Raw genomic sequence first — 102,070 nt, forward strand, 5'->3', positions numbered from 1 at the left:
TGCGACCATGCTAGAGAAAGCTACCGGTGTTCTCTGCTCCCCGCCTGCCCTCGCGCCTCTCCCTGCTCCTGCCGCTGCCGCTCTCCGCCCCGCGCTGCCGCGGGCTCCGAGGGAGCTGCCGAGATGGCCGCTTTTAAACCTTGCCGCCGTTCTCAGCCACGGCCCCGCCACGCCAGCCTTCCTGTTCCTCGCAGGATTCCCGCTCAGACTCGGGTCTCCTCGCTCTGCTCCGGCTTCGCCGTCTCCGGGAAGCCCGGGCCCTTCTCTAACCCTCAGGAATGAAAGGAGCAGCTCTGACCGCTGCCGCGTGCTCTGAGGGAGTAAGAGAAGTGAAGGACAACATGGAATGGGCCTGCTGCTCCTTGTGCAGGCAGCACAGTGTTAGAGACAGCTAATGGATGAAGTAACTCATAATCACTGAAAATATGGTGTTTATCTTAAAGCATTTCTCCAGGAGAGGAAAGGTATCAATTTTTGTGTAGCAGAGATGAAAAAAACAGATCACCCTTTGAAAATAATGAGAGGGAGGAGTCAAAGAAATTATGTACGGTTGTGACAGTGCATCTGTATTAATAAATAATTTCTTCTGGGATATAAACATTTTTCTCTTTAAAGAATGGCCAGAAAAATTACCTGTGGCAAACTCAAATGGACTCCAAGGCTGGAGAACACAAAGTGAAAAGCATGGTAGAAGTGAGAAATGTTTAATTCAAGGCAGAGAGTTAAGAAGAAGAATACACATCTGAAAGGGCAAAAATTCAAGTAACTCACCTAATAAAAACTTTCTTTCTAACACACATTCCAGTGATCTCACTATCATGTCATGCCTCACTGGGAGGAGGTAAGCCAGCCAGTAACTCCTCTGCCACAGCAGTTATGGACTGCCAGCACAATATAGACTGTACTTTTTGTCTGGAAGCCGCCAGACCATGGCAGAGCCCCTCCTCCAAACCACAGACCCTTCCACCATAGCCTCCTCCTGCCCCCTTCACCTCAATCTTCATGAACAAGGCCAGAACAAGCCACTTCCAGTCTGAAGAACATCCTGCAGGGTTCACATTCCCAGGGCAATTTTTTCTTTTTCTGGCTGGCAGGAGGGTTCAAAGCTGCTTCCCAAGGAACAAAACCTATTTGCCTCAAAGCAGTGGAGAGTGCTCAGTCCTTGCTGAGCTGTCAGCAACAGAGCATGTGAATTACTGAGAGGAACAACCGTGGCAGCACAGCTCTCTCCTGGAGAGAGAAGCTGATGGATCTGAATCATCAGCTGGAACTGCTCGTCTCCCTCCAATGTCTTTGCTTGCTCAAGCATTGCAGTCAAGTACCAGAGCAAATCCAGCCCTAGAGGCTCTTGCTTTTGGTGCAGATGGTCCTCATCTTGACCCTGATGGTAACCCTGAGAAGCAGGGTGACAGAAGGTCTCACCACAGCTAGCTGCAGGCATCCTAGTTCACTCTCTTGGTCTGAGCTAGACAGAGGGCTTGCTTTACTGTCAGCAGAAACAAACAGATCTGAGAGGGTTAGCTGGACATTCAAAAAAAGTCAGCAGAGGAACCATCAGGAGGATGAGGGTGATCTGTCCCTCTGGTGATCAGGGGGATTATATGGAGTGCTCTGGGAGGTGTGGGGTCAACATTCCATTAAGATTTCCATAAGGAATCATGGAGCCACGTGATAGACTTCTATCAAAATGGTGTCTTATCTCCAGACGTTTGTTCTGCCTGACTTGGGAGTGACAAACCATGAAGGTTTATTGTATTTAATGGTGTTTTCCTCCATAAGCAGATAGGAGAAAGAATTTTTACATCTCAAAGATTTGGGGATAGTAGCATTCAAAATATCATTCTTTTGCACATATTCTCAACCCTTAGTGCTGCATCAGAGCTGCACTCCCACAAAACTCTTCCTGATTCACTCTTTTGCCAATGGGGTGTGAATATTTCCTATGCAAATATGTTCCTGCAACAAGCCCATCCCTTGCTCTGACAGAGAAAAAAAGGGATCATCAGCTCAAGTTACATAAGAAACTCTATAGAGTGTCTCAGTCTGAAACCTTCAAGCTATGAACTTGGTAGAGAAGTAAATTAGAAGACTAAAAGGAGACCTGATTAATGCCTACAAATATCTGCAGGGTGGGTGTCAGGAATGGGCCAGTCTCTGCTCAGTGGTGCCTGTGACAGAACAAGGGGAAACGGCACCAAGTGACAACACAGGAAGTTCCACCTCAACATGAGGAGAAACTTCTTTCCTGTGAGGGTGATGGAGCCCTGGGACAGGCTGCCCAGAGAGGCTGTGGAGTCTCCTTTCAAGAGAAAGACTTCATCAGAAGACTTTCAAGATCCATCTGTACACTTTCCTGTGTCATCTGCCCTGGCTGTTCCTGCTGCACCAGGGGGGTTGGATTGAATGATCTTCAGAGGTCCCTTTCAAACCCTATGATTCTATGAAAAGAAGGCATGGCTCTGATTGCTTCCCAAAGCTCTAATTCCATGAAAAAAAAATTATTTCTGGTCATCTGGCAGGTCCAGGTGCTGCAGCATCCTGCATGGTGCAGGCAAGTCAGAGTTAGATGTAACAGGCCTGTGCTGACCAGAAGGAACATCCAAAGCAGGGCCCTGGAGATTATCCCTGCTGCTGATCCACACGTACTTTCCCAGGAGAGGACTATAATTACTTCTTTCCTGTAAAGCCACTTGTACTCCTTTTATTTTGGAATTTCTTTAATAATTATTTAAAAATGTATTTTAATCAGTTAAATAATGGCTTTTAACCAGAAAAATTCTGGTTTTGCCTGAAGTGTGATTCCTGAGCCACAGTGGGGCCTCATTATAATGACCTTGTCCCTTGTCTTGATCAAGAACAACTCTATAAATGCAATCCTGTAGTCCAAGAATAGCCAAAGGCCATATCTGGATCTGGTTAGTGCTGCTGTGTAATGACAAATGAGAGGTGCCGCTCTTGGTGCAAAAGGGGAGGTCACTGCAGCAACGGGAGGAGGACAAAGCAAATGCTGGAGGCAAGAGCTGGTGGTAGGAAGAGCTCTGCCACCCAGCTCAGCCCCCTGGAGACAGCCATGGCTCACATCAGCTCTTTTCCAGAGAAAAACATGTACAGTATTAATAACAGGACAGGCAGTTATGTTTTCCAAAAGTTGTGTCACCATGGTTTTTTTGGGTCATTCCTGGTATTTGCCTCTGTGATAGGACACTATCTTGGACCTTCCTCTCCACAGTCCACTCATTGAAGACAGGGCTCCATGGGGCCCCTGTGTCCCACCAGCTCTGTCTATGTACACACCTCACAGGCCCCCTTCTGCATCCACAGGAAGCCCACCTTGCTGGTACCAGATGCCCTGCTGTGCTAAAATCCCACCCACCTTTCAGCAGGGATTTCCTCCTGTGGGAGAGAGGTAATTTAATCCTGCCTAAATATCTACAAGAGGGATCTTTGCCTCATCCAGACCCACTCTACACTTCCTTTGCCACCAGTGGAAATCTAGTCTCTGGATCTGGAGAATGAGCCCTACAGAAACCAGCAGCTAAGCTGAGAAGTGAATCACAGCAGAATTGTGCATGTTTCTTTCCCTCGCTATGAATGATGCCCAGGGTGGCTGCAAGTGTTCCTGCCATGGTTGTCTGAAGTTAGATAATGTGCCTGTTACCAGCTAAGGACAGGGAGGCAGCAGTGGGACTGGCTGGAATGAGGAACAGGCCACACACATCTAGTCAGTGGGGTCGGGATGTCCTGGAAATTCCTTTTTTAAGCCACCTCTGGCTGAGGTACAAGGGTATCCAAGCACAAAGGTCAAAGGTTAAAAGAGAAACTTTAATTGCTTGCCTTAAATATGGAAAAACTGAAGCATAAGTTGCCTCAAAAATCTCAGCATGAGAGACTTTGGTTGCAAAAGACATCAAGGTGTAGGATTATTATGAACTAAAAGAAAAGATGCCTGGCATTTGTATGACCAGAGACCACTTGGTTACATGCAGGACCCTTTGCTTTAGAGAAATGTGCTCCACCTGACTTGCAGTTTCTCCCTATTCTGAAAGTTCACCCAAAGATGTCGGAGTGGAAAGCTGGGATTTTCACCTTTGCAAAACACAGCTGCAAGTAGAAATGTGCAGCTGGCAGATGTGGAACTGTCCGTGCCTTATCCCAAGAGTTGTTGGTGACTTGGCAGGGAATTTGTGCTGCTTTAATGCAGGGGAATTTTTGCAACATCCAATTCACTGAATATTCCTGAGAACCCATTTATTCTTCCCCTGTAATTTTATGTTCTTCTTTGTACTGTGAAATGGAAAGATGGAGCTGACTGCATCTGTTATATTAAAAACTGACCTTCAGCTTCTAATTAGACAATGACCAATTTACAGATATGTCATATTTTAATCACTCTTCATTATGCCAGAAAAAATGTTTTTTAAAAGTCAGTTCTAACTGCTTTTATTTTTCCTCAGTGTGGAAGTGCAAGCCAACACTTGGTCAAATGTGCTAGACTTCCTAAGAAGGGAGCTGTATTTAGCTACAATGGAGGGTCTGGTTTGAGGACAGGCCCATGCAGGAAGGGCTCTGGCATAAGATAAATGAGAGATGGCAAGAACTACCAGTGGAAAAAACATAAAGCAATGTCCATCACAGCCTTGTATTCCTCTCAGTGCAACAACACCCTGAGACTTCAGTTGAAACCTAAATGACCATTTTGTTATAGTTTTCTTTGTTGCTTGTTTATGAATTGCAGAATTGCAGAATAATATAGGTGGTAAGGGACTTCTGGGGGCCATCTGGTCCAACCAACCTCCCTAAAGCAGGTCCAGCTTTGAAGTTGGATTAATTTTGAAATTCAGCCAGGTGACTGAGGACCTTGCACATTGGATACCTTCAAGAATGGAGCCTCCACAACCACACCAAGCTTCTCTTTTAGTGTTTGATCCCCCCTCAGTGTGGAAACATTTGGTATTTAGAAAACTGGATATAATAATTAATATCCCTCTAATAGCCTAAGCAGGCAAGTTCCAGCCTATTGGCTTTTTTACAGGACAGAAAAGTTTGAAGTAGTTAATGAGATCAAAGCTTCCTGCTCCTTTAAAGCTTGTGAAAAATCCTAATCAAACTAACAGCCAATATTTCTCGTGTTTTGGAGAATTTTTTCAGCACAAAGCAGGTGGCATGCATCCAAATTACTAGAGTGAGTTTTCTTGAGCAGAACATGTTAGCCTGCACTGCTTGGTGTGCTCTCTGAAGATGCCCTGATACAGTCTTGGGTCCATGTGCTCTGAGTCACTCACAGAAGAAGCTGGGGAGCTCTCATAGCTGGCAGATTTGTAAGCTGCTTCACATCTTTAATTTATTCTATCTGCCTGTGAGCATGTTTGCATGCAAGATAAGCCATCTTCAATATGAGGTCTAGCTTTATCTGCTGTGACAGAGAACATCCCAGATGACCAGATAAATCAGGTGCTGGTGTGTTAATCTTAGTGGCACTGAATGGTTTGCGTCCAGTGAGAGAGGCCCAGCAGTACAGGAACTGCAGATGTTCTGTACCTTTGTCAGATCCAGTCACTCTGAGATCAAGTCTGCAGGCTCTGGGGGGTGTAGGCTTGTCCAAGTGTGAGGAATGGAAGCCCAGGGTGGGTCCCACAGATGCTGGTTGACTGAGGTTTCATGGGAATGGAGCAGTGACCTGAGAGTTGAAGCAGGCTCTGCTCCGGGTGTTCCTGGAGCCCCTGGTACCAACCCATCTCTATGGGTAGTAACTTCTTGTGGAGGAGCCACAAGACCATGCCACATCCATCTCGGCCCAGCTGCAGTATTTTTCTGCACAAGATTTAGAGCAATTCCTAGTCCACCAGTTAGGAGGGAGAGATGTGCAGTACCTGACAAGGTTGGCTGAGAGGATGAGGAGGCTGGTGGCAAGTGTGTTGCACGGTCTCCCCAGCATCTCTTCAGGTGTCTCTGTCCATCCCTGCCTGCAGCCTATTGGCTCTGTTCCCTGCCCAGCACTGGGGTCACGATGTGTTTCATTTTACACCTGGACAACACAGCCTCTCTTTCTACTGAACTCTTCACTCAGCATAGCCTTTGGGAGCTGCAAACCTTCCTGTTTCCCTTCAGCACCAGGACTTACTTCTGCAGGCTCTGCCACCATGGATCAGAGATACTGATCAGAAATGAGCGGAATAGTGAGTGTCTTCTTCAGGTCCAGGCGAGGTCAATCCTTAAGACTGACCATCATGGTCTGTGAAGATGAGGCTTCTCCTGCTTGTTCAAAGAAGGACTCATTTACTTCATCTTGATCAGGAGATCTATAGCAGATAGACACTATAACAGCACCCACGCTGGCCCTCTAAACCTTATCCGTAAGCTCTCACTTGGCTCCAGATCCATCCCAAGGCAGAGCTCCCTGCATTCCTGCTGTTCTCTTACCTGAAGAGAAACCCAATCCTTGCCTTTCTGGCCCATCCTTCCTATAGAGCTTGTGTTCCACCCATTGCAGCACGCTGGTTGTGTGAGATATTTCACCCCATCTCCATGAGGTCACAGCCCTGTAGTTGCACACACACTTCTGATTCCCCCCTTCCTGACCCTGTGCTGCAGGCAGGAGAGTGGAGGCATTTCAGAGAGACACCCAAGCATGTTGATTCCCCAGGACAGGCTTGAGGGCTTTACTTATAGACCTTGATGATTTTTTCCAAGTATTCATTTCTTATAGGACTTAGTCATTTTGTTGACATTGATTCTTTCTGGGTCTGACTGAACTAATGATCCTTTTCCCTTTAGAAAGCTCCAGCTTTTTGCACCAAAAAGTTCCCCGTTTGTCTTCTTGTGGCCTTAGGACTTAGTCTGCATTATGAAATGTAATTAATGTTGTATTATATAAAGTATAAAATGTAATGACCCTAATTATAATTTTAAATTATAAACATATTTACTAAATACTATTTTAAACCTTAATTTCATAATCACTCCAGGGCTGATCACTTTTTAAGTTTCAGCCACTCACAGAATTGACCACACTGCCTTTTTTGAAATGCTGATACAGTATAGTCATGCAACTAGGTGGGCTGAAGGATTTCTTTACAGGCTATTTTTAATTTGGATTTGGGGTGCAACCACGGGAGAGGGTGGTGTTGCCTCCACTAGCATTGCTGCCAAATGTAACGCTCCTGGAATGACACCTCTGCAACACTGGGCAGGTGCTTCAGACCTGCAGGATCCAGCAAATGTAACGAGGTGACTGAGGCTTGGAAGAGAAGAGCAGTCTCTACCAAGTGTCCCCATGAAAGGAGCAGAAGGTGTGTTCTCTTTGTGGAGACGTGGAAAATCGTAGAATCATTGAATGGTTTGCACTGACTGCCAGAAGCTTGGAAAGGATATATAGGGTGAGATTACTCTCTCCAGGCCATGTTTCTTAAACTGTTATTCCATTTAAATGGTGCTTGCCTTTGTCAAAGAGCTTGTTAGTTACTGGTTCTTAGTGCCACATCCATCCTCTTGCATGCAGCCTCTTGCTGGTTTAGGCACTAAAATAACTCCTGACTCCTTCCTGGGACTGAAAGAAAGTTTGTCTGGAGGCCAGGCACCTGGCACTGAGTTTGGTGCTTTTGTTCATCCCAGCCAGCAGGGAGGCAGCACCCTTCATATCCAAAAGTTCCTGGTATCCTTAACCTTCTAAGGCTGCTTCTATCCCTCAGTATAAGATGGAGATATGAACTCTTCCCCTTGCAAGGGAATTGCATCATATGATCATAGAATGGTTTGGGTTGGAAGGGACCTTAAAGACCATCTAGATCAAACCCCCCTGCATGGGCAGGGACACCTCCCAGCAGCCCAGGTTGCTCCAAGCCCCATCCAACCTGCCCTTCAACACTGCCAGGGATGGGGCAGCCACAGCTTCCCTGGGCAACCTGGGCCAGGCTCTCACCACCCTCACAAGAAAGAATTTATTCCTAATGTCTAAACTAAGTCTTCCCTCTTCCAGTTTAAAGCCCTTCCCTCTCATCTCATCACACCCTGCCCTTGTTAATAGTCCCTCCCCTTGGAGCATCCTTGTGGCCTCCTCTGGACTCACTCCAACAGCTCCATGTCCTTCTTCTCAGGGCTGCTCTCAATCCATTCTCTGCCCAGCCTGGATTTGTGTTTGGGGTTGCCCTGACCCAGGTGCAGGACCTTGCACTTGGCCTCATCAAACTTCACAAGGTTGGTATGGGTCCACCTGTCAAACCTGTCCAGGTCCCTCTGGCTGGTCTCCCTTCCCTCCAGTGTGTCAACCACACTGCAGAGCTCGGTGTCAGCTGCAAACTTACTGAGGGTGCACTCAATCCTACTGTCCATGTCCATTGTCTACCATTTTTTTCTAGTCTTGAAGCCTGTGAAATACAGAGACCTTGATTAGAGTTCACTCTTGAGTCTCAGTCTCTCAAGGTTTTTTTTTTGAGAAATGCATGATTGATTTTCCATGTCGTGCTGTGCTGCCTAAGGGGAAGCATGAGGTATTGGTGGGAGTCAGAGAAATTTGTGTCATGGTTTGACTCAGGATCAGCAACTGAATCAGTGACAACATTGCTTTGGATCCTCTCCCCCTGCCACCCAGGTGAGAGAGAATAAAGAGAGAGAGACTCTCTGGATTGAAAACTAGGCAGCTTGAATTAAAGACAAGATACAAGAAAATATGAACAATTACATACAAGTGTGTGCAGGAATGTGCAAACCCCTCTTGCCTGCCCCACCCCAGCAGCTCCCCCGGCATCTCCTGAGCTGTGAGCAGCCCCGAAATGTCCCGGAGCTGCTGGAGAGAGGGCAGAGCAGCCAGGAGCTGAGGGGAGAGGGATGAGGGACAGGGATGCACGGGCCTGGGGATCAATGGGGATGGACAGACAGAGTCCTCCCTGGACACCAGCCATGGAAGGGAGAGAAGGGGAGAAGAAGCAGGAAGGGGCTTGACTTCCATGATCCCTGACCTCACACCAAGCTCATGTGGATACATGGAATGGAATACTTGGGTCAATTTGCTGTCCATCTGGTCCGCTCCTCCCTACAGGGGGGCTGCAGTTATAACTCTTCTGCTCCTGTAGCATCTGAGGCTGCAGATTCAACAAGCAGAGCAAAGTGACCTGGCATCTCAGCAGTAACATAAACATTCCAGCATTATCAGTCTACTAGCTGGAAAACTTGCTGGTAGTTCAAAGAGAGCTCACTCAAGGAAAAAAACAGCAGTGAAGAGAAAAGTGGCTTCATCCTGGCTCAAACCAGGACATTCTAGAAGGGTGATTTTTAATAGGGCAGTCTTGCCAAGTCAAGCTGTTCTAAAGACAAACTATCTCATGATCAGCTAGTCATAATGTATTATCTTCTCCCATTCTGGCAGCAGAACAAGTACTTATATTGTACAGAATGAACAGGAAGCATCAGAGAGAGAGCAGTAGAAGCGGATACTGGAGGTTTTTAATTCACCTGACAGCATCACCAACACAGGGTCTTACCTTTTTTTTGTGGACCAAGGCTTTTGGCTGAAACACTGAGCACTTCTTTCTCCTTAAAATCCATCTTGCTGGCAATCAGTAAGCAAACAGGATTCAATAAACTTATATCTGATTCTTCTGCATACAGGAATGGACTAGCCTCTTCCTCCCACAGGAAATGAAAGAGAACATTTTGAGACAGAAAGATGAGGGCCAGACCAGGAGTGAGATTGAAGATGAGATGGAAGCACGAATGTCCTGTGCAGCAGTGCCAGTGGGAAGAACAATGTTGTGCAACTGGGAGACAGCAGCCATTGCTCCTGTGCTTCCAGAGAGCCATCACAACCCTGGGAAAAATGCTGGCCCGATAAGGAAGAGAGCAGCAGCTGGATCATGGTTCTTCTTTTGGGTAAATCAGATGGGTAAGCAGGGGAAGGCCAAGATACGGGCCCAGGGGTGGCTCCTGTAAGAAGCTACTAAAAGCCCCCCCCGCTCAAGTGGCCAAGGCCAGAGCCATTAGAGAGACAAGAGCTGTGCCTCTGCCATTCACATGTGAAAGAACTGATGTAAGACCTGGGAGCAGAGAGAACAAGGGAGAAGAGCTGAGCTGGAGAGAGAAGAGCAGTGCTGGAGTGGAGATGCGAGGGTGGTGGGGAAGGAGGTGCCTGAGTAGAAGTTCCCCTGCAGCCCATGGGAGATGGCAGCTGAACCCCGCGGTGTGGGATGGACGGAGTCCTCCCCGGACACCGGCCATGGGTGGAGGAGAAGGGAAGAAGAAGCAGGAAGGAAGTTGTCTTGTGTGATCTCTGTCCTTCCTCTGAGCTTACGTAGCTCTATGGAATGGAAGATCTCTGGCCAATTCTGCTGTCTGTCTAACTCAGCCTCCTATGGGGGGGGGGGGTCATAGATCTCCCCGTAGTGTCTGAGCCGGCAGAGTGAAGGTGCGACCTTGGAGTCTTGTCAGTAACATAAACATTCCAGCGTTTGTTATCAGTCCAAGCTGGAACATTTACTGCTAGTTAAAAGAAAGTTTAGTGAAAGGAAAAAAAAAAAATCAGTAAAAGGAAAAGTGGCTTCATCCCAGCTCAAGCCAGGTAGGAGACAACTATTTGAAAATGTTCCAATTGTGTTAAAAATACTTGAGAAACTGATAGGCATTTTTTTCTAATAGCCCCACTAAAGCCTTGATTGCTTTTACTGTGGTTCTAGTATATTTAAGCGTTATCCTTTTTACATCTCTAGGTTGATGCAACTCATTTTTAACTGCAGGAAAAACCCCTGATTTACTCCACCTGAGCACACATGCCCAGTAGTGGGCAGCTTCAGCTACACATAGGACCTGCAGATCAAAACATGATCCAAAACTTCCCTTCAAATTCTTGGCTACCTGGGGATCCTGAATCAAATGAAGTGTTATTGCAAGGACTGGAACAAAGCATGAACAGGAGTTTTTTTGCTTACAAAGGCTTTTTTTGTGATGGTGCAGGGGAAGCAAGAACACAAAGATGACCTCCCGACTACAGAAAGTTTCAGGAACTGTCTAGAGAGAAGAAAGTTCATTTGTTCACATTCAAAATACTAGGAATGTCTACTATCTCTGGAGAAAACTTGCTTAGGTGTCTAAATCCAGAAAGAAAAAAAAAGAAAAAAAAAAAAAAGAAAAAAAAAAAGCAGCCTGGAAAAAGAATTAGAAATGGTGTTTTGTAAAGATTTGACTTCTTGACAAAGACACCTGCCATCTGAGCTAACAGAGTTTGGCAACAGTGGGAGTTTCTGTTTCTGCTTTCAGCATCTGAGACAGGCTCTTCACTACGTTTTCTAGTGCGTGGCTGCCTGTTGCCTACCGGTTCTGGAGAAGATGCTGTGCCAGGAGCTGAGGGTGACCCCAGCACAGCCATCCCCTCACCTGCAGGGTGAAGACTCCCAGGTCTGAACTCAGTGGGCAGAGCTGGATACTGGTAACTGGGTCCTTTGTGACAGACATGGCAAGTGGTGGACAATGCCCAAGGTCCATCCCTGGAGTCCAGCCAGGGACAAAGCAAGATGAAGTCAGAAGCAGGTGGAGACAAGACTATACCATGGGCCCACTGTCCATCTGGGAGTTGAATGCTTCAAGTGGGGCTAGCTTGGAAGAAAGAGCAGGTCATTGAGGACCCAGTCAGGTTTTTTAAATCTCCACTGATGGAGACCACCTCTGTAGGCTTCTCCACTTGTGTCTGGCCACTCTGAGTAAAGTCTATTTTCAGTTCAGTCCATTCAGGTTTCCTTTTCTGCAGCTCGTGCCCATCGCCTCTTGGCTGTGACTCAGCTGGAGTAGCCTGTGTGTGCAAACACTCCCTGGCAAGGCAAGGAGCAATGGGAGCCTCCAGTAGCTCAGAGAAGATGAAACCTCCCCAGAGCCACCACTACAGAACTTTTCTGACTGAACTTTCTGGTGCTTCACCAAGATGTGTGATGCGAGAGCCCTTCCAGGAAAAGACTGGAAGAACTTACTGCCAAAAAATAAAATAAAATCCTATATTGCTAGAAATTGTTGTGGAATATATTCAAGCTATAGAAATCTACTTGGAATAAACAGCATTACACAAGGCATCTAGAGCACAGAACATTTCAGAAAAGGATCAGTGTGTAGGATTACAGAAGATATATCCACCTTTAAATGGGAGAAGACAAATGAAGTTGCTGGGGCAGGTAATTGGAATTTTGCAGCAATACTTTGTTGACAGCTCAGATGTGGAAATAGAGCTTGGAAGCTTCAGTATGGATAAGAAAAGCCCTGCAAAACTTGCTTTTCCTGGCTTTCAGTCTTCCTTGCTATCTTTGAACAAAAGAGTTAGGCCAACATGTCAAACTCAGACACCCACAGCAAAGGTTCACAGTAACTGCATGTAAGTTCTTCGATGTGTGACCTGATTTCCTAGAAAGTAGCTCCATTTCCAGAACCTCCAGGGAAACTGAGCTTGCTTGATCCTACTAATAGCTTCTTGGCATCCTGATGGAACTGGCCTTCAATGAAATCTATTAAATACTGAGATCCTGGAACTGTTCCACTCTCTAGAGCTCTTGAATTTCGCGCTGAGGGCCCTAAGACTTCCAGAGCAAAAGGTTCAAAAGAATTTGAATTGTTTTTCCTTCCTCATGGTATTTCATCAGATTCAGGGTGGATTTTTAGTGCTAACTTAGTGCTAAATTACACTTTAGGCTTTAGATGCCCTAAATCAGCACAAATCATTCTAACCACCTACTTGCCCACCACGAGTTGCACATGACAGTGGCCACTCCTTGCAATGATGGAAATGCAACAGTTTTCTGATGGCATCGTCTTGACAGGATCCACAAATGAAACCTTCCTCCTGTCTCTTCTCTGGGACATGATCTGTCAGAATCTGAGTTGAAAAATAAGGACTGCAAACTCCACCACATGTGGCACAGATGTCCCCCCGTTCCTGTGAGCCTACTGTCCCTACAAAGCCTGGCCTGTGCTCTGGGAGCCCAGTGGTTCAGATTCAGGGAAAATAAACACTCTGAAATGCAAGTGGATAAAGCCTGGCATAGGGGAGTTAGGCCCTTTTGGAAGCAACAGCTTGAGCATGAGGCAGAAGGCAGTGGGGACACCAGCACAGCGGTGCTGGCAACATGAGCTGCTAAAACTTCTGACTTCCTATTGACTGCTGAACCTGCCAAGCAGCAGAAGAGCACATACTGATGGTCTCACCATCGTGTGACCAAAGCAGCCACCCTGAGAAGGTCGGGCTGGAAAAATGGGCCCAGGTGAACCTCATGAGGTTCAACAAGGCCAAATGCAGGGTCCTGCAGCTGGGCCTGGGCAACCAGAGACATGAACATGGGCTGGGGGAGGACACACTTGAGAGCAGCCCTGTGGAAATAGACCTGGGGGTACTAGTGGACCAAAAGCTGCAGATGAGCCACCAATGTGCAATTGCAGCCCAGAAGACCAACCACATCCTGGGCTGTATCACCAGAAGTGTGGCCAGCAGATGGAGAGAGGTGATTCTGCCCCTCTGCTCTGCCCTGGTGAGACCTCATATGGAACACTGCATCCAGCTCTGGAGCCCCCAGCCCAAGAAGGACGTGGACCTGTTGGAACATGTCCAGAGAAGGGCCACGAAAGTGATCTGAGGGCTGGAGCAGCTCTGCTCTGGAGACAGGCTAAGAGACTTGGGGTGTTCAGCCTGGGGAAGAGAAGGCTCCAGGGAGACCCTAGAGCAGCTTCCAGTGCCTGAAGGGGCTCCAGGAAAGCTGGGGAGGAGCTTGTTACACGGGCTTGTAGTGAGAGGCCAAGGGGTAATGGTTTTAAACAGGAAGAGAGATTTAGGTTAGAGATCAGAAGGAAATTCTTTGCTGTGAGGGTGGTGAGACCCTGGCCCAGGTTGCCCAGGGAAGCTGTGGCTGTCCCATCCCTGGCAGTGTTGAAGGGCAGGTTGGATGTGGCTTGGAGCAACCTGGGCTGCTGGGAGGTGTCCCTGCCCATGCAGGGGGTTGGAACTAGAGGATCTTTAAGGTCCCTTCCAACTGTAACAAAAAAAACCCAAACAAACAACAACAAAAAAAAAAAACATACCCTCCTCTTTGAGAAGCTGTCATCCAACTCTGCTAAGGTGGGCTGACCCTGTGGTGCTTTAGGAGGTGGATGAGGCTTGGTGTGCCTCATGTAGAGTATCTAGCCACCTGTACCATAGAATCATAGAATCAGAATCATTAAGGTTGGAAGGGACCCTAAAGATCATCAAGTTCCAACCCCCCTGCCATGAGCAGGGAACCCAGCCACTAGATCAGGATGCACCTCATCCAACCTGTCCTTAAAAACCTCCAGGGATGGGGCATCAACAACCTCCCTGGGTAACCCATTCCAGCTGCTCACCACCCTCATAGTGAAGAATTTCTTCCTAATTTCTAACCTCAATCTCCCCTCTTTCAGTTTAAAACCATCACCCCTTGTTCTATCACTGCCCTCTCTGGTGAAAAGCCCCTCCCCAGCTTTCCTGGAGCCCCTTCAGGCACTGGAAGCTGCTCTAAGGTCTCCCTGGAGCCTTCTCTTCTCCAGGCTGAACACCCCAGCTCTCCCAGCCTGTCTCCAGAGCAGAGCTGCTCCAGCCCTTGGATCATCTTCATGGCTCTTCTCTGGCCCCAGCCTGGATCTGTGCCTGGGGTTGTGCTGACCCAGGGGCAGGACCCTGCACTTGGCCTTGTTGAACCTCAGGAGCCTGGCATGGGCCACCTCTCCAGCCTGTCCAGCTCCCTCTGGACGGATCCCTTCCCTCTAGGGTGCCAGCCACCCTGCACAGCCTGGGGTCACCAGCAAACCTGCTGAGGACACACTCAGTCCCACTGTCCATGTCTCCAACAAAGGTGTTGAACAGCCCTGGTCCCAGTACTGACCCCTGAGGGACACCACTCATCACCTGCCTCCATTTGGACATGGAGCCATTGACCACAACTCTGGGTGGGGCCATCCAGCCAATCTCTTATCCACTGAGTGATCCATCTGTCAAATCCATGCCTTGCCAGTTTGCAGACCAGGATGTCATGTGGGACAGTGTCAAACCCCTTGCACCATTCCAGGTAGATGACATCAGCTGCTCTGCCACCATCCACCATCTCTGTAGCCTTGGTGTAGAAGGTCACCAGATGGGTCAGGCATGACTTGCCCTTAGTGAAGCCATGTTGGCTGTCACCAATCACCTCCTTATTTTCCATGTGCCTTAGCAGACTTCCCAGGAGGATCTGCTCCATGACCTTGCCAGGCACAGAGGTGAGACTGACCAGCCTGGAGTTCCCTGGGTCTTCCTTTTTGCCCTTTTTAAAAACAGGGGCTGTGGGACCTTTTTTCCAATCAGCAGGAACCTCACCAGACTGACATGACCACTCAAACATGATCGACAGAAGCTTAGCAATTGTATCCACCAGCTCCCTCAGGACCCATGAGTGAATCCCATCAGGTCCCATATATTTATGCACTTTCAGATTCTTTAGATGGTCACGAACCTGCTCTGCTCCTACAGTGGGGGATAATTCACTCTCCCAGTCCCTGCTTTCACCTGCTGTGGCCTTTGTGTTGAGGCTGGAGCACTTGCCAGAGAAGACTGAAGCAAAGAAGTCATTGAGGACCTCAGCCTTCTCAATATCCTGTGTTGCTACCTCGCCTGTTTCCTTCAGGAGAGGGCTGTATCTCCTGCAACATACTGGTGTCATCCATGGGCACAGGACTTCAGTGTTCTCAGACAAACCTCTGGTTTACAAAGAGGGCTTCCAGCAAAGCTCAGCTGGAATCTGCCAGTACCAAAAAGACAGTCTGCCTCTTCTCAGTGAGAAAGCAGCAGGTTTTCTTATCTCCTTCCCCAGAAAGTACTTGCTGAAATACACTCACAGGAGGATGACCTGCAAGAACACCCTGATTGTAAAAGCCTCTGATCAACAACCTTTGGTAGCTCAGGAAAAATTCTGTTAGCAGAAGAAAAATGGAAAACTACTCTTTGTGTTCAGCTCTGATTTCAATACAGTGATCTAAATTTGTATATTTAAATAATTTGAAACACCAAGCAATATTCCCACCATAGAGTGTGTCCTACATTGTTTCTCCTGGCAATGGAACATTCTCCTCCTCTAGACTTTTAGGACCTCTTTTTAGTTTGCTTTGGGAGTTCCAGTTAGCCTGGCTAGCTTTTAGAGCTGCACTGCTGAAAAATATTGCAAGAAAGGCAGGAAAAGGAACATGGAGCCCTAAAATGGAGCCAAACAGTCTTCCTGCCTGTACAGCTCATTCATTAAATACTAAAACCAGTGTAATGAGCATAAGGAGTCCAAAGTGCTTCACACAGGTGGGCGAGTCTTGTGCTGTGGAGAGAGAGAGCTCATCTCTTGTTCTCCCTGCTGAGAAAAGAGAGAGGCATTTGGAGCTAAATCCTGAGCATGCTGCAGCTCTGCTGGCAGGAGACATCTGAGTCAAGGCTTCCTTCTGGCTCTCTGAGCACCACATGGAGTTATCAGGGATATGGTCTGGGTGGCTCTGGAGATGCCATACATGATGGCTTGTTCTTTCTGCCAAAGACGGCTTGTTCTTCTTGGCCAAGAATCCCCATCCAAAGGGGACTAGCAAGGAGAAAGGGCAGTGGCCCATGACTGTAACCTGTACAGCCACTGTAGTGACCTGTGGCTTTCATCAGTGCTCTCTCCTCTTTTCCTGCATCCTCCTGCCACCTTAGGAGACAATGACGGATCCTCAGGTCTGGGCAGTGAGGTCCTGTCAGCTGGGCTTGGTGTTCAGCTGTCTCTGGAGATTGACTTGAAAAAGGACGACTGTGAGGGGAGACTGATTCTGGAAAGGAATTTCCTCTCCCCTTGTTGTCCCTTCCCGGGGCAGGGCAGCCCTGTGTGTGTTCAGGGCACTGGCACTTTGCAAAAAAAACCCCTCAGCTTGTGGAGGACAAAAGGGGTGAAATATCAGAGGGATTCACAAAAATGTGGTTGTAACTGTGTAATGGAAATGAGAGGGGAACTGGTCCTCTGGCTCTGCTGTCAGAGGGAAGAGTTAAGGGGGCTGGTGAGAAAGAACAGCTAATTGCACCCAGAGGAAAGGAGGGAGAAGAGCACAGGAAAAAGAACTGCATGAGGGATTCGGGCAGGAGGGGATCATAAGGATCAATGTCTCCCCCTTTTAAGATGCAGACAAAGAGCCTCCTCTGTAGGATGCAGAAGAGAGAAAGTGAAGGGGAAAAAATGGATAGAAAGGCCAAGAGTGGATGGAGAGCTCCCCCCTTTCCCTCCCTCTCCCTGAGGCCTTTTGCTGTGCAGCTGAATGAAACCCAGGGAAGTCCCAGCTGTGCTGGGAGGCACGTGAGTGGATCTGCTCCAAGGTGATGACAGGGCAGCAGTGAGTCCTTGGGTCCCACCATATCCTGTTCAGTACAGATCCTGGGATACACTTGAGGCTGTCAGCAGAGTGACCAGAATAACAAGGGTGGTTCCTGCAGTAACAGTCATGAAAATGATGTTGGTGTGTTGGTGCACTGTGGTAGGATCCATCTCCCTCTGGACATGAGTGGTGGACAGTCCCAGCCCCAGAGGAAGTAGGTAGCAGGCAGTGCTGTCCCATCTCCTGTGCTCTCCATTCATGCATTCAATCCTTTGACATGCCCCTCCGAGGCACTTCCCTTCAGAGCCTGCCAGTGGACGGACCACGGAGGGACCCTTCTGGGTAGGACCTGCCCAAGATGGGAATGGGAAGGCTTGGAAAAGGAGGAAACCAAGATCACTAGGAGGGGCCAGCTAGGGGCACTGGTGAGAGCCAGTGAAGGTTCTCAGCAAATTCAGGACTTCGATGGCCTCTGCCTTAGCTATCTACATTTAGCCACTGGATTTCCACAGAGTATTGGAAAATTCTCTTCCTCCTAAGTAGGACTAACTGAAATACAAGCAAAACTCTACCTTGAAGAGTCATTCACTCTACCTTGAAGTAGATCTTGAGTCACACAGGTCTATATAGGACACGTAATGGAAGATGTTCCATGTCATACTGCAGGAAAAGGCTGCAGCCAAGGGGTGCAGCACTACCAGTGAACTGGGTTGCTCCCTCTTCTGTTTCCCTTAGCACATACCTTCTATCCATCTGTTCACACCTTCTCGTGCTGTCCCATTCCCTTGCATACTTTTCCAGCCCATACTCTTTCTGCTTTATAGAGGATGTGCTGCCTCCAGGGAATATTAAATGTCCCTCTCAACCCTCATTTCTTCTAAAGTCAAAGGGACTGCACTATTCAAAACCAGCACTGATGAAGGGTCTTCCTTTTGTCAGAGAGCCTTTGCAAACTGTCTCATCCACCCCAGTTTGGGCACTGGATGCCACCTGGGTAGGTGTCTTGACTAGTTTTTATTAGTCTTGCACTGAGTACATTTCCACAAGGCCCATTTGTAAGCAGAGGAGGTTCACAGGGCTGGGTGAATGGTCATTGCTGCTTCATCTTTGAGTACTGTAATTATATACCTCAGTGAGCTTCTACTCTGTCCCCCAGAGAGTTAAAGGAACAAAGTGTGCATGAAAAATCATGTTATGGCAATTGAGGACTTCTGATCCCTGCCAAACTGAACTATGCTGTGCTCCTTCCTAGGCCTTGTTTTCACTCGTGTCATTATCTCCTGCCATCACGGCAGAATGGAATGGCTGATGCCACATACACCCACATGATTTTTTATTTAATAACCACTCATACACCAGGATTTCCCATGGCATTTGCATCTTGTAACAGAATCACAGAAAGACTTAGGCTGGCAGGGAACTCTGGAAGTCACCTTGTCCAGCTTTCTACTGAAAGCAAAACTACCTTCAAAACTGGAGCAGATGTAGCAGGGTTTTCCACAGCCAAGTTTTTGAAGTCTCCAAGGACAGAGACTCTACCAGCTCTGGCCACCTCCTCCAGTGGCCAATGTCCCCTTGGTTAAGACGTGTGCAATCACAGTTTCCCTACTGCAGCCTGTGTGAGCTGCCTCTTGTCTTTTTGCTGTGCACCTGTGAGATGAGTCCGTCTCCATCTTCATTATGACCCTGCTTTCAGGGACTTGAAGACAGAAGTTTGATTGTCCCTAACACCTCTTCACTGGGCTGAGGAAGGATTCAGTTTCTTCAGTTTCTTCCTCACCGACCTCCATTCCCTGTTGTCCCCATTCCCTGGGGAGCCTCAGGGTGGGCATCAGAGGTGCTGAGCCAAGGGGATGAATCACTTCCCTAGACCTCTGGCTCTTTTCTTGCTAATCAACTCAGGAAGTGCCTGCCCATCTTCACCACACGGATGTACTTCTAACTCCTCTTGAACTTGTTGTCCACCAGGTCTTTTTAGGGAGCTGCTCTTCAAGTGATTGTCCCTCACCTGTCCTGGTTGTGTGGGGTTATTCCATCCTAGATGCAGGAGCAGACATTTGCCTGTGTTGAATTTCTCAAGATTCCTGTTGACTCATTCCCACAGCTTTATTGAGCTGTCTCTAAATGGCAGCTTTCTTTCCCAAGATTGTACCACTTTTCACAGAATCACCAAGGCCTTTAAGATCATCGGGTCCAGCCTATGACCTGACACCCCCACATCTCCAGACCATGGCACCAAGTGCCACCTCCAGCCTTTCCTTGAACACCTCCAGGGATGCTGCCTCCACCACTTCCCTGGGCAGCCCATTCCAATGTCTGATCACCCTCTCCATGAGTAAGTGCTTCCTGATATCCAACCTAAACCTCCCCTGGAGCAGCTTCAGGCCAGGCCCTCTGGTCCTGTCACTAGTCCTGGGAGAAGAGCCCAGAACCCACCTGACTGCAACCTGCTTTCATGGGAGTTGTACAGAGTGAGAAGGTCCCCAAGTGTCCTCTTCTCCAGGCTATGAAACATTCCTGAACTACTGACATGGATTCCCAGATTTAAGTCCATATTAACACGTGAGTTAGAAAGCAGAAAAGTTGGTTTAACGAATCCAGTTCATGCCCAAGTGATGATACAGATGGTCTTCATCTCTAAAAATGGTGAAGGCAGTCTGCTGCTGTGAAGAATGAGGTCATGCCCCTGGAGCGGCTACAAGAATCAATGCAACTGCACAAAATCAGCAGAGCACACTGCAGCAAGGATTTCTTTCTTAGCTGTGTTTTAACAACATGTGACAGTGAAGGATGGGATATTGGCAATATCTTTCTGACCACCCTCTCCCAATGTGACAGCAGATAGAGACAGTCTGCCCTTGAGGCATGTCTGGTGTCATCCCTTGTTTGCTACTGGAAAAATATTGAACAGTGTCCAAGGGGACATGGTCTTCACTGAAAACTCAGGATGGACAAGAAGCTCACAGAGGCAGGGCTGTACTTGCTGGATCAGAGCAAAGGCTGATCTCCCCAGGGTACCTGCCAGTGGAGACACCCCAGTCAGGAAGGTAGGTCTCCCAAAACAAGGTTTGCCTCTTGTGTCTCGTATGTGCTGGACCTGGGAAATCAGAGTAATTGCACTGAATCAATGGTGGCAGTGGGGACAGGATTCTGCAGAAGGTGCTGGGGTTCACATGTGACATTGGAGGGTGCTGTGCTGTACTGGGGTACTAGGTCTCCACAGGTGATCCCCAGGCACCAGGGCCAGGTGGAAGCTGTGAATCAGAATGACACTGCAAGAGATGCCACCTCCATATGCTGCAAGAGGCAGCCACACCACACCAGAGCATGCCATTTGGAGCTGGCCACAGCCACAGCAGGAACCAATACTACAACTTCTCCCTGTCAAGGCTGGCCAGAGAGAATTTGGGATGTGGAGAGGTGCAGAGAGGGTTTGCTTTGATGAAAAATTCAGGGGTGGTGGTGTGGTGACATGCCTGCTATGGGGACAGGATGGTGCCCAACCCAATGTGGAGTGCCAAGTCTGAGCAGAAGGAACACAATTAACATAAGAGCAAAAAACACACTGAAGTCCTGAGTGTCAGGGGAGCTCTCCCTTCTCCCCGCACTCATCTCTGCTGTCCCCATTTCCCCCTGTATAATTATTCTCCCTCCCAGTCTATGAAAAATTAGTACCCCAGAGCACGGTCCTAGCACGAGGCATCCACTTTCCTCCATGAGCATCCAGCCCTTGGCAAGAAGGGAAGAGACATAAGGGAGGACAACTCCCCACTCCCCAAGTCCTGGTTCAGACAAGCCCTTCAGCTTACACCTTGGCTCTGCTGCTTATCACAGACTTAGCTGAGAGTTGTGCAAGAAGGTAAAACTGGACTAACCTGGAGATGAAGCTGGGAAAGCTGGGAGAGGTCCTGTTCAACACTTTGTCCTTCCCTGCTGGGAAGTCACTTCTCTCCATTACAGAGAAGACTTATAGGGCAAAATTAAAACCACCAGCAGCTCAGTGTGGGACCCCTGAAACCTGATTGTGTAGGGTCACATCATCATTAAAAATAATGGGGCTTTAATAGCATCTGGCTGGGCTGGGGGAAACTCAGTGCCCCGTTGCTTGAGTATAAAAAGTGATAAACCTGTACCTTGTGATAGATCTCTCTCCTAATATCATTAAAACTTCACAATCATTAATGAAATGCAGAGGAGAAGAATTAGATTTGTACTCTACTCTGTTTCAGAAGGCGGCCTGAAATTATTAGAAAAATCAATGAATCTAAATTCATTAGAAATTTGTGCCTTGTGTCTGCAAATTAATCACAAAAACACCTTCTCCAGATACTTTTTGTCTAAGTGTTAAGTATAATTAATCAGATCTTGTTTTCAAATAAGGAAATTTTTCTGAAGGCTTGTGCTAGTACTGCCTCTGCATCACTGCTTCCACCCATAGATGCTGAGAAAGCTCTAATGTTGTACAGCCTGACAGCTTTATGGAGCAGGTCCTAAGGGACCCAACTCAGAAGAACACCTTCCTTGATCTCCTGCTTGTCAACAGAGAGGATCTCATGAGTGCAGACTGGAGGTTTTCTTGGCCACAGTGACCGTGAGGTAATTGAGTTCAAAATCTCTGTTGCCAAGAGGAAAACTGCCAGCAGAACCTCCACACTGGACATGAGGAGAAAAGACCTGAGAGCTGCTCAGGGAGCTTCTGAGTCAAGTCCCCTGGGAAAATATTTTTGCAGGTGCTGGGGTTCATGGTGCTGGTCACTCTTTAAACATCCCCTCCCGAGGGCACAGGAGCAATCCCAACGTGTTGGAAGTCAAGCAGAGGAGGCAGAGACCAGCTTGGCTGAACAGGGATCTGCTCTTGCAGATCAGGCAGAAAAGGAAGGTGTGTGCCCAGTGGGAGCTGGGTCAGGGGATGTGGGAAGCACACTGACACTGCTGACCAGTGCAGGGAGGAAATTCGAGCAGCCAAAGCTCAACTGGAGCTGAAACTGGCCAGAACTGTGGGGGGCAATAAAAAGAGCTCCCAGCTCCTCTCTAGTAAGCCTGGTTTCATCCCCATCCCCCTTCAAACCTAGTTTAAAGCTCTTTCAATGAGCTCTGCTCACTCTTGCGCAGGGATCCTTCTCCCCCTTCGGGTCAGACTTCCCCTGCCTGTTGTCAGCAGGCCTGGTGTCCTGTAGATCAACCCATGATCAAAGAAACGCAAGTCCTGCTGGTTACACCAGTCTCAGAGCCAGGACTTAACCTGCTGGCTCTTCCTCATCAATCCCTGCTACTGGTGGGATAGAGAACACCACTTGTGCTCCTGATCCTTTAACCAGCTGTCCCAGGGCCCTGAAGTCTCTCTTCATTGCCCTTGGACTTCTAGTAGCTACCTCATCACTGCCCACCTGGAATATCAGTAATGGGTAGTAATCAGAGGGCTTATCTAGGGTAGGGAGTTTCTTCTGTATATCCTTAACCCTGGCCCCAGGGGGCAGCTGCCCTCCCTAAGAAGTGGTTCTGGCCTGCATATAGGGCCTTCTGCTCCCTTCAGAAGTGAGTCACCTATGACAAGGACCCATCTTTTTTTCTTTACCAAGGTGGAATATTCCAAAAGCATGAAGGACTCTGCCTCTGAATTGGTCAAGTGATGAGGACCAGAGGCCATCCTTAAGATCATTCACAAAAAGACCAAAAAAAGGAGTAAAAAGACTCACAAAATTTCACACCTTTGCCAAATGGTTTATTCTTTGGCTTAGAATAAGTGAATTGAAAAAGGCCCCAGTCTGCCCTCGTAGAAAAAACTGGAAACAGAACCTCTTGCTTTACAATACTTCACAGTATCAGAAGAGGTAAACCTGGCTACCCAAAGGGTCCTGCTGTCAGACTCTCAGGAACTGCTGCTAGTGGCTGTGAATATACAAATCAGAGTGGGGAACTGCTACTGACTTACAGGTTTGGCAACAAACTGAGATCTCACATGAAATTCAAAAGGATGATACATCTCAGGCATATGAAGTCTGGAGATGGTCAGCTCCCTATTTCCCCAACTTCAGCATATGGCTCAAGAAATTGTTGATGACAGTGACTATAATCTCCTTCTGTGTGTCTCCGTGCTCCTGCAGGGCACTTTGGTGCTGTTTGGTGCTCAGTGATCAGCATCACACACTTGCTGTGAGAATGACTTACCTAAAGGACACCTTTAGAAGAGTCCTGAAGGTGGGAACCGTTTGAAAATAACTCGGAAATTTAGAACACTGCGGTTATTTTATGCAAGATGTGTTCTGTGTATATATACACACAAGTCAAAATGGCAGTCAGAGAAGCACACAACTAGCACTGAGCAAGGACACGCTGCAGTAACTAGGTCTTGAAGAAGGCACAGCAGGCCCAGCCTCACCTGCATGACATGCCCGTGGCTGCCCTTAGCTCATCTTTGTCCTTTAAAGCACTTACTTCAGAAATGTATAATGTGCTCCAAACATGAGAAACCCTTCCTCCTCCCCAGGCTCCTGCTGTGACCCCCTGTGGCACCAGGCCTGGGCTGGCCCCTCCAGCCCCACTTGGCCCCAGGGACTGGCAGAGGGGACTTGGCAGCTGCAGCAAACAGCTGAGGGGTTTGGAGCTCTGGGGCTGTCATGATCAAAGAGATTATTTCCCCCCCTCCCCCAAGGAAAAAAAGGTTAGGCTGTTGTAGAGTTGCTGGAGAGTGTCCAGAGGAGCTACCAAGCTGGTGAAGGGTCTGGAGCACGAGTACTGTGAGGAAAGGCTGAGGGAACTGGGGATGTTTAATTTGAAGACAAGGAGGCTGAAGGGGAGACCTCACTGCTCTCTGCAACTGCCTGAAAGGAGGCTGTGGTGAGGCGGGAGTTGGGCTCTTCTCCCAAGTGAGTGATGACAGGACCAGAGGAAATGGCCTGAAGCTGCACCAGGGGAGGGTTAGACTGGAGATTAGAAAGAATTTCTTTACTGAAAGAGGGGTTGGGCAGTGGAACAGGCTGCCCAGGGAGGTGGTGGAGTCACCATCCCTGGAAGTGTTTAAAAGAAATATAGATGTGGTGCTTAGGGACATGATTTAAGCACTGAATGGGTAAACCAGGTAATGGTAGGTGGATTTAGGTTATGGTTGGACTTGATGATCTTCGAGGTCCCTTTCAACCAGGATGATTTTATAAGACTCTAAAACATCCATTTATTTGGCTGAGGAAAGAATTTCAACACAAGACAAAAAGGAAAAAGCACCAGAAATCATGAAGTAGAAACATGAAGTCTAGTTATAGAAACCAATAACTAATTTTTAGAGCACTGGAGTGATCATAAGGCATACATTTAAATCAGGTCACAGCTGATGTGACCATCAACAAGAAAACAATAATTATCATCTGCTTTCCTTTATTTTAACCTTTTTACATCAGTTCCAGGAAGCTCAAGCTCCCCAAGCTATCCATGGCCTTCAACTCTGAACTAGGTTTCCTGCAACGTCATGAGGCCATGGTGCCAGCAACAAGCTCTTTTTTAGTGATCCTGGTAAGATATTGCTTTTGAAGGAAAAAAAAAATCCCAAAAAACCCCAACAACAACCAGGAAAAAAAAAACACACCGCAAAAAACCAAACCAAAAACAACAACAGAAAAACACACCCAAAAAAACCTGAAACAAACAAACACACACCAAACAAACCTCCACAAAAAATCAATGGCAGCAACATTAACAATTATCAGCAATCTGGGCTGTGGCAGCACCAGTTCATATGGCATCTGATCAGTGGAATTAAAAGCAGCACAGATCAGGAGGGAGCATTAGTGTCCGATTTTACACCAAAACATTGTCCAATTCCATTGTGAAGCCCCTCCTAGATGAAGGACAGGCCCCAGAACACAAAATCTCAGAAATTATCAAAGCTGCTACTAGTTTGATCGGGAGCAGTCACTTCTGCAGTCTCCCTGGCACAGGAAGCAGGTCACAGCTCCGACCCATCCCAGTGACAGGAACAGTTCCTGCTACAAACCCTGCAGAACAGGCTGCATGTGCCTGGACAGCTTGCAGCAGAGGGGTTTCCATGCTGTTTTTCACCACTGAATGTGTTGTCCATTTCTTTGGCTTTCCTTCAGAACATTCAAATACTGGCCTTTGTGTGTTTTCTGTTAAAATTTGTAAAGGGAATTATTAGACTTTTGCAATGTTAGTAGTTTAATTCCCACCATAAGGCCATTTAAATATACCATGTTGTTTTCTTGATAAAAAGTACTTTCAGTGTTTGATTTATGCCACTTCAGAGGGCCACAGGCTAAACTAGAGTGACCCAGAGCATGCAGGCAGCAGCACAGACTGGATATGCTCACGTCAGCTGAGCCAGGCTGACCCAGCAACACACACTAAGCTTAAGAAAAGCAAAACTGCCTGACATCTTTCAATACGTACCTTTAATGTTAATGGTACTGTGTTAATTAACTGCTAAAACCCCACATTCACATCCCACACTGCCCTCTGTAAAGGACAATGTTCTCCTTGCAGTCTCAGCAATTCTTATCCTTACAGTGCAGCACCTTTGCTGGACTATTCACTTCACCTTTTCCTTTCTCGAAGTGCAGCAGAAATTGAAGTAACACCAAGATCTGTAACGATGGGAACTGCTCCCAGCCACAGTCAATAGTCACTGCACCAGAGCAGTGTTACTCCTGTTCAGCCAAGAGAAAAACCAGAGGATGTGCACATGGGAATCAGAGAACCATAGGGGTTGGAAGGGACCCCTGAAGATCATCTAGCCCAATCCCCCCAACCAAAGCAGGATCACCTGGAGGAGGCCACACAGGAACACTCCAGATGGGTCTGGCAGGTCTCCAGAGAAGGAGACTCCACAGCCTCTCTGGGCAGCCTGTCCCAGGGCTCTGTCATCCTCACAGGAAAAGTTCTTCCTCATGTTGAGCTGGAACTTCCTATGTTCTAGTTTATACCCACTGCTCCTTGTCCTGTTATTGGGCAACACCGAGCATGTGGAACTTCAGGGCATGCTCTAGTGGCCAAGATCATAGGGGTTTTTGTGGGTGCTATTCGGTGCAGTGTGTGGTGTTTTGTTTGGGGTTTGTTGTGTGGGTTTTGTTTGGGGTTTTTTTGGGTGGTGTGTTGTTTTTGGTTTTGTTTTTTTGGGGGTTGTTTATTTTGTCATGGGCTTTTTTGGAATGATAGTTGATCTCTGTAATCTCAGAGGTTCTTTCCAACCATGACTATTCTGTGAAAAGATACTGGCTCGTTCCTCTTGACACCCATCCCTCAGATTTTTGTAGACAAGAGTAAGATCCCTTCTCAGACTTATCAGTACTAAACAGCCCCAGTTCTCTCAGTCTTTCTTCATAGGAAAGATGTTCAAGTCCCTTAATCATTCTCATAGGTCTCTGATGGACCCTCTCCAGTAGATCCCCATCTCTATTGAAGTGGTGAGCCCAAAACTGGATACAGTGTCAGACGTGGTCTCACCAGGGCAGAATGGAGGGGGAGGAGAACCTCCCTAAACCTGCTGAACACACTTTTCTTAATGCACCCCGGATACCACTGGCCCTTTTGGTCACAAGGGCACATTGCTGTCCCATGGATAACTTACTGCCCACTAGGACTTCCAGGTCTTTATCCATGGAGCTGCTTTCCAGCAGGACGATGACCCCTAATCCGTACTGGTGCCTGGTGTTCTTCCTCCCCAGATGCAGGACTCTACACTTGTCCTTACTGAACTTCATGAGCTTCACCTTTGCCCAGCTCTCCAGCCTGTCCAGGTCTCATGGATGGCAGCACAGCCTTCTGGGGTGTCAGCCACCCCTCCCCAGTTTTGTACCATCAGCAAAAGATGAGGGGACACTCCATCCCCTAACCCAGGTCACTGATGAAGATATTGAACAAAACTGGACCCAGTTCTGATCCCTGGGGAACACCACTGGCCACAGGCCTCCAACTTGACTCTGCCACTGATCACAACCCTCTGAACTCTGCTGTTGAGCCAGTTTTCAATTCACCTCACAGTGCAACCATCTATCCTACATTTCTTGAGTTTTCCTATGAAGATGTTACAGCAGACAGTATCAAAAGCCTTACTGAAGTCAAGGAACATCTCATCAACTGCTGTCAGCCCTCTTCCTTCCCCAGAATACAACTTACACATGACATTTATTTCCAATTCACAGGTCCCTTCACAAAGAGTGGGAATTCACACAAACATATGCTGACAAATTCAAAGGGCTCCTCATCCATAATTACCTATCAATTCCTACAGGCCAGTCCTGGTTGAAAAACGTCCTTCTCATGCCAGGAATCACAGATTCACAGAATGTTCAGGGTTGGAAGAGACCTCTGAAGATCAGAGTCTAACCCCCCTGCCAGAGCAGGACCCAAACTAGGGCAGATCCCTCAGAAAGGCATCCAGACAGGTCTGGAAAGTCTCCAGAGAAGGAGACTCCACCTCTCTGGGCAGCCTGTCCCAGGGCTCTATCACCCTCACAGCAAAGAAGTTCTTCCTCATGTTGAGCTGGAAATTCTGGGCTCCAGTTTGAATCCATTGCCCCTCATCCTGTCACAGGGCACAAGTGACAAGAGGTTGTCCCTGCCTTCATGATGCCCTTGTGTATTTATAGACATTAATTAGATTCCCCCTCAGTCTTCTCCTCTCTAAACTGAACAGCCCCAGGTCTCTCAGCCTTTCCTCATCAGGCAGGTGTTCCAGTGTCTTAACCATCCTTGTAGCCTCTGTTGGACTCTCTCCAGTAGATCCCTCTCCCTCTTGAACTGGGGAGCCCAGAACTGGATACAACACTCCAAGTGAGATCTCACCAGGGCCAAGCAGAAGGAGAGGAGAACCTCCCTTGATCTGCTGGACACACTCCTCTTAATGCACCCCAAGATACCATTGGCCTTCTTGGCCACAAGGGCACATTGTTGTCCCATGAAGAACTTGTTATCCACAGGACTCCAAGGTCCTTCTCCACAGAGCTGCTCTCTAGCAGATCATCTCCTGGCCTGTACTTGTGCATTGTTGTTCCTTCCCGGGTGCAGGACTCTGCATTTGCTCTTGTTGGACCTCATGAGGTTCCTCTTTGCCCAGCTCTCCAGTCTGTCCAAATCTTGCTGAATGGCCGCACAGCCTTCAGGAAAGCAACGTGCTCAGATAATCACAAAATGGTAAAACTACAGGATTTAACCTATTTTAATTTTTTTTTCTGTAATAGGAGACATTCACTGAATTTTGACTGAATGCAACATCACACCATCCCCTTCTCAGGAGGGAGCTGCCTGCTAGCATGCCACACCAGTTATGCACCCAGAGCTGCCTTCAGAGGACTGCACACACAGCACTGTCACCACACATGCCAAATTGAGGTATACAAGAAGGTTCTGTGTTCCTGAAAGGGGTTAGACCTGACCCAAACTTCAGAACTTTGGAATTATTGTTGGGTTTTTTTTCATTTGCCAAACACATCTGTTACAGCATTAACTCTACTCCTGCCTTGTTGGCCAAGTCTTCAAAATATTCTCATGCTAACTCCTGAATCTACAATTCTGTAGCAGTGGTTTTTAGAAACTGCTCATTCCTGCTGTTCAGTAAGACTAGTACAATGATAAAGGTGGGATAAAAGCATCTGAGTGATTCAGGTAATGTCTGCAGAGCTGAAATGAAAAACAAAGCCAACCTGAACTACATGAAAAGCCAGAACACTTCTACAGAAGAAAGGGATTTTTAAGTAAATACACACATGCACACATTCTCACCTCTTGAAAACACATCTATGCTGGCACACAGTCCATCTTCCCCTACTACCTGGAAACAATCAAAGGAAGGAATATTGCACACACAGTGAGGTACTGAACATTAAAACCACTGGATGCATTCTGCTCAGTCCTCCTTTCAAACAAAAGCTAATAAGTGAGGATGAAGCCAAACCCTTGGTGTTCATGTAAGTGAAAGGCAAATCCTGACTTCATGCAGCTTAAATTTCCCACAGGAGTTGGTACTTCACAGGAACCAAATCACAAAATCAAAGCTTCCAATTTCTTTCATCACCATTTTTCAAACATTCAGAATAAATTCTGCGTTATGTGAAGTTCCTTCAAGTTTGCTTACAATAGTTTTCTGTCTGATCTGAAGCATGAGGACACTCCAAGAAAAGACTCAAACCAGAGGAACTGTTAGTAAAGGTCTTGCATTTTGACCTGGTGTCTTAAAATAAAGATCCCACCCAAAGGAGTTTGAGTTTCTCTCCTCCTCTTCCCTGCATGATCCAAAGAGAAAACGTTCCTGAGGACAAGCAACACATGAGGATGCTCAGACCTTGGAAAACAGCCACAAAGCAATTACTTCAATAGAAGTTTATTAGAAAAACTGGACATTACAAGAGGACTGGGAAGGAAACAAATTATACAAGGCACGTACAGTTTCTACCAGGCTGCAGAGAACAAGAGAGACTGGAAATACATGGGACACCCACCTTGAGCGGCGGACACGACAGGTCACTGCTTGGATCACCTGCTACAACAGGCACATGCTGGGTGGGCTCTTCTACAAGACAGCTAATCCATGGGATGCTTCACACTGACTGCAGATGTACAGATTGTATGCACACTTTTAGTGACAGTAAGAGCAAGACTCGTATTCAAGAATTTCTACATCGTTCTTCCAAGCTGAGGCATGATCATACTGTACCTTCTAAAAATGTCTTTATTTAATTCAAGGTTATCTAGATTTAAATTTCTTGTACTACATTTATCTCCATGAATAATAAAACCTTGTTGTATATACATGGTTCTACCCAGCAAACCACAAAGGAAACTACTTGGTTACCTAAGGAAGAAATTCAGACGTAATTCAAAACAAGATTCATAGGCAAGTCCTTTATAACTCGTATCAGACAGTCAAGATATGTATCGGATAATGCTTTTGGGCTTCAGAACAAACATCCTAAAATTGACTGAAAACAGGAATTCCTGTCTTTAAAGCATGGCTGATAGCAACCAGCAGTCCCCCAACATAGAGCAGAAAGTAATACTCAGCTGAACTCACAACAGAGAAATACATAAGCACAAGGAACTCAGTAGTTTCTAGTACCAAGCACTGCACAGAAAAAACCTAACTGAGCATCTGGGTCTGTATCTCAAAGGACAAAAAAACAACTTCAGGAAGGATTAAAAATCAGATTCTCAAATTGGCGTCTCTCCCTTCCCAGTGGTAAAAACATGTCCTGAATCTTGACATTTTGTTACAGCTTCAGCAACTATCTGATCAATCCAACGTTAATCAGAAAGAAAAAAAAAAACCTTCTGAAAAGCTTGGTTATCAACCCACGCTTCTAACAACCCCCAACCTTACCTTCTCTGTTGCAGCATAGCTCTTGAATATGCTATAAAGACAAGCATTGATATCAAAAGTGAGATTAATAAACTGAGAACAGAGGAAACCATGACAAAGAGACACACACAGCAAGGAAGCCTTCCCCAGACACGTCAGACCACCAGGACCAGATACCAGGACCCGCCATCAGTTCATCTTGCAAGTCCACAGTTTAGCATCCATCAGTATCTCTCCTTCATCATCTAAAAACAGAGGAGGGTAGAAATAATTACATTTCAAACAGAAGAAATTTATTATAACAGAGCACACATTCTCTAATCCTAAACCAAGAAGAGGAAGCTGGCAATGAGACAATACAAAAGTAGCACAGAAGATCCCTCTCTATTACAAATACTGAGAATAAAACAGATCACAATATCAGGAAAGGCTCTGCTGCCCTCTTCATTCATGTGGTGAAGAACTTCATCGACATTGCCAGTTAATGATATTACTATGTGAACAGCTAATCAACTGTCACATGCACAGGAAAAGGCAATTAGACCAAGAAGGTGTTCCACTATCCTCTGCCTCTCTAGCAAAGGTAAGTGAAATGCAGCAAGTTATCTGTTATAGGTGCCATCAAACATCCCACATCACTGAGGTATCCTTGGAAGATCCTGATCAGTTTTTCGAAACAAGCTGTAACTCTTTGCATCCGTGCAATTGTCTATAAACCTGACTCTGGAAAGGAGGAAGCAGGCAATAGTCACCTGAGTTACTGCTTCAGCTCACCAAAAGAAATGTGACCACTGTCAGAGTTGATTTAAGCCACTTTTATGCTTTAGTGTTTTAACAGCAGTTTGTCTGAGGCTTCATCCACACATGTAATAAATACCCATGTTCCTTGACTGTAGTGGTAAGGCTTTCTTCTTTTTAACTCTGTTTCTCCTACCTTATGTTGGAAGCTGCTTTTAAGCATGCAGAATAAAAAAGAAATCCCAGCTACTCTGGAACAGATCACTGTTTTTCCCAAACTGCCCATTAAGGAAACAGTCAAAGATGGATAAACCTGAATATCCTGCGAATGAAATAAAATGCAATAGTCACTTCACCAATGTCTACACAGACATTTCATAAAGCTGTGCAGTGGTGACATGAACTGGCATTTACTTACTCTTTAAGACAAATCCATTAGGAACGGGCAAAGATTTTAAATCCTAAATGAGTCTCATGTACTCACACCAATGACAACCAGTTTGCAAGATTTCTTGTTGCCTACCTAAGTGATGATACCTGTCAAGGTACCATCAACAAGGCACTATCACAGGAGGCAGCGCACACACATCACACACCCCCAGGAGCATCTTCCAAGCTTAACGGCCAAAAGCAGTCAGTTTTGGAGAAACTACAAATTTTAAGATTCAAGAGCTACCTGACAGCTGTGACCCCAATATGCTACTTCCCTAAAAAAGGAACTAAACCATATAATACCTCATTTCTCAAACCCTAAAGAGCTTGACAGACATACATAAAAAGCCAGGCTGATGATCCAGCCAAGGCCAGAGACCAAAGGATCTAAGAGAAAAACACCCTCAAATGGACCTGACCAGCAAATTAACTGTTCCAAGAAACAGTAATGGATGATGGGTTTTCTACCTTCAGTGCTTAAGTCTAAAGCTCACACAAACAAAGATCAACCCTGGACCTAATTAAACTCTTGGGCCACAGGAAGTGATTTTGCATAAAAAAGCAGATTACCAAACCTAGGACTAACAACAGAGCAAAACTCAAGAGCCAAAAAACCCTCGATTTCATCCTTTCTGTTACCTCTTGTACTGCTCTGCAAGGACACTCTTGTCAGCTGGCACTCAGCAATGCCCAAATGCAGCACTGAGAGGTGGAAGATCTCAACAGAGCAGGGAAGCATTTTCAGTCACTCCATCAGCATCACTTCAAACGTTACTACTGCTGCCACACCTCAGGTAGTAACCAAGGCTCTAAGTGATGTCAGAAGGCTCTGTCACCATCCATGGACAAAAATCCCCAAAGGTAACAAGATTTTACTTATTGTAAACGTTAAGATGGGTAGGAGGCTGGAAGACAAAGTTCTGAGAAGTCATCATCAAAAGGGAAAAGGGTCCAAGCCCAAAGTGGAAAGGGTCACACACAAAGAGGAAACACAAGGAGACAGACTCCTGCAGCAAAAACTATCAAGAGCTTCCCTCTCATGAGGCTCTTGAGAGCAACTGGAAAGGACGTACGGGTATGAGGCCTGACACATTTGGAAACAAAGCAGAAGCTGCAGGCAGAGGTCAAGCCACCTCAGGTCCAGGCTTCTGCAATCAAGCAGAAGATGGATATGACCACGCTGCTTTCAAAACAACATTCCCCCTGCCGAGAGCTTGGACACCTTTGTGACCCTCCTGACACACTGCTCAGACCCGAAACATGACAATCCATCATAGTCACTTCAGTTCAGGAGCACCCCAACATCTCCATGCAGGTGCCTTCAGGGATCCCTGCCTCCCTATGACACCCAGTAACAGCTTTAATGAAGAAATTCCACTTCAAACTTCTAGGTACTGGTGGATGGTGGGGTTTTGGTTGTTGTTAAGAACAAACTAATACCTTCAATCTGCAATATTAGCAGATCATCAGAAGGAAAAAGAAGCTAAAAAAGCAAAAACTTTTAAATTGCATGGGGCACTAAGGCAGCAAAGAAAAGTTGGATCAGTGTCTTAAAATGATCAAAAAGCAAAATATGAGAACTATACCTTTCAAGCCTCGTTCTCTGAAACCAAATCACATGTTAAACAACCAGGTACTGAACTCAGTTTCTGAGAATACAATACATTTTCACCCTGTACTGTCTTTCTTGTCACACAGTATTAAGTGTCACGTATATTCCATGTGAGCCTTGTAAAGCAGCAGGTATCTCAGAAGGCACTGAGGAGACACAGATGACACCCAAAAAGGGGTTTCAGGGAAATATAACAGGCAGTTACACAACTACTTCTCTATTTCACCTCCACTGAAAGCTAATTACAACCCATCTTCATAAATACTTCAATTTTTAAGTATAGAAATCCAGGAAAAAGTGAGATACTCAGTTCCTTTTTTTCTTTTTTGTTTAAATTTTAAAGGAGAATCCATTCTAAACTGCAAGGGAAATATGAGCCAAGCCTTCTGACAGTGCTGACTGGAGTGCATGAGGAACCATAAAAGGTTGAGTGGGCCAAAGCTCAAGTCCAGACAACCTAGAAAATGAAAAATACTGAAAAAATACAACAATTAATATTGAAAAGAAACTAGAGAGTCCTATAATCTTTTGTCCCACTTCTCTATCTGTCAGTTACTTTTTCTTCTCTCCACCCCCCTCACATAGGTTTCAAAAGGGACATGGAAGCCACCTACTGGAATGCTGGGATTTGTTAAATCAGGGTACAATTGACATTTGTGTGCCAACTGTGAGAAGCAATAATATTTCAAAACAAAGGTTTGCCTGAGTCATTTGAATTCAAAAAGCACTGGGCTAAAATTAAGCTTGACTCAAGTAATGAAGTAAATCTTCATTATTTCAGGCATTATGCTGAGAACATGCTCCCCAGCACAAGAAACAATGATATAATCAGTATTTGGTGTTCTAGTAAAACCTTCCCATTTGCTCTTCTGCAAAATGTCAGCTGACACGATCAGTAAGCAGGTGAGAAGCAGCACTTCCACAGCAGTGCCACAGCAGTGCCACAGGCTGCCATTCACCCATAGCTAACATTTACTTTGCAAGTTTTATAAATTTAAAAGTACATCCAAGATCCAATTCACTTGACAGTTTGCCACAACTGCAGTATATTGCTATGTCCACACAGGCTGTAACACTAGACTGAGCAGAAATGAAGTCTTTTCAGAAAAGCCTACAATCAAACTTCTCCAGAGGCATAAAGACAGACAACTTACCAGACATCTCAATTCACAGTGCATCATGAATATTCTTCAGGGATTTCAAGACACAAGATGAGAATGGAAGCTAAAACATTACTAGTAGATAAAAGCGACCAGGCATTTGCATCCTGAAGATATCAAATAAAAAATATGAGGTTTAACTTATTTGGAGCCTAGTTTCTGATTGCTGTTCAATCAAATCTTATTTCTAAAACATCTCATTTTATTTAGACAACTAGTGGAAAAAAACAAATCATTTTACACAGCCATAGATGCCTGCTTCTCCTTTCATTCTGCCATCAGACATCCCCTTCCAGACAGCAGTAACACACCTGCACTGGTTGAATTGTTATGACAGGTCTGAACCAGGAGTATAACAAGCAAATGTATGTTTAATCACATATTACATCTCAATTTTTTTTCAAGCAATCCCATCTATATAAGTAACTGCAGTAATTCCCAGTCTTTTGGTATTAAAGTCTGATGGTGGGGTTTTTTCTCACCAAAGACTTTGTGGACTCAATTTGGAACTGAGAAGAATTTACTGCTAACACAAGCAGTACATTTTTGTACATCAAAGAGAAGTCTGTGTTTGAGATCAGTGTGGTTTTGCCAGCTCCATGCTTCCTCCTGGAGGTCCTCTGACATATTTATATACTGCAGTCCCTCAGTGCAAAGAAGATTCATAAATTCAGGCACCACCATCTGATCTTCACCTTCCAACACAGCAAATGCCAAGAGAGTCAATGTGAATTACTCCTGTTACATCAAGAGCAAAGCTCACCATGTCTGTTGCCAGATCCCACTCAGTACCTGAGAGATACACATTTTTATTGAGTTATACAAAACATCCCTGGTCTGTCCTGCATTAATTTACTCATTATTGGAAGCGTTTTAAGAAATACACGATGGTTAGAGATGTGAAACACAATTACTTTTCATTTCAAGCTTGCAGAACATCAGCCCGAAACACACACAGCTATAGAAGATAGCACAGACATAATGTTATTACTTGCTACTCCTCTGCTAGTTATGAAGCCTACAATCAACTTATTACTTTTTCAAGTTCAGATTTCACACCCAGAAAAGGCTGTTCCATCACTGTTATTTTTACCATACACTTGTAAAACAGTTCACCCTGTATTCTCACTTACAAAGGTTGCCCTCCTCCTAGTGGATCTAATTGAACAGCAAAAAAAAAAAGATTTTAAAAATGGAAAGATACAGCCCACAACAAGCATTCCCTTGTTAAAAAAAAAAAGGTACCTTCTTAAAAAAAAATTTTAAAAAGCAGCAACTTGTCAGGCTTTCTTCTCCCAGCCCAAATACTGTTGCTACTTTGTCCCGTTACTTTATTTAGAAAAATGTAAGACCTAAGAACACAGAAGACTTAAACTACATTATCTGAACACATCAGACTTCTTCTAATGCAACTTTGATGTTACTGCATGTGGGAAAGTTCTTCTGAAAAGTTTTACTGCAAGCCAGGATTTTCAGAGACTTCATAGGCATTTTTGCTTCAGAAATCTGAGATCACTTTACTTGCCTGACTTACACATCTCAAAAGTGGAAGCACTCTAATAAGGTCTGGTTTTGTGATGGGCACACTGCTGGGAATGCAAGATGACTCATTCCAGGAGCACACAGTCCAAACGTGTTCTTCAGATACATTATTCAGAGATTCAAGTCAAACAGCGAGTTCCTCCGACTACCAGCTGATTTCACAGCACAGAGTTAGACAACACAGTCCTCCCGAAAGATCCTGTAACACACAAAACATGCCACATCCTGACGTCTTTCCAGTCTTTGGGTGGAAATCCCTCACTCACCCACCCAGATCTGTGCTTTACTCCCCATCTTCAGCTGGCAGAGATGGCAGCACTATCTGCTGGGTACACATCCCACTCCATCACTGTTTTTCTAGCCTTGTGCATGAGCACCAAAGAAACTGACAAAAAAAGAACTTGCCAGCTCTGTCCTCAGCTGGGAAACAACACATCATGACCTTCCTGTGCTTGAAGCTGGACACCTAAAATCATTTCAACTATTTTACCATCTTAGCCTTCCTGCTCAATTCCTAGCACCTTCCTTATGGCACCCTTAGCTCAATGACTCCTTCTGGGAAGGGGTGTCTGCCTGCCAAACACAAACAAACACAGAATCATACAATGGTTTGGGTTGTGTCAGGGTTTGACTCAGGATCAGTAATTAAACCAGCAACAATAATAATCTGGATCCCCTCCCACTCCTACCCACATAGAGACGGAGAGAGATAAGGAGAGACACTTCCCGGATCGAAAACTAAACTAGGCATCTTGAATTAAAGACTAATGATACAAGAAAAAAAGCATTAATTACATACAAGTGTGTGCAGGAATGTGCAAACCCCTCTTGCCTCCCCACCCCAGCAGCTCCCCCGGCATCTCCTGAGCTGTGAGCAGCCCCAAAATGTCCCGGAGCTGCTGGAGAGAGGGCAGAGCAGCCAGGAGCTGAGGGGAGAGGGATGAGGGGCAGGGATGCACGGGCCTGGGGATCAATGGGGATGGACAGACAGAGTCCTCCCTGGACACCAGCCATGGAAGGGAGAGAAGGGGAGAAGAAGCAGGAAGGGGCTTATCCCTGACCTCACACTGAGCTCACGTGGATACATGGAATGGAATACTTGGGTCAATTTGCTGTCCATCTGGTCCGCTCCTCCCTACAGGGGGGCTGCAGTTATAACTCTTCTGCTCCTGTAGCATACAAGCAGAGCGAAGTGTCCTGGGTCTCTCAGCTGTAACATAAATATCCCAGCATTATCGGTCCACTGGCCGGAAAACTTGCTGCTGGCTAAAAGAGTTCACTGAAGAGAAAAAAAAAACATATCAGGCCTCTCTGAGCCCTATCCAACCTGACCCTGAAAGTTTCCAAGGATGGGCCAATGTAACACCAAGATGTAACCAATGTACTTCCAGTTCATAAAATCAAACTAAAAAAATCCACTGCTTGGGTGTTGAAACTTCTACTGAAACTCGTTTCCAATTACATCAAGTCTGGATGAACCTCTCCAATCTGACCAGCAGGAAGGAAGGACAGACTTCTTCAACTACAGGGAATGATCCGTAAGTGATACCTTGTACTCAGCACAAGGATATCAGGAGAATATGGTTCTTTCATTCTTTTCAGTAAGCTTGTTTTTGTACTTTACACCTTTTCAGGGAGACTATCTTTCATTTCTTTTCCTGCTACACTGGATACAACAAATGTGCAGTTCTCCAAGCTGTTATAACTTAATACTGGTTATCAACACAAACATAAGGGTTAGAAGGGCAATACATCCATCAACTTGAGAGATTTTACTCCAATCGTTAATGTAACATCTATGATGTGCACCTTAAAAACTAAAATGCAAGCAGGAAGAAATAGGTCTATCCATGTAAGGTAACAGCTGGGTGTGTAAGATCAGTAAACAATGTTGCTAAAGTCCAATCTCTTTGAAAGGAAGAAGGTGATTAAAAAGATGAACAATGTGGTGTTCCAGAAATACTGATGTCAAGTACTGCTCTACTCACTTTTCATACTACTGTTGTGTCTGTATTTTAACAGACATGGATTCTTTAAGACACTGTGTTGCATGGTTCAATGCATTCTGCTTTTATAATGGTCCCTTCCAGTGACAACATAAAAATGAAATGCAAACAAACTTAACATATTTTTTTTATTAACCATATTCCTACCTTGGCCGATTCCCCTTAATTAAGGGTTTATTCAGAAACCAGAAGTTTCTTGATAGTTATTCAGAGTCCACTTCATGCCAGACAGAAGTGCAGAAGGAGGAAGAAAGCACCACAAGGGTGGTAGGATCCCCAAGGGAACTGTCACTGTCCTCCTTCAAGAGCTTGCTGTAGGCACCTTGAGGCTCCCCACAATGCAGAGCTCGAGCCTGAGGACAGTAAGCCAGAAAGGTTGGACACTACTATTGTTATTTTGTATGTTGAAGGATTACTGCCACTTCCTAGGTAATGGGAACTCTCCCACTGTGGTGTGAAATGAGTGAACCCAGTTTTGTTGATTAGAACCACAGAAAGTGCAGGGTTGAAAGGGACCTTTAATGGTCACATAAGTCCAGCCCCCCTGAGTGTGCAGGACCTACTTGCACTCAAACACAAAATACCTGTTCCAACCAGTTACACACCTCTGAGACAAACTACATCCCCCACTGCTAAAAGACCTTCAGAAGGGAAATTAAAGTGCAGTAAAAAAGGAGATGACTAGTTAAAGTGGTCTAATATACAGCTTTCTCTTTACATTGGTTTTTCTCAAGTTTAATCTTTCTGCAGTATTGCGCAGAAAGCTTTCCCAGCTAATCCACCTCAACTCTTCTCTCTCATACAAACAGCACTGAAGGAAGACTAACCCTGTAGGAAAACTTTATGCTCAAAAAAACCAACTTACCATGACACACTTTCCATTTGTACACCTGCCCACTCAAACAAGACAAGCCTAACAAAAAATATTCAATCTTCCTCAGTCTGTCAAAAATCTCTACCTTGCAGAAGAGTCTTCATGAGAAGCTAGGTTATCGTACCTCAATCCCAAACACACTGGAAAACAGAATACACTGAATTAATGTTACAAGTTCAAGCAAATGAGAAAGAGTTGCATTAAAGGAATAAACATTCTAAGTGCTGCCCCTGCGAAGAAGGATGTTGAATCCTGCCTCAGAATTGGACACTAAACTCTCCACGCTAGTCTCTGAACTTTGTACTATAACAGAAGAACAATTATTTTAAATTTATTTCTTAAATTCAATTTTAAAATCCAGGATTACTGTTTCTTGGTTGAGGGAGTGGTGGAGCTAGTCACAGCAACTAAGAGCTGGACAACTGCACTCTTCTTCCACGCATATGAACACTCTGCCACTCCCACACAACACAGATCTTGTATTATACTAAAAAAATCACTGAGCTACTCCAGCACTTGCACGTTTATCTCATTTCAGTAACTTATACTGATACAGCCAGACATTTGGTGCTCTTTAGCTGCTTCTAATTTAAACCTCAGCTCCATTGCTAAAAGGGTTTTTTAAGCTATTTCCAATCAAAGAGAAGACCACCTACATTTGTGGAACTGCCTCTCACACCTGAACAGCCTCCAGCAGGGTGGAAGACAGTCTTGCTGCACATATCCTCCTTTGGTCCAGTGAAACAGGTTTGTGACCTTTAGATGACACATGCTGCACTGCACACCCTTCTGAACACTCTCGTAAGGCACAGAGCTGAGACATCATTTGGCAGGAGAGAAAAGGCTAAAAACTGTCCAACCAAGAGCCACTCCAGCAATGAATAATTCCACAGAAGGTAACATTTTGGGAAATATTTAATGTTTACAAGCAACATTAAAGAAAATGTTTTAATGATTTGCAGACATGAGGAGTAATTAATATTTACTTGCCTAAAGTGAGCAAAAAATTTTCAAAATTAGCTAGTAAGTGCATGTCTCCCGTTCAATGTATCATCTAGAAATTCTGACAAAATTACTAACTCAAGTTGTCATGCCTTTAAGATAATAATAACCATGAAATTCAGAGAAAATAATCCTGGACCATTCTGGCCTTTATATACCCAAAACCTCATGAGGAAATAACAAGGGCCATTCATATCCACCTCAAACCTTACAACTGTAGCTTCCTGGCTCTACACACCCAAAATGCTGCAGGTATCTTCCTTCCTTTCTGCAAACACCGAGAAGCAGAGATGCACATCTGATCCAAGAAGAGACAGCAAAGCATAGAAGAGAGAAGCTACAAACACTACAATCGAAGCTTTATGTGTCCTCATTTCTCAGGAACCTTAAACTCAATGTCCCTTCTAGTACCCATTGATTTGCAGAGTCTCAGAGCAAGCAGCGACTATATTTCATTTTCACAAGGGGTAAGAGAACTGATGGTCAAATACCACTTCCAACTTGAATCAGAAGTTGCCAAGAGATTCTGCTCGCAAGCGGGTTCACTGTAAAACACTGCTAAGGATTTCCCTCTTCAACCTGCAACTATTTTTGTTTCTTCTGACCTGTGTATTCAACTCTGCAAAAAAGCCTACAGACCGCTTTCTTAGCTGCAAAATATTCTCATGCTATCCATATAAGAATCCACAAACTTAACGTCTGACTAGAGCCATCATCCATGCCAATAACTATTCATTGAAATATGATCAGCTGGATGGTCTTGAACAGCAGCACCAGTGGACAAGCCTGAGCAGTGAACACCCACCTGCAGGACCACTACTGCAAACCGCTCTGCTCTCCGCAGATACAAAAGGTAAAGATGCCCACGATGAAGTGTGCTGTGGCACGGCCACCTGGGCTTTCCTTCTTTGGTGCTTTGGTTTTTTTCAGGGTTTTTTTGGCTGGTTTTGAGGGGGTTTTAAGATGATCTGCAAAGCACTGTTAACTAACTGGGAAAATAATCCACTGGCTTTTCAATCTGATGCCATCAAAGGATCACTTCACAGACTTTCAACCGAGACAAGGTTATTACAGCTTTTTGCAAACTGCTACATTTTGAAACTGGAAAAGCCCTGAAAAAGGGTTAGAAGCAGCCTTTTACATACTATCCAGAACTGTTAACCATTAGGGTCTGATTCTTCCCCACAGTCTGCTCTCTTTCTCTCTCATCTCAAGTAAGACATCCAGGATCCTTTTTTACAAGCTGTCAGAACTTCTGTTCACCCAGTTGTCCACTGAAAGTACTGAAATTCCAGTAGCCAGTTTTGGATAATGATCACACAACTGGAAAACTGTATTTGTGCATAGAAACTGTACAAATCAAGTAAACTAGGTTATATTCTTTTAGGTTTTAATACAAGTACTTAATGCTTATTTGGAGCAGAAAGTTTTTTGCCTGACCCATGTAATTTTTTATAACAGTATTTTTAAAGACACCATTCTTAGAGCTCTGCCAACAAACTTAAGCAACTGGTTCTCCAATGTTTCAAGGAAACAATTACTATAACCAAGAATATAAATAATAATTTAAAGGGTTCTAAAACCATAGCTAATTAAATTTGCCTCCTGCCTATCTGGAGATCCCTCCCAGCTAGTTTAACATAACTTTTCTAGGCAGCTTCCTGGTATCACAAACTTCTGTAGAGCCCAGCATACCAAGCCATTGCTCTCTTTTGCTCCCACACTTTCAGAAGTATTCCTTATGAAAGTTCAGAAGATTTTCAGAAGTTGATAGAAAAGAACTAATCATATCTCTATCATGCACGTAGAATGCAACTAGCAGCCAAAGAACAGGGTAACTCATCAGTGTGCAAGATACTAGTGCACAGCTTTGATGTCCTCAACACAGCACTCACAACAAAGGTAAGCTGCAAACAAGTGCAGCAGGATAGAATCTCATTTCAAGACTAAAAATTAGGACTACTTTAGTTCAAGGCAATTCACCAGACATGGTACTAGTCAGAACACATCCACCCTTTAAAGAAATCAGAGCTGAAGAGTCTGTGCAGTAACACCTGAGTGTAGCCAAAAATAATTTTGTCCAAGACTCCACAAGAGACTTTCTTACACTTTCAAAGGAAAAACTAAACTTTGTTGAGGCCTGGCATGCAAAAGCTAAGCCACACATTTATCTGTGCATTAGAGTATTACAAAGATGTTAAAGCCTCTTGTGTGCAACTGATCCACTAACATGGAGCACTTAAATCAATTAGGTTCACCTTTGGAAGGAAAAGGGTGTGCAATTGCATAGAAGGCTCAGCTGGCTCGCAGATATCTCACCAGACTGTTCCTATCCAATGCACAATGCCTACAACCTGCCTAAAGACATTCACAGGAAGTTTGTTCTGCATTTAACAGTGTAATTGTACTTATTTAATTTCACAAAGTAATTTATTTCTTCACACTGAAAAAAAACCCTCTCTTAAGTACATACCAGCCCTCAGAAAGGCAGTTTCCAGTACACCTCCCACTCAGTGCAAGCTCACAGAAGAGCTCTGCAACAAAGACTGGTGAGAAGTACCAGATCAGCACAAGCTCTTCAATATGAACTTTATCTGAAAAAAAAGGCTAAAAAGAGGAATTTTTTCTTCTAAGTAAAAGCAGAACCCCTCACAGCTGCTGATAACAGGGTGCAGCTTAGACTTTGTCAGCTGTTTTTTCTACCTCTCCTTTTCCCAATACCTTCACAAGGAAAAAAAAAAAAAAAAGCACGACATATTTGCTCCTACCCCTCCATCTGGAAGCAACCTGAAAACCTGAGCACACAATACCAGCCAGCAAACAAGCTTGAACCAGGGAAACAGGAATCTTGGGGAGGATCGGAATGCATATTTCGTACACAGTTACTACTGCTGGTTGTTCAATCCAACCATTAACCCTATTCTACCATGTCCATCCATGAGTGATATCCCAGGGATGGTGTCTCAACCACCTCCCTAGGCAGCCTGTTCCAATGTCTGACAACCCTTTCAGTGAAAAATTCTTCCCAATGTCTAGTCTAAACCTCCCCTGGTGCAGCTTGAAGCCATTGCCTCTGGTTCCATCACCAGTTACTTGTGAGAAGAGACCAGCACCTGCCCCCGACCTCAGCCAGAACCTCTGGGAAAATTGTATTAACTGAGATGGCTGGGATGTTGAGATCAGGAACATTTCCACACATTAAGTTCTTGCAGGTAAGTTGCAAACTGGCTCCAGTACTCTCACGTTACAGAGCAGAAGTCCCTCAGTAAAGACTGGCATGAAAACACAGCTCACTGCAATGGTTCTTCCAAGCTGCTACAAGCTCATGGATGCACAGTCCTGAGAGCAGGAAGAACACCTCTTCCTGTCATCTCAGTGTTGCTACTGCCAGCGCTGAGCAGACTGAAGAGCAAAGAGTTCCCCAGAACAGGGATAAAAATCTGTAATTGCAATTGATTTTGACTGAAGATGCACAAGGATGAGTTTGACATCTCTGGTCTTGATAAAACAGCCATGAAAGTTTAAAACAAGGTGTTCTGATCTTTTTTGGTGTTTGTTCTATAGGTACTACCAGCAAAAAGCTACATTAATTCTCCACCTCACTGGTTCAACAAACTGAATTTGTTTCTCACCTTAGCATCTTTTCTGTAGAAGTTCAAGCAGCACAGCAGAGAACTTAAAAAGAGGACAGTCCTAAGACAGCTGAATGCTCTCCAGAATTAGATTTCCTTTCCTATCACAAAACTGATGCTTACACCACATTCCCTCTTACATTCCAACTGGATATACATTTTCTGCACACCAAATTCCAAAGGTCTGACGGTACATCAGAATAATGTCAGCGTAAACAGGCACAGATACACAACCTTTAAAATAAAGTGGAAATACAACCACCTCTCACAGAAGCTGCTGTGAAGATTCAAAAGGAGAAAGAAGTAATTGTGTACCCACTCCTTTACACAAGCTCTGCAAAAAGTTCAACAGGAAAATTAACATGACTAAATGCTCACTGGTGCTAAGGAAGAAAAACAGTGAAGCTGCACTTGAAACAAGGAGGGCAGAACTAAAGCCTGGTCTGCTTTTCCTTCTTTTTTTTTGCATTTAATACAATTTAGCAGAAATACATTTCAGAGCTGTGTTTTACATTCATAAACCTCACCAGTAGAATGATGTTTCTATTTTATGAAAGGAGAAAGAAAGACCCACTGCATTCCTTCAGTCATCTCCAAATTCCGTATGTGCAAAACCCAATATACTTGAGTTTTTTGTTCCAATGTAACAACCTTGACATCTGCTTCAAATCCAAGAGACAGGTCACCTGAGCATGTTCAACAAGTCCTACTACACTTCTTACCATCAGTAACTCCATGTGACCATGCAGATTGGAGAATCCAGAACTAGAGATCCCCTTATTTCTGCTTAAGATCTTTCAAGTGAAACCACACCGATGGCTCTGTGTGATCAGAACTGCTCTCAGATCAAGGTGTACCAAGCAAAGTTTATCTGGAACTAAAAAAAAATCATTCCTATCTGAAAAAGTTACAAAGTATCTATACTCACCAGTTCAATTTCTTCTGTAGTTGGTGTCAGAATTGTGAAGCTATTCAGTTCCACACTAAAGAATGACTGAACCTGGAATGCTCCTATAGCCTAGTAAGCTCTTCCTGACTTCTCTGCTCCCTGCCAAGTACTGCATAAACAGTGTCAGGAAAAGAAAGGTCTTGATGTGCAGGATGAGCAGATGCCACGAAGGATTCAACATTTCCAAGTATTTCAGCCTTGCTTTGCAAATCTGTTCTGCAGCTTTTGCTATTCGTCTCACACCAACATACCATGCCTTCCACAAAGATGACTGAAACCAGTGGTTTTCTAATGGCATTGGCTACAACTGTGTTTCATTTAACAGCAGTTCTCTCTCAATTAATGCCTTCTGAGCATTATTGCGTTCAATAACTAAATGCTCCAAACTCACAAGATGCTGGTTTTGTTGTCATTTTCAAGATAAAATTTTACTATTTTACAAGAGATCGACCTGGACACATTTCTTAACAGTATGCTTCTTCTTTGAAGAAGTGTGGTCTAAATTCTTTACTTGTTCATGGTGGGGGCAAAAAAAGCCCAACCCATACCTAGATTTACTTACAAATTAAAAAGTTCAAAATCTTTTATGCTTCCAGCATCCCTAACATAGCATCCAGTTTTCAAGTGCAGGTCATCTTTATTTTCAAATCTATTTCAGTTATAAGAACCTATGCCATGCTCCTCTTGGACAAACTTAATTTCATCCTTTACCTTCAGTGCTTGGAATCTCTCCATGTAATGGCAGATTTTCAACAACATTCCAGTGATTTGGTCTGTGGAGCTCACATCCTCCCTCCTCCCACCCCAGCCCTTTACTCTTACTGAAGGAAATGAGAAAGAAAGTTGTCTTACCGATAACTCCAAGGTTTATGTCCCTTGCGAACCCCACCTAGCAAGTCGACATCATGACATGTCAGGTCAGCCTCAACCACGCTTCCCTGATAGTCAGGTAAAAGGAAGGAGTTAAAATACAAAATTGACACTTGCAGATTTCTGGACATCAGAAAACATGATGCAAGGTATTCTGAATTGTCTTTCAGAGCTTCTGGTAACCTCCAAGTTGTTACAACATTTCTTCAGAGGGATTGTCCTGTTCTAAAATTTCAAGAGTTCCTGATCAATAACCAAATATTGCAGATCCACCTCAACCATTTTGTTTCAATGAGAACAAAACCTTAAGATTTCCTGTTAATACAAATTATTTCCCCCCCTACTCTACACATTTTATCAACTAATATATGCTCAACTTAGCCACTCTGGGTTTCAAAAGACATTTTAAGCCAATAGACTACAACAGCTTAATTGAAATTCTAAGTTAACAGAAGCTCTAACTTTTAATTTAGATAAAAACAGGAAACACAACTTGGTACACTCTTTCTATAAGGCTCTGAACTACTTAAGTAGTTCATGTGAATGACAATTCAACCTGGCAAACCTTCCTTGTACAAGCAATCTGTAATCACACAAGTATCCCAACTCAAGTCATGCACAAAGATTATTCATTACAGATTTGTAGGACAGGGTCCTGGATTTTCTAGGTATGGGCCACCATCATTTTTGGTTAACAGTCAAGTCTTGCTGAAAATACATATATCTGCATTAGTGTCCTAGACGTCTAGGTGCCAAACACGTTTTACTAAGAGGTTTAAGCCTTTTTGCTCAAAACTTCACATTTATTTTTCTGCTAGCCTTATAATAAGAGTGCCTTCTGTATTTTTTTCTGTGTAGTTCAAAATACAGAAATGGGCTTCATGTCCAAACGCAGAGAACAAAAAGTGCTCAGGTTTTTATAAAGAGTCACCAAAATCATGTGGTGATCTTATTTTGAAATGGTTTAAATTGATGCAGTTGTCATTAGTTTCTGTAGCCTAATAACTAAGTCCTGAAAACCAACAATTGCTACGAAAAATCAAACCTTTAACACTTTGAAAAATGCAGACTATGTTAATGAATTAGTAAAATTAAAAGCCAAATTTTATTAAATTGATTTTGTTAATAATGTGAAAGTCTATAATAACACAATAGCTACAAAAATCTTGTGCTCAAGTTTTGGAATTGCTAGGAATCTAGCAACCTACTTATTTTTAAGTCCAACACCTTATCAATACAGACATTTAAGCAACTGCTATAAATGAGTGATCAAATGACTATCAAAATCCCATTTCATGGCTCCTCCTCCAGCGCCAGCAGGATGCTCATAGAAGTTTAATATTGGCTTGCAAGTTGAAATCCGTTTTCAACATGTAAGAAGATTTTTGCTAAAATATACTGAAGAAATGATCAAAACAGATGCACAGAATAAATTTAAATTTATTTTATGTTTTGACTATGTATCAAAACAGTGCTGAGAAGACAGCGCAAAATTCTTCCCTCGAGTATCTGTCATCAGGCATGGTAGATTTTTTTTTCCACTGTGCTACAGTATCTTTGTGCAATAATTTTTTCAGTAATTTTGTAAAGTTCTTCAAGTTCAGTATCCACCACTACATGAGGAAGCTGTAGTACATGTTATCTTAAGGATTCAGTAAAGCACTGCTGCAAATTTAAATGGTGAATCTGAGTATCCGTAAGTCATGTAAATGGAAGAATCTTGTAATAAACTTCTACTGAGTTTAATTTTCAATTATAAAAAAAGTTATTTCACTTCTCACATTGAATAAAAATATCAGGATAAATGGTTATTTGGGCAGAAATAAACACAAGATGCAGATTTACAGTTCTCAAGGAAGACAATTTTAACATTTTTGTTCCTTATTCGTTTTGTAAACATTCTAATTGAAGTAATTCCCTTCCTCCCCACACCCCCCATGAGCATGCACTGCCACTTCACCTCTCCTGGGCTAACACTTGGAGACCTGCAGTATGTAAACACTGTCTTTCTTCCAGGATAGAGAGTAAGTTAAATCTTATTCCAATTAAGCTCCCTTGTACCAGACCCCTTTTACAATGACTACTGAAAAGGTGTAATTATTGGGACTACAGGGTCTGCTCAACACCACAAAAGCTACAGAATTACTACAAAATCATAATGATAGGACAGCAAATCTTTGTATTAAAACAAAATTACAAGCCAGATCCTTACCACAAGCAAAAGTCTGAAATGTATACCCAGGCAATACCCCTCTGACTTCACTGCTCAAGAGAGGACAGAATTTGGCCCCACTAACTTTAGGAAGAAGAAAAAAAAACAAAAAACAAAAAAACAAAAAGGGCTTTAAGATACTAAATACTAATTTTGAAAAGCACTTTTAAATTTATTTATGACCAATTCTATTAATTTGAAAGGAACATCCTGACACTGGGGTAAACCCATTTCTGGGAACCAGATATATATCCTCACTTCAATTCAGGTCACAACTCAAACCATGCAAACATAGCCCAGACCCACGCCAGCAAAGTATGGGAAGGCTCAGCTTTCTCTTTACATTCTGACATAATACACTTGAAAGACACCAGACAGGAGTAGAAGACAAAGGGAGGAGTATGACCACTGAAGTTTAACTTCCTCAATAGTCTGTGTTTGGAATGCTGTAAAGCAAGTAGGAGCAAGGTATTTTGATTTGGATATTTAGAGGTCCGGCAATAGTTTTCTTTAGAGAAAGTTTAAATCCGTTTGTTTCTCTCTTTTCTTGAGAAGCAAATGTTCTTCATTGGGGTACTGAATGGCTCAGATGCAACAGAAGAGTAATGTCATGACTTGCCAGTTAAAATTGACATCTGGGAATAATTCAAGACAAGGGTCAAAGCAACACATAAAATACCCCAATAATGTCGCCAGTAATGCCCCCAAAAGATATGTATCTTGTTAAACAGCCTTTATTACAAGGCATGAGAATTCTAAGGCATATTGTTCATCATGGCAGAACATCAAATTAAAATGTCAAGACAGAAATAAGCAGAACATGAAGAGTATGGTTGTGCTATCTGTAGCAGGAAGTTACTGTGCCACAGCACCTCATCTTTCATTCTCATTCCTATTCAAATATCTTAAGTTAGACTAAGATGCTTGAAATGGAAACCATTTCCCTATGTGTTTGTATGCTGAATGATACAACACTGTTGGATCCTAGCAGAATAGCCTCCAGAGGAACTCCACAGTACATAATAAAAAGGAACAAAATTAACACCATTGTAGGCTCTGCTTCCTTCTCCACATTACATTAGAAGATTCTATTTAAATTAGATCTCTGAGTATGTTTGGATACATTTCAACACTTTTTTTAAAAGAAAAAAAAAGTTTCAAAATTCAATGCTGGTAAGCTACTGAACAGCAATTAAAAAAGAGTGCCCTTTGGGCTGTCTGTAATTTCTCCTAGTTTTCAGTCTGATGTCCACAGTGCTACATGTTGGAAAGCACAAGAAATTTTGCATTAATTTGATCACTCACATAGGCAGTTATACTTTGAAAACAATGTTTTTCACAAGAATTACCAATGAAATAATGTTTTAGGACACAATTGAATTTGAAATAGGTAATGTTTTGAATAGATTTTTGAGTTTTATTGAAATCTTACATGAACAAGAAATTGGAAATACAATCACATCAAGGAACAAATTGCCACGGCTTTGACGTTTTAAGCCAAACAAATTTTGTAGGGCAGATTTTCAAAAAGGTGTGAAGTTATAACAATTTAAAAACACAGTTAACCTACTTCTAGGAATGCAAAACATACAATCATGTTATTTTCAATACAAGAAAACTTAATTTGTTGTAATTTCTTAAAACTACTAAGACAAAGCACTAGCTTTTACTTTTATGTACAGCATACTCCTATGTAGTTTATCCCAAATCCAAAAAAAAAAAGTAAACTGTCCAAAACCAGAGGTTCTGCAAAATCATGATTGAACAGTGTGCCATTCCTGCTTTTAAACTGCTAAAATGAAGCCTAAAATGATAAAAGCATTGAAACCCCATATGGAGTTCAGGAATTCTGCAAGCCCAGTAATGTCCAAGTGCGTTTATGAAAAAAGAAAACTAAGAGACTCGAGTATATACACAATAGAGTGATTCTTCAGCCCAATACAAATGGCAGCCAATCGCTACTGAAGGATGAAACATTAAGCCAATTTTGTTTTGAAGGATGTAGAGCTATAGCCAATTCTATGTTTCCAATATTCTCAATCCCTCCTCACTTGTCTACTTCCACTGTTGCCCATAAGTATCCTGATAAAATTCCTGGTTGTCATTATTGTAACCATAGTTACCGGCATAGTCACCACCTTGCTGGAGCGGCTGTTGAGCGATGGGTTGGGAGCCCCAGTTCTGCTGGTTGTTGGTCTGACGGCGCTTGGAATCAGGTTGGCTGTACCCATCTGCCTTTCTCTTGCCTCCTACGTTGCCCCCACGGTTGCCCCGGGCTCCGCGAGCACCGCGTCCTCTCTGCTGCTGTGCAGGACCCCCTCTCCCACCCCTGGCTCCTCTCGGCGGTCCCATGGGTGCCCCCCTCTGCGAATAACCAGCTCTACCTCTTGGTGGTGGTGCGCCCCGCCCCCTAGGTGGTGGAGGGGCACCTCTCCCACCCCTTCCTCCTCCTCCTCTTCCTCTTATAGCATAGCCATCATCATAGCCGTAATAGGGATCTTCATAGCCACCACGGTAGTCATGATAGTCATAACCATAATAATCATCGTAATAATCTTCATAGCCATAGTAATCTGGGGGATAACCATATCCACCTCTCCCTCCACGGCCTCTGCCTCTAATAGGAGGTGGCATGCGAGGTGGAGGGTAGTAATAATAGTCTTCATACCTATTAAGAAAAAGAAACATGCAGTTATTTATCTTCAAAGGTCTCCCAAAATAAAAGTATACATTTCCCCTTGTTGATCAACACATGGAGAAAAGTCATTCAGGTTCTTCTAAACTAGCTGAGGTTTCAGAGCAGAAGTGCATGCAGTGTGGCAGTAATGCAAGAAGGGACACTCACGCAGTGCTTCTGGAGGCCTGTCTGGCAGCCTGACGCTCTTTCCTTTTCTTATCCGGTGGTTTTGCTAACACTATTTCAATTTCTTCCCCTTCTATCTCTTTCCCATTCATTTCATTCATAGCCTGTACAGAAATTAGAAGAGAAACATCTAAAAATTTGTTTTGAATCAAAAAGCAACTAACTTACTGAACGAAACCAAGAGGCTGGGCTGCTCCAGACTGAACTATGCCAAGTGCTTCATTTCTGTGCTACTTAAACAGAATGTTACAGATTATTCTTTCAAATTCTACTTTATTCAAGAGTTACAGTGAAACAGCATTTTAAAAATTATTCTCTTCAAATCATAAGGTAAAAGAAGGGCATTAAAACATACTGTGCATTATGTAAAACAAAACAAAGGCATAACACCATCACATTTTATGTTCCTATACCCCTAAAAATGGTTCAGAAATTCACTGACAAAAGTTCTCACTACTCACACCAACTCCACTATACTTCTAAGCCAGGTAACAGCACACACACAAAAGAACGGCTATTTTTATATTTGGCCTTCCTAGCTAGCTGACTGTGCTACATGAGGGCCTCTAAGGAAATCAAGTATTTCTGAGGACACATACTTAAGGGGAAAAAAAAAAAAATACTGAAACCTGGTGATCTCATGAAGTGAGACAAGAATCCTCCAGAAAATAAATGTGTAATTTTTAATTGTCAAATGCAGGCACCAAGGGAACTTAATACACACAGAAAAGAAGATTAGGGCTACATCCCAGCTCTTCACCTGGAGTTATCTGCTTTGCATTTAACATTTCTGGGTATTAATATCTGCATTAAGACTACACATCTGTACAGCTACATACCTAAAATACATTAGAGATCATAGCAATTTATTTCAAAAAATGTATGAATACAAACAGACCCTGGAATCAATGAGCAATTCCATGCATTGACACCGTCATGGTTTCATTAAAAAAATAATGAACATGCCCATACACAAAAATACCTCACAAAATTCATAAACCAATTGAGTGGCCAAGCATCAGGCCCATCGGGCAGATGATGTAGCTTGTTTAAGAGATCCTCTGCTGTACTGCATTTCATAGATCTTTTCTCATCCCCTACAAGTTTCAGTTGCTCAAATTTAACACAGCATTTAGAAGTAAGGTCTACTGGAAAGGAACTGGAGACTGTTAAAGACATACTACAATAAAACAGGTGTTGCTGACTCACCCTTTCTGTCAAAAATCTCTCACCTTCTCTTGGACATGGTCTAAACCTATCCAAACTGACTTCAACTTCATTAAATATGAGTAACAAAAGCCAAAGTCAGGAGTATTCTAAACCCTCTTTCAGTGGGAAGGAAAATTATACGTGATTAAGTGGTTATAAAATCATTAATAAGCTTAAGTAAAGAGCCTTTGAACCGTCTTTGTAGCCACATACACGACACCCAATACACTTGCCAGGTGCTAAACACTTCCTCCCTACCTTCTTCCCCCATAAACTATGGCTTTTTAAAAAAATTTATACCATTTCTATAGAATTCAATCCACTGAAGTACAAACAGCAGATATTAAAGTCCCTCTTAACTGTTCTTACGTACAAAGGAAGACACCTCTGAAGCTTCCAAGAATGATCTGTAATGTTTAAGTCATTTCGAAGAAGCCTTCCAGAGAGAAAATTATTAGTATTAAGATTCTCACAAAAGGAAACGTATTAAATGGGCTCTACAAATTGTCTTATCTACGTATTTACTGTAAAAAAAAAAATCTCAGAACACCATTTGTGCAAAAACTACTCCCACCAATTTAGCTAGGAAAAAATAACCAACCTACCTTCACTGCTGCACCTCTGTCCTCAAAATGAACAAATGCGTAATCCTTCAGCTTCTTTACTCTTTCCAGCTTTCCAAATTCAGAGAAGGATTTCTCAAGAATTTCTTCTGTCACAGTAGTGGCCAAGTTTCTCACAAATAACACTTTCACCTGGTGAAAACACGAAAAAGGGAGCTGTAATCTTTACAAGCCAAACCTCGAAGGAAACTAATAAACTAGTAAGATGTTTCTTACTTCTCTGCATTAAGAAATTTTGGGTTTCCTTAAAAATTCTGCAGTTGTTTCGTTGTTTTTTTGTTTTTGTTTTTTTTTTTTTGTTTAAAAAAGAAAAAAAAAAAGGCCTTGTATTTACCTGTATGAAGTTTCTACAACTTCTTTCCTTCCACAGTTCCCTTTCATGACCAGAAGAATATCCAACTTTGATTTTCTGATTCTGGGATGCTACAAATCCCAGTAAAATTTTAGTAATAAACCTCAACAGCAGCATTTTTCCCAAAACACAGGGAAAAAGAGCGTGTCATTCCCTATGCTCAACTTTATCTCACTCCAGAAAATACAAGATACCCAACCTGGTAATCAGCAGAAGCAAAAAATGGACAGTCCAGCAGTATAACTCTACACCCTTAGTTCAAATGTGAACTGTAGGTTACAACAGCACATTCCTCATGTCTCACAACCTCAGCTCACCTGCAGTGCTCAGACCATGCCAACTCCTGTGAAAACGTCCCTTAACTGCTTTTTGTGCCTCAAACCTAGACTTGCTCAGCTGCAAAAAATCTTTGTCATTATGGCACAAAGAAATTCCTCCCAAAGCACAGAAGCATCCAAGTTTCTGGACTTACTTTTGCCATCACTTCTGGATCAGGTTCCTCTACTGGATCAGCCCATTCCACTGTCACAACATTTCCCCAGACTTTTACTTTCCCACTCATGAGGCGGCGACGAGCTTGCGCTGCTGACTTGTGATCCTCATATTCCAAGAAGCAGAAGCCTCGATTCTTCTTTTTATCATCAGGTTGATGATACAAGATTACATCCACCAAACCCTCTGAAAAACAGGTCTTTAGTATACCAAGCTTCAAAAGGAATTAAAAAAAAATAAATTAGAGTCTACTTTAAATACCTTGTTTTTTGTAATACACAGCCTTTGAATTTAACACCTGAAAGGGGGAGGGAGCACAAGAAAAGCAGAACACGAGATATCCATCAAATTTACCCAGAAACAGGACACCCATCAAGTTAAATTCTCCATAACAAACTTACCTCACAATCAGGCCCTGCAAAACACTCCACCATAAAAGGTATTTGATATATAAAATTTCTACCAGCAACAAATCTGGATTACAACTTGGAAACAGTTTCAATGACAGCTGAACGCACCTGTCAAATAACTAGACCTACAAACAGAAAGACTGAGGGGTATTTTGGGATCAGTGTGAAAAGCTCTTTAAGAAGGTCTTACCTGTAACTTTACTGAATTCTTCCAGTATATTTTCCTTAGTCTTGTTCTTTGGAATTGACCCAACAAATAACCTGTTGTTTGCCACAGAGATGCACACTCCAAGGTGCTTCCCAGGACGGATTTCATAGTTGTCACACTGAGAAAATAAAAACTCATTCATTTACTCATATTATTGTGGACAAAACAAAAAGATCCTCAAAATCATTTAAAAAAACCTGTTTTCTTAATGATCTACTACTAATTTTATACCTGCATACTGAATGAACTTTTTGCAAGAGAATTACTAGATCTGCAGTATTTGAGTCAGCATTCACTTGGAGGAACATTGTCAAGCTTAGGTTTTCCACAGAAACTTTAGAAGTTCTGCTGAATGGAAAGCTGCAAAGAAACCAAGGTACAACACCTAACAGAGACAAACTGCATGGAGTAAATTCATTCACCTACTGTTTGTCTCAGACTTCAAAGATCTTCGTAGACAACTGCTCTTCCTATGCTGAGACTTAATGTCAGCCAGAGCTTGAGGTCTTCCACTTCGTTTTGACAGCTTTTAAACACTGAGCATTATCTGCTATGAGATACTCTGAAGTCTAAATTAGTGTGTGACCTTGTTTCCCTCACCCCCACAGCAGGGATTTTTGGAAATGCTAGGACTCTGAATTTTACCATTAAAGTTTTACTTTAAAAATTTATGTAAGAATTCAAGATGGACATAGTATTTGTTTTAGACAGGATTTTCAAACAGAACTTAGGAGAATGGATGTTTGATCACTTGCCATCTTCTGAAAAATATCACTCAATTCTTTAAAAGCAAGTTTTCAGCCATTTTTACCCTAGCTGAGGCATAACCATACAGATGACAGAGCAATTAATTCAGTGACTTTCTTCATATTCAAGAAGAACTAGAACAATATTAAGGTACCACAGGCTATCAAACATCACTTTAAGGAAGACAAAAACATTTCAGAATTTTGCTTTACATATAACACTGAAACCCAGAAACAATCAATTGCAAAAAATATTTTCTGCATCTCATTCAGGAAACATCCAAGTAGATTCTAAAAAGGAAAAAACAGCCTAAACAGGGAGAAGCATTCCCTAATCCTGGAAGACTCCTAACTGCAACTATTTCTAACTACAGGAAAATATTTGAGGGAACAAACACTGGAACATCTAGAGACAATTACTCCTTCTGAAGCAAGAGAAACACTTCTTTAGTTTCTTAAATTTTCCTCTCAGGCAGAAGCTAGGCCAAAGGAACCAGGGCCCAGTCAGACTGCTGTCTATGATTTGAACTCCCTAGGGAATTGCTCTGTGTCCTCTGCCAAACCATCTAGATGCAGGTAAGTCAGGTTTCTGTGCAGTGAGTTGACTGAATGACTGCCAAAACAAAGAACTAAAGGCCACTGTGAACCATAAAGAGCACCAAGTCAGAGACCTCATCCACAGCAGCTAAACAAAGCATCTCTAATTAGTTCTTCAGAGTAGAAAGGATGATAAAGGATGATAAAACTTAAACACAGCAGATCTTAAAATATATTTTCCAGTTGTAATCACATTAGCTCTTACTATAACCACCTGTCTTCTAACAGACTGCAGTAGGCTGTAGCAGTCAATGCTCTACTTTGAGGACCACAGTTTGTATTTACTTAAATCAAATTAGGAGGTACATTTTAAGAAAGTAAAATTTTGAGTCTGTCAATAGATGTTTTAACACAACACTTCAACCACTTCATTATTTAAGAGATTAGCAACATGCTTGATGTTCACACTATTTTGTCCAGTCTGGAAATAAGTTACTCACCAGTTTGACTGCTTCCTGTGCTGCATCTTTACTACAAAAGGTAATGAAAGCGTAACCTCTGTTTTGACCAGAAAGAGGATCCATCATGAGGCGCAGATCCCAAATTGGACCAGCTTTCTCGAAGAGTGGTACCAATTCATCTTCATACAAGTCTCGAGGAATCTTACCAACAAAAACCTAAAAAAGGAAGAGAACACTTAAAGCTCTCTCAGAAAGTCAACCTTACTTTTAATACTTGAAAGTTCCTGGGAAAGGAAATACACTGCAGCATGAGCCATCACAGCAGAAACACCGCAGCTGTCACTGCAGTCAACATTACCCTGTGTCCTAAGAAGACTTCTAAACCTCCCACTACTAGTACTAGGATCTTATACATGGAAAACCTGGTTTTGTTACTCATACTGTTTTGTTACTTATACTGTTTTGTTACTTATATTTCCACCACTGAAGAGGCAAATGGTTCTTACCTGGTTATCATTTTGGCAATTAAAAACAAAGACTTTACAGATTATCTAGGTGGGTATCCTGCATGAAAGCAGGCCAAGCACTTACTTGCTCACGCAGTATTTTCAAATCAATCTGTAACTCAATCTTCACTAGAAAGCTACAGAGACAGAAAAAAAATCTGCAAAAATCCTTAAACTGCCCACTGCACAGTTGCCACTTTTAATATATACTGTAATCTTATTTCTAGTCTGTATTTGTTTCAGCTTCCACCAACCAAATGTTTTAATATTTGCCTGAGAAAATCTGGAGCCCTCATGGTTTTGCTCCTTAGAGTGATGACACAGTTTGGTAAAGTTTTGTTAAGGAGTTTAATCTCCTCAGCTGAGGTCTCCCTAGAATGCTTCCCCGCCACCCCTCCAAATTATGTGGGCATAATTCACATCTAAGTGTATTTGCTTTGAGCCTGTAAACTTACATTGAACTACAAGATCAAGACTAGACAAGGCAAGCATCAGGTAAACATCTTGCAAAGGTCAGAAGAAACCTCTGCAATTATTTTTTTTAAGATATGTTGATAAGCCTGAATAAAGTTGCTGAAATACCAAAGAATGTAAATATCAGTCTTGTTTCGTATTTTAGATCCAGAAAAAGAGCACTGTGGAAAAACTTTAGAAAAAGGCATTATCAGTTAAACAATACAAGATCTTGTCTAAGTAGGATGCAACTGCATCATTTCTGGGACTTTGTTGGAATCAAACCATTACACTTTTTCTAGTTTTGCTTCCTAAAGGACCTGTACAAAGTACTCCCATTTTTCTTCTTATTTCTGTTCTAGAAGACTAATTATTGAAAGTATTAACTCAGGAAAATTCAATGTCAAGATTCCTGAACAACTGTCCAGAGCACTACCAAGGGCTGCAATCCACTTCTGTGACAATGTGTCCTTCAGTTATTTCAACAACCCAGCCTCTTCTGGCACTGCAAGCTAACAGGAGCACACTGCAGCCTCGCAAGAGCTGCTTCAAAACTTCTCTCCTTTTCTTAGTGCTCTTCACATGCTTTGCAGCAAATTCCTCCTAAACGTCAAATTTAAGTGCTAATTAATATAGGTTGCATGACTGCTTTAGCTCTTCCAAACCTGCAATATTCATTAAAAAAAAACCTCACAGCAAGAGAAAAAGTACTTGGCACAGTCCAAAAAGCCTCTGAACCTCCACAGTTCTTCCAGCACAAAAGTGAGTCCATTTTTGTACTAAATCAGCTCCAGCTTTGCCTAGTTCAACTCCTGCTGAGCTTATTATACCATTGCTAAAGTTAATTTTTACAGTGTATTACTGTAATAATAATTCCCATTTAATATGTTATGGACAGAAGTAGTTTAAATTGCCCCAACATCTCCAGCAGCGTAACTCTCCAGATTGCCAGTCAGCCTCACAATCCTTCTCTGACTTCTTGTTACAAACTCTGACCACTCACTCAGAGGAGCCGATGCAATAATACCATCTTACCATTCACACAGCTCAAAGTAATTTTGCATTTTTTATAACAGAAGATTATGTTTACCATACACTTACCCAATAGGTTTCAGTTCTGAAAGGGACCTGTAGCAATTCCTCTATTTTGTAGTCTAAACTGTTACGCAGGATTCTAACCTTGCACATCATCTTTGCATATTATGGGCAAATAAGCTACTTACAGAATTTTTCAAGTTTTTATTTCACATCACTGAAAAACACTGAAACAAAGTCTCTCAAAACTGGAGAGTAGGGCTTTCTTTATCTGGAGACACCTCGAGGCTGAAACCAATCCAGCAATCAGTACAAGTTAAGCCAATTACTCTCTTCATACTGGCTACATGAGGCTGATTTTGAGAAGTGCTTTCCCCCTCACCCCTTTCCTATTATGACGGGTGGGTACTTTACAGTTACAAATGAAGCTTCTTGTTCCTCAAATCATGTCTTAAACAGTACTGTATTAATTTACACCAAAAGGTGAAGGATGGAATTTAAGCATCACAGCAGTTACCTTAAGTTTTGGTGCTAAGTCAGGACAGGCCACATGTATGTCAGATTTTTTTTTTGCTATCCTCTAAAGAAAGAAAATAATTAAAGTATCTAAAAAAGAATGATGTTTTCAGTTTTCCAGAGTTTAACAACTAAAAGGTCCTCACTCAACAGACTGAATATAAGAAGTGAAAAGTATGTATTCTAACGTGTCTAGCCAATACAGCTCAACCTCATTAGCTATTACCCATAAATGCAGACGTTACAATGTTGGATTTACCATCCAGCATTACTCAACTGAAACCATGAATGCCTGTCTTGTCTGCATGAAAGCTTCATCATCCCTGACTAGAAGTGGACTTAGGACTAATACTCCTTTTGTTCTTAATACACTTTAACTGCTCCTTGCTGTGACTAAATTTAATGAAATACATTTTCTTTCCCTGTCCTGTCCACACTTCATTACAAAAACTTCTGAAATTGCTATGTAGAAATTACTACTGTCTGTGCACCCTTCAACACTGCTGAACAACTGGCTTATTACGCAACACTAAGATAACTTGAAGTCATTTTGTGTTAAAAAAATGGAATTTAGGAATACAAAATATATTTTTTCAGCATAACTTGCATAAACACTTTAGTAAAATGATAAACTACAATTAGCATACAGCAAGTATCCCTAAGCAGAGCCTGATACGCCATGCAAATAATCAGTTATTATCTTTCAGTTTAAGAACCCATTCCAATTTTTTCCTCCAAGAAACTTATTTTTGTTCATGGAATATGAATACTCACTTTAGAAATCACCTGTACTGTGACACATCTAAGCATCTTCGTCATGGTATACATAAAAGCTCCAGTATCTCAAAGATGCAAAAATAATCTATAAATTTCAAAATGTTCAAGATTCTGACCATTCTCTTAAATCTAATCTGGTGGTTTACAGAAGCATCTCCACAAGAACTCCTGTATCAAACAGTCACAAGATTGTGACAGAGTATTCAAAGTGTTTAGAAAAAAATACAAAACAACCTACTAGGGACCAATAGCCTGCAGAACAGGTTAAGTGAAGAAATAAACAGCTCAAGCATTTTCATAACCAAACTGAAGTTTGCTCATAGCTTACTGGCAAGATGCATGGGTTCAGTCATGACCTTGAATCTCCTGATGTGCTTACTGACTAGACCTTGTCCTCTGAGGGGAAGAAAAGTATCTTTAAAAGCCTTCTGATCATCTTTAAGAACAGCTGCTGCAACAGGGAAGTAAGCAAAAGCAGTGTAAGAGATCTTTGAAACTGTAAACAAAACAGAGGCACTGTCCAAGCCCACTGAGGAAAAGTAGTTATCAACCTTTGCAGATGCAAATAATAAAGCCAGCATGAGGAGAGAAACGAACTCGAAAATTACTGCTTCCATTCTGGTCCAGTAAACACTCCCATAAACATTTCCAAGTGCTGGCATAATGTGATCTCAAATCAGCAAAATGCTTTACATTGGAGCAGCAAATCCTTAAATAAAAAGAATATTCAAGTTTAATATCAAGTCCTATCACAATTATTTTCTCCTCCAAGCTTCCTGACAGTTGTAACTACTGTCTTTGTAATAGAATCACATTCCAAAAAGGTCCAGCTGCTCTTGGCCCCATCTGAAAAAATAGTGGACAGCTTCACCCACATAATCCTTTCAACAAAATGTCCACTGTGACAATTTGTGAACATTTATCATGCTGAACAACCCCAAGATTATTTATTAATACTGTACAAAGTTCAAGTACATATTTAAGGAGATTTAAAGCTACAGGTAACATGGAATGTGTTCTATGTTTTAAGAAGATAAACCAGTTGGCATACAAATATTTACAGTAGAAGATGTACTACATCTTGGGAGAAAAAAAAATCTACCTAGTATGTATCTTCTTGAAATCATAAACAGTACTTGGGTATCCTTAAAATCCAGGTTTGCCATTAATGTCATCAGTGACAGCTCTGGCTTTGAAATATCTGAGCTGTCACAAGCTATGAGAGCTTCAGTATTGTAAGTTTCAAACACAAAAGCTTCACTGCCACAATCCAAAAGGAAACATCCTGAGTTTTTTACTCTTTCTATCCACAATATTAGAAAAGAGGCATTTACACTCTTATATAACCAGAACTATCAAGGACAAAAGAGAGAAATGGTTCTCAAAAACTTAAGAGGTAGAAAAAACAAACAAAAAATCTACCTCATTCTGGAGAAAAAAGTGCCACAATGATCTCCAGAGTTTAAACATGCTCTGCCTAGTCCACCAACATCATAAGATCATGTTTAAATTGTTGATTACTGTGCCTCAAGAGCTCAACAGCAAGAGCTGAAGACTGAATTTCACAGAATTTTAGAAACCATACATCAGTTTCAGCAAAGTTTTTGCATCTCAGCCAGTCAGACCAAGCAGCATGTCTAAAGCAGTAAACACTCTTAAGTCAACAGAACAACAGCAACCAATTAATTCAGTAGCTGTACGGTTTTTGTAACTAGCTGTTTGGGTTTTACTAAGCCTCTAATGTCGATTAACTGGAGAAACATTTATGTTCTATCTTAAGGGCGTTTCCACAAGTTACCTATTTTAGCAAGCTTCAGGAAACTTAGCAAAAAACCATACTCTTAATAGTATTAAAGCACAGGCAATGTTATGGCTTTCTTGAGACTTTCTAAAGAGCCTAGCCATCAGCATTAGGACAAAATACCTAAGATCAGTGAAGTCTTTTCAGTCATTAACAGAATATTTCAGTTGGAAGGGACCTACAATAATCATCCAGTCCAACTACCTGACCACTATAGGGCTGACTGAATGTTAAAGCATGCTATTAAGGGCATTGTCCAAACACCTCCTGAACATTGACAGGCTTGGGGCATCAACCACTTCTCTAGGAAGCCTGTTGCAGTGTAATAGAAATATTTCCTAGTAAATAAATATTTCCTCTGTAAAGGAGTATTTCCTAGTATCAATGAGGCATAGTGCAAATAACACTTATACCATCATGTAATCACCCTGGCAACACCACTCAGTTGGTAAACAACTTCTAAGCCACCTTCCTGAATGCAGAAATGCAAAAATTTACAAGAGGAAACAAGCTACATGGACTCTTTCAGTGTGGTAGTTTCACTATCAGTCCATGCAAGCATCAAGCATGTTCTCATATAGAGTGAAACAAAAGCAAATAAACAATTCCTTAATTATTACTCATCTCAGTCATCCTCTTCAAAACTCTATCTTTATATAGTAAGTCTTTTTCACTTTCAGCACTTAGCACAAAATAAACCTTGCTACTGTCCCTCAAATTCCACTTATGTTGTAAATACAGTAAGCACCTTTGAGTCTATACAGCTTGCATCTACATTGGTTACTTTTTAAGCAATGGACCATAAGCTTTGGACAATTTAACAACCTATTTTATGTTTTAAGAAGTTTCACATTGTTCTTCCCAGTATATTCCACCTGTTTTTCCCCCTTTAATATATCATCCTGTCTGTTGCAGAACACTGAGGAGTAAGAAAGACTCATTAACAAACACACAAACATAGAAGAATGGTTTCCTCTACACCACTTTAAACTTTCACTTGTAGTAGAGTTTATTTTCAAGTATTTCTTACTTAGCAGTTTGCACAAACACATATAACAACAGATTAGTCTGTATATACCAACCTCTGTTCCAATACCAGGCTGAACACCAGAATATACAGTATCTGGAGGAGGGCCTCCATATTTCCTCTGGCCTGTAGTTACATCCAAAGTGTAACCAGTCCTCTCCAGCAAAGCCTGAAAAAAAAAAAAATATATATATATAAAATCACCACAGTAGTTACAGTGAGGGAGGACAGTAGGTTAATATATAGAATAAAAGTGTCCTAAGATAGCATTTCCTTAACTACTCCTTGTCACATTTGGTAACAAGGTACATACGGACAAACTACAAATATATCTGTTATTTTGGTGCTATTAAAAAAAAACCACCACAAACAGCAACATTTGTTTTATACTACAATAACTGTAAATAACTCATTTTTCTTTTCCCTTATTTTCTATTTCATATGTAGTACCCCAAGAACTCCAGGACACGAGACAATTATTTTCGTCCACTCTGCACTTTGGTTTTTGCACAACAGAAGAGTTCCTTAATATAGCAAAACCTTGCTGAAACATCCAAACCGGAAGCGATTTTATGAGTGCATAAAAACTTTTAAAGACAATTCTTAAACGCATATCAATGTTTTTGCAGACTTTGCATAATATTAAGTTCATGCATTCTGGCAACTGTGTAATCAGGAAGATCTGCATTTCAAACAAGCACTCTCTTCAGAACCGCTTACCATGCACACACTTCTTTAAAGTCAAGTGTGAGCATACTTATCCAGGTAGTATCAATGACTTAAGCTCATTCAAAATTACTTCAGTCTGCACACAGGTGACATATCAGGTCATACATAATCATCAGTATTTTCTAGATGTTACCTTAATCTTTGCTTCATCTGGTCCCTTTGTTGATTCCTGTACTTTGCTGCCTTGTTTCTCTCTTTGCCTGTAGGTCTTCATAACTCCACATAAAAATGCACTTTTGTTCTGTAGATACAATTTACAAAATAATTCAATTGTGCATATGAAAAACCCTGAGAATCCACCGAATCTTACACTCCATGCCAAGAGGTCACTATATCAAGCCTATGCAATAGACAAAAATGTCAAAAGAATCCTTTAGAAAAATATAACAATTAATTGAACAAACACATCAGACTGAAAAAACTGTCAGATTTCAGGTAGTATTTTTACCTTATTTTCTCAACAGCCCTGATTATTATCTGAGAGCTTTTGCTTTGCACTCAAATACCTACACATTTAAGGCAATTTTTAAAAAGGCTTTTGATTTGGGTTTGAAACATTAGAATACAGAAACATCAATGAACGTCTAAGTTACAACTCTCCTGCCAATAGTGCCAGAACACCATTTATACTTATGTGCTCACACTCCTGGAGCTCTCACCTTACCTGTACATGCGACAGGTCACTTTCTTTAAACTGTTGTAATACAGAGAGGGCTCCTTCTTCATTAAATTCCCTAAGAGCATCAATTGCTCTTTCATCAAGATCGACATAAGCTACCAACCCTAAAAGTTAAAGATAAAGAAGTTACAGATTTCTATTGAATTTCACACAAACTAAGAACTATGCAGTTTGCTTTTAAAGTAAAAAAGTTACGTTCCATAGCAACAGAATTATACATTTAATATAACTACATATTCCTACACAAGCATATGAAAGAACATGAGTACAACAATGAAAAAAGTTAAATTAAAATGTATATACCTAATCACTAACTGACGTGCAAGATTATACCCCATGTGTAACAGTTTCCTAGCATTCAGGAATCCAATCTGCTGCAGAAAAGCAGTATTGCACACCAGGATTTGAAATGGTGAACTCTGGCTCACTTCTAATAATTTAGATTTTTGTTTGCCTTTCATTTTAAGTTCTCACTTCCTTCTCTTGAATGGCTGTTCTAGAGTAAGCTTGAAAATTACAGGTATCCTATTTTAAGTGAAAAAGGAACTACCTAACTGACAATCAAATATTTCTGAAGCTCTTCCCCACAAAATATTAGGAAGTAGAATGGTTTGTACACTCTTTTACTCCAACTTCAAAAAGAAAAAATCAGTGGACTTCCTAAATGTCTGAAGTACTTTTTTCTTTTTTACTCATTTTGTTGCTGTATGCAGTTCAAGAGCAGAACTCAAAAAGGTATTATTTCGAGCCCTGCTATGTACCCGAAACGGCTAATGTTAGTTTTACAGGTACAAACTCTCCCAAGAAACATTGGACCAGTTCTGAAGCACTTTTCCTGTTCAAGAACCTTTACAGGTTATTTCTTCCTTTTGTAATAATGCACTTGCATGAGCTGTGGAGAGTGAGTAGTCCAGACTAAGATTTGCACATTAAGTACAGAATGAAATTTAGAACAGATACCAAGAACTCCACACACTGTGCAACAGCTTGATCTCCAAAATACACAATTATTTAACTGCTACTTGATTTCAAAAATGCACAGTAGTGCCAAGCCCAAGGACTACATTTCAGAAGTGATCCTGCATATTGGAAGGCACCTGTATCTTCATATGAGACCTCAGCAGATTAAAAATCCCAAAGTTCAACCCCAAATTTAGCCTGGGTGTCAATAGCAGTTTGCTTCACTAACAAACCCCTGCACAATGTGAACATCTTCGGTGGCATTAAGCAAGTGTGAATAAATGTTTTCAAGTTACTCATGCAGTGGAATTATACTAGGTAGTCAGGTTCTGGGCTGAAAATCTTGAGAACTCCTCACAACACAACCTAACTGCAACACGTTAGAGCCCCACAAGTTCCTCTGCCCAGGTAGTTACACCTTCTCTCAAACCAAGTGCACATCACTGTGACCCACAGTTAGAAAGTGCATGTCTGAAGCCAATAAAAGCTGGTTTAAGGCTTGATGAAAGCTCACTGTGAATGACTTCCAAAAGAGGACATCCACATGAGCCAGACTATCATACTGAAGATTGGTAAGGTATTGTTTTTGAACTGCCTTCACTTAATCAGTGGAATTTTTACTTTTTTCAACAAAAACTGTCATCTTGCCACTAAGGCATTCAAGATCAGCACACAGAGCATGTCTACTGCTTCTTGTAAATCTGTTCACAGAACACTATAAAGAGGAAAAGGAAGCCTCTGTCTATAAGACAAAATAATAAGGGCATTACAAAAACAAAATAGAAAAACCTTTGTATATAAAGAAACCTCTCTAGAAGTTGCAGAGACCACTTGCTACCAGCAAGTTATTACTTGATTTGCTAGATAGCTTAGTCCTCAACTTTGGTGAAAAGCAGTTAGTGTCAAACTGAACATTTCAGTGTAATAACCAATGTGGATTAAACTGTCCACTCAGAACTAGAGAGAACAAAAAATCCACAGGCAGACTCAATTCAAATGTAGTCCCAGGCAAGCTAATTGCTTCCCTCACTATGTCACCTATCCAGCCTTTGATTGTTTAAGAACCACTGTGAGGAGTTGACAGTAGAAAAGTAAAAGCAAAATGATGATTTGGATTGAAGAAAAAAAAAATAATGTACAGTTTAGTATGCTCAAACATCCATCTTTATTTGACAGTGTCTAAGAAGCTAGTGCTCTGTGCCCTAAAGCAACTAAGGTATCACATAGAACACTAAGGATGTGTCAAGTAATTAGTCAATGTCAAACCCAATTTGCCTTTAGGGTAGTCAAAGTAGCAAAACATTCAGAGCTACACAGATCAAAAACAATTAACTTTTAAACCTTAATCTATAAAAATTTGAAAATGGTATGCCCTCACTTTCATAACCAATCAGAAACAAGAAATGCATATTATACCTGTCTGAAATATTTCATCAAGTCTCTCTGCCACCTTCTGTGGGAGGCCTGCCTCTATCAGTGTCTTGTAGTGTTCTGTGTGAGTTACACTGGAAGTATCCATTGGTTCTTCCTCTTCTTTTAACTGTACCGCATTACCATTCACCTGATTAGCCATTTTATTATGCTGCTGGAAAAAATTCAGGAGCTATATTACAATAAGCCAGAAATAACTAGTTTGTAGGACAATGCATGATTTATCTAAACTAATTTGTATACATGCTGCAAATGACCGGCATCAAAAGTTTTATTTAATACTTTCTGGATGCAGCTGATCTAATTTTCAAAAGAAAGTACAACCCTTTAATACTGTGGATAATGTACATGGAAGAATTTACATCTTTTTTTTTTTAATGTACTTCATGTACATAACAATGTCTAAACTTTTATCTGCTGATTGTAAGTTAACTGGTTACCATAGCAGCTGGAATGTATTGGGATATGACAATAACATCCTTCAACAAAGAATAAGAAGAGCTAGTGCTATTTTCATTTCCCATTCCCCTATTTTTAAAACAATTGTTAAAAATTTAGTGAACACACAACCCTGCAGGGTAGATTCAGGTATAAAAAGATCAATACTTGTTTGCTAATTTTCACTCTCTTGGCTTGTTGCCATGTCTTCCTTCAAACCCAACATGCTGCATAAGATCAGCCAAACACTTTCTCACAACACTGTCAGAACACAGCAAGGACAGAAAGAGAAACATTGCATTCTAATGCACATTGCCGTTTGAAGCTGCAACTGAACTGTTTGCGTGCTTTCCATTTTACTCAAACAGGAGCTCTACAAATCACAGCTACTTTTTGTGTAACATACAACTTCTAGGTTTAAAAGGAAGCCATGACTGCAGCATCTTCAGTTCTTACATTAATAAAAAGACTTGCTTCATAATTAACAAACTGATTCCAAACATGTGCACTGAAAGATGCACAACTATCTTCTCAGACAATTCAGGTGGGCTTTGCCCAATTCATTAAAAACAGTTTCGATTTCTCAATTAGCCAGCCAGCTGGTATTTAGTACTCTCCAATAAAAAGGCTGACAAGAGACAATACAACTACCCAGCAGAGAACATCAGGGTGATCAGCTGCTCAGTTCAAAAATGAAATGAGCCTCAGGCTTTAAAAGATAGGGAAGAAGCAGATGATCAGCAGTGAAATGGTAACAAGATAGGCATATGCAGCATGGTCAGAGAAATGGAATTAACTACTTGAATACAGGTATGTAGATGATTCGGGAACAAGTGTTTGTTATTTTTTAATGCTGAAGCCTCAAGCTCTTTACTATGCTGCAAAACAAGTCTTCAAACATAACCACACATCTAAGTTACTTGTGTACCCATCCCTTCTAGACTACAGCTCACAAGATATCCTATGAAGATTTGCAAGCTTGAGCAAGGGAAAAAAAAAAAAAACGTTTTTCTTCAGACAGAAAAGTTATGATTTTACTAAAGCTGTGTTCACTGGAAGGGCAAGTTTAGAGAAGTGTTAACACTACCTCACAGTGCTACTCTGCCAGGTGCCACTTCTTCATGCAACTAGTGAGAAAACAAAAGGAAATTTTCTGTAGCTACATAGCGCATATATATACACTCTGTTCTTGGCAAAAAGAAACTGCTTTCTCACCAATTCAGTTTACTTAAAAGCAACCATGACTATAGCCTAATTACAGGAGGAAAAAAAAAATGCTTCCTGAAGAGTACAATAATGCTTAGCTATCATTACAACTATTAAATGAACTCTCAAATGCTACCTGAACATGAAGTTTCTATACATTACAAAAATTAGGGAAAACAAAAATCATCTAGATGTCTGCTTGACAGTATCTGCAAGATCTCAAATTCAAAACCATGCAGGGCAAAGGAGGTTTAGTTAAACAGAAAATGTTCTGGGTGCAGTACCATTCCGAATCCCCCTTCCCTAAAAATGAATAGGATGACATACACAAAAAAGATACACAGAGGAGTTTTTAATTTTTTCACCCTTTAAGTGCCTTAAAGAAAAATTACTGATATATATACTGTCTTTTCTGTATGCAAAAAAAACCAAACACAACAAAACAACCTATGAAGAACTGCATGACTAAACCACTACATACAGGAAAGTTATTTGAAACAACAAGTACCTTCTAACCTAACCTGCAGTGGTTTATGGTGATGCTCCCAGACATCATTTTTTCCAAACACAGATTAACTCTCAAGTGTCACATACCCAGTTTAGCACTATTCTCAGTGTTGCCTATAACTGATCCAAAGGCTGACATCTATTCTGTGTCCAGAAAGAACCACCTCCTCTGCAGTTCAATCACCCAAACTTCTAACAGTGCCTATACCCATCTTCATCACCAGCCTACACCAGTGCGGGGAGTACTATCTAACACTTAAGTATTAGATTACTACACAGAATCACAGCTGAGCAAATGTGAGCTATTTCCTGTCACATAAATTTAAAAGACTTTCTTGAAGAAATTTACTCTGGAAAATTCTGAAGTGACATAGCTGTCAAAATATTCCAGCCCCAACACCATCCAGGAGAAATATATTTGTTTTCACAGTTATAGTAATAGATTCCCTGCTGGCTTTGCAAGCTCGGCCTGCAATTCAAGATCAGACTGACTTTTCTTCCTGAATGATCAACTAGCAAGATGACATCTCTTAGGATACTGCACCTGCACCCTGAGTTCAGCAGTGCTATGTGGGTGAAAGTCATAGCTAAAAAGGATCATTTAATTCTCCCCCTAGATATTACCTAGATGTGGCTATCAAGGAATTTATCCTTTAACTTAATTTCACCAGTAAGGAAAACACACAGTATTTTATTAAATTTTTTTTCTCCACTAAAAAAAAATGTGGATATTAAAGAAAAAAGAGGAGTGATATCTATGTCTGCATGTGCAGCGTGTCCATGTGACTCAGCTTGTGACAAGCCAGGCCACACAAAAGTGCACCCCCACACACTGGGTTTTTCATCTGCATTAAGTACCTCGGATATCTAGAGAAGAGGGAGACTAGTTGAATCTAAAGATTTTAAGTGTGGGTTATAAGGATTATGTATATTAGTATATGTGGACTATGTATTTGTTTTTAAAACATGCAGAAATGGATGAATTTAACACAGTGTACACAAAAATGTGCTTACCAAATGAGCTGCTGTAATAGATACCCTTTGAGGGCAACTGAACATAGGCAAGGAGAACTCCCACTGGTGCCTGAGACGTTACCTAGCTTCACCACCTCAGAGCTGTGTGTGAAGGGAAGGATTGTCTTGTTTCAAACTTAACACTGTTGTTGCCAACAATGTTCTTCTGAAGACAGTGAATACTTACTGATAAAAAACATCTTTTTAGCCATCCACTATCTTTCATCTAAAATTTCTACATCTCAAAGTAGTAATTTGACAAGTGACTAGTCCGTTTTTAAAGCTCTAAATCATACGACAAGTAGAAGATTAAAACTATAGGTGCTTCTGAATTACCCAGAAACAAGCCTCTTTTTATGTTTAATACCTCAAGTGGCTCAAACAGTTATTTTCCTAGAAAATTTTAAAAAAATCGGCACACACCTGAGACTGATAGTTTATGACATCTTGAAAAAACTCAAACTTCATCTCAGCCTCAACGAGACAACCACTGTATTTAAATAAATACATTCCCTGTATTTTATACCACGCATCTAACAGAGGTTGCCACCCACAGACTAAGTATAACTCCACCCAAGTAATTATAAATTCACAGGCTAGTTAACTCAAAACATGCTTAACAGAGCAGGAATGGCAATTTCTGGCAAAGGGAAAATATCTTAAACTACTATAACCAACTTCACAGTGATTATCTATTGATTGTTCACCCTTCTGCTATGTAACTTCTGATTTCATGTAGGAACTAAACCTGTTGCACTTGGTGCCCAGGAAGCATAACTAATTCATACATCAAAACTCTGCACCAAAGTCATTCAACTTGCTTATGTTACTATGCCTTCTATCCAATATGTTAGTTGTGTCAAGCATTTAACTTATACTGCATTCAATACAGCACTGAGGGGAAGTTTTGAGGGTGTTTTGCTTGTCTTGTGTTGGGGTTTTTTAATTAACCACAAGAAAACAAGTGGGTTTTGATTAAAAGATATGCCTATAAAGATATGTCTTAAACTTCAGGAAGGTTCTTGTCAAAACAGGAAGATAATCAGTTGAGTGAGAGGAAGATACAAACTCACATTAATAGAATGAACTGGGGGCTTATTAAAGCCTCACTTGCTCACAACCATTGCTGGCACATCCCTTTATTTTTTACATGAAAGCTGTAATAGCCATCTATTTTGTACCATAGCTTATTCAATCACAGAGGGACATTTTAATAGCTTAGTTATGATACACTGTTTATTAGCAAGATTACTTGTTTCAAAGTTATCTCATCCCGCAGAACTTTACACATTAGCCAAGTTTCTGCACAAGCATTTCAGTGGCAGACTCTTTACAAGAAAGTATAGTTAGCACCCTCCCTTCCAGCACAGAGTTCTCAACCTTTCCCACTCCATGGAGCCCCACGGAATGAAAAAACCTGAGAACTTCCATCATGATGCTAAGCAAGAGACTAGCACAGCTCATATACTTCAGCGTCTACACAAGTATCATTGGGACATTACCTTACCATAACAGGTTAGCAAGTGAACATACATGCCATTAAATTCTAGCACTGACTGCATCAGCAGCTACTACATTTTGCTAACCTGAATTATAAAGTCTTTAAATGCTCAGTTCTAACTGGAGTTGGCCATTCATTTCTCATCTGTTTGGTTGGGTTGTACAGAACAGTTGTGGTGCTCCAGTTCAAAGTAAGTTCAAAACATATGAGCTTTGTTCTTACAAATGTATCCTCAAAGATTTTTTCAGATCTTTGCCTAAGGAAGCTTTTTCTGACAAAAATAGTAAGTTGAGTATTAGCCGGAGGCTCAAATCTTACTCCAAGTGTTCATATCTAGACAGAAAAACTGAGAGTTAAGGATGTTAAGTGCTCATGGGAAATAAGTTTCTAGGATGCAAAATTATGAGGCACACTCTGCCAGTTTGCAAACACCACAGTTCACATTAAAAAAAAAATTACACTGCAAGATGCAGAATTCTGGATGAATTACCTTTAAGTTTAGAAGACACGTAAAAAATTATGTTATGAAAGTGCAATCTCAGAAAAAATAAAAGCCCAGCCTCATTAGCAGTAAGATCCTTCGCAGCAAACACATCACTGCTGGCGGGACACTTTAGTGCAGTACACAAGAAAAGGGGAATCCAAACAATTTATTCAAAAAGAGTAATCCAGCAGAGCTTAAGTACATAATAAACCATGTTCAAAAACTCATAGGTAAAAAGGCCGCTAAGACCTAGTAACCATAGCCTCACTTGAAAAATAACAGTAATAATTATGTATTTAAGCAAAACCTGAAGATTTTGTAAAGGCCTGTGGTAAAAGATCACTTAAGGAAAACAATGTTTCAGAAACAAAATTCTGGAGAATTCCTCCATCGGAGCGTCTGACAAGCGTTACTCTCTCAACTGAAGTATTAAGCGGGAACCCGCGATCTGAGAGCAGGTGCAGAGCACTTTTCCCTCCCTGTAGCGGAACATACGCTACCCACGATTTCAGAGCGCTGCAGCAGCGATGCGTTCTCTGCCAGAAGCTTTGCTCAGCCCCCCGCAGCAGCGCAGAGCGGGAAGCAGCCGCGGCCACTGCCAGGGCCAGGGAACTGCACAAGTGCTTCAGCTCCGCAGCGCCAGCGGGGACCGAGAAGGAACCCGACTCCAAGCGCAGCGGCCGCACCGCCGCTGCCCCGCGAGAAAAGCGCGTCCCGGCTCCCCGCCACATGCAAACCTCATCCGCACAGCCGGACTGAAGAAGGCACCTCGGCCCGCGGCCGCGCTGCCCTCCCCATGCAAGGCTCGGGCCGGGCCGCCCTCCCCCCGCCAGGCCGCAGGGCCCGCCCCCGGGCCGCTCCCCGGCGCCAGCTCCCGCGCGCGGCCCGCCCGCCCGCCCAACCGCGGCCTACGGGCCAGACCGGCCGCGGCGAGCCCCAACCGACACCCCTGCCCCGCTCTCCGACGCGGTGCCAGCGCCCCAGGCCCGCCTCCGCCAGCGCCGGGCCTACCCGGAGCCCGCGGCGATCCGCCCCGCCGTGGGGCCTACGCAGGAGCCCTCGCACCCGGCCGCGAAGCCCCCCCTCGGCGCGAGGCGGCCCCTCGGCGCCCCAAGCCCCCCCGAGGACTCACCGGAGCGGGGCCTGCGCGGCGCAGCTCGGGCCCAAGCAGCGACGGCAAATGGCGCGCGCACCTCCTTCTCCTCATGGACGGCGGCGCGACCCCGGCAACACGCGGGGTTTCCCGGAACTGTTTCCAGGGACCGCTGCTTCACCCACTCAGGAACTGGCGCTCCTGACGAGCAGCCCGCGGCGCCAATGAGACATGGGGGGCGGGACATGCCGGCCGTGCCGGGGACCAATGAGAGAGCGGCGCTGCAGCCAATGGCGCTGCGCCCTGGGCCCGGCGCGCCGGTAGGGCCGGGCGGGGCGATTTAAAGGGGCAGCGCCGCGCGGCCTCGGAACAAAGGAGCGCGGGGAGCCCCCCCGCCCCCCCCACCCGCCATTCCTTCCCCCCGCGGTGCGGCCTCCGGGCGCTGTGCGGGCCCAGAGCCCGGCCCGGGGCCCTGCCCGGCGGGCGGGTGGAGCAGCGGGCGGGCCCGGCCCAGCTTCTCCCGGGCGCTGCTCCCGCGGCCGCTCCCGCCCATTGTGCCTCCCGGGGCCGCGGGCCGTGCCGGGGCCGGTCCCGGGCGCAGCAGCAGCACGGGCTGCTCTCCAGACACCGTGGGGGGATCTCGAGGGGCTTTTCCAACCCGAGTATCTCTGATTCTCTGAGGGACCTGCTGCCTGGGGCTGCTGCTCTGTCATTAGCCTGTGATTAAACGTGACTTGCCTGTTTACCTGATTTGCTTGGTCGGGCTCTGAATGAGCGCAGACTTGATGCAATAAATACGCGAGTCTGGGGAGAGCGGGCTGCTCGGCAGGGGCAGCGGGGCTGTGCTCGCCTCCTCGCGGGGAATAAACGTGAGTGGAGCCCAGAGCGCGTGTCTGTGTGTGCCCTCACGTGAGCTCGTGTGAACGGTCCCTCCTTAGCCTGGAAAAGAAATAACAGCAGTAGCTCAGTCTCAGAGGAGGTCCTTCCAGGAGTTTAACACCAAAATGACTGTCCTGAAGCCTTGTGTGCATCTGCACGGTGTGTTGAGTCTATCAGTGAGTAAAAATTGTATATGTGACCTGATTCAAATAAAAGAAGCTTCCTGATCCAGCAGTCTGAGGCAAACTCAGGCAGGTATTGGAGGAGTTCAGTCTGTCCTGCCGAACCTGTCTCTGGGCAGGCACGCTGCTCCTCTTGTGAAATTTGCACTGTCTCTGTAACTTCCCTCTCCAGATTTGGCTGCAGTGACAGCTTATCTTTGGTGAATGTAGGGTCTACTGTGGTACAAAGATGGAAGAAGATAAAATTATTCATTACCTTATCCAAGTTCACTGCAGCAGCTTAATTTTGTGTGACTGAAGAATCACAGGCTTAAGGAGTTCTCACAGCACAGAAACTGAGAGGAATTGAGGAATCCGAGAATCCATCCCGTGCTTAATGTGCATCATGTTCTGCAAAGCTCTTAAATATTTTATAATATAGTATCCAGGAGTGAAATACGGAGCATACTGAGATAACTCCTGTCAGCTGACAACTGAATGTTATGAGGCTGTAGCAAAATGTGAAGTATGGACACTTCTGTAATAGTTTCAGTTGTTGACCACTACCAGATCTTAGAGAAGGGAGATTCCTAATGTACTAATTGCCAAAATAACAGCCTTGATAGCATTGCTGACACTTTCTTATCTGTTCTGCACACATATTTCTCAAAGCCTTTTTGGGTAATTAATTATATGTAGATAGTTGTGAGCAGCAGCAGGCTGTGAGATTTGGGGGTAGGGCTTTTTTTGATTGTTCACATTTCCTATGCAAAATCAATATTGATGTTCTGTGAAGCCTAGCATAATTTTGCCAATACAGGACTTTAACATGCTATTTTTCCGCTAATCAAGCATGTCATAAGTTGATGTTCATAAGATAGAATTTGTAATTAAACATAGATAAACTCTAAGCTGCCAGTCTCCCACTCTACATTCTTTAAGAGGATCCAGCACTATTGCTTTTTCACTGGAATATTATATTTATAGTGAAATCATTTCCCTTTTAAATACTGGTTTCATTTACTGGTCTAGTTGATTTTTTTTTCCTCTGGTGAGCAAAAAGCTCTGAAGCTTTGATTCACATGACAACAGAACCATTGTTACACTAGCAAATACAATTTGAAAATCCTCTGCTGTGTGCTGCAAAGTGCAGACACATTTCTATAATGGGCCAGACCCAATTCTGACACAAAGGCACATCTGCATCCTGCAGTACATCTGCAGTAGTCAGCCTAAGCCACCTGGGCACAGGTTGTTAGTTTTGAGTGAATCATGCTGCTGTTGAAAGTTGTCCTTCAATTTACCATCCTTCCTTTCTGTAAGCAAGCTCTGCCCCACTGTTATTCTCTGAGTTAAAAGCGGCAGGACACCAGGAGAAGGTATCTTTCTATTGTACAGCCACTTAGTATAAAGAGCTCCAGGCTGGCTTGTAGGCCTGAGAACTTTGGCTTACAGACCAGGTGGTTATGGGACTCCAGGATTCCACAATTACTGCCACCTTTGCTTCTGCAGGTGCTTTTGCAGCCACTTAGCTCTTCAATCTCACGCTCCATAGAATTGCTTCAGCCCGAAATGATCTGAACATTGAACACCTCTAGCTAGGAACAAGCAGGCAGTAGGGTTAGTCCAGTCCCAGGCAGCCAGCTGAGCCTGCAAGGAGGTCCTAGACACTCTGGGGCAAAGAGCAGTTGTAAATTTTTGCTAGAATTTTCAATGTTAGTTTTTGCTATAAAATCCTGGAATTATACTAGTTATAACTCTCTCTCCTTGGAACTCTCTGAGCCAAGGCAAGGCAGAAAAAAAAACATCTTGGAACCAAGGACAAGGTGAATTTCTGCTGCAGAGACTGGTTTGCATCACCTGGGAGGGCAGGCAACAAGTCCTGCTGCCTCCAGAACGTGCAGAAGGTTGTGGTGTTGCTGCAGTCACAAGCTGATAACAACAAAGAGAAGTGAGGCTGCAGCTCCTGGCAGTGAGGCTGCCTTTGCTTTCCTGATTGCTTCAGCACCCTGGGTGCTGCAGAGGAGAAAGGTGAGCCCATCCATTAGCAGATAGAGCAAAGGAGGTGAAGGGATCAGGCTTTGCAGCAGCTCTGTGTGTTTAGCCTGTGACCTCTTGACATTTTTGTGGTGTCTTAATGGCCAGAGATTGAGTTTTGCTGAGGCTCAGCCTGCTCCCATCACTCTGCCATTCCTCTTCCAAGCTGCACTGAAATTTCTTCACTTCCACATCACTGGCAAGGTGACAGAGTTGATTCTGCTGTAGCTTGTGTGTGAGCTGTTAGCATATCTATGGAATGTGACATTTTCTGGTGCTTTAGACTTTTTATTCTGACATATATTTTATCAGTGCAGCTATTATGGGTAGTGTGTTGTGGATGCCTGCCTCCAGAAACCATCTTGTTCTCTGGTGCTCTGCATTCAGCTCTTCTCCTGTGTTTGCCAAAGCTCAGACTTCCAGGGAGAGGAGGTTTGTCTTAAAAAAATATCTACAGGTTTTATTTATCAGTGAGGAACTTTCTGAAGCCCCCAGTGGGATCCACCCCCCTAAAGCAAGGAAATGTTCAGGAAAATTTCTGCCTACAGTGGCCGTGCTGCTGTTATGACCATGTTACTTTATGCACATACTTTTATTTTGCCTTGCACAGTGCTGGGTCATTTGATTTCAGGAAAATGTAAGTCTATGCTTTGCCTTTTCCCTACCTCATTCCCCTGGCCTGCACCAGGGTAGGACTAGCATGACAGAAGGCCCCAAGACAACCAAGGCAACATGGGTTTCTTGCACTAAAACCAGCTTGTTAAAGATCTTGGACATATCACTTTCCTCACTTGTCACTTCTGTCCCCACCCCAGAGCCAAGCACTCTTGGCAATTTCCATCATAGTTGTGTAGGACACAGCACAAGCTAAGTGCCTTGGGGGGAAGCTTCTGCTTGCTGCAGCAATAATCACCACATCAGTTCAGCTGAAAGTGCTCTGTCCCCACTCCTGCAGTGGCCAAGTGGTGTTGCACTGTGATCTGCAGGGGCAAGACAAGGACAGAGGATCTGGGGCTAAGGAAAGATTTGCATCTCATTGAAAAGTAAAGGCCACTCCAAGAAATCAGGCTTCATGAAACAGCCGTAGGTGGCTGTTGAGAGAGGGTTGTGAACAGGGTCAGTCCAGCCCTATGAACTGCCAGGATGCACCGATGCTGGCAGGAAGAGAGAAGAGCCCCCTTCCTTTGTGTGCCCCTGTGCCTGTGGAACACAGGGGCTATTCCTGCCATCAGCCACTCTAGAGCAACTGAGGAAGCCCAGAACAATAAGCCCCTCTATGGCTTTTCATCTGAGTTGAGTGCCATCCTTGCAGCCTTACCAGCCTCAAACATCAGCTTCAGCTTTTGGTTGCTCTGCACCAGAATTGCCTGAAATTTGGCAGTTTTTATCTACTGATTTGCAAGAGAACTGAGCCATGTTGCACTGGACTTGGGAAATTCTGGGAAGGTCTCTTAACACCCCCCGCCCCCCCATTTGTGCTCAATGGAGTTAAATCCTGCTGGGACCCTTCATGAGTGGTGTCTCCAGGGCTCAGTGCTGGGGCTGCTCCTGTTTAACATCTTTACTGATGATTTGGATGAGGGGACAGAGTGCACCCTCAGTAAGTCTGAGATGACACTAAGCTGGGTGGGAGTGTGGATCTGCTCGAGGGCAGGGAGGCTCTGCAGAGGGACCTGAACAAGCTTGACCAATGGACCAAGGCCAGTGGCAGGAGGTTCAACAAGGCCAAATGTTGGGTCCTGCACTTGGGTCACAACAACCCCTGGCAGTTCTACAGGCCTGGTAGGAGTGGCTGGAGAGCTGCCCAGCACAGAGGGACCTGGGGGTGCTGGTTGATAGGCAAGTTATTTAATATGAGGGTGGTAGCTCACTGGAACAGGTTGCTTAGAGAGGTGGTGGAGGCCTCATTCCTGGAGACATTAAAGGTCAGGCTTGATGGGGCTCTGAGGAATCTGTTCTAGTGTGAGATGTTCCTGGTTATTGTAGGGGGGTTGGACTGCATGACCTTTAGAGGTCCCTTCCAACCCAAGACATTGTATGATTCTATAAGAATCAATAACAAGCAATATCCATTTATGTCATTTGGTAACTTGTTGCAGAGACTGACAGTTCAAAGTTCAATAGAAGGAAAAAAATACCTCTGAAGAGAGGCACTGGTGATTAAGCTACACAAACCAAGATGATTTAACATCTCACTTTCCAAAAGGCAGAGGTTCCCCTTTGCTGATTTACTTTGAGCTCCCTTTGCTAGTGATCAGACACTACATAAATTCATTCTCCTTGCTAACTCCAGGGAAGAGGAAAAGATATTTCTGCAATGGAATGTGCGTATGAAAGGTTTTAACAAGCACCAGAGCAAGCACAAGTGAAGAGTCCGGGTGCAGTAGCCAGGACTGGGGTGCTGGGGAGCTCTGGTAGGAGCTCAGTTGCTCACAGAATTGCAGGAGGTGGGGTGGGTGAGGTGCTTGGGATCCCTACAGGCAAGTTCAGGTCTTTTTGCAAAGCAGAGGTATTTGCACCACCGAGGAAATAAAACAATGTCTGTTAACTGGGAATGGCCAGACTGATACTGGCATTAAACAAAAGCAAACTGGTTTTAGGGAGATTTAGGTTACTGGGACTCCCTGGAACCAAAGGTCAGTGGGCAGAATAGAGCAGAGAAACCTTATCACAAGGACGAGATGAACAGACACTATCCTAGGCATTAAGGTTCACAGCCCAGTGGAATCCCTGGTAGGAGGATGGCTGCAAAATCAGTTACCATGTCAGATGGATAAAAACAGAGACCCTCCTAATCCAGCAAAGGTAATTTCAAGAAGACTGGTGCCATCACACACAGCCCTGCCTCCTGAGGACTTCTTGCATTTGCTTGGTGGAGATTTTGGCTCTTTTGGACCCCATGAGCCATTCACCTTGATAACCTACCAAAAGATTTGTTTGGCTCAGAAAAGCACAGGCTGATGAGCTAACAGGATGAATCTGCTCCATGAGTCCAACACACCTGGGGCAGTGAAACAGAGAAGAGCTGGAAGCAGGAGGGAGACCATCTGCTTTACACAGCAGTGTCATGAATCCATTCAGCTTCCCCAGCAGCCGTGGTGCAGAGGCACAGCTCTGTAATCATCATCTGCCAGTCTAACTGCTGCTGAAAGGGACTTCTCTCCCCAGCTACCTTGCTCAGTCAAGATCTACAGCTGCCTGTCCTCGTCATGAGCATTTCTGTTGCCAGAGCCTGACAGAAGCTCAGGGTGACTTCAAAGTAGTGAATTAACTAGATGTTCCTCTCCAGAAAATGGGAAGTATATGAACACGTGGTAAGGGACCCAGCACATCTGGCAACATGGGCCCCCCCCTGAAACTTCTGCAAAGTTGAAACATGAGAAAAAAGACGTTTCAGAGAGTACTGGTAGCAAGCAAGCTGTGTAGCAAGACACTAAATTCCATGGGACTTCATTCTTTAACACCAGATCACAACACTCTAATTCTCACAGCTAATCCTGTCTCCCTTACAGGCTCTAAGGCAGACTCTGTGGCTGAGCTCACATGGCATAGTGAAGATTTCAGTGGTGCACAAAAACGCAAAGTAAATCACAAAGCCATGAATTTAAGCCCTCACCTGTTCCCTTCAGAATTTAGTTGTCTTTATTATTTATTGCAGCTCTTCCATTGCCCACTGTAGCTTGAGATGCCAAGAAATTGGTCTTTAATGGGGACACATCACTAGTGACTCCAGTTTTTGGGGAAAGCCAACCAGCTGATGATAGAATAGGAAAAAATACTTTGAAATGGGTAAAAAAATTGAGTTTTAAGTGGGTATAAACTAAACAAGTCAATAGTATATTGCTTTTCATGATGCTTTTATCACCAGGTTATATATTCCCAGGAGGGGGAGATACCATTTTTTGTTCTTGTTGATCAGTCCCAACTAAAAAGAACCAACCCCCCAGACAGCACTGCACACAACCTGAGCACAACTCACAGCAGCACCATCTTCCACAGCCTGCAGGGCCAGGTGATGCCAAACTTCATGGAGCAGTCCCTTCCACAGCTGATCACACAGGTAACACTTTCATTAAAGCAGAGTTGTTAAGGGCATTGGACTTAGTGCTGTCTCTGCAGACAAGATGTGCCACCAGCTGCCAGTCACACCCTTGTCAAAGCACTTTCTACCTGAAAGGCTCCCATTTGCATCCTGCTGCTCCAGACTGGGCAGTTTCAGCCACTTCTTTCAGTCCAGCTTCCTTGCAGAACTTTGCAGTATAAAATAAGATGCCATGAAGTAGGGTGGCTTTTACCAGTGGTAGGAGTGTCTGTTCAGGCAGATTTGCAGACATGACAGTGCAGGCATGGAAGGAAAGGCTGCTTTCTTACATAAAAATCCCCTTCTAGCCAAGGCTTAGTGCTGTCAGGCCACACTATTCCAGTAGGTCACTTGCTGTACATTTTATGGATTTCTTGTATTAAAATCACAAAAGTGACTAAAAAAAATTCATCTTAATCCATCCTTGTTTGGAAAGAAACATGGAGAACTAGAGACAGAAAAAACTGGGTAATTAAAGTCTTTGTGGAAAAGAACATTCAAATAGAAGCCAGCCTCTCAAGCTGTCTTGCTCCATGAACTCCCACCACAAGAGAAATCACTGTAACTTATCTTTCTCAGTTTAAAGCACTAAATACTTAAGTGCAATAAAAGAACCCTGTTTTTTTATACACTCTGCTAGTTCAGTGGAGAGCCACCTCCCCCCTTACAGCACAGTGACTTTTCTTGAGACAGTTATTTCTGTGTGAACAGGTCTCTACACAAGTACCATTTTTTCCCCAATTTCTCTTGCAGCTTTAGCTGTGAAGCTACCACACTAAGTACAAATGGTCATTTCTTTCAAGTAAATCTAAAGACAATCATTAAGTACTGTACAATGACTGCCTACTCAAGAAAATAACCTTATTTGGGAGAACAATGAAGTTTAAAATCAGATTTTTGTTTCCATTAAGCAGCTACCGAAAAGAGAGACTGAGTATTTTATTTGACATTGCTGCAGAACACAGTACAATTGGATGAATTTGGATTATGTTGGCCAAAGCATACAGTCTTCAACGCTGCTTTACACCACAATCAGCATTGGCCATGCACATTCAACAACAGCATCAGCTTAGTTATCGTCTTTAAGCTTCTTGATCTTATACTTATGACGCTCGATTTCTTTCTGCAGACGCTCTATCTCTTTCTGGTGGTGATCGATCTCTTCCTCATGGTGTTTCCGTAAGGCAGAGAGCTGCTCCCTCTCCTTCTCCCTGCAAGGAAGCACAGCACAAGGTGCACTCGGGTGCACCCCCGGCTCACCGCAACCCTCCGGCTGCCGAGGCTTCGGCTGCAGGCAGGGGCAGGCCCGGCTGGCCGAGGCCCCGCACCAGGCCCCGGGGTGACCGGGACGGGGCGGGGGGGCTGCCGGGGCGGCGGCCGCGGGCACCGCTCACCTGAAGTACCGCTCCTCCTCCGCCGCCTGCTTCTTCCCGAAGGCGCCCCCGGCCTCGCGGATGGCGCCGCCGCCGCCGCCGCCCTTCCCTGCGCCTTTGCCCAGCTCGCCCAGCTGCGGGGAGACGGCGGTGAGCGGGGCGGGCAGGCACGGCGGGCGGGCACACGCACCGGGGGCACACGCACCGGGGGCACACACACCGGGGGCACACACACCGGGGGCACACACACACGCACCGGGGGCACACGCACCGGGGGCACACACACACACACCGGGGGCAGACAGGCATCCCACCCCCGCCCCGCACACCTGGTCGGCGCCCGAGCCCGAGCTCCAGCGCTGCTGCTGCGCCAGCAGGGCCCCGCGCAGCCCGCCCCGCGCCGCCGCCGCCACCGCCGCCATCACCGGCTGCCCTTGGAGCCGCGCGGACGGGACCCGCCCCGCGCATGCGCAGCCTCCGCTTCCGCCCAGCCCCTCCCGGGGCCCGCGCGGGGCTGGTCAGCGGGGGGTCCCGCGGCCGCCCTTTCCCTCCTCCCCCCGCGGCCCGGCAGGCTGTCCCGGCGGGCCGGCCCGGCAGGCTGTCCCAGCAGGCTGTCCCGGCGGGCTGGCCAGGAGGCCGCCCCGGAGGCCGCCCCGGGCCCGCCCCCCCAGGACGCGGCGCCGGGCCCCGCGGGGGGCGGGGCCTAGCGCTGTGCGCGCGGGCGGTCACGTGCCGAGCCCGCCGCCGCCCGCCCCGCGCGCGCATGCGCAGCGTCACGTGGCCTGGCGATGGCGGCGGCGGGGCAGCCCGCGGCGGGGGGCGCGGAGGAGGCGTTCCTCACCTTCTACAGCGAGGTACCGGCCCCGGGCCGCCCGCGCCCGCCGGGACCCGCTCCCGCCGGCGGGGCCTGGCGGGTTGTGCGGCGCCCGGCCCGGCCCGGCCGCCCAGAGGGAACCCCGCCGGGCCCCGAGCCTGGCCGTGCTGGGCCGGGGGCTGCCCCGGGGGCTGCGGGAGGGCGGGCCGGGCTGAGGCGCCGCGCGGGGGGAGCGGGGGGAGCGCGGGGCCGGGGCAGGTGCCGGCGGGTCGGTGCTCGCTCCGGGGGCCCGGCGTGTCGCGCCCTCCCGAAGCCCCCGTTGCGGCTGCGGGAAGGAGCTGCGCGCTCTGACCCGTTTCTCTCCCTCGGATAAACCCAGTGGGCGTTGTGCGGTCCGCGGTCTCTGAACGTAACCCTGGGCAGTGCTCTGCTGATCGGCCTTTTTGTGAGGAAACTGCCTTTTGGGAAGGGGTGAGGGGCCAGTTTCCCTCAGCCTGTGCGAGTCTCCCGGTACTTTGTGCGCAGCCTGGATGTATTTACCGGAGTCTGCCCACAGAAGGGTAGTGCGAGTTTGGGCGATGCTTGTTTCTGTAAAGAAAGGTGAACGTTGAATGTAAATGTATTGTTTGGTTTGGCTTAGTACTTCTAAAAACAAAAAGTAGACTGAGCTGAACTAATAACCTGTCGTCAGAATGAAATGGACTTACGTGCTTGCCCTGGTATCACTTAATGTGTTTATTAAGCTGTTCTGCCACCAGTGGGTTAATCCCAAGGAACCACTATGATGGTGCTGGTATAGGGGCAAAGGGAGGGGAAAAGCCACAGCTGTTGAGCTGTAGGAGAGAGAGGCAGAAGTACTTTCTGGGAGTTTTTTTTCTAATGTAACATTAAAAATACTGTCATGCTGTAGAAAAGGCTAAAAAATGTGTTCTGATAGTGTTTGAGTAAAGTAACTGCAGACTTTGGATGAGCAAGAGGTGTTGTGAATTGTAGTGCCAGATGATGATGGTGGCTGGCGTAGCTATCACATGAGTAGGTGTGACTGTTGTGATGGTCAGCTAATGTAGGTTTCTCTTGTTCTTCAGGTAAAACAAATTGAAAAACGAGACTCTGTTTTAACATCAAAAAACCAAATTGACAGGCTGACCAGACCTGGATCTTCCTATTTCAACTTGAACCCTTTTGAGGTTAGTTTGAACATTTTATACACCCTTCTGACTTGGTAGACTAACTTCCAGGTTTACTGGGTATGTATTTCAGTAAAAAAGACCAAGCATAAAGGAAACAATTCTCTAGATGTAGATTACCACTCAGAAGATTTACAGAAAACAGAAGGATGGTGTCTATGTGCTTGCTCACTTTTTCACCTGTTTATGGCAGGAGCAGACTGTATTATTTTGACGTGTTTCCCTACTGGAAGACTTGGCAGATGAATGTTAGGTAATCTCTGAATGAGAATGTCACAGCTACAGGTGACACACTTCGCACGTTCTGTTCTGAGCACTCTTGACTTGGCGTTTCTAGTTGTGCCTTTTCTTTTGGATGTTCATCCCACTGGACCTACATAGGGCAAGGGATGAGAGAAGGGCTCTTCACTGCTCACACTAGGGAGCAGTCTGTGAGGAGGCACTGGGAGGTGGGTAGTTCCCTTGCACGTTGTGTAGTTTGATTGCAGTTGCAGTCAGTTATAAAGTCTTAACAAGTAGGAAAGCCTGAATAAGTAAATAAAGCAAGATGTTGTTCCTCTGGATCTGGCTTTTCCTGTGTTCCTTCCTGATAACATCTTTGTCTGCCTTTTTAAAGCCCCAGGTGCTTTTTGTAGTCCCAATTTAGGGCTGGTCATCCAGATTAGATGACAGACTCACATTGTTCAGTACTGTGTAGATCCTAGTACCTGACAAGTAAATTAAGAAAACCATTTTGAAGCGGATTGTAGCTTTCCTATGAGAAAGTGGGTTTTATTTGCAATTCTTAGTGTCAGACCAGCATGCATCTGCATTGAATAGGCTCCCTTGTTACTTAGGACTTCTGTTCAGGAAATGAGTTCACAAAATAGCTCATAAGCTCTGCCACATCCCTGAAGATCAGTACATGATAAGTGGGCTCGTTCATGGAAACCAAGCAGTAAAATTCTCATCTTCTTTCAAAACAATAAAATGGATAAATTATTACAAAATAGTATGTTTCCTGACCAAAGTCCTCACTTATGGATGATCTAACCGTGTCTCAAAGCCACTGTGAGCTTCCATTCCTGCCAAACTAAGCATTGCTACAGGAGTGGTTGAAGGTTTAGACAAATTGTGGCTATTAAGGAATGGCAGTTGTCTACATGAGACTTGAATGTGTAAGGGACACTGGCATGGTCAGAGGAATCCAGCATTGCTAAAAGTAGAATGTCCCAAACATGTTGTCTCTTAAAAAGCTTGTTTTATTAGATGAAAATCCATGTCCTGAATCAGCTCCCTGATGGGGGGAGCTTTCTGGTGGTGTGTCTGTGTGCCAGTGAACCAAGTGTTTAGTGCTTGCTGCCAGGAACCTGAAACTTGGGGAGTATCATCAAACTTGCTCTGCTCTCATGGTCTCTTGTAGGTCCTGCAGATGGATCCTGAAGCCACAGATGAAGAGATAAAGAAAAGATTCCGGCAGGTATTTGACTTTTGCACTTGGAGCCTCTGGAAGGAAACTAGAAATGGTTAGAGTTGGAAGGGACCCTAAAGATCATCCAGTCCCACCCCCCTGCATGGGCAGGGACACCTCCCACCAGTCCAGGTTGCTCCAAGCCCCATCCAACCTGCCCTTCAACACTGCCAGGGATGGGGCAGCCACAGCTTCCCTGGGCAACCTGGGCCAGGCTCTCACCACCCTCACACTAAAGAATTTCCTCCTGATCTCTAACCTAAATCTTTCAGAAGCTCAGTAGAGATTGTGAAGCTGTGCTTGGGAACAAGAAAAATGGTGGTAAAGCTGTATTTGTGCAGAAAAGTAGCCATTTTGGGAAGAAATGCGTAGATCAGTCTTTGAATGAACAAGAGAGCTGCACAAGTATCCCTGGTGCATGGTGTGCTGCTTTACTGTAGGGTGTGTGAGTGGGCTATGGCAAACTGTGTCATTTGTCAGAAATTAAGAACAAAGAAAAGGTGTTATTCTCAATTATATCTATTTTCTGTGAGTTTTCTTTAAGGATTTCTGCAGTCATTTTTGGTGGCTGGGTTACCTGGGACAGCTCACTGATCCATCTGCATTGCCTCATGCAGTGCAGGGAACATGACCCCAAACTTACTGTGCAGACAGATCTGCAGGAGGAGGTTGAGTTTTAATCAGTGCAGCAAAGAAACAGTATTGGGAGGGCTATAGTGTCCCACCTGAGTTCGTGGTGTAAACATCACAAACTTCAGCCAGGAAGCTGTGCTGGCTGACAGAGGGACATGCCTGCCAAGTTGGTGATGGATTATGGACTGTCTCTGTGTGTGGGAAGTGGGAGGCCAGCCTTCTAGTGTGTTGCTGACATCTCAGCTCTGCAAATCAACAAACTGGGGCTGTCTGAGCTTTAGGCTGGTAGAATACCACAGGAAAATGTTTTGACGTCAGTGTGATGAAGTGAAAAAAGTGCATGGAATTGTGTATTGGAGAAATCAAAGCACTTAAATACAGCATGTGGAACAGCCAACAAAAGAAAAAAGACCCTGGGTGTTGCACATTGCAGAGTAAACCAGCAGCATGCTGCTCTTTAGGACCGGAGACAAACTTTTTGCCTGTGAACTAGGAAAGTGCCATCTCTGAAGTTCAGGAAGTTAATATTTTGCATTCTTCAGCACGAATGCAATCTCAGTTGCCATACTGTGACTGGTTTTGAACACGGCACTAGGAAAGGTGCAGGTAAACTAGAGTCCATAGAGCAACAGCAAAAAAAAAATCTATATGGGGAAAGTTTGAAAGAACTTTCTTATTCTCTGAAAGAGGAAGCTGGAGGACAGATGCTTCCCAGCCCAAATGAGATTGACCTGTCTCTCCTTAACAGAGACTACAGGAAGGAGTTCTAGTAGCTTTCAGTGAAGGAGCCTAAGGAAAACCTTTCCCATTCTTTTAAATATTTGGATGTTGGAACAGGCTAAGGATGCTGGATTCTTGGGAGGCATTGTTGAATTAAAGACAAACTCTGTTTGAAGATGATCTGTGTAGGTGTTCATGTCAACATCAGGCACTGCAGCTGAAGGATGTTTATTTTATTCTGCACATCCCAAGCTGCAGTTTCTCCAGCAGCCTGTTTAGTACAGGGGTTGAAGCATCTCCCTGATGAGGAAAGGCTGAGATAGCTGGGACTCTTTAACCTGGAGAAGCCTGAGGGGAGACCTTATCAATGCCTGTAAGTATCTAAAGGGTGGGTGCAGGGAGGATGGAGCCAGACTCTGTTCGGTAGTTGCCAGTGACAGGACAAGGGGCAGTGGACACAAGCTGGAACATGGGAAATGCCTTTTAAATATGAGGAAAAACTTCTTTACAGTGAGAGTGACAGAACCCGCCTGGATGCAGCCCTGTGGGATATTCTCCCGGGGCTCCTGCTTTAGCAGGGGGGGTTGGACTAGATGATCTGTAGACGTTCCTTCAACTCAGACTATTCGGTGATTCTGTGATTATATTTGATTTATAAGCTTTTACTGGTGCATGCTTCTACATGTTGTCAGGTCCTTTGTCCATAAACAAAGGAATGTGATCTCCTGTAATTCCTTCTATCCGAGACTGTTTCCATCCTCTCACAAAAATCTCTTGAAATATTCATCTTTTACAAAGATTTTGATACCATGATCCTTTCTCTTGCAGTTGTCAATATTGGTGCATCCAGACAAAAACCAAGACGATGCAGATAGAGCCCAGAAGGCATTTGAAGGTAATGCTCTCACTTTCCCGGGGCTGGTGTATGGCAGTGGTTGCACTGCTCCTTCTTTGTAGCTGGTTTAGGAGTTGGTTGGGGTGGAGGCCCCAGTGCAGAAGGGGGTGACGTTTCCCCAGCGCTGTCACTAGATGGTGTGTTCACACCTCCCTGTGCCGCCGGGACAGGCCCGGCCGCGGCTGTCGAGATTGTTCAAGAAACACTCTTTAAGCTGTGAATTAGATTTGATTGCAAGACCCTATGACAGAAGGAATGTGATGGGTTTAGGTGTGTGGTTTGCATTATGGGGAGGCATTGTGCACCTTAAACTTGCCTCCTGGCCTGTAACTAAATCACTTGGTAGGACTGACAGTTTGACCCTGCTGACTTCAAAAGGTGTCTTGCAGTCTGCCACCACTGTACCCCGAATCTCATTTGACTAATCATGATATAATTTGTATTTAAATGTATTTAGATGCATTTTTAAAAAAACACAACCCAAAAAAACCCAAACAACCACCCCCTCCAAAATTCTAGGAAGCATAACTTATATGGTCAACAAGCAGCCATCCTGTGATGCCTTGTGACTGCAACTACTGATGCTATTAATGTTGATCCTTTTTGTTAGCTGTAGACAAAGCATACAAGTTGCTGCTAGATCAAGAGCAAAAGAAGAGGGCGTTGGACGTGATACAGGCAGGAAAAGAGTATGTGGAACACACTGTAAGTATTCCATACGAACATCCAGGGGTGGGAGCGAGCAGTAACCAGTCCTTTGTAATTTGCTTTTTGGTACATGTGCTGCATGTTGAGGCCATGTGAGCTGAACAAAGCTCATAATGAAGCTGTACCGGTGGACTCTGAGCTCTTCATGGCATGAAAAAATGTGCTTTATCCAAGACTGCTGATGGGCTCAGTGCAAGATAACTCAGTGAAATTCAGTACTTGAAATAATGAGGTCAGACCACATGATCTGACCTAATATTTTTTTAAGTCTGTGAATAAATGATGCAGTTCAAATGTGTATAGGTGGAAAAAAAATTGGTGGTGACAGCAGAAAACGGGGAAGTTTGCAGGGAAGTGGCCTATATGATAAGAAAAGAAGCTTGGATTGTATTGGCCAAGAAGTTAGTTGAGTGATGTGAGTGGACCAAAACATGACAACCTCAAGAAAGCAGGTGATCCAGGACAACTTGGATACTCTAAAGCAAGCAACACTTTGTATTCTGCTACTTGTTGTTAGTCTTTTGAATATTACAAAGCAAAATTAACTTCCTGCTAGTTTGAATGGTGTATATTGGATATGAATATATCTTTAAAACAAGACAAAAATAGAACAACAAAAGACTGTTGAATTAATAATATCTAACATAGTATTTTTTATTTACTGCGGTTCACATGGTAGCAATCTTGTATGTGTTTTTCTGGACCTTGGACCAGGAGGTTTTGGTCTAAAATAAAACATTGATCCAAATAAAGAACCTACTGTCATCCAGAGTTCTTCCCACACAGTGGAGTAGGAATACAGAACTACTTGGGTGCAGTAATGTGAGCCCTATAACATTTTTTCAGCTCTTATTTTTGTTCTTAATCTTCAGGTGAAAGAAAAAAAGAAACAGCTGAAGAAGGATGGAAAACCTCCCACTGTAGAAGAGGATGATCCTGAAGTTGTAAGTCATACCTTGTTCAGAGAAACAGGGTAGTACAAAAATGTATTCTGAGTAATTAAGAGTCAAACCCATTACAGGAGTATTTATTAGACTTGTCAGAGTGTTGTAAATCCTTGCTCTTACAGAAGAACACTGTAGAGTACTGTGTGTGGGGTGATGCCCATGCATTTCAAAAATAGTTTAACTGTAGTGTAAAGAATAAATATATGGTATGATCATCGGGTGATGTGGGTGTGAAGGGACCTTGAAGGTCATCTAGTTCCAACTCTTCCTGCAGGGGCAGGGACACCTCCCACTACACCATCCAGCTTGGCCTTGAATGCTTCCAGGGAGGGGAAGTGAGATTATATAGATAAAACTATTCAGTTCTTCCACTGGAGCAAGTCTTGCTGCTTGCACATGATGCAGTCTTTTTTGAATTTAATATAGAATCATAGAATCATCAAGGTTGAAAAAGACCTTCAAGATTATCAAGTCCAATCTTCCACCCTACAGCTCCCAACCACTAAACCATTTTATGAAGCACCCTCTCCAGCACCTCCATGTCCTTCCTATCCTGTGGTGCCAAGGAGTTTCTTGTGCTCTGAGTGCTGGAACAGAGGTGTTCTTGCTGCCAGCAGAGGCACCTATAGACCCCACTGTAGGACATCTGAAATGTGCTCTTAGTGACACTTTGTAGTACAAGCTGTTTCACCTGCTTGTTCCGTATAGATACATGTGCTGTTCTGCAACAAACCAGTGTTATTCAAAGATATGACATAACTTAGTTCTTCTTACCTGGCTTGTAGCCTGAAAAATTCAAGTGATACTAGAGGCTTTGACAGAATGTATTTATCAGATTCTGACATAATTAGTCTTCCTGTCTATTTTTTTTCCCTCTACAAAGTGATTTTTTTCTTCTTGATATCACCAGAGTAATCCTGTAACAGTCTTTATTTCCCATTGATTTTCAGATGTCTCTTGCTGTTCTTTAATAATGAGGTTTGTTTTAAGTATACTGATAGTTCCTACTGGAAAGCCAGGGCCAGACTTTTACAACATATCCATCAAGAAGATCTCCTGGGAAATTACTGTATAAACAGTGACCAGTTTGCCTTTTTTGTCAGCTGCAACATTGCAAGACTTAACAGAAGAATTAGAGAGCTTGAAATTCACAGTTATATTTAGGCATAGCTTCATGAACAAAAATGAAGATGAGACTAATATGAGACTAATAACTAGCTGTTTCCTGGTGTCTCAGAGGGAATTTAATCAGCAGTGGTTTATACCTTTTCAAATGCTTCTGCTATTGACTCCTATCAGGGCAGGATATGGGGTTATATGGGCACACACATGCTTTGCATTCTTCAGCATTTTGATGTAAACCAAACTTCTCTAACTTTGTTAATGGGCATTATTTTAAGACTGGGTTTGTGGTTTGCAGTTCAAACAGGCTGTGTACAAGCAGACGATGAAGCTCTTTGCTGAACTGGAAATTAAGAGAAAAGAAAGAGAAGCAAAAGAAATGCATGAAAGGTATGAACCACATTCTGCTTGTGCACTTCACGCTCTTCTTCCCCCATTATGCTTCTTCTGAGAAAATAAGGGGTCACAGAATCTTAGAAAAGTCTAAGTTGGAGCAGACCTTTGGAGATCATCTTGTCCAGCCTCCCACTGAAAGCAGGGCCTTGGATTAGATTCCTAAGGGTCTTGTCAAACTGACTTCCAGTGATATATTCCACCACTTCTCTGGGAAACCTGTGGGCTGTAGAGCTCTGTGCTTGAGAAATGCAAATGGTCAACTTGCCTTCCTGTATTTCAGACATTGATATATTTGGTGTGCTTGTATGCTTCTATGTGTCCACATGGAGCCAAAGCAGTGACATGGTGACACATATCTGCATGCTGTTAGCACACAAGAATTGACGTTAGTGTTAATTAAGTGCCAGAAATACCCTGTGGCACATGTGATCCTGAATATTTTAAGTTTTTGATCACATGTTGCCTGAGTGCTCACTCTGGATTCACTTCATAAAGCAGGGTTTCTGTACTGGTCAGTGAAGACAGCCTGGGAGATGGTTGCAGGGCATTACTTTTGATTACAGATGAAAATTGGGGTCAAAAAAATTTATTCTTGCCTTCAAGTGCTTATTAACTTCTCAACAGTTTTAGAGCCTTAGCACCATAGTTACGAAGGAGTCCAACTTGTTTTGCCAAGCAAGAGAAACTGACTCACTTAAGAAGTGCATGGCATGCTGCCAGGGGTGTCAGGCCATCTTCTCACTGCTCTTCCAGATTTGAAAATAAATTCTATTAGCGGTGTTATTTTAGATGTGTGTGTTTGTCTCTTCTGATAAGTGCTTTAGTCTGCCAAGAAATGCAAAGAGCTTTCCGAGATGTTTTGAAAGTATTATTGTGTTTCTTGAAAGTAGGTGCTTGTGGGTTCATAACCTCTTTGTGGGATCCCTTCCAGGAAGCGGCAGAGGGAAGAGGAAATCGAGGCCCAAGAGAAAGCAAAGCGAGAGCGGGAGTGGCAGAAGAACTTTGAGGTAACCAGGAGCTTAATTTGCAGGATGGTCCTCAGCAGCCATGCTGCAGGGAATGTCCTTAGAGAGGAGAGGCATTTTGTCTGCAGGTGCTAGAAGAGAATTTGAGTAGACACTTAGTAACTAAGATGCTGCACAAGCCTGGGTTTGGTCCTTGTGTAGGGAGAAGGGCCCGTGGAGAGGCACTGGTGTCACCTTCCCAGAAAGCAGCCTGGTAGCTCAAAATGTAGGATTTTTCATCTTGGCTGGCAGATCCTTCTTGTTCAAATTACTGCCTAGCCCAGTTTGCTGCTGACCCATAAAACTTCATCTGGCAGCTGTTCAACCACAAGTGTGGGCTGTTGCTGGTAGGTCTCAGTCTGGTTATCACTCACAGAATTTGCATCTCCAGTGACTATCAGAGACCTGAATGACAGTCACTTCCCTTCAACCCTTTAAGACTGTATTCAGGGTTCATCCTTAAGAAGTAGCTTTCTGGTTGTTGTGCAGCTATTCTAGGGGTCAAACCTACACCTTGCCAAAATACTTGATCTCTGACTCTTCCCTCATTACACACCACAGGGGAAATCTTGTGACATGTCAGGCATGGTGGGTAGGAAAGAAGTCAGTAACAGTGTGCAGGACCTCATGAAAAGGTGAGTTAGTCGTTAATTTAACTCAAAGCTGGATCCCAGTCTATAGTTAAGAAGACTTTAAAAAAGAGGGCATGTGGGAGGGAAGTGCATGAGTTGGACTGGCATCCTGTGGAAAGCGGGTAACTAGGATGTTTCTGGAGACTCAGCTGGGAAGAGTTCATGTGTTATATACAATGGATATAATAGGTTAGATATTCAGGAAAACTTGTGCAACGCTGCTGTGCTGAGTGCACTGGGAGTCTTGTCATGTAATGGTAGAGAGAGAAACGAGTGTGTCACTGGCCTTGCTGGTGGTCAGAGAACTTGGGTGTCAGAATCAGAATTGTCAAGGTTGGAAAAGACTTTCAAGATCATCAAGTCCAACCATCCACCCTACAACCCCCAACCACTAAACCATCTTAGAAATACCACGTCTACCCCTTTTTTGAACACCTCCAGGGATGGTGCCTTACCACCTCTCTGGGCAGCCTGTTCCAAGGCCTCACCACTCTTTCTGGGAAGAAATGTTCCCTAATATCCAGCCTGAACCTCCCCTGGCACAACTTGACCCCACTTCCTCTTGTCCTATCACTAGTCACCCGGGAGAAGAGGCAACACCCACCTCACCACAACCTCCTCTCGGGCAGTTGTAGAGGGCAATGAGGTCTCCCCTCAGCCTCCTCTTCTCCAGGCTGAACAGCCCCAGCTCCCTCAGCCTCTCTTCATAAGACCTGTTCTCCAGACCACTCATCAGCCTGGTTGCCCTTCTCTGCACTGTCATTGCTGTCAGGATGCATTAAAGCAGAGCAGCTGAGGAAATGTGAGCAAGTATTACAAGCAAATAGTGATGGACCAAACAGAGGAGCTGCAGAGCTGCTGATAGTGCAGCTTCAAGAACCTGCATGTCCTCAACCACTCCTAGAGAGCTGAACCTCTCCACTTACAGGTATCTTCTCCAGCCTTGCTGGTGTCATAGAATCATAGAATGGCTAGGTTTGGAAGGGACCTTAAAGATCATATGGTTCTGACCCCCCTGCATGGGCAGGGACACCTCCCACCAGTCCAGGTTGCTCCAAGCCCCATCCAACCTGCCCTTCAACACTACAAGGGATGGGGCAGCCACAGCTTCCCTGGGCAACCTGGGCCAGGGTCTCACCACCCTCAGAGGAAGGAATTTCCTACTAATGTCTAACCTAAATCTCCCCTCTTCCAGTTTGGATCCATTCCCCATTGTTGTCTCACTCCCTGCCCTCGTCCGAAGTCCCTCCCCAACTTTCCTGGAGCCCCTTCAGGCACTGGAAGGTGCTCTAAGGTCTCCCTGGAGCTTTCTCTTCTCCAGACTGAACAACCCCAGTTCTCAGCCTGTCCTCGTGGGTGAGGTGCTCCAGTCTTCTGATGATCTCTGTGGCCTCCTCTGGACTCGTTCCATGTCCCTCATATGTTTGGGCTCCAGATCTGGACACAGTTCTTCAGATTGGGTCTCATGAGAGCTGAGCAGATAGATGAGCAGAATCACCTCCATTGATCTCCTGGCCACGCTTCTTTTGATGCAGCCCAGGACAGGGTTGGTTTCTGGGCTGCAAGTGCACATTGTTTGCTCATGTTGAGCTTCTCATCCACCATCACCCTCAAGTCCTTCTCCTCGGGGCTGTTACTGATCCATTCACCCAAATTGTGCTTGGGATTGCCCTGATCCAGGTCCATTTAATCCACATGAAAAGACAGTATCAAAGTTGGGTGTTAATGTCCCAAATGGATCAGTAGAATAGGCAAGACTAAGCAGCCTATTTCTGCTAGTGACCATCACTGAGAGAGGATGACTGGAGACAAAATAACATATGAATTCTTGGCTGCCCCTGTATGTGTACTGTTGAAGCATCTGCCTTAAAAATGTGTCCAAAAAGAGAATGTGTGTTGCTGCTTCAAATTATGTTTAAACCATAAGGAAAAAGAAAAAAAAATCCCAACACAAAAATCCCAGCTTTTAAAAGTGCTCATGTTGTACCTGTGCATTGCTGTTCTGGGCTTTCCTACTCCAGGTGATTCCAGCCCTTGTCTGCATCCTAGTTTTGATCCTGTACCTTTACCCTGAAGACCTGTAGGTTTTGTCCCTCATATATATTCTGCAGTATTCCTGAATCCTCTTAGGAATATCTGTGTCATCCAAGTGGTTGCTTGCTGGTTCTAGAAGCTATTCATAGGTTCCTTTCAGGGCTGAGTTATATCTTGATGTATTTGAGAAGGAGCAGGCTACTTTCTCCCACTTCACCCTCAAAACTCACTTTCTTAGTAATTTCAAGAATAGCTTCCGCCCACAAACTGTAAGAAACAAAAAGGTTAGAACAGAAGTTGCTGTACAGCCTTATCCCTAGCGAAGTTGTCACCACAGAATGGTTGTTGGAATGGACCTCTGACATCCATCTGGTCCAACCCCCCTGCTCAAGCAGGGCCACCTAGAGCCAGTTGTCCAGGATCATGTCCAGAGGGCTTTTGAATATCTTCAGTGATGTGGAGACTCCACAACCTCTCTGGACAACTTGTTCCAGTGCTCAGTCACTCTCAATAAAAGTGTTCCCCGATGTTCAGATGGAGCCTCCTGTGTTCCAGTTTGTGCCCATGGCCTCAGGCCCTGGCACTGGACATCACCAAGAAGGGCCTGGCTCAGTCTTCTTTCCACCATAGAATCATTAAATTGTTCAGGTTGGAAAAGGCCTGTGAGATCATCCAGTCCAGCCTTTAAGCCGTGTTTCAGATACTTGAACACATGTATGAGATTCCCCCCTGAGCCTTGTCTTCTCCAGGCTGAACAGTCCCAGCTCTCTTGGCGTTTTCTCAAATGAGAGATGCTCCAATCCTTGAATCATCTCTTTTTGCCCTCTGTTGAACTCTCCAGTATGACCCCGTGTCTTATGTACTGGGGAGCTCAGCACTGGACACAGCAATCCAGAGAAGTGTCTGGAGGGGAAGGTTCACTTCCCTCCACCTGCTGCCTGTGCTTTGCCTAATGCAGCTCAGGACAGTACTCACCTTCTGTGCAGCAAGGGTATGTGTTCCTTGTGTTCAACCTGGTGTCCACCAGGGCCTCCAGCTTCTTTTCTACCAAGCAGCTTTCCAGCTAGGTGGCCTCCAGCATGTTCTGGTTCCAAGGCTTGTTCTTCCCCAGTGGCAGGACTTTGCACTTCTCCTTGTTGGACTGCTTTTAGTTCCTGTCAGCTCATCTCTCCAGCCTGTTGAGGTCCCTCTGGGTGGTGGTGTGACTCTCTGGCCTGGCTGCCTCTCCTCCCAGTTCTGTGTCATCTGCAAACTTGCTGGGGCTGCAGATCACTGCTGGTGCTTGGCCTGCCCCCATCCTGTCATGGGGAGAGGGAGGGCAGTGGGGCAGGCAGCTGTTGTGGCCAGAGTCTGTGTGCAGACTGTAGTGAAGGCAGAGCCATGGTCAGGTGGGCCTTGAGTGTGTGGATCCCACACTGTGGACTGGATCATCCCTGGACTTAACTGTTTCATACTGTGAAAACATCAGCCTGTAGGGCGAAGTCAGCAGTCAGCATTTTAACTTCTCTCTCTGCCTCCAACCTGCATCACAGCAAAGCTGGCTTAAGGGTGGGAGACAAAGTAAGGAAATGGCATTTTTTGCACTCACAAATTAGGAATGTCCATTGGAGATGAGGTTTCTTGTTTTATTTGCACACCAGAGGGATTCAGCAGACTCAAGTCAGGACTGCAGAACCCAAGCTGGTTGCTTTTGAAACAAGAAACCAACATAGTGCTTATACTGGTGTTTTGAAGTTCACTTGTAGTTCCACTGTGCTGTGTCTGTTGCTCTGGCTCTGCACAGTGTATGTCCTGGTACTACATGCTGGAGAAGGGGGAAATTGCTATTGAGCTCTTGAAACTGGTATGTACTGTCTTCTGGCTCTTGCCCTTCTTAACTCCTTGTTTCCTCTCTGTCGTTCCCAGGAAAGTCGGGATGGTCGTGTGGACAGCTGGAGAAATTTCCAGGCAAATACAAAGGGGAAGAAAGAAAAGAAGAACAGGACCTTCCTGAGACCTCCCAAAGTAAAAATGGAGCAGCGTGAATGATTCTGGCAGCACTGCCCAAGTGCAGCTTCTCAGTCCCCTCCCTGCTTTTAAGGACTCATTGGCACCTAGAGTAAGAATTGCTTTTCAGTAGACTGTTTGTTTCCTGTACAATTATCAGTCAAAGTATTTTTTGTACTCTGTCTGTTTGAACTAGGGCCATAGTATGAGCTCAGCCAGGAACCCGCTACATGTAGAACACTTGGCTTAGGAAGGTCCCTGCCATTCTTGCTGTCCTGTTTGTCTGCTGCCCTGTAACTTGATGTTTTGTACTTCACAGATTGTGCTGTTTCACCACTTCCATTTCTAGTTTGAGAGCTGAACAAAGTATTGGAAAGGGTTCTGTACCTTTCCAGATACCATCTTTCTCAGCAAGTTCTGCTTCAAGGAGGTCCAAACTGACTCTGGGAACCTGCTTCCAGCACTGTGCAGTGCAGCTGAGCTGCAGTTAAAGTCCTGCAGCTCCTCACTGAACTGAGTGATGCTTGGAAGGACCCTTCCCTCAAGATCTGATTTCCAAAATAAAATCCCAGCTCTCAGGCTTAGACTTCTGTTAAACTCAGATCAACTGGGCACCTCTTGTAAAGGAAAAATAACTTCTCTTCATTAATAGTTAAGTTGCAATGGTCTGTATGTAAAATAAATTTTTACCCAAGTTACTTGTTTTTTTTTTCTTCTTGGAATTATGCAGAAATACTGAATTCTTCTGCTCTTCAGTGTGAACACTTTCCCTGGTAAGGGTTTGCTGTCATCTCCAAGTGTGTTCTGACTTGAATTCTAAAGTGACAGTCCTGCAGCCTGACACCCAGGGGGAGAGGGAGAGGGCTCCTCTTCCCTGCATGCTGCCCAGGTGATACAGATGTGCCAGAGTCTGTGCTGAAAACTGGGCTTGTTGCTGTGCCTCTGGGGAGCATGGGTGGGTTGGGAGGACTTGTGAACCTCTTAGGAATATAACTCCTCAGAGCTATGGGAGGAGCTCAGAGTCCTGAGTTTTGATTTTTAAAATCCCACTTTGTGTGTGTGAGTTTTTAAGAGATTCTCCAGAGTTGAGAAGCATTCCAAATGGAGTGTACTACAGATTCACATGTGCCTGGCAGACTCTTCTAGAGACCTTTCTGCAAACTCTTCCTACGTGCTGTGATGGCCATCCCCATACTTGGGTCCTGTGTGTAGCTGCTGCTGGGAAGATCCTGCTTGTTTCCCTCCTCACTGCCCTCATCCAGCTCCTTTCACTGACTTGCTGCCTCATGCACCCTCATCTTCAAATGGGTGCATCCTTGGTGCTGCCCTTTGTGTCTCAGGCACTGGTGAGGTCTCTACAGAAGGATTGATTCTGCTGCCCCTGAAGAGATTCCTCCATCTTCTGGAGTCTCAACTCAATTCTGTCTCTTCTGTTTCTGCCTGCTAGGGAGGAGCGACGTGATCAGGTTGTTGTTTACAAAACAGGTTTCTGCAGGAAGCAGCTCCCAAGGAAGGTAGTGGGACTTCAGGGAATCTGCTGAGAGGTGGCTGGTGTTCTCCACTGACTTGTTTGCTTCTTTTCCTCTCATGCACTGGTCTGTGTGACCAGACGTAAACTGAAAAAACCTTCCCTAATCAAACTAAGGTACACTGGTGTTTTAAACATTAACTAGCTCTTAGAACAGTAGAAAACAATTCCTCTTTTCTGTGTAAAACACAGGAATACAGTTTCTTTACCTTATTCATCAGGTATAACCAGCTAGATACGTAGCTTGAGGTAAACCTCAGAGGGCAAAACACATCTTAAAAAATAACACATTGGTGATGTCTAGGTGGCACACAAGAGCCAAAAAATAACTATCAGCAGACTGAAGTGGGCTGGCAGGTCTGGGAGATACTGAACTGTGCAGCATTGCTCAGCTCAGGCCCTGAAATTCCCTTTTGTTGGCAGAGCCTGATTCTCCAGTACAGGGGATGCTTTAGTAGGACACAACTTCCTTGTCATGACGACGATTAGCCAGGTATTCTGGGAAAAATGTCAGTTAACTTTTGTGGTGCTGACCCTTAGATGTGATCTTTTCTGCTTCTTGGCTGTAAGAAACGAGCAGTGCTGGGCCGTGGCTTGGATGATAAGAGGATTTGTAAGCTCAGTCTTGCCCAGAGGACATGCTGTCCCTCTGCTTCTTGTTCCCTGTCCAAGTATTTTGGGCTTAGAGATCTGTCCCAGTCACTCTTGTCCCAGAATCCTTCCTTTTGGTACTGAAATACTGGTCTTTCTAGTAGTGTTTCCTTTCAGAGGGTGGAATGCCTTTGCTGACCCATAGTACTGACCTTTCAGATCTTTTCTTTACATTTTTTTCAGGTACTACAGGATGAGTCCTGTGAGAAGTTGAAAATGCTTATAAGACCCAGTTATGCTTCTGCTTCTCAGAGACGTGAGTTCATGAGAATTTGACCAGTGGAGTGGCTTACCCCTGGGTCTCCAGGAGTGCAGCCTGTGGCCAAAGCACCAAAGTACTAATCTTACAGGCTTCTGCAGTTTCACTTGATTTGTTCCACTGGTTATGTCTTGATTGGGGCAGCATAATGTGCAGCTTATGACAATGCTGTGTCATTGGCAATTTAGCTGTTGCTGTTTCCTTTTCTTTCTCTCCTGCCTATGATACTCCTCTAGGTCTGAATATGCAGCATTTCTCCTGTGTTATCTACTCAGCCAAGGCCTGTGAAGCTTCCCATCTGCCAGGAGGGCATGAGCAGCAGCCAGATCCCTGGTCCTTTGCTAGATATTTTTCTGCTCCACTGGTGGGAACCTGGGAGGTTAATTTTGATCCTTGTATTCAACCTTTGTAGAAGCAAACTGTTTTGAATTGCACTGAAACACACGCCAGGGCAGTGGGATGATTGAATGAAATGTTTCATTTCAAGAGGTAGAGATGTTGCAGAGAGAGAGATCTCCATGACTCCTTCCTCCTTGGAGCTCTTTTTGGGTCAGTGGTCCTCATAGACTAAACTATTTGTCCTTGACCTGCAGGGCAAGAAAGTACATTGGTGGGAATAAGGAGTATTTATTTCAGAAGGTAATAAATAGCTCCAGAGGCACCTTTCTCTAGGGTCTTGGCTTTGGTTTCTGTGGAAATAACTTGTTCTCGGTGTCCAGTTCCCACACAATGTACACGGGGTCTACCAGAGTCTGGCTCAGCTCCTTCCTGCTTTCTTGGAGTCCAGAGATCACTCCTGAAGTTCTTGGTTCCCTTCTGAGGCAGAGAGATTGCTTTTCCCTTCAGAGGCAGATTGCAAGGGTGTATCTCCTGTTCAGCAGCAGTGGGATGGGAAATGACCTTTTCAAGTGACTTGGTTTCTTGTGTCTGAAGACGGAAGAGATAAACTGCAACAGAAGCCTACTAATTTGTGGATTAAAATGGACAAGGTGCAGGACCTTTCTGTCTGGTTTTACTGGATAGTCTAGGGATGAGAATGGAGGATCTGCTGAGCATGTAGACAGGCCTAGAACATTTCACTGGATGTTCAGCAGATTAGCAAAATACCATGAGGCAGAAAAACTTGAGAAAGGCTAGACCAAGTTGTGGCAGCTATGGAAAGTCTGAGTGACCAGCCAGATCCTGATAAGGCATCAACTACTATGTTAGTTAACATTTATCTTAGTATGGCAGACATGGTGATGTGCTCCAAAACAGTTGTCCACCCTTTCTCCTTGGGCAGTACCAACCCTTTGTTGTTGCATGTGATTTGTATTTCAGGACTGTACTTCTGGGGAATTAACTACAGCCAGCAGTGTTGGATAGAGGCATCCAAGTGGGAGAGATCAAGGGCCTGTGCTCTCCTCTTCCATAGGAGAGTTTATTTTGGTAGTCTTTCTCTGCTCTCTTGAAACAACTGAAAATGGAGAGAAGCTGTGAGGGGTTGACCTTAGTGTAGGAAATTTCCCTCAGATAATGTTTGGCTGTTGCAGGGAGTTATCTAGAGCAGACAGGCTGTCTTGACTTCCTTTGCCCCTTGCTAGCTGCAAAGTGAGCAAGACCTCTCCTGCTTGGGCAGTTGAGTGCTGCAACTCACAAGAAGAAAAAGGGCATCACCCCCTGTCTTGTGCACCAGCCCAGCATGCCCAGGCCCAACAGTGAGGAGCTGCCACAGCTGGGTGCAAAACCTTGGTTTTGTTTTCCAGAGCTGCTGGCAGTGCAGCTCCTGCCGCTGGGGGCTCCCGTGCCTTCAGCTCCAGGGGTATTTGCTCCTTGGAAGGTGAAGCTCTCACAGCCCTGGCTTCGTGTTGCTCACAAAATGGGCAGATGCCTGGGAGTGCTGCTCCTCGTGGCTGGCCTCCCATCCTTCCTGCTCTGAGCTCAGTGTCACCGTGAGCACCACACACTCTTTAGATAGATCTAGGATGTAGCTGAGCTGCCTGACTCCATCGTGAGGCTCAACAGCTTTCCTGCTAGGAAGCCTTCCTGTCACACCAGCCAGAGGGGCTCCCAGGGCAAGAATGGACAGGCACCTTGGTGCAACTGGGTCTTTCTTTTGTTGCAGGAGAACTCTTCCTTGGCCTATTCAGTGCCATTAAAATGGACTCTTCTGCTTTACTGGCCTCCCTTGCTCCCATTCCTATTCCCTTTCTGGGATATTCAGTTGCCCTACAACAGCAGGCAAGTCCAGACCTAGCATTAATATAAGCTGCAAAGACCTCAGTTTCACAGCCACTGCTGGATTCTCATTGAAGCAAACAATGATGTAACCTGAAAATAATCAGTGAGATTTATGTGTCATCCATGTTCTCAGGTCAGGGCAAACTGCTTCCTTTTCAAATGCTGGAAGTCCTTGTCTGGGCACTTCTGTAACAGTTTTTCTCAGTGGAACAGGGTTTGCAGGATGATGAGTTGGAGAGCACCTGCAAAGGAAAATAACTGGCTCATGTGCCAGTGCCATTGTTGCAATTCAACTCACAGAACTGAAATGTTTTGGGGAAGGACCTCTGTAGGTGGTTAGTTTGACTTTCTGTTTGAAGTGGGGCTGTCAGTAATGCTAGGTAAGGTCAGCTGTGGCTTTACCCAGCCAAGTGGTAAGGATGAGATCCTTGGCCCCCCTGGGTTCCTGTCCCAGGGATGCACAGCCCTTCTAGCAAAAATATTTCACTAATGTCCATCCTGACACCCTACACCCTAGTTTACACCCTACACCTAGTCTTACACCCTAGTTTGTGGTTGTTGCCCCTTGTCAAACTATTTGCTACTACTGAGGAGAGTTTGCTTCCCTCCTCTGCAACTCCTGTTCCAACAGCTGCAGGCAGTGATCAGATTGTCCCTCCCAGTCCATGGTGGCAGCTCTGCCAGTGCCTCACTAGTTCTCCACATCCCTTTTGAGTTGCACACACTGCTCCAGGTGCAGCATCACCAGAACGAAGCAGAGAGGATACTAACTGTCCTCATTCTGCTGGCCATGCTCCTCTCTCCTGGTTTGAGCCAGGATGAAGCCAATTTTCCTTTTCCTGATTGGCTTCATCCTGGCTCAAACCAGTACATCCTCCTAGTATAGTCTAGCTTTCCTTACTCACAGGAGCACTCTGGCAACCTTCACTGTTGAAGAAGGCCATAGTTAAACTGGTGCAACTTTGCTGTTTGGTTGGGAAATGGGGGTGTTTGCTGCTGCATTTTGCAGTTGGGTGTCTGGAAGGCTTAGATGGGGAAACTACAGGATGTCCAACAGCCAGTTCCTTCTGATAGCAGTGCAGGTTGTGTGTCTTCTGATGCATTTTCAACATGCTTTTGTGCACTGACCAGCTGTGAGAGCCTAGCCCTTGAGGGCTGTCCCAAACCTCACACCTCCTTCCTTGCAGAAACCAGTGCTGGTTCTGAACAGCAAAGAAAACCTAACAGCATTTCCTTTTTGAACAACTGTTGGTGAATAAAGAGAGCAGACAGAAACGTGTTATTTCTTGCTATGTCATGAGCGATTCAGGTGGATGTTATGCCCATGACATAAGTGGTGCCAGTGCCACAGGACTCATCTGGGGAAATCCCATGACAAACCTGAGCAGAGCAACGCCAGAGCTGCTGCCCTGGGACTGCTGCAGCCAGAGGGGCTGGGTCCCCCAGCTGTCCATCCACGCTTTCTTCCTAGGCTGAAGGAGCACAGGAACCGAGGAGGGTTTATAACGCTGCAAAGAGGGCAAGGAAAGTAGCTGCTACAGCTGAGAATATTGTTCTGGCTACAGTTTTCCGGTACGGCGACTCAGCACAGGCTCCTCCTGAGGTTCTGCCCCGCTGCCGCAAATCTCCACCTCTGCTGGAAGGGTTTGAACGAGCACTCGCCAAGGTGCTGGAAGGTAACGACCAGCCCAGAGGAGGGATCTGCCAGGGGCGCTGGGCCCCTCGCTGAGCCCAGACCCCTTCTGCCTCAGGGCTGTGGGGCACCGGGTGACACCAGAGGTGACAAGCCCCGGGCCAGCACCACAGGCACTGCCGCTGTTCCCTGCCGCCGCCAGCTTCAGGAAGGGCCACAGGAGTCAGGGTCAAGCTCCAGGGCGCAGCCGGGGCACATCCGAGACTGTGACAAGTGCCAAGAGGGAAGTGAGTCACCTGCAGTGAGCACGGCGCCCTCCTTCCCTCCCAGCCGCATCCCCGAGCACCGACTGTCCGGCTGCTGCTCTCCCTGCAGGACGGACTTGCAGGCTGGGGTCTGCTGGGCTGCGAGCTCGGTGGCCCTGAGGTAAGAGGCTCCTTTTCCTTCCACTTGCTCTCCTGGTGTGCTGGCCTCCTCCCCAAGCTCCACGGGCTCCTTCTGTATCTGGGTGTCTCCTGACACAGGCTGGCTGCTTGTCTCCCCTGGATCTCTGAGCTGTGGCATCTCAGGCAACTCCAGGGGCTCCAGAGCCATCCTCATCCCCCCATCCGGACGTGCTGGGAACACAGGCTTGCTGCCCGTGCCCGCTGAGCAGGGCAAGGTGCACCGTGATAGCATGAGCCAGGCTGGGGCTGCCATTGCCTCTGGGGCAGTGGGGAGGGAGGTTGCCCTTGTCTGGCTCCTGCCCCACCTCTGGGTGGCAAGAACAACCCTGGCTTTGCTGGGACACTGCAAGTGGGGTGAGGAGCCCTGCCATGGACCTTCCTCCTGAAGGGGCAGCGCTCGGAGCCTCTCGGCCAGCCCAGGTCCCGCATCCAGCTGGTGTGTGGCTCTGGCGCTTGCTCTGCCAGGCTGAGGCAGAGGGACAGGGCAGAGCCTGCCCTGGGGACATCGCTGCCGGGATGTGACCTCTGCAGCCTGGAGCAGCAGGAGCAGCAGGAG

At 44.3% G+C, this 102,070-nt stretch overlaps 3 protein-coding genes across 7 annotated transcripts; 1 reads left to right on the forward strand and 2 right to left on the reverse strand.

The window, feature by feature from the left end:
• Positions 1–49,054: 49,054 nt before the first annotated feature.
• Positions 49,055–71,864, reverse strand: HNRNPR (heterogeneous nuclear ribonucleoprotein R). 5 transcript variants are annotated; one of them, XM_051637720.1, is made up of 11 exons: positions 71,758–71,864; positions 65,461–65,626; positions 63,070–63,188; positions 62,539–62,646; positions 61,732–61,845; positions 55,601–55,777; positions 53,800–53,935; positions 53,180–53,385; positions 52,338–52,487; positions 50,506–50,627; positions 49,055–50,328 (listed from the first exon to the last, which is right to left on the reverse strand). In XM_051637720.1, exons 1-11 carry the CDS (start codon positions 71,830–71,832, stop codon positions 49,716–49,718), a joined length of 1,986 nt encoding a protein of 661 aa, XP_051493680.1. In that variant the 5' UTR covers positions 71,833–71,864; the 3' UTR covers positions 49,055–49,715. The 5 variants fall into 5 exon arrangements, with proteins under 5 accessions (XP_051493680.1, XP_051493679.1, XP_051493678.1 ...); XM_051637719.1 differs by having other exon boundaries at positions 65,461–65,629; XM_051637718.1 differs by having other exon boundaries at positions 65,461–65,647.
• A 7,927-nt stretch (positions 71,865–79,791) lies between these two features.
• On the reverse strand, positions 79,792–80,817 carry ATP5IF1 (ATP synthase inhibitory factor subunit 1). The gene is made up of 3 exons (XM_051638151.1): positions 80,579–80,817; positions 80,271–80,383; positions 79,792–80,087 (listed from the first exon to the last, which is right to left on the reverse strand). Exons 1-3 carry the CDS (start codon positions 80,669–80,671, stop codon positions 79,946–79,948), a joined length of 348 nt encoding a protein of 115 aa, XP_051494111.1. The 5' UTR covers positions 80,672–80,817; the 3' UTR covers positions 79,792–79,945.
• A 187-nt stretch (positions 80,818–81,004) lies between these two features.
• Positions 81,005–95,475, forward strand: DNAJC8 (DnaJ heat shock protein family (Hsp40) member C8). Its single transcript, XM_051638150.1, has 9 exons — positions 81,005–81,103; positions 82,149–82,250; positions 83,653–83,709; positions 85,882–85,948; positions 86,559–86,653; positions 87,529–87,600; positions 89,024–89,115; positions 90,053–90,128; positions 94,697–95,475. Exons 1-9 carry the CDS (start codon positions 81,038–81,040, stop codon positions 94,817–94,819), a joined length of 750 nt encoding a protein of 249 aa, XP_051494110.1. The 5' UTR covers positions 81,005–81,037; the 3' UTR covers positions 94,820–95,475.
• The last annotated feature ends 6,595 nt before the right edge of the window (positions 95,476–102,070 follow it).

This window comes from Apus apus, chromosome 21, assembly GCF_020740795.1.
Source record: "Apus apus isolate bApuApu2 chromosome 21, bApuApu2.pri.cur, whole genome shotgun sequence".
In the NCBI taxonomy this organism is placed as follows: domain Eukaryota; kingdom Metazoa; phylum Chordata; class Aves; order Apodiformes; family Apodidae; genus Apus; species Apus apus.

Coding starts and splice junctions, on each gene's coding strand:
- ATP5IF1 (XM_051638151.1), bottom strand. CDS start 80,671: ATGGCGGCGGTGGCGGCGGCGGCGCGGGGCGGGCTGCGCGGGGCCCTG. Junction 80,384..80,578: donor CGGGCTCGGGCGCCGACCAG/GTGTGCGGGGCG, acceptor GTCTCCCCGCAG/CTGGGCGAGCTGGGCAAAGG. Junction 80,088..80,270: donor GAGGAGGAGCGGTACTTCAG/GTGAGCGGTGCC, acceptor GCTTCCTTGCAG/GGAGAAGGAGAGGGAGCAGC.
- DNAJC8 (XM_051638150.1), top strand. CDS start 81,038: ATGGCGGCGGCGGGGCAGCCCGCGGCGGGGGGCGCGGAGGAGGCGTTC. Junction 87,601..89,023: donor AAGAGGATGATCCTGAAGTT/GTAAGTCATACC, acceptor TGTGGTTTGCAG/TTCAAACAGGCTGTGTACAA. Junction 90,129..94,696: donor AGTGGCAGAAGAACTTTGAG/GTAACCAGGAGC, acceptor TGTCGTTCCCAG/GAAAGTCGGGATGGTCGTGT.
- HNRNPR (XM_051637718.1), bottom strand. CDS start 71,832: ATGAGGAGAAGGAGGTGCGCGCGCCATTTGCCGTCGCTGCTTGGGCCC. Junction 65,648..71,757: donor GCCGCGCAGGCCCCGCTCCG/GTGAGTCCTCGG, acceptor ATTGTAATATAG/CTCCTGAATTTTTTCCAGCA. Junction 61,846..62,538: donor CAGATGAAGCAAAGATTAAG/GTAACATCTAGA, acceptor TTTTTTTTTCAG/GCTTTGCTGGAGAGGACTGG.